Raw genomic sequence first — 144179 nt, forward strand, 5'->3', positions numbered from 1 at the left:
GGGCAGGGATCAGCAGATGAATGAGCAAACGCTGGTTCATCAGCCGATCGTATTGTTTTAAAAGCTCAAAATATTATCGTTGTTGGCAGCACATCTCTCTGTGTAAATAGGGAGATGTGGTGCCGACACAATAGAAATGTATGTTGACGAGAGATCATAGTAACGACCGCTCGTCCCGTACCATCTCCATGTGAAAGGAGCAAACGAGCACCGATCAAGGAGTCGTCGTGTTGATCGGCACTCGTTGCACCGGCCACGTGGCAATCTTATTACACCAATGATTTGCAATAAATGACTTAAGAGATTGTTATGGCCATAAAATATAACAATAGAGAAAAAGATACATGTATATTAAACATTTTTAAATGAATAAGAAGTTAAAAATTATTGCGATAACCTTCAAAAAAAATAATACTTTTATGGAATGGTGATAAATAAGCCTTAGAAGACATGTATTAACTAGGACAGCAAAAGGTTTGGAAAGTTTGGTAATGTAAATCTGAAGCAATTTTCTTTTTTTTAAATTCTGTTAACCTGTTTAGGACCCACCCAATATTAGTCTTGAGGACCTAATATTTTTTTTATTTTGCGTTACTGCATTTTGGCTGTAGGCCTTGTTTTACTTTACATAGTTGCACATTCTTTTTAGGCGTCATATTTTGGTACATATATGTTAGTGTTTATATTTATTTATATCACATTTTATTTATTTAAAAGAAAATGTAATCCCATAAAAGGACTAAATCATCTTTATTTGTTATTTTTTTTACTATAATGTACGGCATATATGAAAGGCTCTGTACACATCACGTTTTTGGCCTAAGTTTAACATGTATGCCAAGAAAAGCTCCTGACATATATGTTAAATGTAGGCTGTGACGGATCCCTTAACAGTGGCATTCGTCATCATAGAGTTTCATGGTAAACAATAATCATATATGTCATAAACTCTCAGGACCCTGTTCATGACGTATACCTTAAATGGATATCATTATAGTCCATGGGTAACGGATGCCACTGTTGTTCATTTAACGCATACGTCATCCAAAGACTATAATGGTATCCATGTAATGAAAGATGTTTAAAAAGCCCATGACATAAATGTAAATATATACCTGTGATGTATGCCTTACAGCAGCATACGTCACCCATAGACTCCTATGTTAAAAAAAAGTCTGAGGTCAGACTTGCACTAATCACAAATTGATTATCTATTTTGAGGATAGGTCATTAAAATGCTGGATACTACCATTAAAATTGTTCATTTTTTGTTGACATCCTTTTGTGATTTCTATTCAAGGTGTCATGTGCACAGCGCCGGGTTCAAAAACTGAGCAGTAGGGACTTTGTGTGTTGTGATATGGTGCATCTGATGGAAAATGGCACCACACAGAGTCGTAACATGATTCTCCTGGGCCTCAATGCAAAATATGTTACAGGGCCCCCACCTATTATGTGCAATTTATAATAATGGTGTCTTCTTATGTAGCAGAGGAGTCATTGGACCCATTCAGGCACCAGGGCCAAGGTGCGACTGCTGCCTCTGCACCTCCTATAACGGCAGGGCTGGCTCTGCATGAATCCATGAATATGGACCCTTAAGGTCCATTTACACGGGCCAATGAACGCTCGTTCCCGATCATTGGCACGTGTAGAGATGGCAGCGATCAGCCAACAAACAAGCAAACGGCTGATCTCATCTTAATGCAGCCTATATCATCACTTTTTGGCAGCACATTTCACCATGTAACAGGAGATATGCTGCCGACTGATGCAAATTGTATGGGGACCGAACAATCGTATTAACCATAGTTAATTTCCAATACAGTTTGCATCGGCCCGTCTTTAAACGATCGCCGATCGACTCGTGAAATCACGGATTGGGGCTTGTAATAGGGGCTTTCTACATCAGGCATAAATCTGCCTGTGTAAATCAGCCTTTAGACTTCTAAGGGTGCCATATTATGGCTGTGTACAACTTGGAACGTCAAGTATGTCATACTGGGCCTTGAGATGCTCAGTGGGTAAAGAGAGCTGTTTACTAGTTGTTATCTTAGTCCCCCTTTAGTTTACTGAATCTGAGATATGTTTATCTATTCTTCGTCACACATCAGCTGATAGTTAAAAGACAGCAAAGCAAATAGTTAGGCAAACCATCTCAATAATATTGTCTACGTCAATGGAAACGAACCCCTGGTGTCATTGTTGGTTTATTTAACAATAGGTGGTTTCAATATTGCTCAATGTCTGATAAGAATACTGTAGTGTAAGCTATCAGCCGATGCAGCGAGCGCCGATCAACGAGACATCGTTGATCGACGCTTGTTTGTTCCTGTCACACAGAGCTATGGACGGGGACGAGCGGTCGTTACGCCAATTGCTCGTCACCTATAGGTTATTATAATCTCGGCAGCACGTCTCCCTGTTTACACAGGGAGATGTGCTGCCGACAACGATAATATGTCACTTTTTTAAAACGATCAGCAAATGATCTATGAACGCTTGTCTGCCCAATAATTGCCCAGTGTAAAAAGGCCTTAAAGAGGCTCTGTCACCACATTATAAGTGCCCTATCTCCTACATAAGGAGATGGGCGCTGTAATGTAGGTGACAGTAATGCTTTTTATTTAAAAAAACGATCTTTTTTCACAACGTTAGGAGCGATTTTGGGTTATGCTAATGAGCTTTCTTAATGCCCAAGTGGGCGTACTTTTACTTTCGACCAAGTGGGCGTTGTACAGAGGAGTGTATGACGCTGACCAATCGGCATCATGCACTCCTCTCCATTCATTTACACTGCACTAGCGATATAGTTATATCACTATGTGCAGCTACATACACAAGCCCTAACATTACTACAGTGTCCTGATAATTAATACACATGACCATCCAGCCTGGACGTCATGTGTACTCAGAATCCTGACACTTCTAAATCTTTTTTGTGAGATTCCGGCAAGTGAAACCAAATCTCGTTTAGCTCCGTAATCTCGCGAGATTTGGTTTCACTTGCCGGAATCTCTTAAAAAAGAGTCAGAAGTGTCAGGATTCTGAGTACACATGATGTCCAGGCTGGATGGTCATGTGTATTCATTATCAGGACACTGTAGCCATGATTAAGGGCGCAAGAAGCGTCTGAAACGCGTAGGCTTGTCATACCTACGATATCTCTCCTTATACTCCAGGACATTATCTTTCTACTAGATCCTGTTTTAACTTCATACGATTAAACTTGGAACTAGTTTCCATTTTATCTACATCCTCGCTGGATCCAACCCTTCCCTTTTTTCTGCTGTTCACTCATCGTGTGCCGACACGAGGATCCGTGTGGGTTCATCTGAGCAAGTCCTCAGTCAAGGTGAGCTGGAGGTTTCCTTCCTACTATTTTTCACTGTAGTAATGTTAGGGCTTGTGTATGTAGCTGCACATAGTGATATTACTATATCGCTAGTGCAGTGTAAATGAATGGAGAGGAGTGCATGATGCTGATTGGTCAGCGTCATGCACTCCTCTGTACAACGCCCACTTGGTCGAAAGTAAAAGTACGCCCACTTGGGCATTAAGAAAACTCATTAGCATAAACCAAAATCGCTCCTAACGTTGTGAAAAAAGATAGTTTTTTTTAAATAAAAAGCATTACTGTCACCTACATTACAGCGCCGATCTCCTTATGTAGGAGATAGGGCCCTTATAATGTGATGACAGAGCCTCTTTAAGAAGGGACCTGATAAAAAAAATAACAAAAAAATATAGGTCAATAGATCAATATTACTTAGCACAATTAGTTATTAATTAAATTTAGTGGTGTAAAATTGCCCATAAGTATAAAATAATGGTCAATCATATAGTTTTAGGTAGGGGATCGGTCAACAATCTAATATGTAGTCGGCCTGCTAGACCCATTGGAAAGTTTGTTCAAGATCTTTGTTGGATTTTATTTTTTTTGTAAAATGTTTTTTTTTTAGTTTCAAATGTAATCAAATTTACAAACCTTTAGGGTCAGTTCACACGTTACGTAAATACTGCGGATTTTCCGCAACGGAATTAGTTGCGGAAAAAAACACAGCAAATATAGTAGCAGCAGAGTGGTTGAGATAAAACAAATCTCATCCACACGCTGCGTAAATACTTTGCGGAAAAAACGCTTGGAAATTGACTTTCGGTGCAGAATTTTATTCTGCAGCATGTCATATGTATTTACGTAAACACTGCTTATTTGTTGCGGGTTTTCCCCATTTTATTCAATGGGGAGGTAAAACCTGCAACAAATAGCAGTTGTTACGCTTTGTGCAGCGGGTTCGCAGCGAATCCGCCTAAAAAAACACAACTTCGAAAAAAAACTAAAAACTTTATACTTACCCAGCAGTCTGTGTTTCTTCCTCCCAGCCGGCCTCCTGGGATGACGTTTCAACCCAATGTGCCCGCTGCAGCCAATCACAGGCTGCAGCGGCGGTCACTTGGGAGGAAACATCATCCTAGGGGACCGGCCTGGATGACGTCAGAGGGCCGGCCTCCTGGGGTGACACTTCATCCCATGTGACGGCCGCTGCAGCCAATCACAGGCTGCAGCGGTCTCCTGAGATGAAACGTCATCCCAGGAGGCCGAACTGCAATTTTTCGCAGCGGACATTCCAGGCGAAAAACTGCACCACATTTTCTTTACCAGAATACCCTGCGGCGCAAAGAGCGGATATGCTCTTATGCAGCGTATCCGCATCGTGTGAACTCAGCAATATAAATTTTAAACATAAGTAGACAGAGGTAGGCTAAACAAAAACAGGGATATAACAATATAGGATGGTATCCAACAAGAAAGGAGAATGTATATAAGTTAAGGGTGTGTTCACATCAGCCATAGGGTTCTGTTGATGGGTTCCACTAGACCTTTCCATCAGAGGAACCCATCAATGGAAAGGCAATCGTAAACAATAGCTTTAATTTGCTTTAATAGCTTTAATTTGCATTGCCATTGATTTCAGTAGTAATGCTTCCGTGGCAAATGGTTTCTGTTTGTTGCCGTTCTGTACGTTTCCCATTTTTATTTACGGAAACAATAGCTATTTTTTACACTAACAAAATGGAAACCAGATTGGTACTTTCAAAGGGGGATAATTGGGTTAATAAGCAATAGAGAAAGGGGGATCTCGGCCGGACAATGGAGCTTAAAAGTTAGTGGAAAAAAAGATCTAGGGTGTTCTGTTCTAGCTAGAATTAGATTTCAGGGGAGTTGCTAGGGTCTTGAAAAGTCAGGGTCAGAAGACATATGTTTGCTTCCCCTAATGTCTTTTATATATATATACATATAGATCATATAGATCCAAACAAGATGTCAACCGCACAGCCTCAATCATAAGTGGGTTCTAGCCCGCCCAGGTCAGGGCTAATGGACTTGATGCAAGTAGATCCAAAAATCAGGCTGCACTCCGAGATATAAGCAAAATAGAATAGAGCGACAGCATTTGGTCCGATAATCTGTATTTTGTGCGGCAGTGTCCTTTGAAGCCAGGAAACTCCAGTACCTATTGTATGTCTGCATGGTGGTTTATCTGGATGACATCTTGATCTACTCACCTGATCTAATGACACACCACAAGTATGTTCGTCAAGTTCTGTCATGGTTAAGGAGAAACAACCTTTTTGCCAAATTGGAAAAATGCACATTTCAAAGGAAATCCTAACCCTTCCTGGGTTATATTGTTTTGCATTATGGACTCAAGATGGATCCAGAAAATGTAAAGTCTGTTCTTGATTGGCCTCATCCTCAATGTCTCCGTGCTATACAGAGGTTTTGATTACCAATGGAACTATTCCATAGGTGATCGCGAGCTCCTAGCCATCAAGCTGGCTCTAGAAGAGTGGAGACATCTTTTGGAGGGTTCTGCACATCCAGTTGTCATTAACGCTTATCACAAGAACCTCACCAACTTATAGTTGGCACACTGTCTTAATTCAAGTCAAGTCAGGAGGTTTCTGTTTTTTTCCAGATTTAAATTTCAACTTCATTTTCGCCAAGCTGACAGAAATGTGAAGGCAGACGCTCCATCCCGTTCATTTGAAACAAGCAATCATGAAGAGGACCCTCAGCATATTATTGACCCCTCACGCATAATAGCAGTTGTTACACTATAGATCAGAGACTTTTCTCCAGAGAAAACTTATGTCCATCCGGCGGCCAGGAAGAAGATTCACATCTGGGGACACAACTCCAAATTGGCAGGTCATTCTGTCATTCGTTAGACTCGGGACTTCATCACTCATCTCTATTGGTGGCCCACACTAGCCAAAGATGTTCAAGACTATAGGGACTTTTACACTGGGTAAGTATCGGGCAGACAAGCGTACATAGAACGCTCGTTGACAATAATTGCCCTTAGAAACTGAAATATTATCGTTGTTGGCAGCATATCTCCCTGTGTAAACAGAGAGATGTGCTGCCAAAATGATAATTATGTATGGGAAAGAGAGATCGGAGTAACGAGCCCTCGTCCCCATACATAGCTCCTTGTGAAAGGAGCAAACGAGTGCCGATCAACAAGCTGTCTTGTTCATCGGCGCTCGTTGCACTGGCCGAAATGGACCAGTGTAATAGGGCCTTATGTCTTTGCATATACCAAGTGTGCCCTAAACAAAACTGCTCATTCCAAACCTATGGGCCTACTCTAGCCACTTCCGATCCCTGAAGGTCCTTGGCAGCATATTGCTATGGATTTTATTACAGAACATCCTTCCTCTGATGACTGCACCACTGTCTGGGTGTCACGAAGGGTCTGTGGAACCACTGGGCCGTACCGCCTTGGTGGTAGGGCAGCTGGCCAACAGGGCGCAAGTCACAGTCTATGGTATATAGGATACGTGTGGCAGCATGGACAGTAGCTTGGCAGGAACTATGCAGCAGGTGGACGACAGGCGTGGGTAGGCAGTCAAGCACGGCATGGAAATAGCAAGCACAGCACTAGATCGGGATACAGGAACGGGAAACACTGGGAGCAGGAAACACTAGGGGACCAATTTGCATAGACAGATTAAGGAAACACAACAACGCTCAGGCATCGAACTAGGGGGCTGGACCCCTCTTATAGTCCAGGGTACTTATGGGCCAAAGGTCGTCCACAGGATCCGGCAGAGGTGAGTGTATGCGAGCGCTGGCGTCTCCTGAGGAGGAGGCTGGGGCCAGCGCTTGCCGACTCGTGGCTGCAGCTGTCAGCGGGAGGTTGGAGCTGACAGCCCGCAGCCACGGACATTACAGTATCCCCCTCTTACGCCCCCTCTTCTTGGGACCAGAGCGAGAGAGAAACTTCTTCAGAAAAGTAGGGTCATTGAGGTTCTCCTCTGGCTCCCAGGACCTCTCTTTGGGACTAAACCCCCTCCAATCCACCAAATAAAAAGTCTTTCCTTTCACTCTCTTGGTGTCCAAGATCTCCTTGACCTCAAAGATGTCCGAGGGGCTGCTGGGGGCAACAGCAGGGCTGGGAGTCTTGGAATAGCGGTTTAGGATCACAGGCTTCAGGAGGGAGATGTGGAAGGAGTTGGGAATCTTGAGGGTAGGAGGCAGCCGAATCTTGTAAGCGACAGGGTTGATCTGTTGCAGAACCTCGAACGGTCCGAGGAACCTGGGGGCAAATTTACATGATGGCACCCTCAGTCGGATATTTCTAGACAACAGCCAGACTTTAGTGCCAGGAAGGAACCGAGGAGGCTCTCTTCTCCTTGTGTCAGCCTTCCGTTTCATGCGGTCCACTGCCATTAGGATGGAGGATCGAGTCTGCTGCCAGATCTGCAAAAAGTCTCTAAACGTGGAGTTAGCTGCAGGTACCTTGGAAGTATTAGGCACCGGAAGAGGATTTCGTGGATGCTGGCCATAGACAATACAGAACGGAGTATTCCTAGTAGACCCACTGGTGTGATTGTTATAGGAGAACTCTGCCCATGGGAGCAGCTGCACCCAGTCATCATGATGCTTGGAGATGAAGTGGCGTAGGTAGTTCTCCAAAATCTGGTTGATTCTCTCGACCTGACCATTAGACTAAGGATGGTAGGCAGAAGAAAAGTCCAACTTCACGCCAAGAAGTCCGCAGAGGGCTCTCCAGAACCTCGAGGTAAACTGAACCCCCCGATCAGACAGAAGATGTATTGAATAAATAACTTGGCCAACTGAGGAGCAGAAGGAAGACCGGTCAGAGGAACAAAGTGGGCCATCTTCGAAAATCGGTCCACCACTACCCAGACAGTACTGCATCCAGCAGAGAGAGGCAGGTCCATGATAAAGTTCATCTCTATATGCTGCCAGGGAGCATTGGGCACAGGCAATGGCTGGAGCAGGCCAGCAGGTCTGGAGTGGGTCGCCTTGTTGGCACATGCAGCACAGGAAGAAACGAAGTCCACAATATCTTTGGGCAGAGTGGGCCACCAGAAATGACGAGCAATCAAATCCCGGGTCTTACCTAACCCCGTGTGACCTGCCAGTCTAGAGGAGTGACCCCAGCGGAGGATTCTTCCACGATCAGCCAGGCACACAAAAGCCCTCCCAGGAGGAATGTCTCCAATCTGCAGGGGATTGACCGAGACAATGCAGGATGGATCGATAATATTCTGTGGATTCTCAATGGTGTCTTCTGTCTCGAAAGACCTGGACAAGGCATCGGCCCTCACATTCTTGTCGGCCGGGTGATAATGAAGCTCAAACAGAAACCTTGCAAAGCAAAGTGACCACCTGGCCTGACGAGGGTTCAGCCGTTGGGCCGTCTGGAGGTAGGTCAGATTCTTGTGGTCCGTAAAAATCAAGATTGGGTGAGCTGCGCCCTCTAGTAGATGTCTCCACTCCTCCAGAGCCAATTTGATGGCCAGTAACTCCCGATCCCCAATCGAGTAGTTGCGTTTTGCGGAAGAGAAGAGCTTAGAGAAGTATCCACATACCCTTGATTTTCCCTTGGGACCTCTCTGGAACAGGAGTGCACCAAAACCGACAGAGGATACGTCTACCCCCAACGAGAACTGTAGGGAAACGTCTGAATGATGGAGGATAGAGGCTGACGAGAAGGCACTCTTCAGGCTGTTGAATGCGGACTCAGCCTCGGGACTCCACACCTTGACATTCATACCCTTCTTAGTAAGTTTAGAGATGGGAGAAGTCAGTGAAGAAAAGTTCGGAATAAACTGCCTGTAAAAGTTAGCAAATCCCAAAAAGCGCTGTATGGCCCTCAAGCCTTGAGAACGTGGCCAATCCAGGACAGATTTTACCTTCTCAGTGATGATCTCGAGGCCTCGATTCGAGACGATGTAGCCTAGGAAGGGTAGAGCATCTTTGTCAAATACGTACTTCTCCAACTTGGCGTACAGACGATTCTCCCTTAACCATAGTAGAACCTGACGGACATGTCTCTGGTGCGTCACAGGATCTGGGGAGAAAATCAAGATGTTATCAAGGTAGACTACAACACAAACATATAGGAGGTCATGGAAAATGTCATTAATGAACTCCTGGAAGACCGCGGGGGCATTACACAGGCCGAAGGGCATTACTAGATACTCATAGTTTCCATCCCGGGTGTTAAATGCAGTCTTCCATTCATCGCCCTGACGAATGCGGATTAGGTTGTGAGCCCCACGCAGGTCTAGTTTAGAAAAAAAATTTGCACCACGTATTCGATCAAACAGTTTGGAGATCAGAGGCAATGGATATTTATTCTTCACCGTGATCTGGTTAAGACCACGGTAGTCGATGCAAGGGCGAAGAGAGACATCTTTCTTTTTGACGAAGAAGAACCCGGCTCCTGTCGGGGAGTGAGACTTTTGTATGAAGCCCCTTTCTAGGTTCTCCTTCACATAGGCGGACATGGACAGAATCTCTGGCAAGGAGAGGGGATATACCCTACCACGGGGAAGTGATGCACCAGGTAACAGTTCAATAGGGCAGTCCTACGCCCGATGTGGAGGCAAAGTCTCCGCCTCCCTCTTGCTGAAGACGTCCGAAAAGGCAGCATAATGACCCGGCAATCCTGCCAGTGACCGAGGCAGGGAAGGCTGAGCCGAACGAATCCTCACCAGGCAACAACCTTGAAACTCAGGGCCCCACTGCAGAACCTCTCCAGAATTCCAGTCCAGAACTGGGGCATGCAGTCGGAGCCAAGGCAGGCCCAGCAACACAGGATTAACGGCTTTGGATAGGACATAGAACTACAGGAGTTCGGTGTGAAAAACTCCCACTTGGAGCCTCAGCGGCTTTGTCACAGCAATAACTGGGTCTGGCAGTACTATACTATACATTGTACTCCTGAATATAATCGTACTATACACTGTACTCCTGAATATAATAGTACTATACACTGTACTCCTGAATATAATAGTACAATACACTGTACTCCTGAATATAATAGTACTATACACTGTGCTCCTGAATATAATAGTGCTATACACTGTGCTCCTGAATATAATAGTACTATACACTGTGCTCCTGAATATAATAGTACTATACACTGCGCTCCTGAATATAATAGTACTATACACTACGCTCCTGAATATAATAGTACTATACACTGTGCTCCTGAATATAATAGCACTATACACTGTGTTCCTGAATATAATAGTACTATACACTGCGCCCCTGAATATAATAGTACTATACACTGCGCTCTTGAATATAATAGTACTATACACTGTACTCCTGAATATAGTAGTACCAAACACTGTACTCCTGAATATAATAGTATTATACACTGCGCTCCTGAATATAATAGTACTATACACTGCGCTCCTGAATATAATAGTACTATACACTGTGCTCCTGAATATAATAGTACAATACACTGTGCTCCTGAATATAATAGTACTATACACTGTGCTCCTGAATATAATAGTACAATACACTGTGCTCCTGAATATAAAAGTACTATACACTGTGCTCCTGAATATAATATTACTATACACTGTACTCCTGAATATAATAGTACAATACACTGTGCTCCTGAATATAATAGTACTATACACTGTGCTCCTGAATATAATAGTATTATACACTGTACTCCTGAATATAATAGTACAATACACTGTGCTCCTGAATATAATATTACTATACACTGTGCTCCTGAATATAATAGTACTATACACTGCGCTCCTGAATATAATAGTACTATACACTGTGCTCCTGAATATAATAGTACAATACACTGTGCTCCTGAATATAATAGTACTATACACTGTACCCCTGAATATAATAGTACTATACACTGTACTCCTGAATATAATAGTACTATACACTGTACTCCTGAATATAATAGTACAATACACTGTGCTCCTGAATATAATAGTACTATACACTGTGCTCCTGAATATAATAGTAGTATACACTGTACTCCTGAATATAATAGTACTATACACTGCGCTCCTGAATATAATAGTACTATACACTGCGCTCCTGAATATAATAGTACAATACACTGTGCTCCTGAATATAATAGTACTATACACTGCACTCCTGAATATAATAGTACTATACACTGTACTCCTGAATATAATAGTACTATACACTGTACTCCTGCATATAATAGTACAATACACTGTGCTCCTGAATATAATAGTACTATACACTGTGCTCCTGAATATAATAGTACTATACACTGTACTCCTGAATATAATAGTACTATACACTGCGCTACTGAATATAATAGTGCTATACACTGCGCTCCTGAATATAATAGTACTATACACTGCACTCCTGAATATAATAGTACTATACACTGCGCTCCTGAATATAATAGTACTATACACTGTGCTCCTGAATATAATATTACTATACACTGTACTCCTGAATATAATAGTACAATACACTGTGCTCCTGAATATAATAGTACTATACACTGTGCTCCTGAATATAATAGTATTATACACTGTACTCCTGAATATAATAGTACTATACACTGTGCTCCTGAATATAATAGCACTATACACTGTGTTCCTGAATATAATAGTACTATACACTGCGCCCCTGAATATAATAGTACTATACACTGCGCTCTTGAATATAATAGTACTATACACTGTACTCCTGAATATAGTAGTACCAAACACTGTACTCCTGAATATAATAGTATTATACACTGCGCTCCTGAATATAATAGTACTATACACTGCGCTCCTGAATATAATAGTACTATACACTGTGCTCCTGAATATAATAGTACAATACACTGTGCTCCTGAATATAATAGTACTATACACTGTGCTCCTGAATATAATAGTACAATACACTGTGCTCCTGAATATAATAGTACTATACACTGTGCTCCTGAATATAATATTACTATACACTGTACTCCTGAATATAATAGTACAATACACTGTGCTCCTGAATATAATAGTACTATACACTGTGCTCCTGAATATAATAGTATTATACACTGTACTCCTGAATATAATAGTACAATACACTGTGCTCCTGAATATAATATTACTATACACTGTGCTCCTGAATATAATAGTACTATACACTGTGCTCCTGAATATAATAGTACTATACACTGTGCCCCTGAATATAATAGTACTATACACTGTACTCCTGAATATAATAGTACTATACACTGTACTCCTGAATATAATAGTACAATACACTGTGCTCCTGAATATAATAGTACTATACACTGTGCTCCTGAATATAATAGTAGTATACACTGTACTCCTGAATATAATAGTACTATACACTGCGCTCCTGAATATAATAGTACTATACACTGCGCTCCTGAATATAATAGTACAATACACTGTGCTCCTGAATATAATAGTACTATACACTGCACTCCTGAATATAATAGTACTATACACTGTACTCCTGAATATAATAGTACTATACACTGTACTCCTGAATATAATAGTACAATACACTGTGCTCCTGAATATAATAGTACTATACACTGTGCTCCTGAATATAATAGTACTATACACTGTACTCCTGAATATAATAGTACTATACACTGCGCTACTGAATATAATAGTGCTATACACTGCGCTCCTGAATATAATAGTACTATACACTGCACTCCTGAATATAATAGTACTATACACTGCGCTCCTGAATATAATAGTACTATACACTGTGCTCCTGAATATAATATTACTATACACTGTACTCCTGAATATAATAGTACAATACACTGTGCTCCTGAATATAATAGTACTATACACTGTGCTCCTGAATATAATAGTATTATACACTGTACTCCTGAATATAATAGTACAATACACTGTGCTCCTGAATATAATATTACTATACACTGTGCTCCTGAATATAATAGTACTATACACTGCGCTCCTGAATATAATAGTATTATACACTGTGCTCCTGAATATAATAGTACTATACACTGTACTCCTGAATATAATAGTACTATACACTGCGCTCCTGAATATAATATTACTATACACTGCGCCCCTGAATATATTAGTACTATACACTGTGCTCCTGAATATAATAGTACAATACACTGCGCTCTTGAATATAATAGTACTGTACACTGCGCCCCTGAATATAATAGTACTATACACTACGCTCCTGAATATAATAGTACTGTACACTGTGCTCCTGAATATAATAGTAGTATACACTGTACTCCTGAATATAATAGTACTATACACTGCGCTCCTGAATATAATAGTACTATACACTGCGCTCCTGAATATAATAGTACAATACACTGTGCTCCTGAATATAATAGTACTATACACTGCACTCCTGAATATAATAGTACTATACACTGTACTCCTGAATATAATAGTACTATACACTGTACTCCTGCATATAATAGTACAATACACTGTGCTCCTGAATATAATAGTACTATACACTGTGCTCCTGAATATAATAGTACTATACACTGTACTCCTGAATATAATAGTACTATACACTGCGCTACTGAATATAATAGTGATATACACTGCGCTCCTGAATATAATAGTACTATACACTGCACTCCTGAATATAATAGTACTATACACTGCGCTCCTGAATATAATAGTACTATACACTGTGCTCCTGAATATAATATTACTATACACTGTACTCCTGAATATAATAGTACAATACACTGTGCTCCTGAATATAATAGTACTATACACTGTGCTCCTGAATATAATAGTATTATACACTGTACTCCTGAATATAATAGTACTATACACTGTGCTCCTGAATATAATAGCACTATACACTGTGTTCCTGAATATAATAGTACTATACACTGCGCCCCTGAATATAATAGTACTATACACTGCGCTCTTGAATATAATAGTACTATACACTGTACTCCTGAATATAGTAGTACCAAACACTGTACTCCTGAATATAATAGTATTATACACTGCGCTCCTGAATATAATAGTACTATACACTGCGCTCCTGAATATAATAGTACTATACACTGTGCTCCTGAATATAATAGTACAATACACTGTGCTCCTGAATATAATAGTACTATACACTGTGCTCCTGAATATAATAGTACAATACACTGTGCTCCTGAATATAATAGTACTATACACTGTGCTCCTGAATATAATATTACTATACACTGTACTCCTGAATATAATAGTACAATACACTGTGCTCCTGAATATAATAGTACTATACACTGTGCTCCTGAATATAATAGTATTATACACTGTACTCCTGAATATAATAGTACAATACACTGTGCTCCTGAATATAATATTACTATACACTGTGCTCCTGAATATAATAGTACTATACACTGCGCTCCTGAATATAATAGTACTATACACTGTGCTCCTGAATATAATAGTACAATACACTGTGCTCCTGAATATAATAGTACTATACACTGTGCCCCTGAATATAATAGTACTATACACTGTACTCCTGAATATAATAGTACTATACACTGTACTCCTGAATATAATAGTACAATACACTGTGCTCCTGAATATAATAGTACTATACACTGTGCTCCTGAATATAATAGTAGTATACACTGTACTCCTGAATATAATAGTACTATACACTGCGCTCCTGAATATAATAGTACTATACACTGCGCTCCTGAATATAATAGTACAATACACTGTGCTCCTGAATATAATAGTACTATACACTGCACTCCTGAATATAATAGTACTATACACTGTACTCCTGAATATAATAGTACTATACACTGTACTCCTGAATATAATAGTACAATACACTGTGCTCCTGAATATAATAGTACTATACACTGTGCTCCTGAATATAATAGTACTATACACTGTACTCCTGAATATAATAGTACTATACACTGCGCTACTGAATATAATAGTGCTATACACTGCGCTCCTGAATATAATAGTACTATACACTGCACTCCTGAATATAATAGTACTATACACTGCGCTCCTGAATATAATAGTACTATACACTGTGCTCCTGAATATAATATTACTATACACTGTACTCCTGAATATAATAGTACAATACACTGTGCTCCTGAATATAATAGTACTATACACTGTGCTCCTGAATATAATAGTATTATACACTGTACTCCTGAATATAATAGTACAATACACTGTGCTCCTGAATATAATATTACTATACACTGTGCTCCTGAATATAATAGTACTATACACTGCGCTCCTGAATATAATAGTATTATACACTGTGCTCCTGAATATAATAGTACTATACACTGTACTCCTGAATATAATAGTACTATACACTGCGCTCCTGAATATAATATTACTATACACTGCGCCCCTGAATATATTAGTACTATACACTGTGCTCCTGAATATAATAGTACAATACACTGCGCTCTTGAATATAATAGTACTGTACACTGCGCCCCTGAATATAATAGTACTATACACTACGCTCCTGAATATAATAGTACTGTACACTGCGCCCCTGAATATAATAGTACTATACACTGTACTCCTGAATATAATGGTACTATACACTGCACTCCTGAATATAATAGTACTATACACCGTGCCCCTGAATATATGTGTGTGTGTGTGTGTGTGTGTGTGTATGTGTGTGTGTGTATGTCTGTGTGTATAGGAAACAGCATATCTATAGCACTACGACCCTACAAACTATGGATAGGATTAGATACAGTGGCTCAGCACAGTATCACACATGATAGGATTAGATACAGTAGCTCAACAGACAGTATCACACATTATAGGATTAGATACAGTAGCTCAACAGACAGTATCACACATGATAGGATTAGATATAGGGACCAGCTCGCTGACATTGCGGTTCCAGCGCTGCAGCCAGAAAAGGTATGTATAAGAATTGTTTTGCTTTTTAATTGTGACACAAATTATTTTTGTGTGTTTGTGTTATTTTACAGGTTCGGTTGTTGGACTACGTCGGATTCGAGGACTACTTCCATGACAGCATTTTTTTTATTCTCAATAAAAGGGTTAATGAGGGTTGTGTTTGTTTTTTTATTTCAATAAAATATTTTTTCTATGTCCTTGTATTTTTTTAAACTTTATTATTACCGCCTTACTAATAGTTGAAATGGGAAGAAGGAAAAAAGGCTGGCACTGCTAAAACCGCACAATCGGAATAGGAATATGGAAAGTGGCTTTCTTTCTATTTGGATAGTTGCAGGTAAGTTGCCACGGAGTTGCTCATCGAAAGTGTAGCACAACCAGCTAAATATAGTATAGAAGAATGATCGAGGCACTCGCCGGAGCTGGCAAAACAGTTTCTTTATTACAAAAAGATCTTGGTCAGGATGTGGAATTGCCTCAATTCCACATCCTGACCGAGATCTTTTGGTAATAAAGAAACTGTTTTGCCAGCTCCGGTGAGTGCCTCGATCATTCTTCTATACTATATTGCCTTATTAATAGTTGCTGGCTGATTGACAACATCCATTACTAAGGCGGGGCTTAATGTTAGCTGGCAGAGAGGCTAACACTAACCCCCATTACCCCGGTACCCACCGCCACCAGTGGTACTGGGAATAACCGGGTACGAACCAGTACCCGACCATCTGTAGTGATGGTTGGGTACCGGGTCAGCCACAGGTTGGTAATATCAGCCTGGGAAAGGCCAAAACAAGTGACCCTTCCCCCCCTGATAATGCTAGGCTGCTGCTGTTGTATCTGGCGAGGTCCCCCCCCCATTTTTCATAACCAGCCAGATACAAGAAAGCAGCAGCAGGTTAACATTACCAGGGGGGAGGGGCCACAGTTTTTGGCCTTTCCCAGCCTAATAATACCAGCTTGCGGCTTCCCCATTGCCCGACCATCACTACAGATGGTCAGGTACTGGATCATACCCGGCTTTTGCCGACACCCCTGGTGGTGGTGGGTACCGGGGTAATAATGGGGGTTAGTGTTAGCCTCTGTACCGACTAACACTAAGCCTCGCCTTAGTAATGGACGTGGTCAATCGGCCGACGGCCATTACTAAGGCGGTAGTAATAACGTTTAAAAAACAAACAAAGACATAGAAAAAATATTTTATTGAAATAAAAAACACCCAGACAACCCTCATTAATCATTTTATTGATAATAAAAACGCTGCAATCGAAGTAGTCCTCGAATCCGACGTAGTCCAACGACCGAACCTGTAAAAAAACACAAACACAACAAAAACTATTAGTAACACATGTGGTAGGCTTAGATACAGGGCCCATGTGTGATACTGTCTGTCAAGATACAGGGTCCAGCAGACAGTAATCTTATACAGTGCATGTGGTAGGCTTATATACAGGGCCCATCAGACAGAATCACACATGGGCTATGAATCTAAGCCTACCATGTGCTTATGTAAGATGCTTAGATACAGGGCCCAACAGACAGGATCACACATGGGCCATGTATCTAAGCCTACTATGTGCTTATGTAAGATGCTTAGATACAGGGCCCAGCAGACAGGATCACACATGGGCCTTGTATCTAAGCCTACCATGTGCTTATGTAAGATGCTTAGATACAGGGCCCAGCAGACAGGATCACACATGGGCCATGTATCTAAGCCTACCATGTGCTTATGTAAGATGCTTAGATACAGGGCCCATCAGACAGGATCACACATGGGCTATGAATCTAAGCCTACTGTAATGGCAGGGGGTAGGGAGACGGACAAGTGAGCCCTAATCTACCAGCCACTCTGTCCCTGCCTACTTGCAACGACCCGCCCTAGGCGACGGGGTACAACTGGGCGGCGGTCCCTGCGCTCAGTAAGTGCACGACAAACACGACAAACATACAAGGAACACAAGCAAGGAAAAGGGGCCATTGCCCACGGCAACACCGTGAGCAACCAGAGTGGTGAACGAGCCGAGTCAAGCCAGGAGTGTGCGAGGTACAAAACGAAAAGCAGAAGAGTAGTCGGTAAGCCAGGGTCTGTATGGAGCAGGATCAAAAATAGCAGGAGCTGTAGCTGGGCCAGGAAACCACAAGGAAAGAAACACAAGCAATAACAAGCACCGAGGGACAGGAAGTGCAGGCTTAAATAGACCGAGGGCGGGAGCTAGCTGAGTCGGGCCAGGTTAAGATAGGCTCTCCCACTCCTAAGCCTGCCAGCCTGAATGGTGGAAGCAGGAGTCAGTCTCAGGGATGTATTCTCAGGTGCTGACTGATTAGTTCTGGGAGTTAACCCCGAAGCTGTGCCTGGCAGATCCTTTACACCTACCATGTGCTTATGTAAGATGCTTAGATACAGGGCCCAGCAGACAGGATCACACATGGGCCATGTATCTAAGCCTACTATGTGCTTATGTAAGATGCTTAGATACAGGGCCCAGCAGACAGGATCACACATGGGCCATGTATCTAAGCCTACCATGTGCTTATGTAAGATGCTTAGATACAGGGCCCAGCAGACAGGATCACACATGGGCCTTGTATCTAAGCCTACCATGTGATTGGCTTAGATACAGGGCCCAGCAGACAGCATCACACAATCTGTGATAATGTCTCATGGGCCCTCTAAGCCTGCAACATTGTAGGCTTAAAGGGATTGTCCAGTCCCTAAACATTGATGGCCTGTCCTCAGGATAGGCCATCAATAGCTGATGGCTTGGGGTCCGTCTCCCGGGACCCGCCACTCACCTGTTTGGTAGGCGCCGCAGCGCTGTTACGACAGCTGCTTCCCCTTCATTTCACTTACTCGCTCACACTGTGAATCGCCGACACGGATTCACAATGTGAGCAAGTGACCGGAATGAAGGGGAAGCACCAGCTCTCGTACGAGCGCTGCATCCCCTTCAAAACAGGTGATTGGCGGGGGTCCTGGGAGTCGGACCCCGCCAATCAGCTTCAAGCAGACAGGGATATTAAACTTACCCTGCTCTTCAGCCGCGGCGGATGTCCTGACTCTGAACTACAGGATTGTGGTGACGTCATGTGCTGCACACCAGAAACAGGAAGGTAAGTACTGTAGCTACTATAGTAACGGTCCCGCGGCTCCCGTTACTATAGTAACATTTTTATTGTGTAGTGCGGCCCCTATAGCTACGCCGCTGGTTGGGTGAGCGGTCCCGCTTCACTCCGGTTCTCTGAACCGCCTGTAATTTTAACAGCCGGTAAGGGAGAACCGGGGCGAACTGGGCCCCCTTCCAGCCTCGGGCCACGGGCACTTGCCCAGATTGCCCTCATTATAATCCGCCGATGATGGAGACTCCAAAACCTGTCGAGGCTTCCTCAACTAATGTAAAATCCACTTTAAATTGCACTCCCTTTTGTTTCCGTCAGACCAGACGAAAATAAACTTCATTGTCTCTCTGTTGTCAGGCAAGGCCTTGGCAAGGGCAAACTCACGCTGGGAATGTGAGGGACTGGAGTGTTTAAACTTGCAGCATTTCATAGACACCTTCTGCACCGTCTTCGATGAACCAGGCCATACATCTTCTGCCACCACTTCCCTTCTGTCTCTTCGTCAAGGAGGTTTGGCGATAGGAGAGTATGCCATACAATTTCAGACTCTTGCAGCGGAACTTGCTTGGAACAGTGAGGCCCTAGTTTCAACCTTCTGGCAAGGATTAGTCAGTAGGATTATAGATGAGCTGGAAGGTTGTGAGCTCCCTTCCACTCTGGATGGCCTGATTCGCTTTGCTACCCGCATAGACCTGAGGTTCTGAGAACGCTCTCAGGGAGTCCTCACATAGAGAAAGCCCTCTAGACCGGCACCTAATTTTCAGAGACCCTTGAATCACATCCATATAATGATGTCTCCATTGACTGGATCTGGAAAATCCAGATCCTGTTCCCAGAACCAAGAAAGAGGTTGGCATATAAGGGTACACTAGTTGCCCCCATAGCCACAACCCTCTTCTGCACTTAATACCAATCTTTGAATGTGAAAAAGTTATGTTATAGAAGAAATTCTAAAAGGAACATAAGTAGTTCCAACAAATCAGGGTTAAAAGAAGTCCTGCCAAGGAAAAGTCTGACCACCGCCAGACTATAACTGTGTTTTATGACAATATATAGTGACTCGATGTCACAAGTAACAAATCTATCATTGGCATCTAGGATTTCATCCTCAAGCCTATTAGGTACCTCTGTTGAATCTCGTATGTATGAATGAAGATTAACAACAAGGGGCTTCAAATAAAAATCAATGAAGCGACAAGCTGGCTCGCATAGATAAATATATAATGTTTCCACTACAGTAATATCAATTGTTAGGCCATCATACGTGGATTTTGGTATAACATTCTTATCCACAGCTTTCCTCAATGTTCTATCATGCTCTATTTTGAACTTGTTAAGTGGATTAGAATTACATTTCTGATATTTTTCTATGGGCCAAACCACCACATTGCCATCCTTGTCGGAGGAAGTTTTGATGCTACAGGCAGTAGCGGATTAAGTAGCCCATAGGCCCTGGGCTGTTACCCAAACTTGGGCCCCCCTACCTTTTTGGGCAAGCATTAACAAATGGGTGTTACCATTCCCCTTGTCATAGGGCTGTGTCCCTACATACTGACAGTATCACACTGTGCAGGGACACATCCTCCTGACAAGGGGAATTGTCTATCAGTCCTGGACTGCAGAAAGACTTTTTGTGAAATACAAGGATTTCCTATAATAAACATGTCAGGAGAGGTGACAGGTTTTCTATAAATCTAGTGACTCACAGGAGACGACATCTCAGATTCTAGTAGTTTTTTTCCTCTTTTCTTCTCCATCCGGTCCAGAGCTCATGACGACTTCTCCCGGCCATGACCCATTTCTGCAGAATTTGCCACTCAGATGTCTTCGGCTCCTCACTTTTCCAACATTTCCACACCTATAAACTAAAATAAAAATATCATGGTGCCACATACTGTGCCCCTAAATATAATAACACCAAACACTGCGCGCCTGAATATAATAATACCATACACTGTAAAACACCATAAACACACAGACCCCTGTACATAGTGCCACACACAGCCCCCTGTATATATCACACATCCCCCTATAGCTAGCACCACACACACTCCCCCCCGTAAAGAGCGTTACACACAGCCCCCTATAGATAGCGCCATACAGCCTTCCTCCTCTTGTAAATAGTCACAGAGTCCCCCCTGTAAAGAGCGCCACACATATACCGCTGTGGACAGCGCCACACAGCCCTCCCCTTGTATATAGTGCTACACAGCCTTTCCCTTTGTACATAGTGTCACACAGCACTCCCCTCTTTGTATATAGGGCCGCTTAGCGCTCCCCCTTGTATATGGTGCACACAGCGCTCCTCCCCTTGTATATGTTGCACAGAGCACTCCCCCCTTTGAAATAAAGTGCCACACAGCGCTCCTCTCCCCCCTTGTATATAGAGCTACACAGAGCTTTCCCCTTGTATATAGGGCCACATAGCGCTCCCCCTTGTATATAGTGTCACAGAGCACTCCCCCCCTTTGTATGCAGGCCCACACAGCTCTACCCTCCCCCTTGTATATAGGGCTACCCAGCACTCCCCCTTGTATATAGTGTAATGGAGCAATCCCCCCCTCCTTGAATATATACACAGCGATAGTCCCCGCCTAAAAAAAAATATACAGTTTACTTACCTTACCCCGTGGCGGCCGCTACAGCTGGGAGCGCGTGTGAATCCTCCAGACTAGACACATGCGCAGACTGGTGTAATGCAGTACCTCATCACGCCGGCCTGCGCAGTGAGTCTTCTCAGCGTCTTCTAGGCTGCAAGCCTAACGTGACCTGCAGCCTATAGTATTCATTTGTATCTGAGTCATGAGGACTCAGATACAAATGAATGTGGCTGCTGCTAGCATCGGGGCCCCCTCCGGTGCTAGCCACGCCACCGGGCATGAGGGGGCCTGTGTGATCATGTGCGGTTCGGCCGGCCATGGGCCCGCCGGGAGCCTTGGGAACCCGGGTCGCCGCCCTAACAGCCCGAATGATGATCAGCCACTGGCTACAGGTGCTTCTTGTTCTCCTAGAAGGTCCTCAACATTTTGAAGTTCCTCCTGTTCATCTCTATTTGGATTTGGAGATGAATATCCTTTCTAGAAACATGTTTTTATAGCAACAAATTGCGTGCAAATAGATGCACATTCTTGATGGCTTCAAAACAATCAAAATTTGACAAAGGACAAAAAGTCAGACCCATGCTCAATATTGACTGTGTTAAAACAACATCAGAAAGATGAATTACCTTTAGCTGGTCTTTGGTTTCTTTTCCCTAAGGTTCATGCCCATATTTTTTGTTTTGTAGGTCCTCGCCTTCCATCCCTGGGACGAGGGTTGTGTTCTAGATACGGGCGTTTGCCTAAGAAACGTCCTGCATATGACCCGTCACTGGAGGAGATAGAAGTTTATCTAGATCTTGATCTGGACTGTGCCAAATATGATTGATTCCATCTAAATACCCTGTTACTTTGATAGTCCAACATGTCACATTGACATTTTTTTGTTTTAAATTGTTGTATATCTTCCCATTCCTGGAAATCCTTCTCCAATTCCTTCTCAAACACATCAAGAGCTTCTTTTGGATCACACAATAGGCATAAATACTGCGGCTCAGCAAACAGTATCACACCTGATTTAGATACAGCAGCTCAACAGACTGTATCACATGAGAGGCTCAGATACTGGGCTCAGCAGACAGTATTACATTTGATAATATTAGATACATCAGCTCAGCCGACAGTATCACATGATAGCCTTAGACACAGTGGTTTACTAGATAAAATCACAATTGATAGGCTTAGATACAGAACCCAAGCAGACAGTATCACACATGATAGACTTAGGTAAGGGGCCTGAGCAGATAGTATCACACATGATAGAATTAGATACAGGGCCCCAGCTGACAGTATCATACATGACACGCGAACATACAGGGCCCCAACAAAAAGAGAGCAGGAATAACCACAGAAAAATATGTATACAGAAATAGAACATTTTATTTTATTTGACAAATATTGCATCAATATATATATATATATATATATATATATATATATATATATATATATATATATATATATATATATATATATATAAAATATGGAGAGAAACTCTAATGGTACCTCAAAGAGGGAAAGAGGGACCAAGGATACAGAGAACAGACGGGGATCCAATCAGAATACTAGTGCTTATGTATATATATATATGAAATACTCCAAAACACGAGACGGTACTCCTTGGTTTGTGAAAAATAGGGGTTTATTCACCACATGCGACGTTTCAGCCCTACTCCATGGGGCCCTTCTCAAGCATAACAATCAGTGAACAGTGCACATATAAATACACAGACCATAATGATCTACAATCAAGTGATTAATTGACAAACATTTTGAAATAACTTTTGATATCAATAGTTAACAGTAAAAATTAGACAAAAGTGCATTACATGACTATACGGACTTTATATTCTTTTGGACAAATATGGTAAGTTGTCAACCATTCGCTGTATATATTTAATCAGGTGCCAAATACATATAAATAAAGTGCAGGTTTTTAAAATCATAATTATATCATATCGGAAATAGATTCACCGATTTCGGATACCCTCATATGTTTTACACGTTTTTCTCATCCTCTGCATCTATTATTCTTTACAGCGCATGCGCGGACCCAAAAGTTTTGCGCATGTCTGTTTGAAACTCCACTATGCAACTGAGTCGTGGAGCGCACGGCATGACCCGCACGTCCATTGTACTACGGTTCACCTGGCGCATGCTCAGTAGGCTATTACTCCAAACCTGATCTATAGGGTTTTTATTATTTATAGTATTTTCGATAACTGTAGAAGAGCAATTGTGACCTGCCCAAATATGGGATATTAAATGTATAAATGAATGAACATTTGCAAGTATGTATGTTGAATAAATGTTTGGGATTGTCCCACCAATCCTGGTAGTCTCCAACAAGGAAACCATATACCTGAATAGGGGACATCGGAATCCCACATTTAATATATTACCGTCCTATAGAACAAAGAAGGTCTCATATAAGGAACATATTCGCTCCAATACTTGCAAATGCATCACTCGTAATATATTGTTATTATTACTTTATATTTATATTTAGAATGATTTCAGTTGTTCTTTCACAAAATGAAATACAAAAATAGCCGACTCAGATACACATTTGGAGAATTAATAAATATTAAAGTGTAGCTAAACGTTCGTCAAACTTCTGACATGTCATAGAGACATGTCAGAAGTTTGGATTGGTGGGGATCCGAGCACTGAGACCCCCACCAATCGCTAGAACGAAGCAGCTGAAGCGTTTGTGTGAGCGCTCAGCTGCTTCGTGTCTGTTCAGCTATTTCCGGAAATAAATGCATCGGTGTACGGACTCAACCCTATGAGTCCGTACTCCGATACATTGACTTTCCGGAAAAAGCAGAACAGAAATGAAGCAGCTGAGCGCTCACACAAACGCTTCAGCTGCTTCGTTCTAGTGATTGGTGGGCGTCTCTCCGTGCTCGGACCCCCACCAATACAAACTTCTGACATATCACTATGGCTTGTCAGAAGTTTGTCGAACATTTAGCTACACTTTAATACAAAATTCTTCAACATTGTGTCTAAAAAGTATTATTCAAGAGATGTGCATATGAAGTCTAGTCAACACTGACTAGGACACGGAAACCCTCGGTGCTTAGGATAACCGTCCCCTATCCAATACCCTTCAACTTAAAGTCAACAATTAGACCATAAGGAAGTAATGTATTTAGTTTAAAAATCCATCCCAACTCACTCCTCTTCAGTAGGGCTACTCTGTCACCCCCACGTCTGGGTTTTACAATATAATCAATAATCCTGCATCGCAGATCATTTTCTGTATGATTAGCCTCAGTAAATTGTTTAGATACTGGCAAATTTCAAGTGTTGTCTCTCCTATGTAAAACAAATCACATGGGCATTGCAATAGATAGATTACATAGTCTGATGTACAAGTTAAATAGTGTTTGATCTTAAACTCTTTTCCAGTAAATGAGTAAATGTCTCCCCTTTCAACATGTACGTACAGTTGACGCAATTTAAACAAGGGAAACAACCCAACTTTTTACTACCAAAGAACGTCTGTCTTGTCTCCCTCGTACCACCAACATCTGCTCGTACCAGCTTGTCCTTTAGATTATGTGACCTTTTATTTGATATTAATGGTGGTAAATCAAATTCTGGGACATATTTTAAATTGCTTTTCAATATTGGCCAGTGTTTACGGATTATCATAGCGATATTGATACTCGATTCTGCATATGTGGATGTGGATGTGAATGGTATCCATCTACTTGTGTGTTTTTTGTTTTTTTTAATGTCATATTCTCCTCTGGAAGAGGTTTCTCTATCTAATTCCATCACTCTATCTCTATGTTGATGAACTAGTTTTTTCGGATAACCCCTAGAAACAAATTTCTCACTCATCCCATCCAATCTGATCTCAGTTAACTCTTCATACTCCACGATACGCCTCACCCTCAATAATTGACTAAAGGGGAGCACCCTTACTAATTGTCTGGGATAGTTACTCTCAAATTTCAACAGGTTGTTTCTGTTCATGGGTTTGATATAAATATATGTTGTTCATTTTGTACCAAATGTAATAAAATGTATTATCTACATCTATATCCAATTCCGCCGGGGTGCCCAACCATATGAAAAATATATTATCTATGTATCTCCACCACCTCAAAACCTGTCTGAAGTGGTGGGATACATAGACCGACTCACGTTCCAATGTTGCCATATAAATATTTGCATATATGGGTGCCACATTGGCACCCATCGCTGTTCCTCTACGCTGTATATAGAGCTGATCTCTAAACAAGAAGTAGTTCTGCCTCAGGACAACCTCTAAAAATGACAAGAGGAATTCACCTATTCACCTGTAGACAAGAATTTATGAATTGCTGCCAATCCTCTACTGTGGTCAATTGATGTGTAAAGACTGACAACGTCCAATGAACACAGCAGTGCTGTAATAGGTATTTGTATACTTTTAATTTTGAGCAAAACATCTGAAGTATCCCATGTCTAGGACTAATACCTGATGAATAATATTCAGTAGATAACCCAAGGTATGAATACAGAAAATTATCCCCAGAAGGCCACTGGGACCAATATCAACATTAATAGCTAGCACCCCCCCGACACCAACTGTCAATAAACAAATGTATTACACAGTATGATAGAAATAAAAAATACTAAATAGAGTAAATATGTAGTCCCCGGGAAAAATATCCAAAAAAAGGGATCAGATGGATATAGGAGTAATAGCTAGTCAAAAGAACATTTCCAGTATATAACGATAGGTATAAGAGTCCGGAAGGCAATAGCCAATGGATAAAGTCAGAACGAAAATTTGGACATAAAGAAAGGCCCTGAAGAATGCCTTGATGCACGTTTCGCTGGCCTGCAGCTTCGTCAAGAGGTCATGTAAGATACAGGGCTCCAGCAGAATTATAAATGATAGGCTTAGATATAGGGCCCCATCAGTAGGCACAAGACACAGTTTAGGTAAGGTTATCTAAAAATTTTGTGTTTTTGTTTCCGCGATTAATCGAGCGAGATCTTTTGGTATATTTTATCTTTATAATTTATGTTTTACATTGCTGTTTTCCCCTGTAACTGGAGCTGGCATATCTCCACTGATCAGGAAGGCTAATAAACCATTTATAAACGACACTGTGGAGTCATATGCTGTCTAAACTAGCGTATATATCAGACTCAGGCGGTCAAGTGTATATGTAAAAAATGCATACATATACAAATTTCTAGGTTGGGTTCATAACAAAAACAAAAACATATGACTGTAAACTCAAAATACAATATTATTTGGCATTATAAATTTTAGGAGTACAAGCCAGTTGAATGGAGCCCTAATACAGAACCCATAGAGCTAAATGATCTTCCATGGATGCCTCTGATTTCTCATGGAGGCACACATAAGAGTTTTTTTCTGCTGGATTCTGAATAAGTTTGTGATAAAAAAAATATAGTGCCGTGCTCCATGAGACCCTGTATTTTGATCTAGGGGAAAATACCTGTGTGATATGGGGCTGCACAGCGGCACCTTAACGCTTGTACATGGGATGTAATTATCTTGCTTTTGGCACAATATAATAAACACATATATACAAGTTCATTTTGCCCTTTATGTACTTATGCCTACAATCCTGGTATGAAACTGCACAAGATCAGTCACCGTGCCCCCATAAATGTATCAGACACACCACCAGTCTGGGGTTTACCTACGTATTTGAGTCACTAAAGCTTCACTAGCACTTAAGGGGGTTTTCCTGCCACCAAAAATGTATGGCATATCCTCAGGACAGGCCATCAATAGCTGATGGGTAGGGGTTCGCCTCCCGGGAATTATGTGCAGAGATTACATGAGCAGCGATATATTGCTTGTTTGTCACCTTGTGTAAAAAGGCATCTGTTAGTCACTAGCAGAGACAAGAGGAGTGGGATTATTAGCCAAAAAGAAAAGCAATCCCAAAAGCGATCAAATTAACAAAAAAAACAAATGATTATAAAATATGGTCCCCACACTATGCGCCCTGATTAAAATATGGCCCACACACTGGAACTAGGATGAGACTGCCCCTGCACTGGTGAACTATGGGGGGGGGGGGATGCCACAGGAATGGGGGTGCTCATGCACTGGTGCTGAGTCTCCCATGGCTTCTCCCTTGGCTCCCCCATGCTGCCATACCAAACATCAGCACCCCCCAACGATCAGCATCGTGGGGGAAGCAATCGGCTGGCAGAGGGGGTCACCCCCTCTTTCTAAAGCCTTAGATGCCACGTTCAATATTGACCGCAGCATCTCAGGGGTTCGGTGAGCTGGATCGAAATTGTTACAGTGAATTGTCGACTGTAACATAGAGCCACCACCCGCGCCATACGTCCTCTACCCGGCTATGACGGAAGTATATGTCAAATGTCGGGAAGGAGTTAAGGAACCGTATAACGGATGTGTGAATAGGCTCGTGGCAATATTCTGCTCAGTATTTTGCAGCAGTATTTGTAACCCAAAACCAGGAATGTGTCCAAAACAAGGAAGACTTGTAAATCTTTCCATTATACTTGGTCTTTGTTCTTTTCCACTTCTGGTCTTATCTTACAAATACTGAGGCAAAATACTGCCAAAAATACTGTTATGTGAATGTGGCCTTACACTGACAGACAGCCTATTATGCTTTGGAACATAGGAGACCTGGGGACCATTGTTATGCCCGAGCTGCCACGGTAACCAATTGGCACCGCGCAATCGGCTATGGGCCGATTGGCTTACAGAGGTAGCCCTTACTTCTGTATAACCACTTAGGTGCCCCGGTCAGTATTGACCATCGCATCTTAAAGGTTAAATGTTAAATAGCCGGAATCAGAGCCAACCCCGATTCCCACCATTGTAGAACAGTGTCAGCTGTATGTTATGTGGATGGTGTTGGCACAATTTTAAGCACATGCCATCCTTTCGCCTAATAGTAAAACTGTGGTGTGGGAACTACCCTTTCCCCACACATTTACTATTATGCCGCCGTTTGGAATTGGTTATGCAAGTCAGAGAAATATTATTGCAGATGAACAGATCTCAATCTGAATAATGCCACTTTCACACGGCAGTGTTCCCCTCTGTATTTTTCATCAGTATTTGTAAGCCCAAACCCGAAGTGGATCCAAAAAACAGAAGGTGTGCATATGTTTCCATTATACTTTCTCACTGTTGGTTCCATTTCTGGTTTTGGCTTACACATACTGATGCAGAATACTGAGCACAATATTGCTGTATTATTGAGATCTCAGGCAGGGCCAATTACACATTGGTGGGCCCAGTGCAAAGATTTTAATAATATCACAATATAAGGTCCAAATAGATAGCACCACATACACAGCCTCTGTAGATAGTGCCACACTCACAGCCCCCCGTAGGTAGTGCCACACACAGACCACTGTAGATAGCGCCACACACAGCCACCGGTAGATAGCGCCACACACAGTAGATAGTGTACGACACACAGCCCCCCGTGTAGGTAGCATCAGACAACCCCCATATATAGTGCCACACAGCCCCGCTAGAAGATAGTGCCACACAGCCCCCCTTGTAGATAGTGCCACACAGACACCCATGTAGGTAGTGCCACACAGCCGTCCCCTGTATAGTGCCACACAGCCTCCCCAATAGATAGTGCTACATAGTCCCACTTAGTAGAGAGTGCCAAACAGCCCTCCCCTGTATAGTCCCACACAGCATTCCCCCTCCTGAGGATGCAGATTCAATTGAATTTGGCAGCCGTAAATGTTATGCGCTTCGGGACCCGTATTAGCCGCTATGGCTGCTATAGTGGACAGGGGTCCCTGGGCAATTGCCCAATTTGCCCCCCCCCCCCCCAATGCCAGCCCTGCATACACTTCTAAGACTGTTCTTGTTGCAAATATCCCTTCTGATATTCTGTGGGCATTAATTCTACAAAGGATATTGTGTACTCAAAACAACATGTCCCTATATTTGGCAAGAAATAAATATACATATAATATGCATCATTCAAAAAGGTGAAATCAGAAATCTGTGTCTCAGATGTAAGAGGTGCCTGTGATGTGACACAGATTGAGATAGATACAAATTCTAGAATTAATTCTTTAAGAAAATGAGCAAAATGAGAAAATGAGCATGGCAACACCATATGTATTTAACACAAAACTTGGTTGAAATGTTTGAAATGTGGTAGTAATGTAGCAGTGATGTGTCTTCCTGCCATTATTTGTGTACATATAATGTAATGTATAGGTGGAATCAGGGCCCCTCAGAGGGTGGTAGGTTAACCAAACAACAGATTTTCTAGTTTATCATTCATGCGTCTCCTAGACCACTGGTTTGCTATGCTTGTGCGCTACTAATAGAGTAAATTATCTATAAATCAATTTGAATAAAAATAAGTCTTTATTATTAAAAGAACAAGAACACTGACTATAACATTTTCATACAGCAGATATTTAATCCTGAACAATAGGTATCAATACTGGCAGACCAGATCCCTCTGTCTCATCCTGTCCGATAGGTAACGGTGCTGGCAGGCCAGATCCCTCTGTCTCATCCTGTCCGATAGGTAACGGTGCTGGCAGGCCAGATCCCTCTGTCTCATCCTGTCCGATAGGTAACGGTGCTGGCAGGCCAGATCCCTCTGTCTCATCCTGTCCAATAGGTAATAGTGCTGGCAGACCAGATCCCTCTGTCTCATCCTGTCCAATAGGTAACAGTGCTGGCAGACCAGATCCCTCTGTCTCATCCTGTCCGATAGGTATCAACACTGGCTGGCCAGATCCCTCTGTCTCATCCTGTCCGATAGGTAACGGTGCTGGCAGACCAGATCCCTCTGTCTCATCCTGTCCGATAGGTATCAATACTGGCAGGCCAGATCCCTCTGTTTCATCCTGTCCGATAGGTAACGGTGCTGGCAGACCAGATCCCTCTGTCTCATCCTGTCCGATAGGTATCAAAACTGGCAGGCTGGCAGATCCCTCTGTTTCATCCTGTCCGATAGGTAATGGTGCTGGCAGGCCAGATCCCTCGGTCTCATCCTGTCCTATAGGTATCAACACTGGCAGGCCAGATCCCTCTGTCTCATCCTGTCCGATAGGTAACGGTGCTGGCAGACCAGATCCCTCTGTCTCATCCTGTCCGATAGGTATCAACACTGGCAGGCTGGCAGATCCCTCTGTTTCATCCTGTCCGATAGGTAATGGTGCTGGCAGGCCAGATCCCTCTGTCTCATCCTGTCCAATAGGTATCAATACTGGCAGGCCAGATCCCTCTGTCTCATCCTGTCCGATAGGTAATGGTGCTGGCAGACCAGATCCCTCTGTCTCATCCTGTCCGATAGGTAAAGGTGCTGGCAGACCAGATCCCTCTGTCTCATCCTGTCCGATAGGTAATGGTGCTGGCAGACCAGATCCCTCTGTCTCATCCTGTCCGATAGGTATCAATACTGGCAGACCAGATCCCTCTGTCTCATCCTGTCCGATAGGTAATGGTGCTGGCAGACCAGATCCCTCTGTCTCATCCTGTCCGATAGGTAAAGGTGCTGGCAGACCAGATCCCTCTGTCTCATCCTGACCAATGGGGATTGATATTGGTATGCCAGAGCCTAGTCCTTGGTTTTTTTCATCAATAATAGAAAAGATATCTAGAATAAATAGATAATATAGTTAGAATTGTTACAATGTGAGTTTCTTAATATAGAAGTACATTTTGTCTAGCTTAGGTAAGCTGTGACTTCACATCTTCATTACAATAATTACATATTGGAGGGGTGTGTTAGGATGTTGATGAAGCTTCTCATGATGGAGAGGTAAAGCGGATTCTAGTAGGAGATTCAGGTAAGACAGGAACAGCAGCCAGGAAAGAAGAGGAGGTGAGATATTGGTAGGGTGGAAAGGAGGAAACTCTCATTGTAGATCAATATACAGATAATTTACATACACTTCACTGAAAAGGTTAATTGATATGTATTATATGAAAATTATTACTGTATTATAGTGAGTTGTGATGAAGTAATAATAAGGGATCTTATATGTGAGTCATTTTACTAAGTGATTTGCTAAATTCAGGATCCGAGTCATAAAAATCCAGAATGCAGCCAATATGCACTTCAATGGGGGCTGTACACTGCCATATGGTGCTTTTTTTAATGCAAAGTTGGTATAGAAAACTTGCAGTATGCTCCATCAGATGTCTTATATCTGAACTTTTTCTCCTGTAGAAACGCTGTTTTCAGTGCTTCTAGGGGAGAATCTAGTGCCATATACAGCCAAGTAAGGAAGAGCACTGACCCACATCCTGCATACCAAACAAACATTTTTTATAATCTTACTTCTAAGCTAAGATATAATAGTCTGAATTTGCACCAGTGATAGATTCTGATGATATGAATTGTATTGATTTTACTTTGGGTCATTGTTTTCATGAAGGGTTTGTGTGGATTCAAATCACCATATACATCAATATCAACATATTTTCTGGTTTGAATATTTGCATACATGTGTGTAGATGGGGATTTTTATGCTACACAAAGTTTCAAAGACAACACTGCAACTAACAGAACTAAAAAAAAAAACACTGATAGTTAAGGACTATGGATTTTATTTAAAGAGGCTCTGTCACCAGATTATAAATTCCCTATCTCCTACATAATCTGATCGGCGCTGTAATGGTTAAAACTGTAATGTAAAACTGTGGTTTTTATTTAAAAAAACGATTATTTTTGAAAAAGTTATGAACAATTTTAGATTTATGCTAATTAGTTTCTTAATAGACAACTGGGCATTGTAAATAGAAGTGTATGACGCTGACCAATCAGTGACCAATCAGCGTCATACACTTCTCATTGTTCCAGCGTGATTGTGCAGTGAAAGAAGCTGGGCTGGAACAATGAGAAGTGTATGACGCTGATTGGTCACTGATTGGTCAGCCTCATACACTTCTCTTCACAACGCCCAGTTGGTAAAAAGTAAAAACACGCCCAGTTGTCTATTAAGAAACTAATTAGCATAAATCTAAAATTGTTTATAACTTGGTCAAAAATGATCGTTTTTCAAAAGAAAAACCACTGTTGTTATCTACATTACAGCGCCGATCAGATTATGTAGGAGATAGGGCACTTATAATCTGGTGACAGAGCCTCTTTAAGTACATTTAATATAAGTATTTAATGAACCCAACTAGGACCAAGCATAGTACATATACGTCATAGGAGGAGGGGGTTGTATAAAGCGAGCTCACTGGCTCCATATGCCCCCTTCGTCAACTCATCGCCCCCCGATATACAATTGTGGGTGACGATAGATGTCATGGCAGACTGTTGACCTAATGAAGGTTCCCAGATCTACCATCTTCGTGGTCTTATTAAGCCCTGGCAGAGGCAGGGCTTAATAGGATCCAGTAAAAAAAAAAAATTTACTGCAATATATAAATTGTGTAGTATATTGTGCAAGTGAACCAACCATCCAACCATTGCTGGATTAAGTCCCCCCTAGGGGGACTTATAAAGTATTTTTATTTTAAAGAAATATGTATTAAAAGTAAGAAAAATAAAAAATAAAAATAACTTTTGGCATCCTCCCCCCCCAAAAAAAAACCATAATTGGTATGGCCTTGTCCATAAAAGTCTGAACAATTACAATATAACATTATTTAACCGGCATGGTGAACGGTGTAAAAAAAACAAACATAAAATTAACATTTCCTTTTTGCAGCAGGGTGAACGTCGTCAAAACGAAACTTAAAAAACAATGGGGAATTTGCTGTTTTCTACCCCCCCTCCCAAATAATTTATCAGTTTCCCAGAACATTAAATGGTGCCATAAAAATTACAACGCGTCTTGCAAAAAAACGAAAAATAAGACGCAAAAAAAAAAAACACAAATAAAAAAACAAAAATTGCCTGGTCATAAAAGGGTTACGTATAGAAAAAATTCTAAGGATTGAGAATTTGGAGAATTTGAGGGGTAAAATGCATCTTGGACAGGTATATAATAGAAGAAAACTTACTTTTTGAGTCACAGTCTGCGGCTGTACATGGGTCGGGGATATTTGGGGTCACTGTAGGGAAAATAATTATTGATAAGTAAGAATTCATTAACCTCATTCGATTTATTCAACAACTAATACATGGATAATTGATGAATTATAATAATAAAAATGAGTCGATAAATAATAATGAGTATATAAATAACTGATAGATTATTAGAAGATTTCTTACCAGGAGCAGAGAGGATCTTGTTGATGCAGCAGTAGGTGAGTACAATGGTGAAATACATTCTTATCTCCATGTCTGTGTCACTACAGCTAAAAGGTGTAGACTGAAGACTGCAGGACGGGTGACCCTTTATATAGGAGGACAGTGCTATTGTATGTTTGGGAATGGGCATAGAAGGGGCGGAGTCACTTTGATAGAAAGTCGTCTCCACATTTGTTGTCACAGTCCAGTGTAATCAACTCTAAATGTAACTCTGAGATTTCAGAATCAGATAGTCTCATTGTCTTTTGTTGTTCAATCAGATATAGATAATATATCGGTGGCATATGGTAATTGGAGTCCTTGCATAGTGTTCATAGAAATTTTTTTTATGGTCTAAGTAAAAATGACTGATCCTAATGGTAAATCATCCTGGAATAATGAATCTGACCTGTATATAGTAGCTGCCTATAGACATAATGTAGCTGTCCTCCTGGACTCCCCATTAAGGCTTCGTTCACATCTGCGTCAGGGCTCCGTTCCGACTTTCCGTCAGAGCGGAGCCCTGACTGACACAAATGGAAACCATAGGTTTCAGTTTCCATCACCATTGATTTAATTGGTGACGGATCCGGTGCCAATGGTTTCTGTTTGTCTCTGTTGTGCAAATGTTCCATCGTTTTGACGGAATCAATAGCGTAGACAAAATCAATGGGGATGGAAACGGAAACCTATGGTTTCCGGTTGTGTCAGTCAGGGTCCCGTTCCGGCTGAAAATGCAGACGGAACGTTAGAATGGGACCCTGGTGCAGATGTGAACGAAGCCTATCAAGTCCAATTGGCACATCTGTGTAGCCATGCTATCTGTATCAGGGAGATAAGCAGCTGCCGGACACCACTTCCAATGGTGGGAGATATTGAGGAGCAGTCAGGCTGTCCCCATAGTCATCATATAACAGAAAGATCATTGGGGTGTACTGACATTACAGTCAGACGCTAATATGTGTTATATGATATAATCTTACATTTGTAACTCTTTGCCCCTTAGAGGATTAATGACTCATTATGATCAGCCGGGCTGTTTATTACACAGTAGCTATTAAATTGTCAGTGGACCCCTATAATTTCATGAACAAATTTACAGTGGGATGTTTTTCACTACAATCACGTTTTTATGCTTTTTTACACAGGCCAATGATCGGGAACGAGCGTTCATATGAAGGCTCGTTCCCGACCATTGCCCTTTGTAAATAGGGCAATGATCAGCTGATGAAAGAGCAAGCGCTCATTCATAGGCTGATTGTATCGTTTATGCAGCACAAAATATTATCGTTGTCGGCAGCACATCTCCCTATGATGGAAATGCATGGGGACGAGCAGGGGCGTAGCTAGGGGGGGGCAGGCGGGGCATGTGCCGCGGGCGCAACCTAGAGGGGGGCGCCAGCGCCACCTCCTCCTGCACTATAATTGTACCTGTGTCTATAGGACAATGAATGGCCGGGTACGTTCCATGCTCGGCTATTCAGCTCTTTTGTACCAGTGAAGCTTCCGTTGATGAAAGGCGCTGACTGACAGGGAAAGTCATCCTGCCTAGCCAATCAGCACCATTCATAGACGCTTCGTTCAACCCCCAGGAGACCTGCGCAGAAGAGAGCAGGTCTCCATTGCTGCCGGCCGGCGTGGGAGCGGGATTAAGGTGAGTTTAAATAGTTTATTTTATTGTAATAAAAAGTGTGTGGTATTATCTACAAGGGGGTCTTTATATACGGGGGTGGGGGGGGGCTTTATCTACAGGGGGGCTTTATCTACGGAGGGCTTTATCTATGGGGGGGCTTTATCTACAGGGGGGATTTATCTACAGGGGGGCTTTATCTATGGGGGCTTTATCTAAAGGGGGGCTTTATCTATGGGGGGCTTTATGTATGGGGGGGCTCTATCTACAGGGGGGGGGCTATATGTGGAGCACTATATACAGGGGTGGACTATATGTGGAGCGCTATATACAGGGGTGGACTATCTATGGAGCACTATATACAGGGGTGGGCTATATCTACAGGGGGGCTATATACAGGGGTGTGCTATCTGTGGAGCACTATAGGGGGAGCTATTTGTGGGACACTATATACTGGGGTGGGCTATATGGGGGAACTATCTATGGGGGGCACTACAGGGGGGCTCTATGGCAGGCACTATCTACAGGGGGCACCGTGTGTGTGTATGGGACACGGTTTAGGGTGCTATTATAATTAGAGGTGCAGTGTATGGTGCTATTATATTTAGGGGCGTAGTGTGTGGTATAATGAGAACTTTATCTTTATTTATAGGTGTAGAAATGTTGGAAAAGTGAGAAGCTGAAAACATCTGAGCGGCAAACTGCAGAAATGGGCTGTGACCGGGAGAAGTCATCATAGAGGTCTGGACCGGATGGAGAAAAATAAATAGAATCTGAGACGTCACCGGTGAGTCACTTAATGTAAATGTTTATTCTGTCTCTAATTATTACTGTAGTCACTGTATGATCTGCAGCGAGATGATTATGATATGATTTATTTTTTGTGAAATATCAACTCCCAGCATATCCTTACCATTGTTCGGGCCATGCTGGGAGCTGTAGTTTTACGCTGTACACACCTATATGGCAGGGGTTGCACTAAATTGAGCTGTATTTGTGCTGGTGTTGTATTTATGTAATGAGCTTGGTTCTGGTGTTGTGTATAGAACTATATTGGTTGTAAAATGTGCAAATGTTTTTATGCTTGAGTTACATAAAAAGAAATGTGGAAAAGAGATGACACGTCATTGATTGGTAGATAAAACAAACACGGCGAGGGGGAAGGAGATGTCGGGAAAGAGGTTAGAGGGGCGCCAAACTGAATCTTTGCCCCGGGTGCTGGAGAACCTAGCTACGCCTCTGTGGACGAGCAATCGTAGTAACTCATCCCCATACATTACTGATCATAGCTCCTTGTGAGCTGTCTCGTTGATCTGCGCTAATTTTTTCAGTGCAAATTGGCCGGTGTAAAAAGACCCTTCGATTTTGTTTGGGGTTTTACCATAATAAATATTTATCACCTATCAACAAGATAGGTCATAAATATCTTATTGGTAGTGTCTGACCAATGGGACCCCCACCGATCCTAAGAACGGACTTCCCTGGCCATCACTGTGCGCCCCATATGAATAGAGTGGTACAGCGCATGCTCGGCCACTGCTCCATTCATTTTCTATAGGGCTTCCAGACGCTATCTTCGTTAAACCCATAGAAAGATAATAGAGCGTGGCCGAGAATGCACATTACCGCTCCATTCATATGGGGTGGACAAAGGTGACCAGGTAAGCCCATTCTCGGACTCGGTGGGGGTCCCATTGGTCAGAGCCCCACCAATTAGATGTCAATCATCTATTCTGTTTATATTTAAAAATTATGGATTATGGGAAAACCCCTTTAAATTTGACTGTAAAAATAATATAATTGTAGCCCAATATGTCTGTTATTGGATGATATAGAGTTATTGGTACATCAGACTAATTGATGGAAACATTTTATACTGTTCATTGATCACACATCCCAGGAACGGTCAAATAAGAATTATATTTTCCAGTTCCCTGAAGTAAGTCAGCATTGTAAACAATGGGCTACACCCATCTATGTGAGAAGCTAAGTAAGTCTCATATTTGACACAGAGATTGTAAGGCTGAACACACACTACGGAGCTTGAGGCACCCCTAGAGCCTCCGTTTGGCACCGTATTACAGAGATATCTTCCCGTCGAGAAAAATGCTTCTATGGAAGAATGCCCCATAATATGGTGTCTGGTGGACCATTGCACAGAGTATTATGGGTGCTATATTATGGCTCAGTACAACTCTTAGGTTGTACAGAGCTGTAATTCTCCAGTGTGCATGAGGACTTACAGAGTTATTTCTTTTTTACGTAAAGCTCTAGATATAAATTTTTATATATATATATTGTAGATTATAAGCTCTTGTGTGCTGTGCCCTCTCTCCTTCTCTGCCCGTCTGTTACTTTGTTTTCACTTGTGCTTTCTTGTATATATTGTGTGTTTACTTGTTATGTACGTAAACTCCTCTATATGTCTTATATATAGTACCCTGGAAGTCAATGTAACCATAAAATAATAATAAATATTTTACCTGCCGATTTGTGCAGGCAAAGTCTGCAGCGGATTACAGTACAAGGCAAGTAGATGAGATTCATCATTTTGGGGGTGTCAAAGGGGTTTTCCAGTCCACAAAAATTGATGGCCTATCCTCAGGAGCCATCAATATCTGATCGGTGGGGGTCCGACTCCCGGCAGCCCCACCGATCAGCTTTTTTGAAGGGGCAGCGGCGATCGTACAAGTGCTGCTTCTCCTTCATTTCCTTTACTGCTCACATTGTGAATAGCGGACACACTTGTAGCGGCGCTTCACAGTATTACAGTATACACTTGAGTGTAAGAAAGCTGTAATACTGTGAACCGTCGCTACAGTGTGAGCAGTAATGAAAATAAAGGCAAAGCAGCATTCGTACGAGTGCTGTGGCCCCTTCAATGCAACTGATTGGCGGGAGTGCCGTGAGTCGGACCCCGACCAATCAGATATTGATGGCCTATCCTGAGGATAGGCCATCACGTTTTGTGGACTGTAAATGTCATATCTGTAATGGTAGTATGGTGTCAGTGAACCAGCTTTGGAAAATTGCTCTCTAGAAGCCAGTTTGCGCACCATTCATTGTAATCTCCGCCTTGTGCCCCGGCTTGTATTAAATGCGCACATATTTGGTATTGTTGAAGTCGGCAGAAGTTGATAAATATGTATTCAGGTGTGTTTACTCAGTGGTATTCACCAGATGTAAAAAAAAAATCACCCAACATCACAAATTAACATATTTTTAAAATTTTCACTCAATTTTTCCTGCCATAATTTGAAAAAAATTAAATATGTCTATAATTTCTTTTTAGAAAAATACATGTCGTTTGGAAAAATAATAGAACAATAATTTGCTTTTAGATTGGCCCATGGCTAAAACTTAAAAATGGGCCTGGTCAGGAAGGGGGCAAAGCTTCTGGTTCTGATTTCACATGGAGGCACACACAGGATTTTTGGTGTTCGGATTTTGAACGAATTTGCCCAAACAAAATTGTACAATGCTTCATGAAATCCTGTATTTCTTCTAGGGGAGAACTCCTGTGATATGTGGCTGTACAGTGTAATATGTTTCTTCTTTTTTGTATTTTTTTAAAATTCTTTAACTTATTAGGTGCCGGGATGGAGCTAAATAAATCTCATTTAATCTTTCCTTTGAAGATTTCTGCACTAAATTAGAACAACAAATGTGTCTCGAGGACATTGTCTCCTCATCATCATGTAAGTTTACCATTGAATACTAGGAGACTGTGAGGGAGAAAACATTTGGAAGACAAAGGATTATAACTTCTCCCGATCTACACCTACAATAGTGTCCTGGGTGGGGGGTGTTTACAATAAGTAAATGTGTGATAGTGGGATTTTCCATCTGAACATGTCGGGTGGCGTCAAATTCACTGCAGTGTGAAAATAAGACAAGACCAGAAGTCCTACTGATGAAAGAAACTGCAATGGCAGCATTGTGCAAGGGAGAAAAGAAGTGCCACACATTTGGCTACATTTAAGGCTCTTTTACACGGGCCAATTATCGGGCAAATGAGTGTTGACAGAACGCTTGTTCCCGATAATTTCCCTTTGTAAACAGGGCAGGGATCAGCAGATGAATGAGCAAACGCTGGTTCATCAGCCGATCGTATTGTTTTAAAAGCTCAAAATATTATCGTTGTTGGCAGCACATCTCTCTGTGTAAATAGGGAGATGTGGTGCCGACACAATAGAAATGTATGTTGACGAGAGATCATAGTAACGACCGCTCGTCCCGTACCATCTCCATGTGAAAGGAGCAAACGAGCACCGATCAAGGAGTCGTCGTGTTGATCGGCACTCGTTGCACCGGCCACGTGGCAATCTTATTACACCAATGATTTGCAATAAATGACTTAAGAGATTGTTATGGCCATAAAATATAACAATAGAGAAAAAGATACATGTATATTAAACATTTTTAAATGAATAAGAAGTTAAAAATTATTGCGATAACCTTCAAAAAAAATAATACTTTTATGGAATGGTGATAAATAAGCCTTAGAAGACATGTATTAACTAGGACAGCAAAAGGTTTGGAAAGTTTGGTAATGTAAATCTGAAGCAATTTTCTTTTTTTTAAATTCTGTTAACCTGTTTAGGACCCACCCAATATTAGTCTTGAGGACCTAATATTTTTTTTATTTTGCGTTACTGCATTTTGGCTGTAGGCCTTGTTTTACTTTACATAGTTGCACATTCTTTTTAGGCGTCATATTTTGGTACATATATGTTAGTGTTTATATTTATTTATATCACATTTTATTTATTTAAAAGAAAATGTAATCCCATAAAAGGACTAAATCATCTTTATTTGTTATTTTTTTTACTATAATGTACGGCATATATGAAAGGCTCTGTACACATCACGTTTTCCATCTGAACATGTCGGGTGTTGTCAAATTCACTGCAGTGTGAAAATAAGACAAGACAAGAAGTCCTACTGACGAAAGAAACCGCAGTGGCAGCATTGTGCAAGGGAGAAAAGAAGTGCCACACATTTGGCTACATTTACACGTGGCAATCTTATTACACCAATGATTTGCAAAAAATGACTTAAGAGATTGTTATGGCCTTAAAATATAACAATAGAGAAAAAGATACATGTATGTTAAACATTTAAAAATATATATTGAAAAAACGTTAATATAAGTAAATTAATTATTGAACACACTCGGCATGAACGCTGCGGATTTTATGCAACACATTTTATTGTGGAAAATCCGCAGCGTATTACAGACGCAGCAGAGTGGATGAGATTTGAACAAATCTCATCCACACGCTGCAAAAAAAAATGGACCTGCCGTGTGGCTTTTGGCTTTTTAAGCAGCAGCGTGTCAATGTATTCTGTGGGATCGCTGCTCCTCTGTTGCTGAAATGCTGCGTGTGGATGAGATTTGTTCTAATCTCATCCACTCTGCTGCGACTGTGATACGCTGCGGATTATCCACAATAAAATGTGCTGCATAAAATCCGCAGCGTTCATGCCGAGTGTGTTCCTACCCTAAGGCCGGATTCACACAAGCGTGTGCTATTTGCGCGCGCAAAAACGTGGCGTTTTGCGCATGCAAAAGGTCCATAACAGCTCCGTGTGTCAGCAGCGTATGATGCGCGGCTGCGTGATTTTCGCGCAGCCGCCATCATTATGACACTCTGTTTGTATGTTTGTAGCACGTGGTGCATTTCTGTTTTCATTCATAGTTTATACGGCTGCGGAAGTGCTGGGCGTGATTTTCACGCACCCATTGACTTCAATGGGTGCGTGATGCTCGAACAATGCACAAATATAGGACATGTCGTGAGTTTTACGCAGCGGACACACGGACACACGCTGCGTGAAAATCACTGACAGTCTGAACGGCCCCATAGAGTAACATAGGTCCGTGGGAGGCGCGTGAAAATCACGCGCGTTGCACGGATGTATTACACGTTCATCTGAATAAGCCCTAACAATAAGGCCCAGTTCACAGAGTTTTTGGCCCTTGATATTGACTCGGACACTGCGTCAGAATCAGCACCAAACAACTTCCAAAACCGCCTCCCATTGATTTAATCTTAAATCAATGGGAGCCAGTCGCGGAAAAAAGAAAAAGCAGCACGTCCTTTCTTGCCGCGGTTCTGCCTCTGACCTGCCATCGAAATCAATGGGAGGCAGAAAATGCATTTTTCCCTGCGTTTTTTGTCTGCTGTCCTCAATCGCCGTGGGCAAGAAACGCGGCAAGATAGTGTGGGCAGGTCAAAATCTGCCTAAAAATTCGGTGCGCGGTTCCAGGCGGTCGCGGGTGCGCATGCACTCTGCGCTGTGAGGAGGGAGCGAGCGACGGAATACATGGCCATCACTCGGGACACATTCCGGTGATGGGCGTGTATTACCCGGCCCCATAGACTTCTATGGGAGCCGGGCGGCCGGGTAAAAGACCGAAAATAGGACATGTCCCATTTTTTGACGACCAGGTTTCCCGGGCCTGTCAAAAAATCGGTCGTGTGAAAAGCCCCATTAGGGGTCTATTGTTCCTACTGCAGCTGGGTGACAGCCGTTTTATGAACGGCCGTCACCCGGCCGGGAAACCCTGTCGTGTGAATAAGGGCTTATTGTTTCTTGAATTGTAACATAAATGGTTGTCCTCAAATTTATCGCATTTCAAGTGTACGGAGGTTTTGAGTTAAGAAGTTTACCTGTCAAAGAATCCAAGTCCTATCAGAAGTAAATCACGCTAAACGTATGGCCAAAACAAAGTGTGCACAGAGCCTAAATTCCAGCACACTAGCTTGTGTATTAATAGTACAAAGACAATTGTTTAAACATACTTAAATATGCCCTAACAACAAGCAGTATGGCATGGCAGCCCTGGAATCATTCAGTGGATCGTGGACTGTCTGCACATATATAGAATGGGGAGGATCGCGTCACAGGTATTCACGTGATCAAAGGATGATCATTTTTCTCCAGCTGCGGCAACAGATTAATATGTAATAATAATAATAATAATAATGCAATAACGTATACCATTGGTTTCTAAATCCTCCAAAATATTTAACTATAGTAACAAAGATGGTAGGATCGATTCAGAGTTAACATTTCTAAAAAATATATTATATGGTCAAATAAATAACTAGAGCCCTGTGCAAGACTAGTAAATAGGCCCATTTGCTCACTAAGGCTTCATTCACATGGGTCAGTATTTTGCATCAGTATTTGTAAGCCAAGACCAGGAGTGGGTCCAAAACAAGGAAGAGGTACTAATCTTTCCATTAAACTGGGTGAGGTCATATATCTCTTTAGATGCGTAACGTTATGCTTTCGGGGCTTCAATGCAAAATCTATAACAGGGCTCCCACCTACCATATATAATTTATAATACTAGTGCTTTCTATGTGGCTGTTGGGCTTTTGGGCCTCCTCAGGCTCCAGGGCTCAGCTGCAACTGCTACCTCTGCACCACCTATAGCTACGCCCCTGTATCTCTTCATAGAGCTCCTTCTTATGTATCTCTAACAATCCACCAGTAATTGGCAGCTGTAGACAGTAGGACAATGCTATCTGCTTATAAAGTGGCAGTGGGCTTCCTTACCTACTGGACCACCGTGTGGCTGCACCAACGGTATGTCCACCTTAGATGTGATGCTAAAGCTGGTCATACACATAATTGTTGACCGGAATGGACGATTTTAGCCTTCTATGCCAACTGCTTCAATCATTTGAAAGTTATCCGCGATGGCCGACTACAGACTATAGTCTGACAAAAATGTGTTCAGTCAGGCTGGATTTTCGGTGGTGGATAGCTGACAATAGAAGTGTATGACACGATCAGCCGAATTTAGCCGATCATTTGACTTTTTGCGCAAGCTCAACTTGAGGCAATTGATCAGCTGCATTCTGGCTGATCAAAACCCTATGTGAATGGCCTGCTTTAGTCTGTGGCTACCAACAGGATGCAATGTGGCTATGTGAAGACAATTTATCCCTTCTTGTGAAATGGTGAAACAAGAACCATTGAAAGTGTAAATTCTTGGGCTATTGAGAGCAATAACGTTAAGAGTTGAAGGGGCTGAGTGGGGATATATGTGGGCGGTGATGAAACGCATGGGGTTTGGGAACAACTTTATTACCTGGGTACGACTGTTATACAAACAGCCAATGGCAAGAATTCGAGCTAATGGAAGGATGTCTGAGATCTTTGCTCTGGAAAGGGGGACGCGTCAGGGATGCCCGTTATCCCCGTTGTTATTTGCTTTAGCAATTGAGCCCTTAGCGAATGTTGTGAGACAGCATCCGGATATTGAAGGATTTAGATATGGGGACTTAGAGGAGCGTATAGCCTTATATGCGGATGATGTTTTGTTATTTTTAAGGGGACTAGATCGGTCGTTGCCGGCAGTTATGAATGTGCTGGAAAGCTTTGGTAAATTCTCGGGGTTGAGAATCAACTGGAGTAAGTCAGTGCTACTGCCGCTTACCCCTTTGAGTCTGCCGGTGGTGGTGAGAGGGGTGAATATACCCTGTGTGAAGGAATTTAAGTACCTGGGGATTACAGTTTCGGCAAAGGTGCAGGACTTTGTTGCCCTAAATGTGAAACCCCTATTGGAAAAAATCCAAGATAGATCAAAAATTTGGTTGAAGTTACCGCTCTCAGCACTGGGACGGGCGAACTTAATTAAAATTATTTTAATGCCCCAAATCCTTTATGTGATACACAACGCTCCAATGTGGTTACCTAAGTATTGGTTCAGGAGGATTCATAACCTGTTCAGGGACTTGGTGTGGAAAAGGGGGATAACTCGAATTAAAATGGAAAAATTGCAGTTACCAAAGGAGCAAGGTGGGTTGGCTATCCCAAATGCGTGGGTATATTACTTGGCGGCGCAGTTGCAGCACTTTGCAGGATGGAAAGATAGAGAGGATTGGGATTCCAGGGGGAAGCTGCTATTCTACCTGGGGCAACGCATGAGTATGCTAGAGGCCTTGGAATCCCATAAATTGAAGAGGGAGGCGAGAGGAAAACCTACCTTGTTATTGCTTCATAAGGTTTGGTGGGAATGTAAGGCCTTACTGGGAGTTACAGGGTGCTCTAATTACATGCCCATCTGGAACAATCCATACCTTGGGGAGGTTAGCACACTGGAGGGATTTCAGGAGTGGGAGCAAAATGGAGTTCGAATGGTGAGTCAGCTATATGATGAGGGAATTTTTAAACCTTTCTCACAGCTTCAGGAAGAGTTTGGCCTCCCCCATAGGTTATTTTATCAATACCTTCAACTGCGGCATGCGGCACAAGCACAGGCAAGGGTGCTGGATATGGGTTGTTCCAGTATGGGAGTGGTGGAACAGATACTGGGGGCAAAAGACACAAAAGGGCTTATATCTCTAGTATATGGCACGCTGCTTCTCAAATTTCTAGGAGATCCGATGGCAGAAGTTAAAACAAAATGGGAAAGAGATGTGGGAACATTGACAGAGGACGAGTGGGGGGAAATATTAGAGTCACCGAAAGTCCTCTCCCTTAGTGTGGCGCATAGGAGGTCGCAGCTTTTTCTCCTACACAGAGTGTATAGAACACCTAAGGTGCTCTGGCAAATGCGGCTTAGATCTACAATGGAATGTCAAAGATGTTTATTGGATGGGGCAGATCTGAAACACATGTTCTGGAGTTGTCCAAGGTTGCACGGATACTGGGGAGAGATTAAAGAAATGGTGTCTCGGATATATGGCAGGGAATTCCCACTGGATCCTAAGATATACCTGTTGGGCTGCATGGGAGGGGTGGAAGAAGATAGGGCTGAATTGCTATCCATTAAAAAAGTACTATATCACGCAAGAAAATTGATTGCTAAATACTGGCTGCAGGGGGATCCCCCGGAGGTTTCTGAACTAGTGAGTTATGTTACTTATACGGTGGCTTTGGAGCGAAGAATATATATGAAACGTGGAGCGATTCATAAATATGATAAGCAATGGGGTAAATGGGCACAATACTATGGATTGGGAGGTCAATAAAAGTGGAGTGAGATATATCAAGGGATAGAGACATGGACGCGCAGGGGGGGAAGGGGTGTGGAAGGGAGTTAAGGTTGGGGGGTGGGGATGTTATTAAAGAACCATATGGGAAATATGTAATGTATACACAGAATTTATACGAAAAGATGATATGTGTAATGTAAATTTTATTTCTCTGCTGAAAGTGGATTTATAGCAGATGACAGATGTATATTGTGTATTTTCAATAAACAGTTGTTTGATTTAAAAAAAAGAGTTGAAGGGGCTGTCTTATCACGTCATACCCTGTCCATATGCTCTTAGGGCATTTGGTTGTCATAGAAGGGACCACCATCAATGTGTGATCTGTGGGGAGTCCAACCCTTCATTGCAGTACCTGACACACCACAGTCTGTTTATCTTCTTTGATACTGTAGCTCAGATTCATTCCAGAGAAGTCACAGCGACAAGCGCTAATAGGCATAGGTCCCTGAGGTCAGACTTGCACCAATCACAAATTGATTACCTATTTTGAAGATAGGTCATTAATGTTAAATGTTGGATACTACCTTTAAAATTGTTCTTTATTTGTTGACATCCTTTTGTGATTTCTATTTAATGTGTCATGTACACAGCACCAAAAACTGAGCAGTAGGGACTTTGTGTGCTGTGATATGGTGAATCTGATGGAAAATGGGGCCACACAGAGTCGTAACATAAAGCTCCTGTGCCCAAATGCAAAATCTGTAACAGGGCCCCCACTTATTACGTGCCATTTATAATACTGGTGTCTTCTTATGTGGCAGAGGAGTCTTTGGACCCATTCAGGCACCAGGTCCAAGGTGCGACTGCTACCTCTGCACCTCCTATATCTACACCGCTGGCGCTGCATGAATCTATAAATATGAACCCTTAAGGTCCATTTACACGGGCCATTGAACACTAGTTCCTGATCATTGGCACATATAGAGATGGCAGCTATCAGCCAACAAACAAGCAAACGGCTGATCTCATCATTGTTGGCAGCACATTTCACCATGTAACAGGAGATATGCTGCCGACTGATGCAAATTGTATGGGAACCGAATAATCGTATTTACCATAGTTAATTTCCTACACAGTTTGCATCGGCCCGTCTTTAAACGAGCGCCGATCGACTTCTGAAATCGCAGATTGGGGCTTGTAATAGGCAGAAATCTGCGTATGTAAATCAGCCTTTAGACCTCTATGGGTGCCATATTATGGCTGTGTACAACTTGGAACCTCAAGCCTCTCATACTGGGCCTTGATGTAATGAGAACTGTTTTCTAGTTGTTATCTTAATCTCTTTTTAGTTTATTGAATCTGAGATATGTTTATCTTCGTCCCACATCAGCTGATAGTTAAAAGACAGCAAAACAAATAGTTAGGCTAACAATGGCAGTAATATTGTCTGCGTCAATGGAAGCGATCCCCTGGTGTTGTTGTTAATTTATTTAAAGAGGCTCTGTCACCAGTTTATAAATGCCCTGTCTCCTACATAATCTGCTTAATGCTGTAATGTAGATAACAACAGTGGTTTTTGTTTTGAAAAACTATAATTTTTGATGGAGTTATGAACAATTTTTGATTTATGCTAATTAATTTCAAAATAGACAACTGGGCGTTTTTTTATTTTTTACCAACTGGGCAATGTGAAGAGAAGTGTATGACGCTGACCAATCAGCGTCATACACTTCTCATCGTTCCAGCCCAGCTTCTGTCACTGCACTGCGTGATCTTGCGAGATCACGCTGTACTGTCGCATACACCCACAGAAACGTTACCGAAGTGCTTTGAGAGTGAATAGACATTGCCTCCACCCAGGAAGCGATGTCTATTCACACTCCCGACACTTCGGTAACGTTTCTGTGGGACTTACTCACATCAAGCGTGATCTCGCAAGATCACGCTGTGCTGAGTACAGCTGAACAGAAATGACAGCACAGCGTGATCTCGCGAGATCACGCTGTTCTGTATGAGTAAGTCCTACAGAAACGTTACCAAAGTGTCAGGAGTGTGAAAAGGCATCGCTTCCTGGCTGGAGGCAATGTCTATTCACTCTCAAGGCACTTCGGTAACGTTTCTGTGGGAGTATGTGACAGCACAGCGTGATCTCGCGAGATCATGCTGTGCAGTGAAAGGAGATGACATCCTTAGAAAGCTCTTTGGTCTTGCCCATGATGTAGAGGTTAGAGTCAGACTGATTAATTGAGTCTGTGGACAGGAGTCTTTTATACAGGTGACCATCTGTCTTCAATGCAGGCACCAAGTTGATTTGGAGCTTGTAACTGGTCTGGAGGAGGCTGAACTCTTAATGGTTGGTAGGGGATCAAATACTTATTTATCTGTGCACAATGCAAATAAATATATATAATTTTGACAATGTGATTTTCTTTTTTTTTTAAATATATAATCTATCTCTCACTGGTAAAATTAACCTAGCCTAAAAATTCTAGACATTTCATGTCTTTGACAGTGGGCAAACTTACAAAATCAGCAAGGGATCAAATACTTATTTCCTTCACTGTATACAAGAACATTAGCCCTTTAAGTACTTATGCCTACAATCCTGGTATGAAAGTGCACATGATCAGTCACCGCGCCCCCATAATTGTATCAGACACACCACCAATCTGGGGTTTACCTATGTATTTGAGTCACTAAGGCTTGACTAGCACTTAAAGGGGTTTTCCAGCCACCAAGAATTTATGGCATATCCTCAGGACAGGCCATCAGTAGCTGATGGGTAGGGGTTCAACTCCCGGGAAATATGTTCAGCGATTACATGATCAGCGAGATATTGCTTGTTTGTCATTAACATCTCCTCGTGTAAAAAGGCATCTGTTAGTCACTAGCAGAGACAAGAGGAGTGGGATTATTAGCCAAAAAGAAAAGCAATCCCAAAAGTGTTCAAATTAACAAAAACAACAAATGATTATAAAATATAGTCCGCACACTGATTAAAATATGGCCCTCACACTGGAACTAGGAGGAGACTGCTCCTGCACTGGTGAACTATGGGGGGGATGCCACAGGAATGGGGGTGCTCATGCACTGGTGCGTTGTCTCCCATGGCTCCTCCCTTGGCTCCCCCAGGCTGCCATGCCAACCATCAGCACCCCCAACCATCAGCATCGCGGGGGAAGCAATGGGCTGGCAGAGGGGGTCACCCACTCTTTCTAAAGCCTTAGATGCCACGTTGAATATTAACCGCAGCATCTAAGGGGTTCGGTGAGCGGGATTGCGCTCGTTACAGTGAATTGTCGACTGTAACATACAGCCTCCACCCGCGCAATACTTCCTCTACCCGGCTATGACGGAAATATACGTTAAAGGCCGGGAAGGAGTTAAGGAACCGTATAATGGATGACTATGAATACGCTCGTGGCAGTATTCTGCTTAGTATTTTGCAGCAGTATTTGTAAACCAAAACCAGGAATGTGTCCAAAACGAGGAAGACTTGTAAATCGTTCCATTATACTTGGTCTTTGTTCTGCTCCACTCCTGGTCTAATCTTACAAATACTCATACAAAATACTGCCAAAAATACTGCTATGTGAATGTAGCCTTACACTGACAGACAGCCTATTAGGCTCTGGAACATAGCAGACTTGAGGACCATTGTTATTCCCAAGCTGCCACATTAACCAATTGGCACCGCGCAATCGGCTATGGGCCGATTGGCTTAAAGAGGTAGCCCTTCCCTCTATAACCACTTAGGTGCCCCGATCAGTATTGACCATGTCATCTTAAAGGTTAAATGACCGGAATCAGAGTCAACTCCTATTGCCACCATTGTAGAACTGTGTCAGCTGTATGTTATGTGGGTGGTATCGGCACAATTGTGAGCACACGCAGTCTTTTCGCCTAATAGTAAAACTGTGGTGTGGGAACTATCCGTTACCCACGATGTACTATTACGCCGCCGTTAAGGGGTTAAGCAAGTCAGAGAGCAAGCGTAATCTCGCGGGATCACGCTGTAAATGACAGGTTCCAGCGAGATTACGCTTTGCTCTTCTGTAAATACCACAGAAACGTTAACAATGTGTCGGGATTGTGAATAGACATCACGTCCTGGCTGGAAGGAATGTCTATTCACTGTCTAAACACTTCAGTAACGTAAATATGTCAGTATAAGACAGCACATAGCGAACAACGCAGTGTCACTATGAGCTGAGTAAATGAATGGAGAGAAGTGCATGACGCTGATTTGTCACTGATTGGTCAGCGTCATACACTTCTCTTTACAACGCCCACTTGGTCTAAAGTAAAAACACGCCCAGTTGGGCATTAAGAAACTGGCTGCTATAGTGGACAGGGGGCCCTGGACAATTGCCCAATTTGCCCCCCCCCCCCCCAATGCCAGCCCTGCATACACTTCTAGGACTGTTCTTGTTGCAACTATCCCTTCTGATATTCTGTGGGCATTAATTTTACAAAGGATATTGTGTACTCAAAACAACATGTGCCTATATCTGGTAGCAAGAAATAAATATAAATATATGCATCATTTAAAAAGGCAAAATCAGAAATCTGTGTCTCAGATGTAAGAGGTGCCTGTGATGTGACACTGGGATTGAGATAGATACAATTTCTAGAATTACTTTAAGAAAATGAGCATGGCAACACCATATGTATTTAACACAAAACCTTTTTGCAATGTCTGCCATGTGGTAGTAATGTAGCAGTAATGTTTTTTCCTGCCATTATTTGTGTACATATGGATCTGGTTGTGTAATGTAATATAATGTATGTATATTATATAGGTGGAATCAGGGCCCCTCAGAGGGTGGTTGGTTAACCAAACAAAAGATTTTCTAGTTTATCATTCATGCGTCTCCTAGACCACTGGTTTGCTGTGCTTGTGTGCTACTAATAGAGTAAATTATCCATAGAACAAGTTGAATAAAAATAAGTCTTTATTACTAAAAGAAAAAGAACACTGACTATCACATTTTCATACAGCAGATATTTAATCCTGAACAATAGGTATCAATACTGGAAGACCAGATCCCTCTGACTCATCCTGTCCGATAGGTAACGGTGCTGGCAGACCAGATCCCTCTGTCTCATCCTGTCCAATAGGTATCAATACTGGCAGGCCAGATCCTTCTGTCTCATCCTGTCCGATAGGTAACGATACTGGCAGACCAGATCCCTCTGTCTCATCCTGTCCAATAGGTATCAATACTGGCAGGCCAGATCCCTCTGTCTCATCCTGTCCGATAGGTAACGGTGCTGGCAGGCCAGATCCCTCTGTCTCATCCTGTCCAATAGGTATCAATACTGGCAGGCCAGATCCCTCTGTCTCATCCTGTCCGATAGGTAACGGTGCTGGCAGGCCAGATCCCTCTGTCTCATCCTGTCCAATAGGTATCAATACTGGCAGGCCAGAGCCCTCTGTCTCATCCTGTCCGATAGGTAACGGTGCTGGCAGGCCAGATCCCTCTGTCTCATCCTGTCCGATAGGTAACAGTGCTGGCAGGCCAGATCCCTCTGTTTCATCCTGTCCGATAGGTAACGGTGCTGGCACGCCAGATCCCTCTGTCTCATCCTGTCCAATAGGTAACGGTGCTGGCAGACCAGATCCCTCTGTCTCATCCTGTCCGATAGGTATCAATACTGGCAGGCCAGATCCCTCTGTCTCATCCTGTCCAATAGGTATCAATACTGGCAGGCCAGATCCCTCTGTCTCATCCTGTCCGATAGGTAATGGTGCTGGCAGGCCAGATCCCTCTGTCTCATCCTGTCCGATAGGTAACAGTGCTGGCAGGCCAGATCCCTCAGTTTCATCCTGTCCGATAGGTAACGGTGCTGGCAGACCAGATCCCTCTGTCTCATCCTGTCCGATAGGTAACGGTGCTGGCAGACCAGATCCCTCTGTCTCATCCTGTCCGATAGGTAATGGTGCTGGCAGACCAGATCCCTCTGTCTCATCCTGTCCGATAGGTAACAGTACTGGCAGACCAGATCCCTCTGTCTCATCCTGTCCGATAGGTAATGGTGCTGGCAGACCAGATCCCTCTGTTTCATCCTGTCCGATAGGTAACGGTGCTGGCAGACCAGATCCCTCTGTCTCATCCTGTCCAATAGGTATCAATACTGGCAGGCCAGATCCCTCTGTCTCATCCTGTCCGATAGGTAACGGTGCTGGCAGACCAGATCCCTCTGTCTCATCCTGTCCGATAGGTAATGGTGCTGGCAGACCAGATCCCTCTGTTTCATCCTGTCCGATAGGTAACAGTGCTGGCAGGCCAGATCCCTCTGTCTCATCCTGTCCGATAGGTATCAATACTGGCAGGCCAGATCCCTCTGTCTCATCCTGTCCGATAGGTATCAATACTGGCAGGCCAGATCCCTCTGTCTCATCCTGTCCGATTGGCAACAGTGGTGGCAGGCCAGATCCCTCTGTTTCATCCTGACCAATGGGGATTGATATTGGTATGCCAGAGCCTAGTCCTTGGTTTTTTTCATCAATAATAGAAAAGATATCTAGAATAAATAGATAATATAGTTAGAATTGTTACAATGTGAGTTTCTTAATATAGCAGTACATTTTATCTAGCTTAGGTAAGCTGTGACTTCACATCTTCATTACACGGCTTACATATTGGAGGGGTATGTTAGGACATTGATGAAGCTTCTCATGATGGAGAGGTAAAGCGGAATCTAGAAGGAGATTCAGGTAAGACAGGAACAGCAGCCAGGAAAGAAGAGGAGGTGAGAAATTTGGAGGGTGGAAAGGAGGAAACTCTTATTGTAGATCAATATACAAATCATTTACACACACTTCACTGAAAAGGTCAATTGATATGTATTATATTAAAATAATTACTGTATTATAGTGAGTTGTGATGAAGTAATAATAAGGGATCTTATATGTGAGTCATTTTACTAAGTTAGCCAGATTTCAAAATCATTTTTCATCAGAGGTTTCAGTAGATGGTTTAGGGCTTGTACACATGGAAGTATTAAGGATCCGAGTCACAAATATCCAGAATGCAGCCACTATGCACTTCAATGGGGGCTGTACACTGCCATATGGTGTTTTATATGCAAAGTCTGTATAGAAAACTTGCAGCATGCTCCATCAGATGTCTTATATCAGGACTTTTTCTCCCCTAGAAATACTGTTTTCAGTGCTTCTAGGGGAGAATCTAGTGCCATACACAGCCCAGTAAAGATGAACACTGACCCACATCCTGCGTTCTAAACAAACATTTTTTATAATCTTACTTCTAAGCTGAGATATAATAGTCTGAACTACTGAGTGATTCTGATTATATGTATTGTACAGATTTATATTTGGGGCATTGTTTTCATGAAGGGTTTGTGTGGATTCAAATCACCATATACATCAATATCGACATATTTTCTGGTTTGAATATTTGCATACATGTGTGTAGATGGGGATTTTATGCTACACAAAGTTTCAAAGACACTGCAACTAACAGAACTAAAAAAACACTGATAGTTAAAGAGGCTCTGTCACTACATTATAAGTGCCCTGTGTCCTATATAAGGAGATCGGCGCTTGTAGGTGACAGTAATGCTTTTTATTTTCAAAACGATCTATTTTAAACCACTTTATGAGCAATGTTTAGCTTTATGCTAATGAGTTTCTTAATGCCCAACTGGGCGTGTTTTACTTTAGACCAATCAGCGTCATGCACTTCTCTCCATTCATAGTTACAAGGTTCGGATAGCACTAGGTAATGGTGTGGGTGCATGAGTAGGGGCCCAACCCGATCCAGTAAAGAAACAAAGTACTATGCACACCAATATGGAATTTTTTATCCAGGTAATTAATTAATTTATTTGTAGCCAGTGACAGTGCCTCACACAGTGGTTATCCGCCAATCTTACAGCGCCAGCCACGCAGGACCAGCATTGACTAAAGTGCCTGAGGAAGGTCAAGGTTTTGACCGAAAGGTCGCACGCACTGTCACTGGCTACAAATAAATAAATAAATTACCTGGATAAAAATTCCATATTGGTGTGCATAGTACTTAGTTTCTTTACTTCTCTCCATTCATTTACACTGCACTAGCGATATAGTTATATTGTTATCTGCAGCTACATACAGAAGCACTAACATTACTGTAGTGTCCTACCAGCCTGGACGTGATGTTTATTCAGAATCCTGACACTTTTGAATCTTTTCTGTGAGATTCCAGTAATCTCGTTTGAAATGACAGGTTACATTGTAATCTTGTGAGATTATGCTTGCCTTGCTGGAATCTCACAGAGACGCTACAGACATGTCAGGATTCTGAATAAACATCACGTCCAGGCTGGTTGTGATGAATATTCATTATCAGGACACTGCAGTAATGTTATAGTGTATTTATGTTGCTGCACATGGCGATATAGCTATATCGCTAGTGCAGTGTAAATGAATAGAGAGAAGTGCATGACGCTGATTGGTCAGCGTCATGCACTCCTCTGTACAACGCCCACTTGCTCTAACGTAAAAACACGCCCACTTGGGCATTAAGAAACTCATTAGCATAAAGCTAAAAATCGCTCATAAAGTGGTTTAAAATAGATTGTTTTTCTAAATAAAAAGCATTACTGTCACCTACATTATAGCGCCGATCTCCTTATGTAGGAGATAGGGCACTTATAATGTGGTGACAGAGCCTCTTTAAAGACCCTGGATCTTATTTAAGTACATTTAATAACCCAACTAGGACCAAGCATAGTACATCATAGGAGGAGGGCTTATATAAAACGGGCTCACAGGCTCCATGCGTCCCCTATGACAGCCCATCACCCCCACAAAGCAATTGTGGGTGACGATAGATGTCATGGCAGAATGGGTGCCTAATGAAGGTTCCCAGGTCTTTCATCTTTGTTCTCCTATTAAGCCCTGGCAGAGGCAGGGCTTTATAGGATCCAGTAAAAAACAAGATATACTGCAATACATAAGTGGTGTAGTATATTGTGCAAGCGAACTTTCCCCTAGGGGGGCTTATAAAAAAAAAAGTACAAAACAGTTAAATAGTATGTTCCCCCAAAAGAAATATAAAAATATATAAAATAAACATAATTGGTATGACCTTGCCCATAAAAGTCTGAATAATTACAATATAACATTATTTAACCCACATTGTGAACAGTGTAAAAATTAACATAACATTAACATTTCCTTTTTACTACAGCGTGAACATCATAAAAACTAAACTTAAAAAAACAATGGGGTAGTTTCTGTTTTCTACCCTCCCCCCACAAAATTATTTATCAAAGTTTCCCAGAACATTGTACTGTACATTAAATGGGGACATTAAAGATTACTTGTCTTGTAAAAAAAAGCCCTCATACGACTATGTCAATGGGAAAAATAAAAGAGTTATGGCTTTTGGAATGCAAGAAGGAAAAATAAGATGCAAAAAAAACCACAAAGAAAAAAAAGAAAAAAATGGCCTGGTCATTAAAGGGTTAAGAATAGAAAAAAAAATTCTAAGCTTTGAGAATTTGAGGGGCAAAATGCATCTTAGACAGGTTTATAATAGTAAAAAAACTTACTTTTTGGGTCACAGTCTGTGGCTGTACATGGGTCGGGGATATTTGGGGTCACTGTAGGGAAAATAATTATTGATAAGTAAGAATTCATTAACCTCATTCCATTTATTCAACAACTAATTCATGAATAATCGATGACTAATAATATTAATAATAATTAGTCGATAAATAATAATGAGTATTTAGATAACTGATAGATTATTAGAAGATTTCTTACCAGGAGCAGAGAGGACCTTGCTGATGCAGCAGTAGGTGAGTACAATGGTGAAATACATTCTTATCTCCATGTCTGTGTCACTACAGCTAAAAGGTGTAGACTGAAGACTGCAGGACGGGTGACCCTTTATATAGGAGGACAGTCCTATTGTATGTTTGAGAAAGGGTATAGAAGGGGCGGAGTCACTTTGATAGAAAGTCCCCTCCCCATTTGTTGTCACAGTCCAGTGTAATCAAATTAAAATGTAACTTCAAGATTTCAGATTCAGATAGTCGCATTGTTTTTTGTTGTTTAATCAGATATAGATAATATATCGGTGGCATATGGTAATTGGAGTCCTTGTATAGTGTTCATAGAGAATTTTTCTATGGTCTAAGTGAAAATGACTGATCCTAATGGTCAATCACCCTGGAATAATGTATCTGACCTGTATATAGTAGCTGGCCATAGACATAATGTAACAGTCTTCCTGGACTTCCACATTAACAAGCCCAATTGGCAGAGCTGAGCAGCCATATTATATGTATCAGGGAGATAAGCGGCTGCCGGACACCACTTCCAATGGTAGGAGACATTGAGGAGCAGTCAGGCTGTCCCCATAGTCATCATATTCTTAGTAAATCCTGATGGATCTGCTGACTACAATGTAATGTCTATGTCAGTTAGAAAAAAATCTACATCTATAGTGCAAAGCTTCCAAAAATTTGATTGACAAATATGTATATAAAAGCTTCTGGAGGTTCTGAGAACCGGAGACATGTGAGATAACAGAAAGATCATTGGGGTGTACGGACATTACAGTCAGACGCTGATATGTGTTATATGATATAATCTTACATTTGTAACTCTTTGCCCCTTAGAGGATTTATTACTCATTATGATCAGCCGGGCTGTTTATTGCACAGTAGCTATTAAATTGTCAGTGGACCCCTATAATTTCATGGACAAATTTACATTGGATTGTTTTGAACTACAATTAAGTTTTTATGCTTTTTTACACAGGCCAATGATCGGGAACGAGCGTTCAAATGAAAGTTCGTCCCCGATCATTGCCCTTTGTAAATAGGGCAATGATTAGCTGATGAAGGAGCAAACGCTCATTCATAGGCTGATCGTATCATTTATGCAGCACAAAATATTATCGTTGTCGGCAGCACATCTCCCTATGATGGAAATACATGGGGACGAGCATTCGTAGTAACTCATCCCCATACATTACTGATCATAGCTCCTTGTGAACTGTCTCGTTGATCAGCGCTCGTTTTTACAGCCCAAATTGGCCGGTGTAGAGGGAACCTTAGATTTTATTTCCCTTTAAAGGTATTTTCCCATAATCAATATTTATCACCTATCTACAGGATAGGTGATTAATATCTGATCGGAGGTGTCTGACCGCTGGGACCCCCACTGATCCTAAGAACGGCCTTACCTGGTCATCACTGTGCGCCCTATATGAATGGAGTGGTACATCGAATGCTCGGCCACTGCTTCATTCATTTTCTATAGGGCTTACAGACTCTACTTTTTTTAAACCCATAGAAAGTTAATAGAATGTGGCCGAGCATGCACATTACCGCTCCATTCATATGGGGCGCACAAGGATGACCAAGTAATCCTTTTCTCGGTATCGGTGGGGGTCGCATTGGTCAGAACCCCACTGATCAGATGTTAATCATCTATCTTGTGGATAGGTAATAATTATTGATTATGGAAAAACCCATTTAAATTTGACTGTAAGACTTCTTGGTACATCAGACTTAGGCCTCATGCCCACTTCAGTTTTTTCCTCCAGGGTGCTATCCATTTATTGGCACTGATAACACCCTGAACCAAATCAATTCAATGGGGCCATTCACACTTCGGTTGTTTTAACGGAACTGTGCGGCCGTTCTGTCAAAAGTAGGGCAGGTCCTACTCCTGCCCGTTTTTGACGGAACAGTCTCAGCCTTCTTATTGAATTTGGTCCGTGAAACAATGGACTGCACATGGAAGCAATCCGTGTGCAGCCCGTGTTTGACGGGACAGTCAATAACGGCCGCTAAACGGCCGACGTAAGTGTGCATTAGGTTTAATTGATGGGAAAAATGTTATACTGTTCATTGATCACACATCCCAGGAACAGTCAAATAACAATGGTATTATCCAGTTCCCTAAAGTCAGTCAGCATTGTAAACAATGGGCTACACCCATCTATGTGAGAAGCTAAGTAAGTCTCATATTTGACACAGAGATTGTAAGGCTGAACACACACTACGGAGCTTGAGGCACCCCTAGAGCCTCCGTTTGGCACCGTATTACAGAGATATCTTCCCGTAGAAAAAAATGCTTCTATGGAAGAATGCCCCATAATATAGTGTCTGGTGGACCATTGCACAGAGTATTATGGGTGCTGTATTGTGGCTCAGTACAACTCTTAGGTTGTACAGAGCTGTAATTCGCCAGTGTGCATGAGGACATACAGAATTATTATTTTTTTACGTAAACTTCTAGTTATACAAAACTTACAACTCCTATAAAAAAAGTTCATTTATATTGTAGATTATAAGCTGTTGTGGGCAGGGCCCTCTCTCCTTCTCTGCCCGTCTGTTACTTTGTCAACTTATGTTTTCACTTGTACTTTCTTGGTTATATTGTGTGTTCACTTGTTATGTATGTAAACCCCTCTATATGTCTTATATATAGCACCCTGGAAGTGAATGTAACTATAAAATAATAATATATAATATAATATCACTGGTGCTATAGTAGATTCCGCAACAAATTTTATTATTCAACATAGAAACAAAATCGAATGTTATCTTATTTTTCCCCAAACTTGTATCTTTCCCTTGAAATCTTTGGTTTATTAGCTCCTAGTCCAGGAGGGGGTGTTAGGTCATAAAAGCAACGCTGTAGTTGTAGTTCTAATTTTGGGTCTATTCAAACACCGCGCCCTGGGGCACTATTAACTGTATGAGCACTACCACACTAGTTATTTTATATGTTAATCATACTGAGTAGGGAAAACTGGGGACACAAAAGACCTGATAGATTCTACATAAATTCTATTAGTAAACATTATCATAAACATTTCCCCCTGCGTTTTTTTTAGCGTTGAAATGCTTTTTGGCAAAGAGGCACAAACCGATATTTCCCACAATATGGATAAAGTAGAAAACTGTAGAATGAGCGTAGTATTTACCGCTATTGACCAAGGAAAAGTTTGAAGCAGGATGAGTGTTCTTTTTAGCACTATCAGGTCCAAAACAAATGCTCTGGTGCCACAATCTGTGCATGTAAACCCAGCATTATATTTTATGTTGCTTAATCAGCCAAAATCTTTCATATAGACATAATATGCCCACTTTTTAGTTTCTATATTCTGGCCTCAACACCAGGACCCCAACAGTTCTATTGAACTGGATTACGATCAGCACAGAACCTGATGGAGATCTAAATTCGGTTCTGTAAAATCTGAGGGTCTAGTTTTTCAGCCATTATATAAATACCAAATAGGAAATGTATTACAGGTACAATTTTACTTAAAGGGGTTGTCCAGACTGGGGGCTGTTTTATATACTGATGACCTATCCACAGGTCATCAGTATAAAAAACAGGCCCCAGCCTGAAAACCCCTTTAAGGTATTATTACTATGTTTGTGACCAGACAAATAATGCTTGTAGGCAGCGCTATATCTGTTGCATTTGGGTATTTAGAGACCAATCACTTCTATCAGAGTTTCCAACAGGCAGTTCGTTAAAACAAGAGACGTTTATTTGCCTGTGATTTTTTTTTAAACTGACATATAAAACGTATCATCTTTATCATTCATTGTGTCATTGTGATTTTCAAAAAAGAACATGCTGGATGACAAACATTATTAGCTTGTCTGATTAATTTCAGTTATGATGGTAACAATTGGTTACAATTTGTGTAAATATTGAAAGATATCAAGCCAGCATAAACCTTAAGGACATATATGGACAGTGACGTCAGAGGCTCCTCCAGTCCCAGAGTCCACGGCCAAAGTGCTTCCGATGCTCTAGTCGAGGACTACATAATTTCTTGCATCTTAAAACTTGTGAAGTCACTGTCCATATATGAACATGGACGTCAGGGGTAAAATACCCACCAGAGCGCTGCTGCCGTTCTGGCCGTGGATTCCAGGTTTTTTAAGCTCCTAACTTCACGGATCATATATGGACTGCTACCTTAAGGGCTTTCCCACGACAGGAGTCCCAGGACAGAGCGCTCCCGATGCTTTGGCTAGGGATTTCATAGTTAAAACTCCTTGTCCTAGCGCTGGGATAAAACTGCACAGGACCATCGCCATGCCCCCATAACAGTGTCAGACACAGCACCAGTCTGGGGTTTACCTATGTATTTGACTCACTAAGGGTTAACTGTCATTTAATATACCCTTTTTATATAGACCATCAAATCTTGTTTTGTGCTTAAACTTAGAATATAAACCAGTCCAGGAGTTCTAGTGAGTACCACTGTGCGTTACTGAAAAGGAAAAATTTGGGAGGAGGGTGCTGATCTGAATCTTTATAAGGCTATGTTGTCCATACTGTCCACAGACTATGGACCATAAAAGACCTTTTACATTGGGCGATTATCGTGTAAAAACATTGGACAGTGATCACATGATCAGCGAGAAATTGCTTGTTTGTTATTGGCATCCCCTCGTGTATAAAGGCATCTCCTAGTCGCTAGCAGACGAGACAGGAGGAGTGGGATTGGCGGGAAAGACAAGCATTCTCAAAAGCGATTGAATTAGCGAAAAAATATTTGATTATTGTTGCTTATAATTGCATTTCTTTCGAACGTTAGTGACTCGCTATATCGTATAATTGGGAATCGTTTTTACAAATTTATCTTCATGTGTAAATGGACACGAAAGTTTTAGTTATAAATATTCTGTAATATGTTACTACTTTTGTATTTATTTATGTTTTTTAAAATCTTTAGTTTAATAGGTGCTGGGGTGGAGCTAAATAAATCAAATTAATTTAAAGAGGACCTGTCACTAGTTTCTTAAGTCCCTGTCTCCTAACTCCTAATCTAATAGGCGCTGTGTGATACTGACTTCTGGAGCCCTTTATCTAAGCCTTTTTATGTATGAATCCAGTGGCATAAATAGTGCGGTAGCAGCCGTAGCGGCTGCTACGGGGCCCGCGGCTTGAGGGGGCCCGTGCCGCCAGCCGACACGCTCCCCCATATGCTCGGTGGCTCCACTAGCAGCCGTTATGGCTGCTACATCGGTAGCGCTGCTACTACGGGGCCCGCGCCGCCGAGCCTCCAACCAGTATGGGCCGGGTGACCCAGGCCCTATCATGCCTGTAGGCGTTTCTACCACCGGAGGGGGCCTCGGTGCTAGCGACAGCCTAATACATGCATTAGCAATGAATGGCCAGGCATGTACCATGCCCGACCATTCAGCGCCTTACAATGACACTGGTTGGCGAGGCAACATGACTTGCCCCGCCAATCAATCACGCCGCTTCCGTGCTTGAAAGGCGCTCATTGACGGGCAAGTCATTCTGCCCCGCCAATCAGCATCATTGAACGCCGCATCGTTCAGCTCCAGCAGACCTGCCCAGAAGAAAGCAGATCTGCATTGCCATCGGACGACGCGTGAACGGGTTCATGTGAGTATGTAAAGATTTTTGTCTTTTTGTAATAAAACTGTGAGTGACATTATCTATAGTGGGGGCTCTATCTACAGGGGGGTCGTCTATATGTGGGCCACTATATAGGGGGTCTATATATGGGGCACTATCTACAGGGGGTCTATACGTGGAGATGTGGGCCACTATATACAGGGGCGTCTATATGTGGGGAGGTGGGGCACTATCTACAGAGGGGTGGGGATGTGGGCCACTATATATGGGGGGGTCTATATGTGGGGATGTGGGCCACTATATGCAGGGTTGTCTATATGTGGCCCACTATATACAGGGATGCTCTATATGTGGGCCACTATATACAGGGGTGGTCTATTTGTGGGCCACTATATAAGGGGGGTCTATATGTGGGGATGTGGGCCACTATATACAGGGGGGTCTATATGTGAAGATGTGGGCCACTATCTACAGGGGGGTCTATATGTGGGGAACTATATACAGGGGGAGCTATATGTGAGACACTATACAGAGGTGGGTGTAGAGCACTATCTATAGGGGAGCTATTTTTAGGGCACTTTCTATAGGGGTGGGCTATATGTGAGACACTATATACAAGGATGGGTTACCTGTGGGGCACTAGCTACAGGGTGGCTATATGTAGGGCACTGTATACAGGGGTGGGTTATATGTGGGACACTAGATACAGGGGGAGCTATATGTGACATGCTATCTACAGAGGTGGGCTATACGTGGAGCACTATCTATAGGGGAAGCTATATGTAGGGCAGCACGGTGGCTCAGTGGTTAGCACTATTGCCTTACAGCTTTAGAGTCCATATGTGGGCACTTTCTCCAAAGGGTTGTATGTGGGACACTATCTACAGGGGCTTATTTGTAGGGCACTATCTACAGAGGCTCTATGGGGGTCACTATCTACAGGGGGCTATGGGGACACTATCTACAGGGGGCACGCGGTGTGTGTGCAGGACACAGTGTATGGTGCTATTATAATCAGGGACACAGTGTATGGCGCTATTATAATTAGAGGTTCAGTGTATGGCGTTTTATTATATTTAGATGTGTTGAGAATTTTAACTTCGTTTATAGGTGCAGAAATGTTTTAAAAGTGAGAAGCTGAAGACATCTGAGTGGAAAACTGCAGAAATGGGTCATGGCCGGTAGAAATCCATCATAGAGTCCTGGACTGGAGGGATTGAAAAGAACTAGAATCTGAGACGTAACCGGTGAGTCACTTAATGTAAATGTTTATTCTGCCTTTAATCAGCACTGTAGTCACTGTATGATCTGCAGCGAGATGATGGGTGGTGTGATTTTTTTTTTAAACAGAATCTCCCAGCATATCCTCACCATTGTTCGGGCCATGCTGGGAGCTGTAGTTTTACGCCGTACAAACCTATATGACAGGGGTTGCATTAAATTGAGCTGTATTTGTTCTGGTGTTGTATATATGTTCAGATCTTGGTTCTGATGCTGCATTTATGTACTGAGCTTGGTTCTATTGCTGTATTTATGTACTGAGGTTTGTTCTGGTGCTGCATTTATGTACTGAGCTTGGTTCTGGTGCTGTATATATGTATGGGCTTGGTTCTAGTGCTGTATTTATGTACTGAGCTTGGTTCTAGTATTGTATATATGTACTGAGCTTGGTTCTGGTGCTGTATATATGTCAGAGCTTTGTTCTAGTGCTGTATTTATGTACTGAGCTTGGTTCTGGAGCCGTATATGTCAGTGCTTGGTTCTGGAGCTGTAATTATATAGGATATATTTATAATAACAAAATTGCAGGGCAGATGGAATTGTTTCAATTCACTGTATATGTAATGGGAATCTGTCAGGTAGTTTTAACCCCTTGAACCGCCACCATGCGGTGATACATGACCTAACAATATTTCCAAACATTTCCCTATATGTTTTTTTCAGATGCAGCAAACCCTCCTTTCCGTGTTTGAGTGACATCTTCCTGACTGATACCGGACGCGCCACTATACACAAGGGGGGGGGGGGGCTGTGTGGCACTATTCACAAAGGGGGGCTGTGTGGCACTATACACAAGGGGGAGCTGTGTGGCATTACAGGGGGCTGTGTGTGGCACAATCAACAGGGGGTCTGTGTGTGGCACTATCTACTAAGGGGGGCTGTGCTGCACTATCTACTAAGGGGGGCTGTTTGGCACTTTATACAAGGGAGGGGGCTATGTGGCACTATATACAGTGGGAGCTGTATAGCGCTATATACAGTGGGGGCTTTATGGTGATATCTACAGGGGGCTGTATGGCACTATCTATAAGGGAGAGGTGGGGGCACTATCTACAAATGGGGTGTGACACTGTCTATAGGCGGGGCTATATAGCACTGTCTACAGGGGGGCTGTATGGCACATTCTACAGGGGGCACAATTTATAAGGGGGGCTGCTTGTGGCAATCCGGAGGGGCCCCCGGTCAAGAGTTTGCTATGGGGCCCAGTCTTTCCTAGTTACGCCCCTGTATGAAACTGTCTACTCAGACCATCTATCTATGACTATCATATGGAATAATGTCTGCTGGGGCCCTGTATCTAAGCCTATCATGTGTGATACTGCCTACTGAGCTGCTTTATCGAATTTTAATATGTGAAATACTCTGTGCTGAGCTGCAATATCTAAGCCTAATGTATCTAATTCTATCCAGTGGTGTAGCTTTAGGGGTCTTGCGGGTGGCAAACATATGTCTTAAAGAGGATCTGTCACTTGTTTAATAGGCGCTATGATGCTCATAACTACAGCGTAAATTTGTATCAAATTTTTTTATTATTTGCAAAGTTATGAGCATTTTTCTAAATATGCTAATTTGGCTATACTTGCCAAATAGGAGGTGACTCTTTCTTTTCACTCTGGGCAGTGTAATGTTTTCTGTATTTTGCTGTCCAATTAGAATGCAGTTTCTAGCAACACAGTGTGATCATATAGTATACAGCTTCCATTCCCGACTATTCAACTGGTGATATCTCCGGCTGTGTCACAGCTAGAACTGCGATTGTGGCACATGAAAGTTTAGAATCTATTTTTTCATATGTCACCAGAACCACCGAAGATATGGCTATTTGACGTGATCCTCCTTCCCTCCAGCCTCAGTCTCTCACACTGTGTGAACAGCATCATGCTGATTGGACAGCGTCAGAGGCCATGATGTAACTCCACCTCAAGAGAATCGCTGCTATTGACACCCACTTGTCTAGTATAACCTTATTTGCATATTTAGAAAAAAGCTCATAACTTTTAAAATAATAAACTTTTGGAGACACAATTTTCACTTGTATTATCAGTGTGACAGCGCCAATTAGATTAGCTAGAAGACAGGGCATTACTAAACTAGTGACAGATCCGCTTTAAAGGACCAGTGTCACGAAAAAAAATTTTTTTAGATCAATTTGATTTTAGTGTTTTATTAAACATTTTTTTATTTATTTGTGTGTTTGTGTTTTACTTTTTTTTATTTTTTCACTTTTTCTTCCCTATGGGGGCTGCCATTTTTTTTTCCATCTCTGTATGTGTCGATTAACAACACATACAGACATGGAATACGTCACATACAGTCCCATAGTGAATGCGAACGGGGCCCGTTCCATCCACTATGCTGTACGCAGTCTGTGTGGGAACGGCGCATGCGCCGCTCCCACACAGTCCAAGTTGAACTGTGCGACGTCCGGCGCCATTTTCCTCTGGACCGGAAGTCGCGGCCGGACAGTAAGATTACTACTTCTAGTCGCGGCTTCTGGACTTGTGCACTTGGAGCGGCGGTAGCAGATGGAGCGGACGGACCGGAGGGAGCGGCGGCGGCAGGAGCAGGTAAGTGATTTCTATGTATGTTCGTGTTTTAGTGTGTGTTTACTACTGTATGTTAACCTACTACACTGTGTGTTAGCTCAAAAAATGGCGACACACAGTGTAGGAGGTTTGACCGTTCAATCCCCACATTTCTCCCGCCACTAGCCAGGATAAAGGAGGGGGGATTCTGAGAGCTCACTAGAGCGAGTGAGCATTCTCAAATTTTGCAGCATAAAGCAATGTGGTTGCTTTACCACATGCAATGCTGCAATTTTGGGAATTGCTCCATCTAGTGACCAGCGCTGGGAAATATTATAAATTAGAATCTAATTTATAATATTTCCTGACTCGTGGAAAAAATTAAAAAAATTAGAACAATGTTTAATCACCTATACACTAATTGTTTAACAAAAAAATAAATAAATTTTTTCTAGCGACACTTTCCCTTTAATCTTTTCTCTGAAGGCTTCAGCACTAAATTAAAACAACAAATGTGTCTCCAGGACATTGTCTCCTCATCATCATGTAAGTTTACCATTGATTACTAGGAGACAGTGAGGGAGAAAACATTTGGAAAACAGGATTATCACTTCTCCCGATCTGTATCTACAATAGTGTCCTGGGTGGGGGGTGTTTACAATAAGTAAATGTGTGATAGTGGGATTTTCCATCTGAACATGGCGTCAAATTCACTGCAGTGTGAAAATAAGACAAGACCAGAAGTCCTACTGATGAAAGAAACTGCAATGGCAGCATTGTGCAAGGGAGAAAAGAAGTGCCACACATTTGGCTACATTTACACGTGGCAATCTTATTACACCAATGATTTGCAAAAAATGACTTAAGAGATTGTTATGGCCTTAAAATATAACAATAGAGAAAAAGATACATGTATGTTAAACATTTAAAAATATATATTGAAAAAACGTTAATATAAGTAAATTAATTATTGTGATAACATTCCAAAAAAATAATTCATTTATGAAATGGTAATAAATAAGCCTTAGACAATATGTATTAACTAGGACAGTAAAAAGTTTGGAAAGTTTGGTAATGTAAATCTGAAGCAGTTTTCTTTTTTTTTTCAAATTCTATTAACCCGTTTAGGACCAACCCAATATTTGTCTTGAGGACCTAAAGTTTTTTTTATTTTGTGTTATTTTATTTCGGCTGTAAGCCTTGTTTTACTTTACATAGTTGCACATTCTTTTTAGGTGTCATATTTTGGTACATATATGTTAGTGTTTATATTTATTTATATCACATTTTATTTCTTTAAAAAAAATGTAATCCCATAAAAGTAATAAATCATCTTTATTTGTTATTTATTTTACTATAATGTACGGTATATATTAAAGGCTCTGTACACATCACGTTTTTGGCCTAAGTTTAACATATATGGCAGGAAAAGCTACTGAGGTATATATTAAAAGTAGGCTGTGACGGATCCCTTAACAGTGGCATCTGAGTTTCATGGTATACAATAAACGTATATATGTGATGAACTTTCAGGACCCTGCTCATGACGTATACATTGAACAGATACCATTATAATGTATGGATAAAAGATGCCACTGTTAGCTATTCATTTAACGCATACGTCAACCGTAGAATATAATGGTATCCGTTTAACGTATACGTAATGAAAGAATATTGAAGAGCCCATGACATAAACGTAAATATATACATGTGACGTATGCCATACAGTCAGATACGTACATCATCCATAGACTTTCATGTTAAAAAAAAGTATACAGCGCAGTATAATGCGGGATCCCTCGAGATAAAAAAGCATAGTCTACTATGCTATTTCATCCTTCAAAAATAAAGTATACTTACATATACCGGCCTTACAGATGCCAAAAGGACTCTCTATTGGCTGTCATTGGGCTGATGAAGCCCTATGAACACGTTAAGCGTTTACATCAGGAGCTTTCCTAACGTACACGATAAATGTAGGCTACAAACAAGATGTGAAGATTACCTTACTTGTTTATGAGTCATCTCTCAAGGACCTTGGCTCTTGGAAATACAATAAACAAACAATTCATTGATCATCCTCATATAAAAATTATCAGTATTGTTTATTGAATTGTAATATAAATGGTTGTCCTCAAATTTGTCCCTATCATGTGTACTGAGGTTTTAAGTTGAGAAGTTTACCTGTCAAAGCAGGTCAATCCGAGACCTATAAGAAGTAAATCACGCTAAACGTATGGCCAAAACGTAGTGTGCACAGAGCCTAAATGCCAGCACACTAGCTTGTGTATTAAAGGGGTTGTCCACTGCAGCTTGGCTACTCCGTGGCCGGAGCCATGCACAGCACACGGACCCATTGAAGTCTATGGGTGCATGAAAACCACGCACTGCACACGGATCCGTGTGCGATGTGTGATTTGCGCATAATTTCAATTGAAAATAAACAAAATATATATATATATGTGCTTTGCGAGTGCATGAATAATGCATGCCACTCGCAAAGCACACTGATGCATAACGCAACACACACGTACCAGATTCACACACGTGAACCTGATATGCTCGTGTGAATGGGGCCTTAGATGGAGAGAGAGAAAAGAGATAATGGCTTGGGTTAATTAAGAGGTGTTGGGGATCAGTCTGTTTAGCAGGGTTTCCCAGGGAACTTTCACCCGATTCACTCCGGTAAGAGTAAGAATGTGTGTACAAGTGCGATTTGGACAGGTCCACTAAGGGTGTAGCATATTGCTTGGAGTTTAACGGTCTCAAAAATAAAAAATGGAATAGCCAGCAACTGTTTGGGCTACCCGTGTAGGAGTGAGGTACCAGCGCATCAGCACTTTGTTTTCTATTAAAAGAGTATTTAAAAAGGGATTTGAAGTCCATATTTGTGACTATTTTCGGCGGTGGAACTGGAGCTCACAACTGCCTTCCAACGTTGCATATATAGAAATATGAATGGTACGGATGGCCAGGCAAGTTTTCAATATAATGTGGAGATAATACCTAGGTGAATGTGGGTTATTACTACATATTAGTTCAAAAGTAGTGTAAGGGAAGTTTATATGTTTCGAAGTGAGAACTTGAAAAAAATGTATACCTGTAGGAAACAGAAAAGCTCACTATTAGGGAGGGTGAATTGTTCACACAGGTCAAGAAAGGCCTTAACTCCCCTAACCGAACGCATCTGGAAGAACTTATGAAGACCAGCCGATCTCCAAGCCCTAAATGATGCTGGAGAGTCATGGTCTGGGGAAGAGTGGGTTTACCTACAGCAGCGCTAGCGGAAGGTAGGGAGAGATGAGACCAGAGGAGTACTACATGCTGTCCCACACAGATAAAAAAAAAAGTTAAATTATTGGGTTTGTGATGAATGTTTTGGAGGAAGGGGAAGAATCTTGTTGAATTTTTTGCCCATTTCTTTTGTTTCCTCCTGAATAACACATGCCCAGAAGAGGCATTATATAATTCAGAACAGGCAGCCCCTATAAAGAGCATCTTTCCCTCTGGAGGACCCGGCCTAGGGGAAAAATATCCCTCTGTTACAGTACAGAGACACTATATGGTGCACATGGAGGTTGGATTGCTCTGTATTGTGGAGTCACATGGCCTCTGTGAATCACCATATAGCTTCATACACATGTGCATGAGGCCTTAAAAAGTAAGCACCGCTGATAACAGGGACTACCTGCGTATAGTTAGTTATGTATTGTATATAAAAGCAGTTGCCCTCTATTGACTTCACCAGTGGTCCACAACCTCTGGCTCTGCAGCTGTTGCAAAATTACTACTTCCAGCATGTTGGGATGCTTGGGGTTGTAGTTTCACAACAGCTGGAGAGTCTCAAGTTTAGGACCACTGCACTACACAATTAAAAAAGGTCTCAAATTATGAAAAATAAAGACATAATTTGTACAATTTACTTACAGTAGATATATTAAAAGGTGTAAACAGTAAATCAAACATCTTCTTCATTGAGTATTGTAAAGGTGCTTTCTAATGTAACATTTTACTTTGACTACCTAACATTCCTGGTCTTTGTGAACCACGGAGACTTCCAGAAAAACTTCTATATGTATAAACCCTGTGTCCTTTTTTTGACCATTGTACTCTTTGTAAATGTCATGTCCTCCAGTGACGAACTTTTATGTTTGTTTATGTTTGTATCTCAGCTAAACTAATACTTGGTAAAGTGACAGAATCAGCAACCATTTCTATTGTCGGGGCTTCACACAATGGAATGTCCTTGTTCTAAGAAGTTACTTACTAAGAAGTTACTTAACTAATGACGCAATGGGAATCAAGATTTGCAAGATAAATACTATGCTGATACAATCTGCATTTAAAATAATGGAGGAAGTGGAACAAATTTTTTAAAAAAAGTGTCTCTCCTGATATCTGTCCTATATCTCCAGCCATTTCTAAAATGGTCAAAAGCTGCTCAAATACATTAGAGTTTTGTCAACAAATCTTGTCACTTTCAGATGGCTCTGCACAATCTACAATGAATCGAGGTCAGAAGAAACCAGCAGCCATCGATTATTTGGACAAAAGTAGATTGTCAATAGTAGTGGAAAAAAAGGGGACCACCGGCGCTGCTATAGACGTTGTCGAGGCAAGAGATGATGATTAATGTTTTAATGAAAGAGGCTACGCGTTTCGACGCCGAACCGGCGTCTTCATCAGGCCAATACACATTGTGCGATGTGCACACGTTTAAATACAGAATGAAATGAGACATAATTGCTAAAAAAAGAAAAAAAGAACCGCCAATGCGGGCGGGTCAAAGGTCACATATATAGATTACATAATACTAATATACAGAACACCGCATTACAAAGTTTGTTCAGAGTAAAAAGTGTTTACATAAATACAATATGGTTAATACAATTAAAAATACAAAAATTAATAGCAGCGTATTATGGATGAACATATTAGATCAAAAACAACACACAATCATTATATTAATTGGATTCAGATTACGTATTAGCCTTAGTGATAGTATAAGAATGCAAACAACATTCTATAAAATGTGTTGAAAAGAAGGATTACCGTAATATAAAAGGGAATTTTCAAAGCGTCCCTGAACTCCTAGGTAACGCTAAGATAAGGTGGCCGAAAGGGGACATATATACTGAATGGACCGCATTTGGAACGCAACAAGATACTCACACGATCACATGGGCAATGAGCCGCAAAATGAAACGCAGGATACTAAATGGACCGCTTATGGAACGCAACAAAGTACTCATACGATCACATGGGCAAAATGAAACGCAGGAACTATAAGAATATCGGCAATTCAATACAAGGGAGAAGATTACAAAAGGTAAGTAAGAGGACTAATTTAAAATTGCGATAATAAATAAAATATGGAAATGCAATAAAACTTGATGCATTGATAATCGGTTGCTTATGTTAAATGAAATATACTGTATAAAAAATAATGTAACTGCAATAAGAAAAACAATAAGAGTGAAACGTATATTCAAATGGCATATATAATATATAAACGTTAGTATAAAAACTAGGACAAATCTAACATTAATCAAAACATAGTAAGCAAGGTAAAATTAGACCTAGTATGCCTAAAATATGTTTACGTATATATCAGATTCAAATTATTCTAGGGACGTTTCAGTGAGATCATTTAGACCACTAGGGTGTAGAGTCTCAAGTTTGAAAATCCAGAAATTTTCTCTCTGCTTTAGCCTATTAAACCTATTTGGCACATCTAATGGGATTTGTTCTATTGGTGTTATGACGATATTTTCAAAATTGCACTTATGTTTTAATGCACAGTGGCGGGACACACTGTGCTTAAGGAAACCTTGTCTGACATTAAAACGATGTTTATTAACCCGATTCCTCAACGTTTGGGTAGTCCGACCTACGTATTGTAAGCCACAGGTACAGTGTAACAAATAGACTACATACGAGCTCCCACAGTCTAAATGATTTTTAATGGGAAAAAAGGCCCTAGTTATGAATGAGGAGAATTCGACTACTTTGTCAGAAATAATAGCGCAACAAAGGCATCTCTTGTGCCCACAGGAATAAGACCCCTTATTAATTGACAAAGGATCTACAATTTCCTTTTTTATATCAGGTAATTTACTAGGTGCTAATATGTTTCTCAGGGTTTTAGATCTTCGGAAAGTAATTAGCGGTTTAGCTGGGAGCAAGGGTTTAAGGAAAGGATCGCTAGTCAAGATGTGCCAATGTTTCAAAAAGATAGATCTAATGTGTTTGCTACCTTTATTGAAGGACGTGATAAAATTCAAATTGTATTCAGTTGGTTTGACTTTCTTACTGTCGGTAACACTTGGTACTATTGTTTGGATACATTCTAGTTGTGTCATGCCTCTAGCTCTTGATTCTGCCCCCTTAATCAAAGTCCTAGGAAAACCTTTATCTATGAACCTTTTATTTAGGATATCACACTCTTTATTAAAACTATGATCGTCAGAGCAATTCTTTCTTATTCTGCGGTATTGGCCGAAAGGGACATTTTTAAGCCAGGGAGTGTAATGTGCACTACTGAAATCCAGATAGCTGTTTACGTCCACACTTTTAAAATGGGTATTGGTAGAAAAATGACTGCCATTATTAGTAATCGTAAGATCTAAAAAGTCAATAGTGGTACCCGAAAAAGTATACGTAAAATTTAGACCGAAATTATTATTATTTAAAAGATCCATAAAAGCAATAGCAGAAACCATGTCACCTTTCCAAATAAAAAATAAATCGTCAATATAACGTTTATAAAAGACGATATTGTTAGAAAAATTATGTGCATTCAAAATATGGGATTCCTCAAAACAGCCCATGTACAAGTTTGCGTAGGAGGGTGCGAAACGCGACCCCATTTCACACCCCTTTACCTGTCTATAAAAATAATTGTCAAATGTAAAAACGTTGTGTGTTAGAATAAAATCTATGCATTCAATAATAAAATTAAGCTGTTTATTGGAAAAACGAAGGTCCGATATAAGAAATGAGGAGATGGCTTCCATACCAAGAGTGTGTGGAATGTTGGTATATAAAGAAGACACATCAGCAGTTAAAAAACTCAGATCAGATATGTCACAGTTAGATTGCAATTCGAACAGCTCCCTAATCAATTGGGTGGAGTCCTTGAGGAAAGAAGGTAATTTTAAAACAAACGGTTGTAGGTGGATATCAATAAAATGGGACAAATTATTAGTAAGGGATCCTATTCCAGAGATAATAGGTCTACCTGGAGGGTTTGACAAGGACTTATGTATCTTAGGGAGATGATACATGAAAGGGGTAGCAGGAAAAGGCACAGTGAGAAAACTCCTCTCTTTTTTGCTTAATAAATCATCATTAAAGGCTGACTCAATGAGTATTTTATATTCATGTTCATACTTCGGAATGGGATTAAAAGTGAGTTTTTCATAATTACTTTCCGAAGATCTAAAACCCTGAGAAACTTATTAGCACCTAGTAAATTACCTGATATAAAAAAGGAAATTGTAGATCCTTTGTCAATTAATAAGGGGTCTTATTCCTGTGGGCACAAGAGATGCCTTTGTTGCGCTAATATTTCTGACAAAGTAGTCGAATTCTCCTCATTCATAACTAGGGCCTTTTTTCCCATTAAAAATCATTTAGACTGTGGGAGCTCGTATGTAGTCTATTTGTTACACTGTACCTGTGGCTTACAATACGTAGGTCGGACTACCCAAACGTTGAGGAATCGGGTTAATAAACATCGTTTTAATGTCAGACAAGGTTTCCTTAAGCACAGTGTGTCCCGCCACTGTGCATTAAAACATAAGTGCAATTTTGAAAATATCGTCATAACACCAATAGAACAAATCCCATTAGATGTGCCAAATAGGTTTAATAGGCTAAAGCAGAGAGAAAATTTCTGGATTTTCAAACTTGAGACTCTACACCCTAGTGGTCTAAATGATCTCACTGAAACGTCCCTAGAATAATTTGAATCTGATATATACGTAAACATATTTTAGGCATACTAGGTCTAATTTTACCTTGCTTACTATGTTTTGATTAATGTTAGATTTGTCCTAGTTTTTATACTAACGTTTATATATTATATATGCCATTTGAATATACGTTTCACTCTTATTGTTTTTCTTATTGCAGTTACATTATTTTTTATACAGTATATTTCATTTAACATAAGCAACCGATTATCAATGCATCAAGTTTTATTGCATTTCCATATTTTATTTATTATCGCAATTTTAAATTAGTCCTTTTACTTACCTTTTGTAATCTTCTCCCTTGTATTGAATTGCCGATATTCTTATAGTTCCTGCGTTTCATTTTGCCCATGTGATCGTATGAGTACTTTGTTGCGTTCCATAAGCGGTCCATTTAGTATCCTGCGTTTCATTTTGCGGCTCATTGCCCATGTGATCGTGTGAGTATCTTGTTGCGTTCCAAATGCGGTCCATTCAGTATATATGTCCCCTTTCGGCCACCTTATCTTACCGTTACCTAGGAGTTCAGGGACGCTTTGAAAATTCCCTTTTATATTACGGTAATCCTTCTTTTCAACACATTTTATAGAATGTTGTTTGCATTCTTATACTATCACTAAGGCTAATACGTAATCTGAATCCAATTAATATAATGATTGTGTGTTGTTTTTGATCTAATATGTTCATCCATAATACGCTGCTATTAATTTTTGTATTTTTAATTGTATTAACCATATTGTATTTATGTAAACACTTTTTACTCTGAACAAACTTTGTAATGCGGTGTTCTGTATATTAGTATTATGTAATCTATATATGTGACCTTTGACCCGCCCGTATTGGCGGTTCTTTTTTTCTTTTTTTAGCAATTATGTCTCATTTCATTCTGTATTTAAACGTGTGCACATCGCACAATGTGTATTGGCCTGATGAAGACGCCGGTTCGGCGTCGAAACGCGTAGCCTCTTTCATTAAAACATTAATCATCATCTCTTGCCTCGACAACGTCTATAGCAGCGCCGGTGGTCCCCTTTTTTTCCACTACTATTGATCCACTTTGACAGCAAAACTCGTTTTGCTTGTGCACGGACCTGGCAGCAGCTTTCTGGCTTTTGAGATACTTAACGGTATCCACTAACAAAGGTGAGCAATTTTCTTACATTAGATTGCTCCTTGTACTCCCTTGCTTTATTGCACTATGTGGCGCCGTGTATCTCTTTTTCTTCTCCCTTAGTAAAAGTAGATTGTAGGCTACATTCACACGATAGTGAAAAAAAATGGCCATTAAAAACTGATCAACTGTCAGTTTTTCATGGCCATTTTGCATCAGTGTGTCTCCAAAATTTCATCCATATCCAGTCCGTCTGTCCGTTTTTAATGGCCATTTGACATCCATTTTGCATCCGTTTTTCATAGCCGTTAAAAAAACTAATTAATTTAATTTGTCAGGCTTTTTTTGTCCCAACCCTCTGAAAACACCCAAAGGAAGGTCATTGTCATGATTGTTTCACAGCCCCCCTGTATATGATGGCACACAGACCCTCTGTATATGATGCCATACGTACCCCCTGTATATGATGCCACACAGACCCCCTGTAGATGATGGCACACAGACTCCCTGTAGATGATGGCACACAGACTCCCTGTAGATGATGGCACACAGACCCCCTGTAGATGATGGCACACAGACCTCTCGGGAGAAAGCACCACAACCCCCCCCCCCTCCCTGTAGTAATTTTCCGGGACTGACTCTGTATATTCAGGACAGTCCCGAAAAATTCGCTACAGTTGACAACAATGCCCCCTGTACTAGCGCCACACTACCATTGAAGTGAGCTCAACAATACCCGACATATAATTCTGCCTGAATGCCCTACACACTCACCGTTGCAGGCCTCTCGTCTTCACAGGTTGACGTCATCTCGTCGCCTTCACAGAACGTGAGGCTAGAGACCACACCTGAAGAGGAGAGTGCTGCATCAGCGAGTATGTGTCATCGTGCTGCCGATAGCCAGCAAGGGAACCAATAGTTCCCTTGCCTCTTGACCACCGTCACTCTTGTCCATGTGCTGTGACTTGTATTGCAACTCAGCCCCATTCACCTGCAGACCTTTTGCTCAATCCTTTAAAACTCTTTAACCTCTATCGACATCCGCCGTATATTTATATATGGCACTGTAGGAAAGTGCTTCTGGCAAAGCACCGTACAGTTACTGCACTGCTGAAAGCGGTCAACGTGTCTAATGACACAGTGACAAAGATTAGATTACTCCTGTCCCTGACAGCAGACCATCATTACGCCCACGGGGCCATTGCAGCCCTTCGCATTGGCTATCGCTTCTATTGGCCAATCAACTCTGACTGGCCAATCTCAGCCAGTTTTGTTTAACAAAAAACAGGGCACAGTTACATAGTAATAATTGGTGCTGTCTAATACACCACTATGAGTGATCTGCTTGATCGGTCAGTACAGACCGACCATAGGGGAACAACATGGGTGTTTCAAAATAACCACACAGATCTGCACACCTCATTCTGGTTTAGGCATGCGTGCAGAGCAGTCCTTTGTCGTTCTCTGCTGTACTGCTGGGATTTGTAGTGTGATCTGCAAAGATTTATGAAAAAAGAACTTGCTATTGCTGTGTGATCACTGGCAGCATTTATATCATCTTAGCTAAATTACCCTGGCCCTGTGCCCTGGCCCTTTCTCTCTTTCACCCCGCCACCTCTCTGTGAGTCCAGCACCCGTTGAATGCTGATCAGTGACTGCCATCACTGATTGTCATCTGTGCTCAATTTTTGGAGCGTGTCATTTTTCTATTTTTAAATTTGCACCATCCTGTGTGCGTCCTGCGGCCACTGAGTGCTGATTAGTGACCGCCATCATTGATCAGTAGTATCTGTGGTAATTTGTTGACTTTTTCTTTCTTTCACCCGGATATTTTGTGTGCATCTTTGCCATTTTTTGGCGCAGGATTTTAAAACCACAATAAAATGAAGAGAAAAAAATACAACAGTAGAAAGGTGTAGATACCTACATAGTTAGTTAGCGGAAGTTTAGGTTAGCTGATTAGGTGTGGCAAGTATCTATATAGGTAGGGAGTTAGGATAGAGTACATTTAGGTTAGAGTTAGGCTGAGTAAACTCTGCGGAATTTCCGCAATGGAATTCTGTGCGGAAAATCTGCAGCATTTATAGAAGCAGGAAAGTGGATGAGATTTAGAAAATCTCAGGCCCACACTGCAGAAAAAAAACGCAGTGTAAACGTTAATAAATTGACCTGCGGTGCGGAATTTAAATCAGGAAGACAACTTTTTTTATTTTAAGCCACGCCTCTAATCTCACCCTATCCCCGCCCATACACACCCGGTTCAGCCCACACAGTATCATGCTCCCATATTGCCTCCCACACAGTATAATGCCCCCATAGCTGCCACCATACAGTATACTGCCCCATAGATGCACCCATACAGTATAAAGCCAACACAGATTCCCCTATGCAGTATAACGCCCATACAGATACTCCCATGCAGTATAATGCCCATACAGATGCCCCCATGCAGTATAATGCCCCCATAGCTGCCAGCGCCCTTGTAGATAGTGACACAGTGCACATAAATATAGCACCACAGTGTCCCCTGTAGATAGTGCCCCTATATAGTGCCACAGTGTCCATGTAGATAGTGCCACACCCCCCTTGAAGATAGCGCCCTCTGTAGATAGTGCCACACAGCTCCCCTCCCAGGTAGTGCCACACAGCCCCCCTCCCTGGTAGTGCCACAGAGCCCTTCCCCCCTGTAGATAGCGCCATTGGACTTCATCTAGGATTGCAATCCCCAGCAAGAGCATAGGCCTGGGATTCCGCTCCTAGAGGGAAGCCCTGGAGTCACTGTCGATATATGGAATTCGGGACTATCCCGCTGAATCAGGGACGGTTGGGAGGTATGGATTAAGTGCTAAGGACATACTTACCAACACCTAAATCCCAAATCATGGGACATTTGAGAATGGCCTGAAATGTTTTTGTTTTTTTTTTACAAATCTTACATAAGCTCTATAAATTCTAGGTTATGTAGAATATGCAAGAAATAAATATAGGACTCTCTAAACTCTCCCATGCTGGGGTTTACACTGCTACTATGGGCCTTATACACCGTTGCCGACATCTAAACCCGCTACCTCAGGGAACCCACCAACGTGGTCATAAAGATAATGTTTTCCTTAATAATCTGACAAAACTGACAATTTCATGGGACAGAAAAGAATGTGTTCTGGGGATATGGATTTAGGCCTCATGCACACGAATGTAAAAATGCCCGTAATTATGGGCTGTAATTACGGCATGTTTTTACGGGCCCATGGACTTCTATTGGCCATGGGTACCTCCCCGTATGCTTACGGGAAGGTGCCCGTGCCGTTGAAAAATATAGAACATGTCCTATTTCAGGCAGTAATTACGTCACGGGCAGGCCCATTGAAGTCTTTGGGGCTCCCGTAATTACGCCTGACTACGTGTGTGCACCTGTAATTACGGGAGCGTTGCTAGGCGACGTCAGTAAATAGTCACTGTCCAGGGTGCTGAAAGAGTTAAACTATCGGGAGTAACTCTTTCAGCACCCGGGACAGTGACTATCGATCACACTATAGATCAACTTGTAAAAAAAAAAAGACGTTCATACTTACCCAGAACTCCCTGCTTCTTCCTCCAGTTCGGCCTCCTGGGATGACGTTTCAGCCCATGTGACCGCTGCAGCCAATCACAGGTCAATCACAGGCTGCAGCGGTCTCATGGACTGCTGCGTCATCCAGGGAGGTCGGACTGGATGTCAAGAGAGGGACGCGTCACCAAGACAACGGCCGGGTAAGTATGAATTTCTTTTACTTTTTCTGCGGAAAGGACTGCCCCTTCTCTCTATCCTGCACTGATAGAGAGAGGGGGCTGCCGATTAGTGCAGTGCAATTTTGCAGCGAAAACGTGCCCGTAAATACTGGTGCAATACGGGTCGAATACGTGTGACCAAGGACCCGTATTTACGCCAGTATTTACGGGAGGACAAAAATACGTTCGTGTGCACGAGGCCTAAGGCCTTAGTTTAAGGGTTTGGAAAATCTTTTTGTGAGGGAAAACATTCTGTGTATAAAACTATCACATCTTTTGGTCTATAGTGCCGTCTTGTGGTCTTACATTCTTTGACATTCTAGGAGGACATTCTGAACATATCAGTGAATTTTATCTAACAATGCAAAAATCCAAAAAGCTTTTGAGCCATCCAGGAATAGAAAAAAGGATTTGCTTTTTCTCAAAAAACAGCACCACTGGTATTGCGGCTCAGCCCCATTCACTTGAATAGGAATGAGCTGCAATACCAGACACAGCCCATGTACAAGAGTGGCGCTATTTCTGGAGAAAAATCAGACACTTTTTTTAATCCTAAACAACCTCTCAACTTAATTGATCAATAAAATAACAATTGAACAATGCTGCCAAATAGTGACTGAATAAGGCTGGTTTTCACTCCACGTGTCAAAAAGATCTTCTGTACTTTTTTGTAATCAAAAGTAGGAATGGACTCCAGCATAAGGGCTTATTCAGACAAACGTATAATACGTCCGTGCAACGCGCGTGATTTTCACGCGCCTCGCACGGACCTATGTTAGTCAATGGGGCCGTTCAGACAGTCCGTGATTTTCACGCAGCGTGTGTCCGCTGCGTAAAACTCACGACATGTCCTATATTTGTGCGTTTTTCGCGCATCACGCACCCATTGAAGTCAATGGGTGTGTGAAAATCACGTGCAGCTCACGGAAGCGCTTCCGTGTGACGCGCATGATTCGCGCAACAGCAGTAAAAACTCTGAATGTAAACAGAAAAGCACCACGTGCTTTTCTGTTTACAAACATACAAACAGAGTGTCATAATGAAGGCGGCTGCGTGAAAATCACGCAGCCACGTATCATACGCAGCTGACACACGGAGCTGTTATGGACCTTTTGCGCGCGCAAAACGCTGCGATTTTTGCGCGCATCAAAACGCACACGCTCGTGTGAATCCGGCCTAAGGGAAACATTCAGGAATGCTTCTCTTCTCCCTTGTGCCAGATCCGTTCCTACCGTTCCTACTTCTCATTAAAAAGTATGAATGGGAGAGCAGAACTTATGTGGACTTATATATATACTCACCAGGGGCGTAACTAGGAAAGACTGGGCCCCATAGCAAACTTTTGACTGGGGCCCCCCCTCCCCCGGGTGTCACACAACCCCCCCCTTGTAAATAGTGCCTTTTTTACAAACCCCCTTTTGATAACGCCATACAGCCCCCCTGTAGATAGTGCCATACAGCCCCCTTTGTAGATATCTACAGAGGGGGCTGTATGGCGCTATCTACAGAGGGGGCTGTATGGCGTTATCTACAGAGGGGGCTGTATGGCGTTATCTACGGGGGGCTGTATGGCGTTATCTACAGGGGGGCTGTATGGCGTTATCTACGGGGGGACTGTATGGCGTTCCCTACTGGGGGGACTGTATGGCGTTCCCTACAGGGGGGGACTGTATGGCGTTCCCTACAGGGGGGACTGTATGGCGTTCCCTACAGGGGGGGACTGTATGGCGTTCCCTACAGGGGGGGACTGTATGGCGTTCCCTACAGGGGGGGGCTGTATGGCGCTATCTACAGGGGGGCTGTATGGCGCTATCTACAGAGGGGGCTGTATGGCGTTATCTAGAGGGGGGACTGTGTGGCGTTATCTACGGGGGGGGGGCTGTATGGCGTTCCCTACAGGGAGTCTGTATGGCGTTCCCTACAAGAGGGGTCTGTAGGTAACGCCATACAGCCCCCACTGTAGGGAACGCCATACAGCCCCCCCTGTAGGGAACGCCATACAGCCCCCCTGTAGGGAACGCCATACAGCCCTCCCCTGTAGGGAACGCCACACAGCCCCCCCCTGTAGGGAACGCCATACAGCGTCCCCCCCTGTAGGGAACGCCATACAGCATCCCCCCCTGTAGGGAACGCCATACAGCGTCGTCCCCCCTGTAGGGAACGCCATACAGCATCCCCCCCCCCTGTAGGGAACGCCATACAGCATCCCCCCTGTAGGGAACGCCATACAGCGCCCCCCCTGTAGGGAACGCCATAAAGCGTCGTCCCCCTGTAGGGAACGCCATACAGCGTCGTCGTCCCTGTAGGGAACGCCATACAGCGTCGTCCCCCCTGTAGGGAACGCCATACAGCGCCCCCCCTCCCAAAAAAATGCGACCTACAGTGTGTCCTAATAAAAGACATGTATCCCCTATCCACAGGATAGGGGATACATGTGTGGTCGCTGGCAGCGATAGGGAGAACGGGGGACTGAAAGTCCCCCAATGTTCTCCATGACTAACCTCGGACTTCCGGCGTCTGCGCAGCTCACTAAAAATGAAAGGAGCGCTGGTCACGCATGCGCACAAGCGGGACCGGCGCTCCATTCATTTCTACGGAGCTGCCGACACAGACCCCGGAAGTCCGAGGTTTGTGATGGAGAACTTCAGGGGACTTTCAGTCCCCCGTTCTCCCTATCAATGCCAGCAATCACACATGTATCCATGTATCCCCTATCCTGTGGAGATCCTGTGGAGAGGGGATACATGTCTTATGTTTAATGGCAGAGCGGGGAGATACCTCCCTGCTCTGCCGTACTGTTCAGTGGCGTCGCGCTGTAGCAGCCATAGCGGCTGCTAGCGGAGCCTCCGGCCATGGTGGGGGCCCGTGCCGGCGGGCGACACGGGCCCCCTCATGCCGCGGGCCCCGTAGCAGCCGCTACTGCTGCTACGGCGGTAGTTACGCCACTGATACTCACCATATAGTGCATAAATAAAACTGCCACACAGTTCGCTGTACTCGTTCTTAACGGCAATTAACTCAACAGCACAATATTTTTTGTGACAATTATAATAATATGATGTTTTTATGGAGTTTTTTGGAGTTTGTTGTTTGTCCAGCAGGACGTAAGAAAGGAAATCATTATACTCCATAAAAAAATGTCCTTGTCTGTATGACAGTTTTGTTTTTGTGATTTTTTTATTTTTCTTGTTTTAAAACTTTTGACATCAGAGAAGATTTTAGGTCTCATTTTGTGAGCTTGAAAGTGTTAGGCTACATGCAAACAAAACATGAAAATTTGCAGCAAAACCGCAAGAAATTTGCAGGAAAAAAAAGGAACCTGAATATGAGTTTTTTACGCATTTTGTCGGTGCATTTTTTAAGTTTTGCTTCATAAATCGCAGCGTTTTCATGCTGCGGGTTTTGCTGCGTATTTCTGTAGAACTACAGGGATAGAATTCGCAAGCAGAATCGCAAGATAAATTGAAATGCTGCGACTTTCGAAAATACGCACCGCGGGTCAATTTACGTCCTGAAAAATACCGCAGCGTGGACATGAGATTACCTGGAATCTCATTGACTATGCTGGTTCTGTATTATGCTGCGGTCTTGCCGCACGCAAATACGCGCGGCAAAACCGCACGTAATACGCATTGTGTGCATTGACCCTTAAGGCCAGGATTACACACACATTTTTTTTATGCAGATTTTGGATCAGTATTTTGAGCCAAACACAAGAGTGCACAGAAAAGATGTGTCTGACTTCTCTTTATACCCTTCCTTCCTTCCTTTTGGATCCACTTTGGCTAAAAAAAATAAAAAAAAAAAATAAAAAAAAATGCACCAAAACCTGCATCAAAACTGTGTGTTTTATCCTGGGCTAAAGTTGATGACACAAAGGGGCAGATTTACTATTGTTATTGCTCCACAATTCTGGCCTCTGTCACTTTTTTTTTTGGCGAAAATCAATTTAGACAAACTTATTATGGATTTGTGCTAAAAGGAACAGATGTTTGTGCCTCACTGGACAAGTGCCTAGAAAACTAGGAAATTTAGCAAAAATGTGGCATGGCTTAAAATGCATTAAAAAAATAAAAAATATGGCGGAAACGAAGCCAAACAAGAGGTGGCATAGAACATGAAGGCCACGTGCAGACGTGGCGGAATTGCTGCAGAATTCTGCTGCCGGCAGTCCACAGTGGAATTCTGCAGCAACCGTTTTTTACATTTGTTTCTATACATTTTTAGAAAACTTAGTTCAGATGTTGCAGAAAATTGTGCGGATTTTAGGCTCGGTGCAGAATCCCCTCCCCCCCCCCGCAGCATGCACATTATGTTGCGGAGAAACAGCAGAATTTCACTGCGGATTTCAACCTTTGCAATGCAAAAACTGAAATCTGTGGCAAATCCGCTGTGATATCCGCAACGTCTGAATTACCTGTCAAATATGCAAATGTTGCTGCAAATTTGCAATGAATCTGCAGCAACATTTGCAGCGGAAAAATTCTGCTACGTCTGACCGTGCCTTAAGTGACAAACATGTCTAGCAAGATGTGCCAAAATTCTCATACAGCGTGCGCCACTTTCAGCAATTTGGCGCATCTTCTGACTGCCTGGCCTAAGTTTACGCTGTGTAAATGTTAGAAAGTATTAGTAAATCTGTCCCAATGTCAATAAAGCTGCAGTCTCTGTGTAATACAATAAGGGTATATCCACGTGAACACAAAAAATGTATTGTCCCATCCCAATGCATCAATTTTGCGCGTAGTTTTCATTAAAATCCTCCTATCGTTTTTTTCCCCAGCTCCTCTACGGATCTACGTGTCTTCATGGTTACAGACTAAAAACAAACCTTGTGCAGTCCTACGCCATTCCATCTGTCCCCTATGACTACCACAAGACGTCGTCTTCTCTATGACTACATTTTTACTATATTTATTCTGTGACTTTTATATGGTTATATTTATGAATAGTATAGGACAATATCGATAATACAACTATCTTTATTCTATAACTATATTATGTCTATACCTATGAGTCTTGAAAAAAGTTAAAACATGACTGTGATCACAATAAATAAGAGTTTTATCTTGTTTTATCATTTTATTACATGGTAGACACGACTAATAGGTGACATTTAACGAAGATTACATATATACTGTATTCAACAAGGTATAAACCACTGCTTGCCTGTGTATAGGACATAGAATATACCCTAGTCCATCGCTTTATATCCAGTTGACTAGCCACCCTCCATATTTATGGAGACAGATATTACAGTTCTTCTATCGTCATTACGGGTATGGACACATTTGCGCACATTTTCTACCTTCTGACCTACTTTCTTATTGTGAGGAAATAGAATAAAAGTATCTTAAAGGACGAGTATTGCGAAAAAAAAAATTTTATACCAATTTGCTTTTAGTGTTTTATTAAAACATTTTTTATTTATTTGTGTGTTTGTGTTTTACTTTTTTTTATTTTTCACTTTTTCTTGTCTATGGGGGCTGCCATTTTTTTTTCCATCCCTGTATGTGTCGATTAACGACACATACAGACATGGAATACGGCACATACAGCCCCATAGTGAATGTGAACGGGGCCCGTTCCATCCACTATGCTGTACTCCGTCTGTGTGGGAACGGCGCATGCGCCGCTCCCACACAGTCCAAATTGAAGGTCTTCGGCCGAGCGACGTCCGGCGCCATTTTCTTGTGGACCGGAAGCCGCGGCCGGACAGTAAGATTACTACTTCCGGTCGCGGCTTCCGGACTTGTGCACTTGGAGCGGAGGGAGCAGACGGAGCGGACGGACCGGAGGGAGCGGCGGCGACAGGAGCAGGTAAGTTAGGTCTGTGTATGTACGTGTTTTACTGTGTGTTTACTACTGTATGTTAACCTACTACACTGTGTGTTAGCTCAAAAAATGGTGACACACAGTGTAGGAATGTTGACCGTTCAATCCCCTCCTTTCTCCTGGCACTAGCCAGGATAAAGGAGGGGTGATTCTGTGAGCTCACTAGAGCGAGTGTGTCTTCTCAAATTTTGCAGCATAAAGCAATGTGGTTGCTTTACCACATGCCAATGCTGCAATTTTGGGAATTGCTCCATCTAGTGACCAGCACTGGGAAATGTTATAAATTAGAATCTAATTTATAATATTTCCTGACTCGTGAAAAAATTTAAAAAATTAGAACAATGTTTAATCACTTATACACTAACTGTTTAACTAAAAAAAAAAATATTTTTTCTAGCGACACATTCCCATTAAAGGTGTTTTTCTATACAGAAAGGACAGTTCTCTTTCATCTGTGATAACATTATGTAAATCATTCTGATTGAGCTACGTCTTTGTACAGACATGCATTGTCATTTATGAGTCCCCGGGAGATCATAAAGACAGCAAATGGTTCCCCCAGGCAACGTCCTGTTATCATGGTGATGTAAATTTACATTGATGACTAGGAGACTCCTCGATGTCCACCTCCAGCGGAGTCTTAAGTAGGCTCATGTTTACAGCAATTGTCTGATCGGACAATAAAATCCTAAAATGGTAAAATAAAGAATGAAAACCAAAATTCTGCTCAAATGCTCTACTCATATGCACACGACCATATTATAAATCTTTAACAGTTCCATGTGGTACGGTAATACAGCGCTAATGTTATCCTATTTAGGTTTGATTCCTTTCGGTAATGACATATGTTTAAATGTTTTTTTTTTTATACGGAATCCATTGCTGATATATGAAAAATTGTGGCATGTTCCATCAGATGCAGCACAACCTACCATACGGCTCTTCCCTCGTAAAAGTCATTGGGGACTGAAAAATCTGATCTGTGAGAAACTTCCATAGGGATTTGTGTCTTTACTAACTGTTAGGGTATGTGCACACACACTAATTACGTCCGTAATTGACGGACGTATTTCGGCCGCAAGTACCGGACCGACCACAGTGCAGGGAGCCGGGCTCCTAGCATCATACTTATGTACGATGCTAGGAGTCCCTGCTACTCCGTGGAACTGCTGTCCCGTACTGAAAACATGATTACAGTACGGGACAGTTGTCCTGCAGTGAGGCAGGGACTCCTAGCATCGTACATAAGTATGATGCTAGGAGCCCGGCTCCCTGCACTGAGTTCGGTCCGGGACTTGCGGCCGAAATACGTCCGTCAATTACGGACGTAATTAGTGTGTGTGCACATACCCTAACTATGTAACGATTATTGACAAGTCTAAACGCCCAAAAAAAACACATCAGCGATAAAACTATGATTTATAATTGATCAAAAGTGATGGTGCATACAAAAAGATCAATGCTATGTTTAAAGGTGTTGGTAAATATTAATGCCACTGGTACAATATTTATATCTACAATACATATGCTGCTCTTAATGGAATGTACTGATGATTGTTTGCCCAGAGGTGTAGCTGAGGGCATGCAAGGATAGCTGTCACACCTGGGCCCTGGTGCCTAAGGGTGCCAAAGATGACACCAGTATTATAAATGGCACATGGTAAGGGTTTGTCCACACGTAACAGAATTGCTGCAGAAAATTTCTGGAGCATTTCCGTTGAAACCTGCAGTCAATTTGCTGCGGAAAAACCGCACAATTTTTTTGAGTGCAGAAAATGGTGCGGATTTTGCGGCATTTTTCCTCAAAGTTGGTAGATGGTGACATCTCCTGTGAAAAACGCAGCAATTCAGTCCACTTTCCGCAGTAGGAATTGACATGCTGCAGTCCGAAAAATATGCACCGCAGGTCAATTTCTGGTCGGAAATTTTACGCAGCGTTTGGATGAGATTTGTTAAATCTCACCCACTTTGCCGCTACTGTATTCTGCTGCGTGTTTTCTGTCCGCAATTCCGGACGGAAAATATGCAGCATTTCCGTTACGTGTGGACAAGCCCTAAGTTAGGGGCCCTGTTATAGATTTTGCACTGTGGCCCAGGAGCTTCTTTACACCTTCACATCTGCCAGAGTTTAAAAAATTGTGATTTGTAAATAGACGTATATTTTATTTATTTTCTTCATATAGATATGTGAGTACATAACAAGTCGTCATTTGCCTGTAAATGACTTTAATACAATTAGGTATAAATCGTATCCTTAGCTCCCACATAGGCATTATACAGCCGCATTCTAGGGTCCTTATTACGGCCGATAAATCTTAGATCCAGTTACAATTTTTAAGTTATTACAAATTTCAATGTAACCCTAGCCTGAAACAAGTATCGAAAATCACAGATGTTTGTTAATCAAAAATTTTTATGTGATTACTATTTTTTAATCTTAGTTATAAATATGTGTCCTATTCCTATATACATAGTTATTATTTTTTATTTTAAAAGGCAATTCCGAACTGAAATATTTATGGCATATCCAATTGGAAATACCCCTTTAAATATAAATAACATTGTATTTCTTTATTTTTCATTTTATATTCTGATGACCACTAGATGGCAATATAGATATTTAAATGTGAACTTCTGTAATACCAGAGTATTTCTAGATACAATGCAGAGATTCTTTTGGGTTAAAAAAAGGTTTTCACCTAGACAGTTAACCATGTAATTCCTGCATACTTTTTGTGACAGACCTGGTTTTAGTCATAAACGCAATTGGCTGCTTACATCTTGCTGCTGCGATAAAAAACAATAGCAACAAAAATATGGCACGTTAATAAGGCTTCAAACTCACGAACATGAATGTATTGTGGCTCCGTACAACCTCTGAGAACCATACGACGACTCCCATGGAGGTGTAGGAGACCTCAGGGCCGCCATCAGGGCAGTACAGCTGGTACTGCAGTCAGGGGCCTGGACACAATGCCGGAACAAGGGGCCCACCTGCTTCTTTGTAACTGTAAACTTTTCTATCAGGGACCCTGAGAGGACAGTAGGGGAAGCTGCTGCATCGATAGCATGAGAGAAGCTCCGTGTGGAGAGATCTCGCCTGCCGACACAGCCAACAGGACCCTGCAAGACTGGTGAGTGCCCCATCCTCCTTCACATCCCCCCTGACCCCACTCGTAGAAAATAAAGTGTTTTTTGTGTTTTTTTCGTTTACCTTGCGTTTTTTGGCGCGATTTTTGTAATCGCCGCAAAAATAGCACAGTTTTGCAGAGATTTTAAAAAGCGCAGTAAAACCGCCTTATTTGTGCCGCGATTACAAAAATTACATAAAAAACGAATGCCACAAAACATGAAAAAAACTGTGCTTATTATTAGGCGATATTCTGACAGTGCAGTCAAATCACGTTTTTGCTGCGATTCTGCAAAAATCATGGCAAAAATGTGATTTGACTGCTCTGTGTGAATAGACCCTAAAGGCCCTTTTACACCGGCCGATAATCAGCCGGTGCAGCGAGCGCCGTTCAACAGAGACATCACACGGAGCTATGGATGGGGACGAGCGGTTGTTACTCCGATCGCTCATCACCATACGTTATTATCATGTCGGCAGCGCGTCTCCCTGTTTACACAGTGGGATGTGCTGCCGACAACGATAATATTTAACTTTTTTAAACTATACGACCAGCTGATGATTGAGCGTTTGCTAGTTCATCTGCTGATCGTTCCCCTGTTTAAATAGGGCAATTATCGGCAACGAGCGTTATATGAACGATCGTCTGGCCAATAATCATCCTGTGCAAAACCCCCTTAAGGCCACTTCAGACAAGGTGGATTTGTCCCCTATTTTCGGTGCTGATTGTGCACTGAAAATCCACTACAAATTACAATACAATTTATGTGAATGGGGTTTTCAAAACCCCATTCACATGCAGCAGAAAAAAATCTGCATGGGCTTTAGGGCATTCTGCCGATTGTTAAATCAGCAGCATGCCTATTATGTTGCAAAATTGCCACGCATTTCACCCTTTACAATGCAAAGGGTTAATTTGCTGCAAAGCCTTAGCAAAATCTGTAACGGTAAATTCACACGTAGCATAAACACTTTTTCATTGCGGAAAATCCGCAGCGTAATACAGTAGCAGCAGAGTGGATGAGATTTGAACAAATCCCATCCACACGCTGCATAAGAAATGCACTAGAAAACTGTTGATAAATTGACGTTCAGTGCGGTTTTTTAATCCGCAGCATGTCCATTTATGTTGCAAAATTGCTGGTTTCTGTTGTGGGTTTTCTCCATTGATTTCAATGGGGAGGTAAAACCCGCAACAAATAGCAGATCTTGGTGTTTTTGCGGCGTCAAAGCTGCGATTCCGTCACAATAAGGCTGGGTTCACACGACCTATTTTCAGGCGTAAACGAGGCGTATTATGCCTCGATTTACGCCTGAAAATAGGGCTACAATACGTCGGCAAACATCTGCCCATTCATTTGAATGGGTTTGCCGACGTACTGTGCAGACGACCTGTTATTTATGCATCGTCGTTTGACAGCTGTCAAACGACGACGCGTAAAATGACTGCCTCGTCAAAGAAGTGCAGGACACTTCTTTGAAACGTAATTTGAGCTGTTTTTCATTGAAGTCAATGAAGAGCAGCTCAAGATTACGGGCGTCAAAGACGTCTCGCATAATGCGAGGAGGAGCTTTTACATCTGAAACGACGCAGCTATTTTCTCCTGAAAACAGTCTGTCTTTTCAGACGCAAAAGCCACTTATCGTGTGCACATACCCTAAAATTGCAGCTCAGAAAAAAAACGCTAATACTTACCCAGAACTCTGTTCTTCTGCGTCCAGCCCGGCCTCCAGGGATGACGTTTCATCCCATGTGACTGTTGCAGGACGTCAGAGAGATGCGTGGTATGGAAAGTATAGGCTTTTTTTTTTACCTGCCTTAGGGCTTATTCAGACGAACGTGATATACGTCCGTGCAACGCGCATGATTTTCACGTGCATCGCACGGACCTATATTAGTCTATGGGGCTGTGCAGACAGTTGCGTGATTTTTACGCTTTGTGAGTCCGCTGCGTAAAAGTCACGACATGTCCATTCTTTCTGCGTTTTTCGCGCATCACGCATCCATTGAAGTCAATGGGTGCGTGAAAACCACATATGCCACACGGAAGCACTTCCGTGGGACAAGCGTGATTCGCGCAACAGCAGTGAAAAGGATGAATGAAAACAGAAAAGCACCATGTGCTTTTCTGTTTACAAACATCCAAATGGAGTATCATAATGATGGCGGCTGCGCGAAAAGCATGCATGCGCGCATCATACGGGGCTGACACACGGAGCTGTTAAGTGCCTTTTCGCAGGCAAAATGCCACGTATTTTGCGTGCGCAAAAAGCACACGCTCATGTGAATCCAGCCTTAGGGTAAGGCCACACGGTGCGGTCACGGTGCGTTTATGTTGCGTTTTTAAACTGCAGCAAGTCATTTTTCAATAGAAGTCAATGGTGAATTTTTTTTTTTTTTTTTTGAAGGGTGGAATAGCATAGTAGACTCTGCTATTCCATCCTGAGAGATCCCGCAAAAAACGTATACCGCTCCTGACAACACTATATGAACAGTAATGTCAGGAGCCTCCCAATGCCGGAGTCCCCAGGCAGAGCATCACAAGCACTCTGCCCGTGGACTTTGGCCCAGGTAAAGCTCCTGACGTCTGTTCATTTATGGACATTGACTTCAGGAGTTTCCCCAGGGCCATTCCCCAGGTGACGTATCCCATTGTATGCCATATGTTTTGGTTGAATTCAATAAAATCCAGGGTATGAACTGGTCACTGACTGCTCCGTGATTTAGTTCACTGTAACTTGACATCAATAACAAAGTCTGTTGCTGCAAATAGCGTAGAAACGTGAGCGCCACACTTTACATTGCCCACCCCCGCCAATCTCGTTGGCTGTATGGGGCCCAGAAATTCCTGATGGCGGCCCTGGGGGCCCTATTGTACCTAAGAAAAGGAGAAATATGGAGTCAGGGTTGTAGTTATAGGGTATACAGAAGATAGCAGTTGTATCTGGTCCCTGAGGCCCCTCTGCCATATAAGAAGATACCAGTATTATAAATAATATATGGTACCCATTACATATTTTGTATTGGTGCCCAGGATACATCTCTTCTATTGCATTCACCATAGAGGCAATACGCAGTGGCACACGGATCGCCTGCAGGTCTGCAGTTTGGGGCTTCCAAGATCTTCATGTACATGGAGTTTTATGTCAGACGTATAAAATGTCTAAAAAGATGTATAGAAAGTTTTTCCTTGTGTCCATCTTTTCAGTCAATGGTAGACAGATCCAAACTAATGGATATATTTGCATAGTTTAGGTGTTGATCAATCTAAAGAATAAAGGCCAAAAAGGTAATTTTCCATAAAAAAAAAATGCATTTGTCAACTTTTTGGGTTTGCCATCTATCTATGTATATGGAAGTTCTCATTTTCGGGCTCATGCACACGGCTGTATTACATTTTATTTTCATGGGTTCATCCATGTAAAATTTGATGCACACAGAAATATGTATGTGGCCTAATAAAATTCTATGGGTGCCACATTATGGATCCATACAACACATATATGTAATATAACCATGTGAATGGTCCCTTATACTATTTACAAAAGTGCCCCACCAATGTTACTCTACCCCCGATCGGACATTGTGCGTGCAGAAGCGGCTCTCCATGTCTGATGTCGGTTTGGGCGGGCGAGTACAACTAGAGTTACACCTGGGTGCCAACTAGTCTTTTTTCTGTCATAAAAAGTTGTCACAGCTCCACCCTTCTTACTTCAACTGCAACTTTTTAACTCTAGCAAAGTTACAAGACAAATAGTAGGTAATAAAAGGAAAATTAAAGTCTGCTAAGAAAAAGTAATTTGTATTATCACTGCAATTTGCCAATCTCTCATATTTATACTACATATTTAGTATTGTCATTAAATGTTATTATACTTGTCGAAATTTGTGCAACAATTAGTAGAGCGTGGAATACAGATATTGAGAACGCATACGTAATGCAACCTTAGGGAACAATCACATTGTTAATAGCCAGGAAACTCATTAGAGCTGATTGTCATTCTGGGGAGTGTAGTGAGAGCATGAGGAATTGACACCTGGGAATCATGTATTGTGCATTGCCTTTCACATGGTGCTTTCTAAGTATACCACAACAACCACAAATATGTAGCAAGTATTATCTGAGACTATACTGTCTGACATAGTGGAAAAGCACAGACATCTACTTCTAAAGTCCAGGTGTTCGTGGGGCCTAGTTTAAGGAAACTATGGGCCCCGGGCAACAAGTAAAATAGCCCCTCACTTTCCTGTTTGCCAGTTTCTAGTAATTGAATATATATACAGTATTGTGCAAAAGTTTTAGGCAGGAAAAATGTGTCAAAGTAAGAATTCTTTGAAAAATAGAAGTGTTAATAGTTACTTCACACGCAGCACACGGACTCATTGATTTCGTATGTACCAAAAAATGGTGCCAATAAAAAACTACAGCTCGTCCCGCAAAAAATAAGCTCTCACAGCGCTCAATCGATGAAAAAAATAATTTTTTTTTATGGCTCTCAAAATGTGGTGAAACAGAATAAATAATTTTTTAATAAATAATTTTTTTCCTATTTTCTGTTGTCTAAAATCTGGGTGCGTCTTATGGTCAGGTGCGTCTTATAGTCTGAAAAATACGGTAAATTATAGATAGACCTACATGCTGTTTTTGTACAGGAGTCCTCAGATGTCTGTGACCGTCCCTGGTTAAGAGCCACATTTATGGTAATGCTGTATATTTTATATGATACATGATTAATAGGAACTGTTTTAGTACAAAAATAACACATCAAATAATAAAAGTTTCTAAAACAGACCTAAAACTTAGTATTCCAGTTCTAAGAAACACTATTCCTGTGGTTACCAGGAGTTCATGTCGAGTTAATAATAATAAAACAAATTCTACCGCTTGATTATTTATTCTTTTCTTACAATACTTGCACAGCAAATTACAGAGTTGCTGCATACAGTCTACTACTTGTCCTGGCATGCTACCACCTAGCTATGTAATTGCGGTGCCCGGGCACAATGGTAAAGGATGTAAATACAAAAGGATAATCAGATGCAGAGTGAAGAATCATAGACACTGCATTAACCTAATCCTTATGATCCAGCAGGGATCATGCTGTCTGAGACGTAATTTGGCATGTACACCATACAAAGCATTTAGAAATCATATAAAACACCTAACAATAGCTCATTTACTTCCAGCGGGCATCTCACATTAAACTTGTACATTTTGTTCAGAAATAAAAGTAGGTAATCTAAAAGGAAAGTTCTATACAATTATAAAAAATCCATACTGGCCCTGCATTAAAAAATTATTGACATTAGTGATGGTTTTTCCTCCAGGACCCTCACGAATCTCCTAATGGAAGTGTAGTTACGTTATCTCCCCTTCAACTCTCGTCAGGGAATTCTACAACTCCATTGGTTTTGTTATGTCACTATTAGATTTTAACGTAGGGCTAAACTAGGGAGCAGAGTCTAAGGCCCCATGCACACGGCCATGCCCGTAATCACAGTGGTTGCGACCACGGCCGGCCGCCGATGGCCGCCCCCATTTTTGGGCCGTGCTACCATACAAAGTATAGGAGCACGGCCAGTAAAAGACGAAAAAACAGACATGCTCTATTATTCCCGGCACAGTTCTATGGCACGGACACCCATCCGTAGTGATGCGGAAAGGTGTCCGCGGTCAATAGAACTGAATGGGCCCGTAATTACAGCCCGAAATTACAGTCGTGTGCATGGGAACTAAGGGATTGTTTGATCTACACCTTAAAATGTTTCTCACAAGTGATGGAATTTCCATAGGTTGCACCTTTGTAGTAGTCCATACTTAACAAACATTTAAATCCCCAAAATCGGGACATTTAAGCCCCGTACGTTTCACACTGGAACACCCCAAAATAGTTGAAAACCCCCACTATTGGTTTCAAATTTGCATAAACCTGGGCCCTTTTGTGGTTCGGCTTGTGAAATTGTTCTGCCAAAATTGGGAACTATTGGCGAATATGGTATTCCCCAATAGCAACAGCTAAGGTTTAATAGATGGTTTTCTGAAGCAGAGCACCAGGATCAAGGTCTGGGCTGGCAGAGTTCAAGCAAATACACGACAACAGATCCAGGGCTGGGCGGGCAGCGATCAATAAGCGTAGTCAAGAAAAAGACTAAAGGGAGTTTTACACTGGCCGATTATCGGGCAGACAAGCATTTATAGAACATTCGTTTCCGATAATTGCCCTGTGTAAACAGGGCAGCAATCAGCAGATGAACGAACAAACGCTCGATCATCTGCTGGTCGTATCGTTTTAACAAAGTAAAATATTATCGTTGTTGGCAGCACATTTCTCTGTGTCAACACGGAGACGCGCTGCCGACATGATAATAATGTATGGGGACACGCGATCAGGGTAACGACTGCTCGTTCCCATCCATAGCTCCTTGTAACAGGAGCAACGAGCGCCGATCAACGATGTCTCGTTGATCGGTGCTCGCTGCACCGGACAAAATAGGCTGCTGTAATAGGGCCTTTAGTCAATCTAAAATAGAAGAAATGACAAACACTTTCACAATCTTACAGGAACCAAAAACCCTGTTGCTCGGGCAAGGCGTGAAACTCCTAAGCAGTTTTAAATATTCAGAGGCTTAAGGCCCTTTTACACGGGCCAATGATCGGGCAAACGAGCATTCATACAAACGTTTATTCCCGATCATTGCCCTGTGTAAACATGGCAGCGATCAGCCGATGAACAAGCAAACGCTTGTTCATTGGCTGATCAGCTTGGTTATGCGGTAAATAAAATGGTTGCTAGTCGGCAGCACATCTGCCTGTGTAAGCAGGGAGATGTGTGGCCGACATAATGGAAATGTACGAGGATGAACGATCGTAGTAATGATTGCTTGTCCCTATACATAACCGATCAAGGAGTAAAACAGCGCAGATCTACAAGCTGTCTTATCGATCGGCACTCGTTTTCATGGCCCTTACCGAGCGGTGTAGAAGGACTTTTAGGCTGAGCACCAAATAGCATTAGGGAGTTCTTTTAATTCAAATATTTCTACATAAACCCAGCGTTACATTTAGATGTGGGAAAACGATTACAAATACAATTGCCCCAAGCAGACACAGACCGAGGCAACCATCGAGACCAATAAGTTTCTTTCCAAAGATATCAGGGATCTACTGTGTAAATGTGGGAAAAGGAACCGTCTGCGCTGTGAAATTATGTCTTCCGGGAAAAAAACGGTAACGTCAAACGTAACCAGAGAAGAATTCACTATCTGAACCTTCCTAAACTGCAGCCCAGACTATGTTATATACCTGATTGAACGTGAGCGTAGCATCCAGTATATCGGAAGGACCACACAAATAACGCCAAGCAAATTAAAAAGCCATAGATTGAACAGGGGACTTAAAACATAGTTTATCTAGCCATATATTGCAATACTACAACTTCTCCTTTAAAAACATCAAGGTGGTCCCAATAGAGCAGATTGCAACTCACCAGCATAATCATATTGCCATATTAAACAAATGAGAGTCATACTGGATTTTCAAGTTTCAAAGGCTTACTGCTGATATGCTGAATGAGAACATAGAAACTGTTTAGGTTATCCACAGTATATCATTGGATCAGGGGTTTTGGAAAAATGTATTTAACAAATAATAGGAACAGAAAAAAACCTGATACCTGTAGTCCACCTTGAGTTGACCGCATCCAGTAGTGAGCGAAAATAAATAGGAAACTCCTTTTGACGCTCTTCGGCTACCCTAGTAAACTCCATTTTGACACCACTCAGTCATCGTAGAAAAACAAGCAAATTGGTAACCCAGCAATGTCACAACGACAAGTATTCTCCGCAGCGCCGGTAACCTAGTAACAAGAGACGCTAATTGAGAGACTAGGATTCTAAGGAGGGTTCCTGATGTGGAGCACTTAGAATAGGAGAGCAGTGGGGCCGCAGCTGGCTATACAATTTTCAGATAACCTGTACACCATCATTACACTTTGTGTATGTTTATGCACATTGTTTGTTATCAATGTTATATGCCCGATGAAGACCTAGGTGCAAGGTCGAAATGCGTTGCGGTTCTAAAACAATAAAAAAATATACCATATAACCCTGGAAAGGTGTTACTTATGGGGGAAAATACTACATGATAGTCCAACACTGTAGCGCCACTAAATGAGTTTTTCCTTGACTCAACTCTGATACCTTGGACAACGGAAAAAAACGTCAGGTCATTCATTACCTGTTGCCTACTCCATGCGCTTGCAAACTGTGAGACGCTGTGAGTCTAAAACTTGATATACCAAAAAATTTAGTTATGCCGATGATCCAGCACAACCTAAAAAGTGAGCACAACCTTATTCTGAGCTTGGTACACAAGAGCGTCTTTGTGCCCTAATTATATTATCTTAGAGGAGCGTTGGACCCTTTCTCTCCTTTTTTTTTCTTTTTTATTTATGTTACACTGATGTAAGACCTGGGAGCCTTTGTTAAGCCCCCAACTACCTTGGAAACCATCTGCACGCCGTGGTTGCGAACCACTCTGATGCCGCGGTTGCTACTGTTTGCGGCATCTAAGGGGTTAAACAGGCGGGATCAGATGTAACTCCGATCCCAACCATCAAAGCAGGAGCCCGTCTGTCTTAAAAAACAAAAAACACCCGCTCTAGCCTACACGGGACACTCGTGCAGGGCTTATGACACAGCTCCGTGTCATAAGTACTTTTAATGACCGCTGTGAAATAGGCATATGGGTGGTCATTAAGAGGTTACATTTGTTAGCTGCATTCACTTCAGTAAAGAACAAGTTAATCACATGAACTGCCTGGTCATTTGTCACCTGTCAACCTGCACCTTAGAGCCCTATTACACAGGCCAATGATTGGACAAACGAGCATTCATATGAACGCTCGTCTCTGATCATTGCCCTGTGTAATAAGGGCAACGATCAGCCGATGAATGAGCAAACACTCGTCCATCGACTGATCTGTCCTTTTATGCAGAATTAAAAATTATCGTTGTCTGCAGCACATCTCATTGCGTAATCAGGGAGATGCGCTGCCGACATGATGGAAATGTAGAGGGACGAGCGCTCGTAGTAACGAGCACTCAGCCCTATGCATATTCAATTATTGATCCGTGTGATAGAAGCAAACGAGCACCGATCAACTAACTGTCTCGTTGATCGCAATCGTTTATACGGCCCGATGTATTTACTGAAGCTTCTGCGGCAGAAATATGAGGCTTATCTCAGTTTTTTGCAGCAGGATGTGAAGTTTAATGTGCGGCGGATCCGCACGCGGATTAGCCCAATGCAATTCATGTAACTTTTTTATTGAAATGCAATGGGATTCAATAAATTCAATGGGAGACAGATTTAATGCCGATTTCGGCACAGAATTTAGGCAGAAGATCAAATGAAATCCAACACATGTGATCAGGGACTAAGTGAAAATTCAGGATTCTGTACATTTAGAAATTTGGAGAAGTGACTCTTATGGAAAGTGGGGCATTTTGCCATCTACGTCATGTGCACCAATTTAATTTGGAAATAACCCCTCAAAAATCCTGCATTTTTATTGTATCGTTTGGTCCTTTCCTGTCCTAAATCTCCACCATTAAAGGGCTTATCCAGTCGTTAAATATTGATGGCCTATCCCATCAATAGCTGATGAGTCGGGGTCTGACTCCCGGGACCCCCGCCAATCATCTGTTTTGAAGGGGGTGCTCGTACGAACGCTGCTTTCATTTCATTTCTACTTGCTCACTGTGAATCTCCGTCATGCATTGATCGCGATTCACAGGAATTGCAGAATTGTCTCCCATTGACGTGAATGGGAGGAAAAGGCTGCAATACCTGTGAATCGGCGCAAAATGCGTGTTGGAGATTCCCAGTGAGCAAGTAGAAATTAAGTGGATGAGGTGCCCGTACGAGCACTGCATCCCCTTCAAAAGATCAGCAGATCGGCGGGGGTCCAGGGAATTGGACCCCGACTCATCAGCTATTAACGGCCTACCCTGAGGATAGGCCATCAATTTTTAGCAACCGGTTAACCCCTTTAAGGGATTTTGGAAACCGACCTTTAAAACGACACATTTATTATGCAGTTCACCCCAGGTTTTTGTCGTAAACTGCCTCCCAAAAAGTTACAAATGGTGACATATTTGTGGTAAAATGTGTTTGCCCCTGCTTTTCTTACTGTTAATTTCATGATATCATTGAGGTAACACCATGGAGGAATTTGAGTAGCGCTGTAAGATTTATTTGATTGAAAGAAGCAATTCTAGACTGGTGGGAGCTGGGCCCGGGTCTTATTTATGTATGCTCTGTACGTCCATCGTTCCACTCCAGTGCACAGCTAGAAGCAGTTGTTATTTGCAGGGACCTTTACAAAGTACGAGTACAGCCTGTACATACTAGTCACCATTATAAACGATAAAACTGAACAAACCCAAAATAGATCTATATATTTCAAAGCCATGCCCCGATCCATCATCGTGTGCAAACATTTCTACAGGATCATTACTGAACGGCCTTGGTCGTTGTCGGGTCCCTAAATCATAAAAGACTTTCGGAAGAAGCTAGGACAGCTGAAGTCTGAGACTATGTGTACTTCTGCAATGTGAAGGTCATGGGGTTGGATACTAGTCCACCATTTGTAGGTGGACAGTTTTCTTAAATAAGATCCTCGGACTATAACTTTTGGGAGCAGCCAGATAAACTGTTTTGGGGGTGCCGGTCTTGGTTGGGACAATCATAGAAAGGCAAGAAATAAGGAAGAATGAGATGGGTCTACTCTACTGAATAAATGGGGCTTTTAGTTTTTGTGTTGGTGTCATCTTTAGGGGACAAAGCAGTGACTTTGCTATCCATTGGAAACTTACTATATTTATGGAATAACGTGACCTTCCAGATATTGTAATCCCCAAATTATGTCTCCATGAAGACGATGAATAAGGACACCTAGACTCTCAGGGGAACAGCATTGGCCTAGAAGAAGATTTAGCCCACATCCACTACATAACAACACTTGACTTGATTCTACGCCAGTACATGACACCTTATAGTTTGGCCAAACATTTAGGCCTTGTTCACACAGTGCAGATTTGATGCAGATTTTGCTTGCTTTTTATTAAGTCCAAACCAGAACTGGATCCAGTATAGGAGACACTTTAAGGCCTTACTTTCCATATTTCTTTTGTTTATGTTCTGTTCCTGGTTTTGGCTTAAAAAATACATGCAAAATCTGCATCAAATCTGCACTGAGTGAACAAGGCCTTAGAGGCATCTACTTCCCAAGTGTCCTAGCTCAGTGCAGTTTGCATTTGTTAACTACCATGTATCCTGCTGCCATTCTTCCACATTTTTACTCTACCCTGAGAGGAGTTAAATCTTTCTACTATTTCAAGCCTGGCATGTTGTTGGAAGAAATAATTTGTTAGAACCATCTAAAGTACGACGGATCAATCTTTATGAAGGTTGAATGATCTCTTCTGCTTCTTCCTCTTCCTTATCCCCAAAATCTTCCTTAACCCATTAATAACCAGACTTACTATAGTGTTTTGGCATGCCGCATGCTTCTACAATTGATACGTTTGAATTATTTTATATCTTGTGAATATGGAATAATAAAATAGCGTGGAGTGAAACCTATCCCAGAAATGTTGCGCTATATATTTTTCTTACACGCTGAAGATATAGGTTCCTGTTCTGTCCGGAGAATTAGTGATGGGAGACGATATTCCTTCTGTGGAACTACAGGACTCAGGAGAGCCGAGTGTACATGTGTGGGATTGCGGATTATCTACTGCATACGGGCTGGGGAAGTGTTTTATCCTCAGAAAATACTTTGGACTGATGTTCAGAACCGTCTGAATGGTAAAATTAAAACTTTCTTATCATTATACCCCTGTTGTTTCTCTACTTAGACCCAGACCCACTCATATATTTTAGGTACACCAATTTAGATATCGGTCTTGTTAGGTACAGTGTATTATTTACTGCATTTGTATCCCACCCCCTATTTTCATATTGTAGATATAATTTGCACTGATGTTTTATTCACTTACTGCCCGTGGTTTATTATATTCTATGTTAAAGTTGTGAACTTTAAGATACAGGTTGGAAAATTAATAAAAACTGAATAAATAAATATGTAAGATGCGCCTGATATTTTACAACATGCTGTGAATGGAGTGACTGATCCTTTTATGAGAGTTCATTGAATTTGGAGATGTGATATCATCAGTTGGTGAGTTATCTAACCATCTATCTTCAGTTTTAGCTTGCATGCAGTCCTATGTAAATAACACATAGCACATAGTGATGAGTTTCATTCATGAGTCATGGCCGATGCAGAAAATATCTCATATCTGTCAGCTTGAAACTTTGCGTGCACTATGGTGGTGGGGGATCAATTGTGCCTAAAGCCGCCCTCCACCCTCACCTTAGAGATCCGGCAGTGCGCACATGTAACTAACCATTCTGCCTGATCTCAGGATAAACTATGAGGATGATCCTCGCTATCAATGCAGGACAAGAGGATACAGCTGAATGCAATGGGATCTGTTTTGTTATATGGAGCTATAAGGGTATGTTCACACGGCTTATTTTCGGCCGTTTTTTGGGCCGTAAACAGTTGAAAAACGGCCGAAAAATCAGAAGCAGAACGCCTACAAATATCTGCCCATTGAAATCGATTTTAATGGAAAAAAAACGGCGTTCTGTTCTAACGGGGTATTTTTTTACATGGCTGTTTAAAAAAAAAGGCGCGTAAAAAAACACCCGTGAAAAATAAGTGCATGTCACTTCATGAGACGTTTTTGGAGCCGTTTTTCATTGACTCTATAGAAAAACAGCTCCAAAAACAGCCGTAAAAAATGCTGCGAAAAACGCTACTTGCTTAGAAAACGTCTGAAAATCAGGAGCTGTTTTCCCTTCAGATGTTTTTGCTAAGCGTGTGAACATACCCTTACCGCTGTGAGGAGAGAGCAGGGGATTTGGAGCTCCGTATGGGAGTAATATAGGTATTAACCTCTAAATGACCCTAGACCACCAGGGTTAATATCTATTAACCCAGGGGCATAATTAGAGAGTTTAGAGCCTCATGTCAAATTTTTGATTGGGGTCCCAGTTAGTATGGACCCCTTAGATTATACATTAAAAAAAAAGCCATTTAGTCACTGCCCCGGCTTCTCTTCAGGGCTTTTCCGCCACTGTCTTCTCCACAAGGTCTGTGCCTCAGGGCATAGAAGGTCCTGACGCTGGATGTTGCGTGCTGCATTGCATACGATGTCCTGACGTTGCCTGGTGTCAGGACCTTCTGTGCGCAACTGCACAGACCTTGTGTGCCGGGGCCTGATATGGCAGCCTATGGCCTAGACAACCAGGGATACTATGTATTAACCCATGAGAGCCAACTTAGACTTCAAGGGATATTATATTAACTCCTAAACCACCCGCAACCTCCAGGGATAATATTAACTTAGACCCCTAGGAATACTATCAATAACCCCTAAACCACCACATGCAGCACTTTCAGCACCAAGGCATTTATAAATCCTACATTTGCTTTTGGAATTTTTTGTCTACTTCTAGAGAGATGATGATAGATAGAGAGAGAGAGAGAGAGAGAGATAGAGAGAGATAGATAGATAGAGAGAGAGAGACAGAGAGAGAGAGAGAGAGAGAGAGAGAGATTGATAGAGAGAGAGATAGATAGAGAGAGAGAGAGAGAGAGAGATTGATAGAGAGATAGATAGATAGATAGATAGATAGATAGATAGATAGATAGATAGATAGATAGATAGATAGATAGATAGATGCAAATTCTGGCCCTCATAATAATCTTCTTAGTATCCAGGGAACGTTCCAGTAGTGCGGAACAATATTTTGAGGCATGTTATGAGCCACATAATGAAGGTTGTTGAAATTCACTGCAGTGTAAAATATAAAAATAGATTTGGAAAATATGTCTTAAATTAGTATTAGGGTAATACATGCTTTGATTTTCTTGGAAATATTCTGTGTAATTACAGTTTTCGGTAATTAGTTTTCGGAGGACGGCCTTTTTGTCTTGCGGCTTGTCACCTCTATATTGGAAGAGAACCAGTTTTATTTTCTACAAACATAGAAAAGAAGGGGGTTATCCCTGCTGGAACAGCCCTTCTTAGCAGAGGCGGTGGAAAGGAGGGGTACCCTGAGAATAATTACATCCTCACAATGAATGTGGGAGGGGGATCCCTGTCATTTCTCCGCAAGGTGGCATTTTAATTTCAGCCTGTCATTGTCAAAACTTCACGTGGTATTTGGGTGGGTGTAAAATCTTCATGCACACTATTCTTGTATGTACTGGATACATAGATGCTAATATACAGGTATGACTAGTTGCGAGTATTACCGTACTTTAGAGAACTAGTTTTCGCCTTTCTCATGTCTATCTTTATAGGATAATGTTCATTCTTCCTTCCTGAGTGCAACCTGTGCGATCGCTGCAATCCCTGCTGCAGGGGGCGCCGCAGATAGCCTGCTACATGAAGCTTGGGACCACCATGGATCTTAATATTAATTGTATAGCAGTATTATTTGGAAATTAAATAGCAGTTATTAAAATATTTTATGTTTCAATCTATTATTTGGTCACTATATGTTGGTATTATTGAAGTGCTGTATAGTATTTAAGTAGATGAACGCTATTTATTTTCACTGGACACTATCCAACATAAGGCCTAGTTCACACAGTTTTTTGGCGCGTTTTTTTACAGGGAAACCGCGCCCAAAATCTTCCGAAATCGCCTCTTATTGATTTCAATGGGAGGCAGAGGTGTTTTTTCCTGTGAGCAGAAGAAAACGCTCTTGGGAAAAAAAAGCAACATGCTCTTTCTTCGGGCGTTTCTGTCTCTGACCTCCCATGGACATCAATGGGACGTAGAGAAAGCAGTTTTCACTACATTTTTTGCCTGCGGTGCTTAATGGCCGCGGCCGAAAAACGAAATACATTGGCAGTTGGCATCTTGGTTTCATCGTCTGAGGGCTGTCCTCCACTAGTAAAGCGAGTAACATTGCTGCATGTGGGGGGGGGGGGGGGACCTGGCAATTGTGGCGACCAGTAAGGTTATCATGTGTGTCACAGAAGGGATTTAGCATCATGCTTCTGTTGGCTAGAAGAGTGCAAATGTCATTGGATATTTGCATATTCTTGAATACAGTTTACGGACCATAATTTAGAGCTGCTCCCATATATCGCATTTGTCAAAAATTATTCATTGAGGAGTAAAGAGCAGCAGTGATATCAAAGTAATGCAAAGTTAGCAAGTATGACCGATATGGGTGAACATTTCACGTAGACAGCTGTCAGGGTAAAATCTACCTACTTATTTGCTGCATAATAAATTAAATGTTGCAAAAGAAAAGACATGTCACATCCTTAGGCCTCATGCACACGACCGTATTTTTTCCCACCCGTAAATACTGGCGTAAATACGGGTCCGGTGTCACACGTATTCCACCCGTTTTGCACCAGTATTTACGAACCCGTGCTCGTAAATATGGGTCCGGTGTCACACGTATTCCACCCGTATTTACGAGCACGTTTTTGGCGGCAAAATAGCACTGCACTAATCGGCAGCCCCTTCTCTCTATCAGTGCAGGATAGAGAGAAGGGACAGCCTTTTCTGTAATAAAAGTTAAAGAAATTCATACTTACCCGGCCGTTGTCTTGGTGACGCGTCCCTCTCTTCACATCCAGCCCGACATCCCTGGATGACGCGGCAGTCCATGTGACCGCTGCAGCCTGTGATTGACCTGTGATTGGCTACAGCGGTCACATGGCCTGAAGCGTCATCCAGGACGTCGGGCCGGATGTCGAGAGGGACGCGTCACCAAGGCAACGGGCGGGAGACCGGAGTGGAGGAAGCAGGAAGTTGCCGGTAAGTATGAACGTCTTTTATTTTTATTTTTTACAGGTTTACTGATCGGTAGTCACTGTCCAGGGTGCTGAAAGAGTTACTGCCGATCAGTTAACTCTTTCAGCTCCCTGGACAGTGACTATTTACTGACGTCGCTTAGCAACGCTGCCGTAATGACGGGTGCACACATGTAGCCACCCGTCATTACGAGAGCTCCATAGACTTCTATGGACTGTCCGTGCCGTTATTACGGCCAGAAATAGGACATGTTCTATCTTTTTTAACGGAACGGGCACCTTCCCGTGAGAAAACGGGAAGGCACCCGTTGCCAATAGAAGTCTATGAGCCCGTTATTACGGGTCGTGATTACGACCCGTAATAACGGGAGTTTTTACGGTCGTGTGCATGAGCTGGAGCTAACTGGCCAACAATTTTTTGATGTTGAAAACATTTTACATGTCAATTGTCTTATATTCAGGCCTGGGAAAATGAATTAGGCGCTACATTTAGCCCTACTGAAGTATCTCATTTATATAAGAATTGCTTTGGCCCCTCTGGGTGTATCACTATACAAGAGACGCGTTACAAATTGGTGAGTAGGTGGTATAAAACCCCGGTTCTTCTTCACAAATATGATAGCAACATCTCCCAGACCTGCTGGAGAAGTTTGTCACACACAGGTACCTACACTCATCTTTGGTGGGACTGTCACCTTATTAAAACTTTCTGGTCCAAAGTCGAGGACATGTTGTCACCCATTTGTCCACAAGCTCCTCTACTGTCTCCGAAACTCGTGTTTTCGAATTTATACCCGACTCTTCCACATTCTTTTAATAGAGTGTTGTGGTTACATTTGCTCTCCACGACTAAAGCTATGATCCCACTTTACTGGAAAATAGCCCAGATTTCTAGATTGGACGAGTTATGTCATGTAGCTCAGAGGAAAATGGGAAAATATAAACGCATTTGGTCTGTATGGCTTTCGTTTCTTCAAGATCCGCAACAGTATGGTAGACTCTCCGCTTCATAGGTGCATAACTGACATATAACTTGAGTACCAATACTATGGATTAACATATATTTAATTTAACTTAGATCATCTAGTGGTACATAAAGGGAAGTTCATCCCATCATTAAAAATCTTTGCCTTGAGATTTGTCACTTAAAGAGGCTCTGTCACCAGATTATAAGTGCCCTATCTCCTATAATCTGATCGGCGCTGTAATGTAGATAACAGGAGTGGTTTTTATTTTGAAAAACGATCATTTTTGAGCAAGTTATGAGCAATTTTAGATTTATGCTAATGACTTTCTTAATGACCAACTGGGCGTTGTACAGAGGAGTGTATGACGCTGACCAATCAGTGACCAATTAGTGACCAATCAGCGTCATACACTTCTCATTGTTACAGTGTGATTGTACAGTGAAAGAAGCTGGGCTGGAACAATCAGAAGTGTATGACGCTGATTGGTCACTGATTGGTCACTGATTGGTCAGCGTCATTCACACCTCTGTACAACGCCCAGTTGGTCATTAAGAAAGTCATTTGCATATATCTAAAATTGCTCATAACTTGCTCAAAAATGATCGTTTTTCAAAATAAAAAGCACTGCTGTCACCTACATTACAGCGCCGATCAGATTATGTAGGAGACAGAGCACTTATAATCTGGTGACAGAGCCTCTTTAACTATTCCTAAATTCCGTTGAGGTATACATGTACTATAAGTCTGGTATTTCTCTGAAAGTTTATGCTGTAACTGTATAAAATGTTTATTCCATTGTAAATGTATGTTTATTGACATGTGCAATTGTTTTGAAGATTTCACAATGAATTAATGTACCTTTATTGTGTATGTTATTGGGGGAAAGAAAAACCTAATAAAAGTATATTTGAAAAAAAATATTTCACATCAGGGGCCGCAGCTTTCAGTTGCATCGCTGGGTCTCCTAAGTGACCCAACGAGGCATTACTAGCAGCCAGGGGCGTCACTAAGGTCTTGAAACGTCAGGGGCCATAGCCCCAATACATAAGGGCAATGCTGATGTGAACACAGCCTAACACATGATATGGTAAGCTTAGATACAGGGTCCAAGTGCATGTGTGATACTGATTTTGGGACCCTGTATATAAGCCTAACACATGGTAGGCTTAAAAGGAGTTGTCCAGCCCCTAAGCATTGATGGCCTATCCTCAGGGTAGGCCATCAATAGCTGATGGGTTGGGGTCCAACTCCCAGGACCCCCGCCAATCAGCTGTTTTGAAGGGGGTGCAGCGCTCGTACGAGCGCTGGTTCCCCTTCATTTCTCTTACTTGCTCACACTGTGAATCGCTGGCTTCGGGGCCCGGTCGAAATTGCGACCGCTGCGACCCCTATAGTTACGCCACGGTTTCACATGTTTTATAAATATCCCCCAATGTGCCAGTTTTTCATTCATGTCCACATACGGGTTACACAGTAGAGGGCGCTATCTGACCATTTTGGGTATTTTGATTTAATGCAGCAGGTTTTGTTTTTGCAAATCAAATAATATTCACTAATTAGAATGATAGATAGATAGATAGATAGATAGATAGATAGATAGATAGATAGATAGATAGATAGATAGATAGATAGATAGATAGATATCAAATAGTCGACTGCGCTATTGATTCCATCAAAAAAACGTAACCATTTCACAACGGTGAAATAATCAAAATGTGCACTAAGAGCCTCCCTATTGTAAGTAGATTTAGCATGTAATGCATATTTATTTATATTTAGTGGTTTAGGTTATATTAGTGTATGCAGTGTGCTTGTAAGGGTGGTCAACACCCTTGTTGACTTACCTGTTCTTGGAGTCGCGCAGGAACACGGGCAGTCACTCGTAACTCGGGAGTTCGGCTCCCGAGCGCAGGAGCAGGGTGTTGCCATGGTATCGGCGGGCAGACACCGGGTGTTAGGGTGCGCTCGCGCATGCGCCGGGGGAGAAGAGAAGCCTCCGGCAGCGAGTGAGGAGGACGGAAGTGACGCGCGGACCAGAAGTAAGAGAAGCGCGCAAAGAGACGAGACTGTGCGCATGACAACCTCTTATCTCCCGCTAGGTTGTGGATGACCCTTACTTACAAATAACTTGACCAACTGCCAATGAACTTTTGAACGTGGGTTGACTCGAGGGGTCGGCCATAGCTTTATTTATTATTAGAATATGTATCAACATAAATTTAAACCAATACACATGTTATGTACCCGTATGCCAGCCCGCCTAAGGAAGGGCATGTAGGTCGTACCTCTCCACAAATACCGCCTGCTGTGACATAAAATTAACGAATATCCAGATTAATATCAAAATATGATAACCAAATGGCTAACAACCACAGAGTTAGCATCCAACATTGAAGTGCATAGAATAAGCATAAAATGTGAAAATTGTTAGCGGTTTTCTTTACTTCTTTTTATTTATTTTTTTATTTTATTTTTTCCTTATTTATTTATTTTTTTCTACAAAAAAAACTTTCTTTTCTGATGAGTAGCAATTTCTCTTCATCATTTTTTTTTAAATATAAACAAGCAACACAATAGGGAGGGAGGGTTGGACAATCAGGTAAATGTACACACAATTTTTGGCAATACAAATCCCTGAGTGATAACGGCCAAAAGAGGAAGTTGGCTACTTTCCTTGCCCTTATAAACCCTAGGATAGGGGTGTGCGTAAGACTGCCCTCTATACCCCCAAAAACGCCCTCTAGGCGGATACCCCATCCCTATAGACCCCATTATTTACAACATTACTTGGAACAACCCCCCTAGCGTGAACGTGGCTATTTTAACCTTCTTATTGCCACCCAGTCATGGGCACAACGGCCAATAAGCCTGAGTGCCTTCAAGACTGTGTGCATGACAACCTTTTATCTCCCGCTAGGTTGTGGATGACCCTTACTTACAAATAACTTGACCAACCGCCAATGAACTTTTGAACGTGGGTTGACTCGAGAGGTCGGCCATAGCTTTATTTATTTATTTATTTATGATTAGAATAAGTATCAAAATAAACCAATACACATGTTATGTACCCGTATGCCAGCCCGCCTAAGGAACGTGTGTAGGTCGTACCTTTCCACAAATACCGCCACGAGGAGGGTGAGCATCCTCAACTGCGCACACCACCTACCCCACGACCTCCGGTCAACCGAAACAGAGCCTCCTCCATACCATCTTGGAGTCCAGATAAAAAGATATCCAAACCGATATCCGTGAGGTGTACACCGTCCTGCAGCAGCAGGCACCGATTGTCGCCTTCCAATTACCACACCTCCACCAGCCCTGACATACCTGGATACCCTGGTGTTAAGCAGCCGCCTACCCCTTTCAATCGCAGCTTCGTCAATGGCCCCTTGCGACACTGCCCTGGGAATGACCTCCGACCAAACTAAAACCAACTCGTTGAAAAACGACGTAAACCTTTCCAGGTCGAAATGGATCAGTGTTATGAGCCCACCCAGGCGGACCGAACATAGGTCATTCCCACCGACATGGATCACCAGTACCGTAGGACCGATTTATTGCCTGCTGATGGCCACCAACTCGGGCAAAACATCGAGCCATCTTAGGCCTTGTAACCCCCGCCAATGGACATCAGCTCCCAGCAAACCCAACGAGAGACCTCTCGGACGAATTGCCTCTCTCCTTTCCGTCCAGAAAACGTAAGAATGTCCAAGGATCCATATAAAGGGGCGTGAACCTGAAATGAAACAAAGAAAATCAATGCAAAATCAAGTCCGGGCGGATATAACCGGCGAAACAATCCCACCGCCCAATACCCTGAACATTCTCATCAGATAGACCCAAGCCGCTGGCCGTGGTAGCGGCCCCAATGCGGAACGAATGTGTTCCGAATTCCTTGTGAGGGAAGCCAGCATGGGTTAAGGCTGACCGAAATATTGCTGTGAATTGAAACCTTGTGAGGGGTTTACCATCGGCGTGTGAGAAAAATTGTGTAACTGACACGCGGACACCAGAATAAAGTGTAACGGCCCAGACAGGGCAGGCGGGACCAGGAACCGGTCTCAAAGATACCCAACAACCCCTGCCAAAAGTGTCTGTCTTGGACTTTCGTATGCGGAAACGAACCGCGGAGTCGGATAATGCCACATCGTCAGCTAACAAACCACCAGGGCGGTTCGCGGACATGGCTATTAATTCTGAGATACGCAAAGCTCCAAAAAAGGCCAACGCAAAAGCCGCTGTGAACAGGGATATATCAAGGACCTGTAATAATTTTATGAGGATAGGGAAGGACACAGGGCGTCTGGCCCCTCTTCTAACCGCGGCTTTTTTCCAACCTTTCAATGCTTGTGAAATGAAAAAGGACTTGGTGGCGTCCGGCCTGGTGCGCAATTTAAGGAAAAAAAACAGGCCAGACAGGCACCGCTGCGCAACTGCCCCAGAGACCCCGCAGTTATATAACCTGGCCAGTTATAGGACCGTAGGGTAGGTTCGTCAGGACCCAGGGGACGAACACCAACAACATCTAGCCACTCATTCAACACCTTACCGTATGAAGCCCAGGTAGCTGGTGCGAGGGATGACCTCACGAGGGGGACCAGCTGAGATCCAGCATCCTCCACAGTGTATCCGTGCAGCTGGCCCCTTCCAAGTCCGCCCATGGGCAGAGCGAACGGAAAACCTGCCAATTAAAACATGAAAGGGCGTCAGCGACATTATTTTGAACACCTGGAATATGACGAGCCCTAAATTGAACGTTGTACTGCAAACATCTTAAAACCAAGCGTCTAATTAGAACGACCACCGGCATGGAAGAGGAAGTCAAATGGTTAGCGGCATGGACCACCCTTGCATTATCAGACCAAAACACCATGGATGAATTAGCTAACTTATCTCCCCATAATTCTATCGCAACTATGGTGGGGAACATTTCTAGCAGCGTTAAATTTTTGCACCAGCCCCGCAGGCGCCACGCTTCAGGCCACGGAGCCACGCACCAGGAATAGTCCAGTATAGCCCCAAAACCGATGCTGCCCGCCGCCTCCGTAAACAACTGGATCTCCTGGTTGGACACGGTGGGCGACCTCCAACATGTGCGTCCGTTGTAATCGGCGATAAAATTTAACCATACTTGAAAATCATCCCTAAGGGCGGCCGTTATGCGGACATAATGGGTGGGTAGCCGGGCGCGGGCCGTGGACAAGTACAAGCGTCGCCAGAAAATGCGACCCATGGGCATGATTCTGCTAGCAAATAACAACAAACCCAACAGGGTTTGGACATGCCGGAGCGGTAATTTTTTTTCGGATATGGCCGCTGCCAGGTGTCAGCGCAACTTGATAACTTTATCAGCCGGTAATCGAAACACCATCTCAGAAGAGTCAATCTCTAGGAAAGACAACACTGTGGTGGGGCCCTCCATGTTTTCTTCCGAAAGGGGAACGCCGAACCGGGCCGACAAACTGCGAAAGGAATTTAACAGTATTTGGCATTGCGGCGACAAAAAGGTGGCATTAATGTTTGCAGTGTGCTGTCGCTATTTTCTGGTGAGATAGATAGATAGATAGATAGATAGATAGATAGATAGATAGATAGATAGATAGATAGATAGATAGATAGATAGATATTAAATAGTCGACTGCACTATTGATTCCATCAAAAAAACGTAACCATTTCACAACGGTGACAAACGGAAACCATTAGCAAAGTATCCGTCACCATTTAGATCAATGCAGATGCAAACGGAAGCAAAGGATTCTGTTGAGGGGTTCCCCCGATGGAAAGCTCTGGCGGAACCCCTCAATGGAAAGCAACGCTGTTGTGAACCCAGCCTTACTAAACGGTGTTGCTATGGGCTTTCTTGTGTAGATAGATATAGATAAGATAGCTGGCTAGCTGGCTAGCTAGATAGCTAGCTAGCTAGATAGATAGATAGATAGATAGATAGATAGATAGATAGATAGATAGATAGATAGATAGATAGATAGATAGATAGATAGATAGATAGATAGATAGATAGATAGATAGATAGATAGATAGATAGACTGATTCCATAAAAACGATTAGCTTATCCAACCATCTCTAGTAGGAATACATTGATGTCATTTTCATATGCAGGACTTTACCAGTTTCTTCATGCAAATATATTTTTGTATTTGCTGATCCAGGTCTCTGTCACAAAACCCAACGGTAATTGCATCATATTTCATTATATTTGCGGAGGCAGACAAATAAATTCTCCATGAAGTATTATAGAGCAATAAAAAAATATTGCAGCTGAAATAATACAATTATAAATTAAAATCTCATGCAGCACACAGGAAACAACTAAATGAAAGGGAAGATTTAAGCAAAGACAAACAAAGTACAATATATTAAAAGCATGTGATCCACAATATGTTCAAGGTAAACTATGACCCGTACAGGGATCGAATCCTGCGACCTTGTTGTTATTAGTGCCATGCAATGACTAACTGACCATGCCGGCCATAGAGCAGCACAGTTGATTGCCTTTTGGTCAAGGTAGTGGGATTAAACCCCATATGTAAAGAGTTCTTAAAATTGGCTTGCACAAGGGACGCACAGCATCGGAAGTTGGCCAAGTTGCATCCAAATACATTGCGCCAACTCAATGTGCAGGATTAAAGACGCATTGGATAACCCACTTGAACCAGACATGGCACAGTAGAAATGTGCCTAGGAGTTGACCCTAAACAAAAATACCTTCAAACAGAGGACAAACTGAGTCATGTTCAATTTCACATACAGTTCCTGAAATGAATTGGCTCCATGTTTGCACATTAATGCCTATTAAATGGGTTCAGTTTATTTAATATAAAAGAAACTGTATGGGTTCTATGCAGGTGTGGTAGTTGACACAGTGCTTGATATTTGAAGGGGTGTGTTGGGAGAGGGAGAGATAGTGCAGAGTTTGATACATATGCCCCTTGGAGCTCACATATAAATACTGTCTCAGAGAAAAGGTGATTTTGTTGTCTGTAGAAATCAATCAAAAATTCAGCGTTTGTTTTCTAAACTTCACTGGAAAAATTATACATGGAAACGGAATAGTTTATATGGGCAGCAAGGACGCATTTCCTACGAGACAATATTGATGCATGATGTCCTATGCCTTTGATCGATCTCCCGTAATCTCAACTAAGTGGAGCAATTGAGAGGAAATCTATCACCACTAGAGGGAGCTCACTGACTAAAACATGACGCGGCCCATTTAAAACAGCCGGATGGCAGGGGTGCCGGGAGTCAGCCCCCGACCAATTATATGTTGATGACCTATCCTGAGGATAGGCCATCAATTTCTTATGACTGGACAACCCCTTTAACTACAACAACTTCCGCTGGCAGAGAGTTCCATAGTGTCACTGCTCTTACAGTAAATAATCCCTTTGATGGTGCAGAAGCCTTCTTTCCTCTATATGTAGTGGATGCCCACTTGATATAGTTACAGTCCTGGGTATAAATAGATCACTGGAGTGTCAGGTCAATGAAGCCAAGTCTTTTATTTTGTGTAAAACGGTTAATTAATTAATTTACTTGTCGACCTTATAACACATAAAAGAATGATTTTTGTCTAGATCACTAGAAATGCTGGCCACATGGTGCGTCCACAAATCTTTACTTCACACAATACCTTTTTATCTAACGTAAATTTATCACAAGGACAGACTCCAGTGGATTAGCTATAAGAGTCACAGTGGTTTCAATTGCTACCGGGCCCTGAAACCAAGGGGACCCACGGTCCCCGCACCACACCCATTTACAGTTGCTATAGTAACGGACCTATATAATAAACAGTAAAAACTACACTGGCCCCTATTACTATAGTGACAGTATACTTACCCTCCTCGCTCCTGGCGCAGTGCTGGTCCGGATGTCTTTAGCATCATGACGTCATAATGCTACGTGTGCTATGCACAATGTCATGACGCTGAATGGCATCAGGACCTGCACTACGCCCGGAGCCGAAGAGCAGGGTGAGTATAAGATTTCCAGCTGCTGGGGCCCTGTATCTAAGCCTACCATGTGGTAGGCTTAGATGCAGGGCCCAGCAGACAGTATCACACATGGGCCCTGTATCTACGCCTACTTTGTGGTGTGATACTTCATGGTGTGATACTGTCCTTGTGGAAGGCTTAGATACAGGGCCCAGCAGACAGTATCACACATGGGTCCTGTATCTAAGTCTACCATGTGGCATGCTTAGATACAGAGCCCAGCAAACAGTATAACGCATGGCGTGATACTGTCTGCTGTGTCCTGTATCTAAGCCTTCCTTGTGGTAGGCTTAGATACAGGGCCGAGCAGACAGTATCACACATGACCCTTTATCTAAGCATACCATGTGTGATACTGTCTGGTGGGCATCCAGGCCCTAATTCGCCACTAGCGCTCTACGCGGGACTCCAGAACTGCTCCTGATGACACTGTTCATATATGGACAGTATTGTCGGGAGCTTCCGGAGGTATACGTTTAATGTATACCTGTGACGGATGCCATACAGTGGCATCTGTCACCCATAGGCTACCAGAGCTAATTCACATCTATGTTGGAGGCTCCATTAGGAGTCTCCGTTGCAGATTCTGCAAAAAATACCGGAAACAATAGCGCAGCATTCTGCGCAATTGATTCTGGTAAAACCAGGAACATCCCCACGGAAAACCCGACAGAACCTATTAAAGTCAATGGCTTCTGTTGGGCGCCAGTTGTCTCCGTTGTTGAATGGAGCCTGCACTTCCGGCATCTTCGTTGTTCTGCTCCTCTGATGGAGCAGAACAACAGAATGCCGAACGCTGATGTGAACAGGGCCTTGTTCCTACTTTTGAAAGTGGGTGAATAACCACTAATAACTCCTAGCACAGAGACTCCTTTGTATGTGAAGGAGTCCTCACACTGTTTTTTTTTTAATAGAGTACGCACCCGAGATGCGCTAAAATTCTCGCAAATCTCGGGTGATCCTGCGCCAAACTAAGCAGTGACAGCTCTAAGCTATCATTCATTAGTTTATATCATGTGGTGCCTTGTTACCTCAGTTCATTGGCCTACTTTTAAAAGTAGGCCAATAAACTTTACAAAGCATTAGTGAGGCCTCATCTAGAATATGCAGTTCAGTTCTGGGCTCCAGTTCATAGAAAGGATGCCCTGGAGTTGGAAAAAATACAAAGAAGAGCAACAAAGCTAATAAGGGGCATGGAGAATCTAAGTTATGAGGAAAGATTAAAATAATTAAACCTATTTAGCCTAGAAAAAAGACGACTAAGGGGGACATGATTAACTTATATAAATATATTAATGGCACATACAAAAAATATGGTGAAATCCTGTTCCATGTAAAACCCCCTCAAAAAACAAGGGGGCACTCCCTCCGTCTGGAGAAAAAAAGGTTCAACCTGCAGAGGCTACAAGTCTTCTTGTGAATCTGTGGAATAGTCACCGCAGGAGCCGTCACAGCAGGGACAGGAGATGGCTTTAAAAAAGGCTTAGATAATTTCCTAGAACAAAAAAATATTAGCTCCGATGTGTAGAAATTTTTCCCTTCCCTTTTCCCGTCCCTTGGTTGAACTTGATGGACATGTGTCTTTTTTCAGCCGTACTAACTATGTAACTATGTAACCTGGGACCACTTGATGTAAACTAACCAATGACAGCTTAGGGCCTGTTCACATCACTGTTCATATCCGTTCTGGGTTCCGTCTGAGGTTTCCGTCGGGTGAACTCCGCAACGGAAAGTGAAACTGACAGCACAGCTTCCGTTTCAGTCACCATTGATCTCAATGGTGACGGAAACATCGCTAATGCTTTCCGTTCGTCACCATTCCGGCTGGTTTCCGGTTTTCCGACGGAATCAATAGCGTAGTCGACACAGCCTTCTCCATACTTTCTTCCTCCCATCATTCTGGTACAGGTTGATCTTAGTTTCACGCTGTTCCAGAAGTGGGCTGGCTTCTTTAGATGTTGTTTGGCAAAGTCTAATCTGGCCTCTCTATTTTTGAGGTTGATTAATGGTTTGCACCTTGTGGTGAACCCTCTGTATTTGCTCTCATGAAGTCTTCTCTTTATGGTAGACTTAGATACTGATCACCTACTTCCAGGAAAGTGTTCTTCACTTGGGTAGATGTTGTGAAGGGGTTTTTCTTCACCATGGAAAGGATTCTGCGATCATCCACCAATGTTGTCTTCCGTGGACGTCCAGGCCTTTTGGAGCTCACGAGATCACCAGTGTGCTTTTTTTTTTTTTTCAAGAATGTAGCAAACTGTTGATTTGGCCATTCCTAACATTTTTGCTATCTCTCTGATGGATTTCTTCATTTTTTTCAGCCTAACGATGGTCTGTTTCACTTGCATAGAGAGTTCCTTTGACCTCATGTTGTGAGTTCACAGCAACAGCTTCCAAATGCAAATGCCACACCTGCAATCAACTCCAGACCTTTTATCTGCTTAATTGATGATGGATTAACGAGGGAATAGCCCATGCAGCCTATTAAATAACTTTTGAGATAATTGTCCCATTACCTTTAGTCCCTTGAAAAAGAGGCAGCTACATATTAAAAAACTGTAATTCCTAAACCCTTCCTCAAATTAGGATGTGAATACTCTCAAATTAAAGCTGAGTCTGCACTTTAAGTCCATATTGATTATATAACTGCATATTCAATATGTTTTGGTAAACAGCTAAAATGTCAAAACTTGTGTCACTGTCCAAATAATTCTGGGCCTAACCGTGTGTATATATATATATATATATATATATATACATATATATATATATATATATATATATATATATATTTATATATATTTATTTATATATATATATATATGTATATATTTATATATGGTATATACACGCATGCATAGATTTATATATTGGTATATATATTGGGGCTATTGCTCCTTGACATTTTAAGACCTTAGCAAAGCCCCTGGCTTTTAGTGCTGCACTGCTGGGTCACTTAGGAGACCCATCGATGCAGCTGAAAGCTGCGGGCTTCAGCCATAAAGAAAATGTGGGGGGGCCCAAGAAGAACTTTTGCATTGGGCCCATGAGGTTTCAGCTACGCTCCTGACAGACTCCTTTAACATATAAGACCAATAGAAGAAACAATGAATGCTGAGAGACAATAGAATGATGAAAAAATACAAAAATACTTTATTGACATGAAATACACTGTATGATGATGATAAAAGAATCCATAAACCAACAGTAAAAACATGGATACTCGGCTGAATATATATTGAACTGCATAGAAAACGGTGCATGCAAAATATGAACTCCCTAGATGGAAAAAATTCCACTGGATGCTTACAAATATATGTATATAGTAATGAGGTACTGTAAACTGCTTAAACAGGTGAGCAAAATATATAAAAGTTTATATGCAAAGTAATGTAAACTGCATAAACCTATAAGCAGAGATCACAACATAAGCCAAATTACAATGCTGATAAAATAGTCATGGTCCACTGACCTCAGCATTCCATATATCACTATACATTCAAGTGAAACAAGCAAGTACAAGATGGAAGTGAAACAAAGTGGATTTGCATCAAAGGGATGGAAAGTCACACATACCCATTATGAATAAGCACGGTAAGTACAGCCGGGATCCTCCCCAACGCGCGTTTCGGCGCTAATGCCTTCGTCTGGGGGTGGTGTGAGGTTGAGGTCAAAGGGTCTTTATGTAGAGGTAAGCCAATGAACATGAAATAGTGCAGCTGTTATGTGTGCCGGAAAATGACAACATTCCTCCTGTGTAGTTATTGGTCGCTGTCTCAGGAGGCCGAAAAGGCCGCGCCCCCATCGACGTCAGCAGAGGCGAGCCCGAGCCGGAAGCCCGAGACCGAGTCACAATGACTCGGCCACGTGGATCAAGCCGTAGGCACGCCGCAGATGACGCAGACAGGGGCCGGACGCCGGCCGCCAATGAGAGAGCGACACAGGAGGATCGGATAGTAGCAGCACTCCTCCTGTGTAGTTATTGGTCGCTGTCTCCAGGAGGCCAGAGAAGCCGCGCCCCCATCGACGCCAGCAGAGGCGAGCCCGAGCCAGAAACCCGAGACCGAGTCAGGGTGACTCGGTCACGTGGATCAAGCCGCAGACACGCCGCAGATGACGTATACAGAGGCCGGACACTGGCCGCCAATGAGAGATCGACACAGGAGGAAGAATAAACAGCAGATGATAGGAGGAACAATGAAAAAGGTAAATATTGATATGTAAGACCCCATATAGAGACACAAAAAGTGCTTAAAAGGTGTGGAAAACATAACATATAATACCAAGCAATGATTGCAGATGGCTATATATGTATATGTAATATTATTCAAATGTGCTATATTCACCCATACATTCTCGGCATATGTTAACCATAGAAGGATCCCACAGTAGTGATATAAGTACACAAAAACTACCATAATTGAACATATATACAATAATAAAAAGAAATGTGTGTGTAAAATGAAATGAAATATAATATACTTGGATATCCGTGACAAATCATACCTAAATTAAAATAAATGTGCTGAAAGTGTATATAAAGAGTATTTGTGCAAACCAGGTACAGAAATATATGTACATACATTAATGACATTATAATACTAGAAGTATATTTAGGCATATATGTCAATTTAATATGTAAAACATAATACCACAATAGTGACATAAGAAGTGAACCTGCGTGAAAAAATATATATACTAATATATGTGTGAAAAATAAAAATACTCCTACATCATTTAATGTGTGTGTGTGTGTGTGTGTGTGTGTGTGTGTGTGTAAAATGTGTTGCGTTAAATTATAAATAAGTTATGAGGTGAATATGTGCAAAGGTATAAGTGAGAAAAGACATAGTGTAAGTAATAAACTGCGGAATGGGAATATATTGTATATTACTAATATAACCCAATAAATGTAAGCAATCAGTGAGTAAATAGTATATGATAAAAATTTAATCAAGTAACACTATAACAGTGAAGTAGGCATACACCATCGGGATACTACAATACTTGGCATATATGAATGTAATAATAATGTGTTCATATAAGTCAACCTATATGGGTCAAATGTAGATGTAATACCATTGCATTGATGCATCCGAAAAGACTGAAATCAGTCGTCAGATGCATCAATGCGACAAAATGGGGTAATAACATTTTTAAATAAGATGTCATCAGGCACAATCGATGTCCAAATTTTCTTTGATGATCCGAAAGACGAACCAAAAAGACCTCAACAATTAGAGCAATATTGATATACGTCTCATCTGTATAATGATAAAAAATAAGAGTTAAAAATCATAAAATATTAGAACACAATTGATTGTATAAATTAAACCCAACACCACTAAAATTTGAACAGACAATCAGAGGAAGGCAGAGAAACCAGCGGTTTCATTAAGGCCCTTAGGGAACATTGTTTGGAGTTTCCAAATCCATTTGCATTCTTTTTGTAGGAGACGTTTTTTGATATCGCCTCCTCGTATGCCAGTATCAATATGATCAATGCCACGGACTTTGAAAAGTTTGGAATCACATGTATGATGGAGTAGAAAATGTCTCGGGATTGTTTTTAATGCCTCAATATTTGACTCTGTTTTGGCGTTTTCTATGTCTCTGACATGTTCTCTGACTCTAACTCGAAGTTCTCGAGTAGTCATGCCGATATATATTTTTGGACATGGGCAACTGGCATAATAGATTACTCCCTTTGTCCTACATGTAATCGGCCAGCAAATTTTAAATTGGTTCATACCACTAGAATCGGTGAAAGATTGAGAACGTTCAATGTTGGGACAACTTAAGCAGTCTCCACATGGTTTACAGCCCCATTTTGGGCCCTTTGTACCAAAAAGTTTGCCTGGTTTAACAGGTGTTAAATAACTGTGTACAATAGAGTCACGTAAATTGCGTGCTCTGCGGGGTGCCATGGCCGGATAATCAGGCAATATTTTTTGCAAAATAGGATCAGTTAGAAGAACTGGCCAAAATTTATTTAAAATATTACGCATGTCCACCCAACGAGAGTTATAGGTTGTTACAAATCTCACCTTGTGTTCATGTTGATTTTTAATAGATGTTTTTAAAAGTTGGTCACGTGGAGTTTGTTGGGCACGATGGTACGCTTTATGGATATTGCGATGGCTATATCCCCTCTGGGCAAATCTATCTTTCAATTCGTTTGATCGAATTTTGAAGTCTTCAGGGGTTGAACAGATCTTTTTTGCGCGAAGAAATTGACCGGTTGGAATTGCATCAATTACATGTCGTGGATGTGACGAAGTTGCATGTAGCAAGGAATTGGTCGATGTTGTTTTACGATAGAGATCAGTCTGTAAAAAACCATTAGTGTCTTGTTTAATAATAATATCCAGGAAATCTATGCTCTGATAGCTACATTTGTACGTAAGGTTAATGTTGAGGGTGTTACAGTTGAGTGTTTTAATAAAAGAAGATAGTTCTTCTTGTGTACCCTGCCAGATAAAAAATATGTCATCTATGAATCGGGCCCAAAATAGGACCCGACTCACCGATGCCACACAATCTGACATGAAAAGGTCTCTCTCCCACAGCCCCAGGAAAAGGTTGGCATAGGAGGGAGCGCAAGCTGCCCCCATTGCCGTTCCCTGGAGCTGTAGGTAGAACGAATCGTTAAAGGTGAAAAAATTATGTTTAAGGACAAAGTCCAATAATGTTAAAATTAATTGGGAGACTTCACTCTCAACATTACCCATATGCAAAAAGCTCTCTACTGCATGCAATCCATCGTGATGATGAATGCTTGTGTAGAGAGACTCGACGTCGCATGTGACCAGAATGTGGTCAGGGTCTAAATGTATCCCATCAATTTTTAGCAAGAGGTCCGCTGAATCTCTCAAATATGAGGGGAGACCTTCAACCAATGGTTTAAGGTAATAGTCAATCCATTTGCAGATTCTCTCTGTTAGCCCCCCGGAACCCGAAATAATAGGCCTACCTGGAGGGTTTTTTATGTCCTTGTGGATTTTCGGTAATAAATATAGGGTAGGTATAGTTGGTTCCGTTACATATAGAGAATCTTTCAAATTTTTTGATATGGTCCCGCTATCCATAGCATTTTGTAGGATCTGCATAAGTTCCGAACTAAAGGAAAGTAGAGGGTTAAATGTGAGTTTTCTGTAACAAGCTGACTGTCTCAGTTGGCGATTTGCCTCATTCACATACATTTGTCGCGGCCATAATACCACATTACCCCCTTTGTCTGCTGGTTTAATCACTGTATCGTGCCAAGATTTAAACCGCTCTAGACTTTCCCTTTCAACTTTTGTCAAATTGTCCTTTTTGATTCTACTAGAGATATTTGCCCATTCATTTGAAACTAATTTGACAAAAAGGTCCACAGCAGGACAGATTGTGAGTGGAGGAAATTTTGTGGATTTTCTCCTAACACAATCAGGTATCTTACCTCCAGATGTAGGCTCATCCTGATTATAAAGTTCTTCTAAAATTTTCAAAGTTTCCCTTTCTTGCGTTGTAGTAAATATGACATCGTCTTCCTTAAAAAACCACTTTTTAAAGATCAAAGATCTTCCAAATAAATGTAGGTCTTTTACTGCCAGAAAGGGATCAAATGGAGAAGAGGGAGAAAATGTGAGACCTTTTTCTAATAGAGAATAATCAGTTTCAGTTAAGGTATGTTGAGATAAGTTAATTACCTTCATGCCACGTTGACCCAGGTTAGATTCGTTGTCATAATATCTAGGTCTGGGTTCAGTACTCTTGTTGGTTTTTCTTTTAGGATAGATGGAATTATTGTAGTTAGCTTTGCGTTTCTGTCTATTAATGGTCTGTCTGCCACCCATACTTCTCAAGGTCATTTCGTGATGGTCACTAAGTGACGATGTTGAGGATATAGACGAGGACCGAGCAATTGGCATATGAGGTGTCCTTTGACTCCACCGGTACATTTTCTTTTGAATATAGTCGTCATTATCACGACTGAATTTCTTAATTTTGACTGATTCAATTTCCTTTTCCCACATTATACATTGTTGATCTAGCTGTCGATTAAAAATTTCAAGATTCTCCGCAGACATTTCTGTTCTTAAACGTAATTGTATTTTTTCTAGTTCACCATCCATATGATCTAAAGATTTACGATTTAAATCTATCAATAATTCCATCATACGGCGTGAACAAGAACTGCAATTATCTTCCCATAGAGATGTAAAGTTTTCGTCGTCAATGGGAAATGACGGAAAAACTTGTATTCGTAAGCCTCGCGGAATCAAATTGCGTGAAAGATAATTTTCTAAAAAGGCCCGATTCCACCATACCTTCATCCTCTTATGAATGAGGTTTTTGAATATATTTTGTGATTCTCTAAGGTTACTCTGATTGTCTGCCCCTGTGGTTATGGATTCATTTTTAAAAACATTGGAAATTAGTGATAGCCAGGATTGTTCTCTGGCCCGAAAATCCATAGTGGAGTTGCTGGTACTATCTGTGGAAGAACAGAAACCAAACATATAACCGATCCGAAAAAGCAACATGAATCTACATACCCCAATAAAGAGCATATCGCAAGTGAGATATATATATGACTCTAAGGGTTGATTCCAGGGTGTTAAACCCAAACAGCATACTAATTGAATAAATAAGACCAATAGAAGAAACAATGAATGCTGAGAGACAATAGAATGATGAAAAAATACAAAAATACTTTATTGACATGAAATACACTGTATGATGATGATAAAAGAATCCATAAACCAACAGTAAAAACATGGATACTCGGCTGAATATATATTGAACTGCATAGAAAACGGTGCATGCAAAATATGAACTCCCTAGATGGAAAAAATTCCACTGGATGCTTACAAATATATGTATATAGTAATGAGGTACTGTAAACTGCTTAAACAGGTGAGCAAAATATATAAAAGTTTATATGCAAAGTAATGTAAACTGCATAAACCTATAAGCAGAGATCACAACATAAGCCAAATTACAATGCTGATAAAATAGTCATGGTCCACTGACCTCAGCATTCCATATATCACTATACATTCAAGTGAAACAAGCAAGTACAAGATGGAAGTGAAACAAAGTGGATTTGCATCAAAGGGATGGAAAGTCACACATACCCATTATGAATAAGCACGGTAAGTACAGCCGGGATCCTCCCCAACGCGCGTTTCGGCGCTAATGCCTTCGTCTGGGGGTGGTGTGAGGTTGAGGTCAAAGGGTCTTTATGTAGAGGTAAGCCAATGAACATGAAATAGTTCATATTTTGCATGCACCGTTTTCTATGCAGTTCAATATATATTCAGCCGAGTATCCATGTTTTTACTGTTGGTTTATGGATTCTTTTATCATCATCATACAGTGTATTTCATGTCAATAAAGTATTTTTGTATTTTTTCATCATTCTATTGTCTCTCAGCATTCATTGTTTCTTCTATTGGTCTTATTTATTCAATTAGTATGCTGTTTGGGTTTAACACCCTGGAATCAACCCTTAGAGTCATATATATATCTCACTTGCGATATGCTCTTTATTGGGGTATGTAGATTCATGTTGCTTTTTCGGATCGGTCCTTTAACATATAACAGAAACCCTAAAAAAAAAAACAGGGTGCTCCTGTACTCACTCAATGCCCCCCTTGAGCTCCAGTTTGGGGGTGTATTTTTAAAATGCTACCCTTATTTCTTTATATTTATTGAGCTTCCTAGTCGGATGATTATGTGAATGGAAATAATTTTTTTTCCACTCATTGACAACTTTCTGTTGTATTCAGTCTGTTTCTAGTTAGCTCTTTAAAAAAGAAGTATATAAATAATACAACAAAAACAACATGCAGATTTCACACAATTTAAACAGTTTTTTTCTTTCTTTTTAGTGCTATATTATATAAGGACACTGATGGCATCTCTTTAGCCTTTAGCCCCAAAATTCCTTAAATTAGAAGAGCAGGTCATCTTCATATTTAGGTTATATGGGGGCCTTCATTACTAAGTGACTACTTATATTGCCTCAGCGATAACCAACTGGAAATACATCCCTGGGGTCCAAAACACATTTATTTTGGGATCGTAACATACGCGTTGGTCACTTGAGCATTGTGTGCCCTGAAATGACATGAGTTTAGAATTGCCAATTGCTGAATACGCCATTCCTTAAACCGTGCGCTCAGCCATGACCATTGCCTATAATTGATCTTGTCTGATGTTTGCAGGCCTATGATTTTTGTAGCTCATGACCTTGTCTGAACTCTGCCTCTAGCTAGTTGCATGTTGTTATACACTGATTTGTGTGATATCTGCCTTATGGTGTAGGAACAGATTACTGACTATACTTTCCTTCATAATCTCCCAGAGCTTTCCACCTGCATTTCCAACAATTTGCTCGAAATCGTTGAAAAAGAGCTGCTGCTGGCGATACCAAATATTTTCCATTTCCCAATATAGTAAACCTTCCTAGAAGCGTTTGGGGACTTCCTGTTGCTTTGACTTTCTTATGCTGCATTTTTACCATATTTGGGGCATACAGTTAATGTATACGTCCTAAAAAAAACACGACGACTGTATGTAAAAAAAACAAAAGGTATACAGCTGTATGAAATACAATAACATATGTCTGCAATTTACTTTTTATTATGGTACTGAATATCATGGCAGCCTATGCTTTCCAATGCTGTAAAAAAAAAAAAAAGTTAACATAAGGGCACTCCCTACGTTCGGCCCATAGAAACTTTTGGGTACATCAAAGTATACATTTTGCTTTCAAGCCAACGAACGTTTGTTATGGTCTAAATTGGCCACTTTTCTCAACTTAATGTATATTTACTAATATTTTGAGTTTGTAAAAACCTTTTGGCAGGGAACCTGGCAGTTACAACTTTGCCGTCTCCATACTAAAAAAAAGAAAACAAAAAGAAAATGTACTTACATCAGAATGTAGCTACAGGGAGTGCAGCGTAAAAAGACACCAGTATTATAAATGGCACATGATAAGTGGGGGTTACAAATTTAGTATTGGGGTCCAGGAGACTTACGTTACGACTCTGCCTTACATAATACTTTATACTCCAGTGCTAACATTCATCTTAAGGTCTGTGCACACAGCATTGCCGTGTGCATCGTCTCTCTACGGCAGTCCCAATACAATTGGTCTGTGCTCTGGACCCATACAAAGCTTATGGGGAGAAAATCTCTAGTAAACCGCATGTGATTGAGCATGTCACAATTTTTTTTTTAATTGAGTCAATGAGAAAAAAACCTCTGTGTGCCTCTGTAAGTACAGTATGGGCCCATAGCATGCAATGGGTGTTGTATTATGTATCCATACAACACTACCTGAACTCACTCAGAACCTGATTACCAAAGAGTCTGAAGAACTCATAATAATAACTTTTAAGAATTATGTATTTTTCCCCCTATAATTAACTTTTCTATCTCATAAATAGCAACAAATGTGAGAGAGAATTACCATAATAATGCATAGATGTGACTTTTTCTCATAATCATAACTTTAGATCTTAAAATTATTAAACATAATTTGGCGTCATAATTTTGAAAAAACAAATATTGTTTTGGAGTGTCACGGCGCGGGGTGTGGACCCACTGGGCCATACCGCGTATCGGGATAGCAGCTGGCCATCTAGGTACAAAACAATGTCTATAGTCCAGAACAGGTACCTGAGGCAATGTAGACAGTAGCGGTGACACAACTTGACTTTCACTGTAGATGGCACAGAGGCACGGTAGCACGGGATACAGGGTACAGGCAGCAGGAACGGGTAACACTGGGAACTGGAAAACACTGGGAGACCATTTGCAAGACAAACTTTAGGTAGACAACAACGCTCAGGCAAGGATCAAGTGGGCAGAGCCCTTTTTATACTCCAGCAGCATTCTGGGCTAATTACTGATAAATGACAACTGGACGCATACTGGCCCTTTAAGGTTGTGCACGCGCGGGCGTGCTCGCGCGGGCGTGCGCGCCCTGCGGTAAACAGTCCCAGAACCCGGAAGTGAGTGCCGGAGTCTCCCTGGAGGGAGATGCCGCCGAAAACACAAACGTCCATGGCCGGGGCCGTCAGAAGATAAATCTGAACGACGGCCCTCGGCCATAGACGTTACACGGCGTACTTCTATAGGTCTACACAGGAGTTTCCCTTCGATGTGTTCTGGTTTTAGACATTTCTGTTTTAGCCTCTGTTTACACTACGTTATTTTCCTCCATTTAACGTATCCAATGGGAAAAACTCCCGGTGTATATGCTAGGCGTAGGCTGTGACAGATGCCTGATAGTGGCATCCGTCACCCATAGTCTATAATGGTATCAGTTTAACGGACACGTTATGACCTCTCTTGACCCTTTTCATTATGTATTCATTAAACAGATACCATTATAGCCTAAGGGTGACGGATGCGACTGTTGTTCATCCGTCACAGGCTGTTTATTGCGTACATCAGGAAACTCCAGTGACGTAACTGTCCACATATGGACAGTTATCACTGGAGCTTCCCAATGCAGCAGAAAGAGAGTGGATGGCATTACCAGTACCCCACCAGTCAGATATACCCACCTGCACAGGGGCCCGACGGCAAGAACTTTAGAGCAGCCGGCGTCCCCTGCTGCTTACAATATATGAACAGTTGTCACTGGGGCTAGCTTATCCTGTCCTCAGTGTATCCCCCTCAAAGGGTCGCCGTGCACAAGCAGATTGTCCCCCCTTTCAAGATCCAACGGCCAACTGACTATTCCTATTCAAGATCTTCAAAGCAGCCAAAGTCAAACGCATATGTCAAACACACAAAAGAAATGCAGTGTGAACAGGCCCTAACTTGTATTTCTCATGAAATAACAATTCCAGAGGATATTTTCTTAGAATTCTGCATGGGGCCCTTCGTCTGTTATTACTCCTGGAAATGAATGAATGAATTGACAACTGGGCGTTATCATTCCCCTTGTCAAAAGGGCATGATCCTACACAGTCTGACACTGTCAGCACGTCAAAGTGTGTAGGGGCATGCCCTTTGATACTGGAATGGTTAAACTCAGTGGTCAATTTATTCATGCATTTCCAGTAGGAATAACAGAAGTACGGCACAATGCAAAGATTAAGAAAAGATGCTCCGGAATTTTTATTTTACGGAGCATGCATGTATTTACTAAAACATACTTGTCAGGATAGCCGACAGGTCCTTTTTAATGATAAAACAGTACAATTTTCCACTAATAATCAAGTGACGGATTGCGTCTTTTCTGACCTTCAGTAGTTGCTCATGGGAAGAGATTTTGCAGGTCAACTTGAAATGACCTTGACATTGAAATCAGAGTTGCATCTCTTAACTTGGCCCTATACTCACACGATAAAAGTCTTTAGGACTGAATATAAAAGCAGTAAAATTATGCTTTCTGATTTAAATAAAACAAGTTTAGAAAGTAGTCCTTGATAATTTGCAGCAGAACATTCACCGCATCAGCCTTTGTAGAAATGATTTTTCAAATATTCTCTGCACACAAGACAAATCGGATTCAGTATGCAGAACGCAGACCAATGGTTTAATCAGCCCAGAGGGATCGAAATTCTATATATAAGTACATTCACATATACAGTACATGTATACATATTTGAGAGGAAATGGATTTCTGATTGCCTCTCAGTTTATCTGTACTGTCAGGATTGCTGAAATTCCACTCACCAAGACTGTGGGAAACCCAATGGGATTTTATGGGATTGATTTAATCCCGTCAATGAGTTATGACGTTCATAGAGACACAACATATATACACGTGTTCATTCTTAACACTTTGTACTCTGGTTAACACAGACAATTCGCTAGTAGTTTACTGTAATTCAGAGCTTTGTTACATTTCACAGCAATTATATACTAAACAGTGCTCATTACTGATCGATAATATCGGTTGAGTTGTACGGATCCATAATAGGGCACCCAAGGACTTCTATGGGGCCCCACTTTGTATACCTCCAATTTTCTACAGAAGCTTTTGGAAAAGAATTGTGCCATGTTCCATCGAATGCCATATTATGGAGTCATTCTATTCTAGAAGCATTGATTCTAGGGAAGAATATCTCAGAAATACGGTGCTCAATAGAGTACCATAAGGTTGCACAGAGCCCCATTAGACTACATCCTTCTGCACACAACTCTGCCGTGTGCATGAGGCCTAAATATGACCATAAGTCAGTTCAACATTGCTGCCCCTCTTTATGACTTACTAGCATTTTAAAGTGACCATATCTACACCCCTCAAACAGATGCCAAAGAGCATATTGAGTATGTGATAACAAGACCATGGTGTAAGGGCTCATGCATGTAGTTAAAACATGTGCACAGGTTCTCTAGGACAGCCAAATGGTGCCTCTATATCTTATATATATTTTCGAAAGTCTGTTTGTTTAAAGCCCGATTTTTAATTGGTTTAAAATGGGTCACGTCATCGAGGCCACGCCCGATTTTTCATTGCTTTAAAATGGATCACGTCATCGAGACCACCATACTAACAGGATGTGCCAAGGGGGAAGTTGTCTTTGTTCCTTTCATTCCCCTCGCTCCAATTGATGTTCCTTTCGATTTCAAGCGGCAACAGTTCCCTAGAGGTAGCAATTAAATTCATACTGAGAGGTATTTAAATAGTGAGCTTTTACTCTATCTATACCGTAAGTCAACCTCCCGAGCAACGCCGGGTATAACAGCTAGTAGTCCCATATTTCAGAGATATTTTCCCCTGGAAGCAATGTTTCCAGGATAGAATATCTTTGTAATACGGCATCCGATGGAACGTGCCAAAATTATTTTTCTGCTAGATTCTGTATGAATCTGTGAATAAAATCTCTCTGGTCTGTCACCCAGTTGCCCAGACTCTTGATGTGTTGCAAGCTTCTAGAAAGATGAATAAAAAAACATGAGAATGTTAAGAGTTGTAGTTATCCTTCAGGGTCAGTTCACACTGAGCTTTTGTACATGTTTTTTGATGCGGAAACCGCGTCGGAAAACGCGCAAAAAAACGGCTGAAAATGCCTCCCATTGATATCAATCAAAGGCGGAGGCATTTTTTTTCTCGCAAGCCAAAAAAACGTTTTGTGGGAAGAAGCGACATGGCGACGGGCGTTTACGTCTCTGCCTCCCTTTGACATCAATGGGAGGCAGAGAAAGCGTATTTCGCTGCATTTTTTGCCCGCGGCGCACAATGGCCGTGGGAGAAAAACGGCGTGAAAAACGGCGCGCAGACAGAGCAAAATCTGCCTCAAAATTCCAAAAGGAATTTTGAGGCAGATTTTCTGTCTGCAAAAAACTCAGTGTGAACCCAGCCTTAGGTAGCGAGGCATCTCACAAGCATCACAAGCCTTTTTTTGTTGTGCCAGTAGAAATCACACTTCCTGGACGTTTTAAAACATTTGATTTTTACTGGCACAACAAAAAGGCTTGTGATGCTTGTGAGATGCCTATCTACCTGAAGGTAAACTACGACTCTCAACATTCTCTGTCATTCAGCTCTTGGAACCATTCAATTTTTTTTCATTAGAAGAAGCTTGCAACCCTTCTTCTTTCCTCCCCGCTATCCTGATGCTCTGTCTCTGTATAAGCCCTAAGGCTGTGTTTGTTTTCGGTTCGCCTGGCCCACACCATCATGTTTCCAACTATGATAAGATACTGTATGATCTAGGAGAAAAAGATGAAAATAATCATTGAAGCGAGACAGAAATCCACAGCGACTTGGAAATGTAAATTCCTCCCACACAGGAGCAAATCTAATCTGTGTCTCTCCTAGAAAGAGACGTGGTGGAGGGACACAGCAATCTACAGGAGTAGAGAAAATGAGAAGAGGGTTGGTCAAATAGAAGGGTAAATAAAATGAGACTTTAGTCAAGAAGTGGGCAAAAGAAGAGGATACCCTTCAGAAAGATTGCTGTTAAAGTGTACCTAACTTTTCAGAAAAAGCTGTCATATGTGTATACATGAGGAATAACACTATTTCTGAACCTATTCTGTATTGGTTCAGAGCGCACAAGATAGAAGGAGGTGCACGGATAGGGTCCCAACCCAACTGTATATGTAGAAAAATCCGGCACACAAATGTGGTTCAATTTTTCGATTTTATTAAATTTGATGCCATGGGCAATGTGCGTGCAACGTTTCGGTTCAACAACCTTCGTCAGGCACTGGATACCACTTGACGTATGATTCTTTGGTTATATCGTGCTGCAGTCAATATGGCGGCTTGCCGCTTCGTTTTGGCCAAAACGAAGCGCCAAGCCGCCATATTGACTGCAGCGCGATATAACCAAAGAATCATACGCCAAGTGGGATCCAGTGCCTGACGAAGGTTGTTGAACCGAAACGTTGCACGCACATTGCCCATGGCATCAAATTTACTATTTCTGAACCATTATATGACTTATATGTGGTATTATTTAACAGTTTTCCCCTCTGCAGGCTGTATCTCTTATTCTCAGTTTTCTCTGAGTTAGTAGGCAGAGTGTTACTTCTATCATGTCTTCTATACACTGCACACATAGAGAAGAATCCCGCTCTCCTATCACATATGTATAGAAGCAGCAGCAGCATGGAGTAAATTATACAACAGTAATGAGCAGTGTATCTGAGAATCCAGCACTGGTGTGAACTATAACACTTACCAGGAAGCTGCACACCTGTCTGTGTCTTTCTTGCTCTGCTTCTGATCCCCCTCCCCTCTCAATAGAGTTGTATGGTTAGCATGTGTGTCTTTCTCTCTCTGCTCCCTCCTTCTGCTCACCCCTCCCTTCTTCATAGACTTGTATGCAGCGTGTCTGTTGCTGAATCACTCTCTCTCTCTCTCTGCTCCCTCCTCCTGCTCCCTTCTCCCCATCTCCATAGACTTGTATAGGCAGGCACTTTAGTGACACCCCTCACCTTCTGCAGTCTGTGAATTCTGCTCTGTAACTAAGGATGGATTTTGCTTGAAACAGGGGGTGGACAGCCAATTATAGGAAGGGAGACACCTAGTGGCAGTAACTTCACACAGAATTTGCATGGATAAAACAACTGAATTCTTACAGTAAGTATATTACAAAGTTAATCTATATCATATATACTATTAGATTACCATAAGTTGTTTGAAAAGTTAGGGCCCATTTAAATATTTACTAGTTCCTATTAAATATATTGATACCCACTTGGCTGCATGCTACACCAATTTTGACTGTATCTTTCAATCACATATTTACAATATAATTTATGTATATAAAGGAAAGTCTACTATAGAAGCTATCTATATAGTTATCAGGAGACAATAGTACTGTAAATGGCAAGTATTAGGTAGGGGGTCCTGTTACAGATTTTGCATTGGAGCCCAGGAACTTAAAGTCACACCACTGATGACAATTCTCATAAACAGAGCCTCACTGAAGTTATTTCTATATACAAATCACTTATTGTGAAGTATACTCTACTTTTAGAAACTTGCGTTCAACATCTCCCCATCCCCTACAGACATAACCTGTTCATGTTACTATATAATGTTCAATGCCAGAGACAGTTTTGAGGCTCCTATGGGCATAACTATAGGAGGTATAGCGGTTGCACTCGCACCGAGGTCCCTGTGATGGCCCTATGGCCCTTCTGCCATTCATGAGTACAACAGTACTATAAAAGGCTCTGCTACAGATTTTAGGGCCCAGGAGCTTCATTTAATGCCTTTGATTAATTCTGAAGACCATGATGTACAACAATTGTGCCAGGGGCGTAGCTATAGGGGGGCAAAGGTAGCAGCTGTACCAAGGTCTTGATGCCTGAGGGGCCTAGAGATTCAAGTTACTCCTCTGATTTGTGCTGATGAGATAGGAATAGCCCGAAAATTTACATCAATAGATTTGTGCATTGATTGAAATATAACTTTGTATAGTTTTTTGTCCATCTGTTTGAAAGCATGTGTCCTGCCTGTACATTTTTGGAATAAAAAAGGAAATTTTTTATTACATGGAGTTGCTGGCCAACCCTCTCTTTAACCTGGATATCTTACTTGGAACCCAACCCTCTTTCTACCGTGCACCTGTGTGATCTCACTACCTGTGGAGCTGAGTGGCAAGTGCCTTTTCTTTGTTGGTTTAGTCTTTGGCACAAACCATGAAACCTGCTTTAGGCTAGATCCGAGTACTAAATTGACTTACAAACTGCACATTACGTGCCAGCCAGTGAGCATGTTGTTAGACTGTCCTTTACTGGAACAGTTGAGACTCGAGAAAACCATAATCTATTAATATATGACCGCTACATGTTTTCTGTATCAAAATTTCCTGGCAAAGGTAAAATGAGAGGCAATTAAAAAAGATACCACAGAAAGAAAATGCTGTGTACAAGTTTTTATTCCTGGAATTTTTGACGCAGCTGATGTTCTTAGTTTGTCCATCATGCAAAGACCATTTGTGGTGGAAATCAATTATGCTATCAGTCAACCAGTAATAGGTTCCATAAGTCCCAATAGACATTTCAGGACACTCTGACAATAGGGTAAAAAGTGCAGAACAAAAAAAAGTAGAAAAAGGTAGAAGTGGTAGAGAAGTAGATAATGATGTGTGGAAGATGCTCATAGGGGAACCATAAAAACTATAATTAAGGTGAAAACAGGAAAAAATACAGCATAATAGTGGAGAGGAGAGAAGAGAAGTTCAGAGGAGATAGACCTATATATATTAGGGTGTCAATTAAATGTTGTGGTACAATTGGTCCCACTGAACAGAACTCTGACCTCCAATTCTGGGCTATAAGGTGCAAACATCGTTTTTCAATTGCATGATCCACTCCATGACTTCTTAGTACACTAGGTTAAATCTTTATACGGCACTCACTAGATATCACCTGTTACGATCTAGTGGTAAGTGGACCACTAGGCCGCTCCGCCGTAGCGGAGTGGCAGCTGGCCAAATCACAGTCTATACAAAGTTTATGTAAAGTCCTTAGCTCAAGGGTAACTGTAAGAGTCCAGACAATAGCAGAGGCTTTGGCACAGATGGAGCTTGACGTGGCAGGTGGCGCCAGATGTGGAGGATGATACCAGGAGTGGCAGCTGACACCAGCCATGATGTATGACAGCAGGCGTGCCAGATGGCACAACACGACTCCAACACTAGATAAGGCTCTGGAACAAACACAGCACAGGATACAGGATACGGGAACACTGCAGGATACAACTAAGGAACCGTTTGCAATACGAACATGGGTAGACAACAAGAACACTCAGGCAAGGAGGGGAAGGGTGGACCATATTTTATAGTCCAGGGCGATCTGGGGATAGGTTGGGGGAACTTAAGTAAGTGTGCGTGCTGGCCCACATAGGTTCAGAACGCGATCTGGCGTCTCCGATGAGGGAGACGCTGGCAGGCGGACAGGAGACTCGCAGTTGTTACATCACCAGAACGGAAACTCTTAAGAGAACATTTGAATAGACCCAGTGATGAAAGAATTAGTTACAGGTTCTCTAGCAAAATTTATAATAGAACCCAATTAGGTCACTGCTGTCAGCAGTATGCGAGTTCAGAACAGAGATAAGCTGTTATTATTAGGATGATGGATTGTTGAACATGCATATAAAGTTTCGATTTTTGTTACACCCTCTACATTCACTTCGTCTCTTCTATTTTTGTTTCCTTCTACTGGTCCCTTAAGGCCAGGACCAGACATATTATATGTGCAACCCAAGCTGCTGCACATGGGACCAGTAGATAAGCGGACAATCGTCACCTTTAAAATAGCTAGGAGCTTCCTACTGTCTATTCCAGGGACTGGACTAAGAAATTTCATAACTTACAATTATTGGCGCATTGTTACATTACCTAAGGTGGTGCTCTATAAGGAATTATTGGAAAGCAAGGGGCCCATATATTGTTCTCGCACAGGAGCCCGCTGCTCTCTGTATCTGCCTCTGCTCAAGGCTGTGCATTGCTTTTTACTCTTCTTCTCCTTCTCCTCCATCTTCTTCCACTTCTTCTTCTCGTTCTTCTTCATCTTCTTCTATTCATGCACATTCAAACTTGATCTTCCCACTGACGGTTACTCTCCTACTTCTGCTGCAGTACCAACATTATGTTTTAATTCTCTTTCCACTAAGGCTCCTTTAACAGAAAGGTTGATGCCCTTGGTTGATGGGTCCCATAGCAGCAGCTATGACTGCTTCCCTGATAATGTTGGCCATGAGTAGACCGATACAACAGTCAAGGTGGATGTAATTTTCCTATTTGTTATAGCTGAGTGTTACTAAAGATCTTCCACTTCATTGTAGTGAATTGAAAGACCTCTGTTTAAAAATGTCTGTGAAACAATAGCATAAAAATGTAAGAGATGGGGGCCGGAGTCTAGCTGCTGAAACTAATGGTCGTTTGATCCCTGCACTCCTGCTGAATAGCAGCTCATATCGGCTCAGAGCATCGCTATCTCCTCCACTGACCCGCTAAGCTTGCTATTGTGGATTGGGTTGGGTTCCGGCATCTTCATCGGACCGTTGCAGCGTCTACGGTTTGGAGTACCCTAATTCCCTCATACATACCTGCCATGGCAAAGAAAAGGGGGGAAACTGCTGCTCCCAGAAAGATGACCGAGTTCTTCAAAACTACAGCCTCAGATTTGGGGGAATCTCCTTCATCAGCTTTACATGCAGAGGGGATGCCTTCTCTACAGGGCTCACAATCTCCAACCTCAGATTCTCAGGGCTCCCAGTTGGTGACAGATCTAAGTCCTGAAGGACACAAACGGAGATGTGATACTTCTCCCGCTGCTTCTCCTAACAACAAGGAGCCTGCACATAAAAGAAGCAGCATCAAGGGTGATTTCGCATTGACCTCATCCATTTTAAATCCGCAGTATGATATATCTCCATTTCCATCGTCTGGAGACCCCATTACTGTGGATACTCTCAAAGATATGCTCGTTATCCTGCAAAATGGGATCAACACTAGTATGTCCTCCATGATCTGCAAGTTGTAAACTAACGTAAATGCCTTAAGTCGACCGAATAGATCATTTGGAACCAAAGATGAAAGAATACGTGGACCTCAACGAATTGGTGGATGCACATAATGCTTAAGCAGATGATGTAAAGTGGCTCAAGAAGAAAGCAACAGACGCGGAGGACAGATCAAGGAGGAACAATTTTAAAATACGGGGCATCTCGGAGAAGGTTCCCCCATCAGAACTCCTGAAGTATATCAAATTATTGTTCCTCTCCATAGTGACAACGCTCTCAGAACAGGATTTGACAATTGATCGTGTACACAGACATCCTAAATCCAAAGAGGCTCCGGTCTCGGTTCCCAGAGACTCTCTGGTTAGGGTGCATTTTTATCATGTCAAGGAACTCATTATGTTCACATCAAGGAGGCATGGCCATCTGTCTTCTCCTTACACCTCAATATCCATTTTTCCAGATTTGCTTGCCACTACGCTGCAAGCTCGCAAAAACCTTCTTCCAGTTACCAAGCCTCTGCGCGACACCAATATCAAGTACCGCTGGGGATTCCCCACCAAGTCCTTGGTGGAGGGGGCATATCTCTTTTGCGGAAATGGCACATCAGCTCTCCTGGATCTGCTTCTCCATCGGATGATTGTTCTTCTCCTCCTAGAGTGGCTCCCTGCTAATTCTCTGAGGTCTCCCACCTGAGATGCGGTAAGATGGCTGTATTGCAATGATGAACCTTCACCCGGCCTCGTTATACCCCAACATGAGCTAGTATATTTCATTTTTTATCACTTCTATCACAGATGTCACAAAGTATTATGTTGCTACAATTCTCTCCCCCCTTCGACAATGGTGGAACAACAACTCGGACCTAAGGTGGGTTGCCACTGAAAGAGACTTAGCCAGAGTACCTTTAATCTCGATGCTACGCTCCAATGACTTAAATCCAATGTTTCCTGAATTGCTCATCTACAATCTCTGCGTCTGTGGCGGCTTGGAAATACCTTACCAAGAATACGCCAATTGGAGACTACAAACCGTTGAAGTATTTACCAATCTGTTATTTATCCACTAAACTCCCAGATGTCTCCTTCCAGAGTTGGGAAGAAGCGGGCATTTCACAGAAAATCTTCTCCTGGAAACTACTGGTCTATTCTCATTCCAACATATCAGAGATACGTACAGTATCACAAAACGGGACTTTTATAAATATCTCAGACTCAGACGCCTGTTAACGTCTTGGCCACCAGATTCTCCGGATATCCCTAAGCTAGCATTCGAGTACTTTACCAGATCCTCTCAACAGGTCAAAGTCATCTCCTTATTTTATTCGGCTCTCCAACAACCTCAATTATCCCAGAAACCAGGTCACTTCTTGGTATGGGAAAAAGAGCTACAAATCACTCTCACGTTGACTGATTGGAAACAGGGTCAAAGCAAACTTCCCATAGTTCCACACATTGGGAAACTGCTCTTAAAATTTTGATGAGATGGTATAAAACTCTTACACAAATTTTGAGGTTTAACCTGTCCTATTCTCCCCTGTGTTGGCATAGTTGTGGAGAAAGGAGCGACTTTCTTCATGAATGGTGGTCCTGGCCACTCGTGTATAATTTTTGGGGGGTGACATTCACCTTAATAGCTAAAGTTACCTGATGCCAAATCTTCTTGTCCCCGGTACTGGCTCTATGTTTCTCTTACAATTCAGGAACTTACTAATCAAGTTCCCCTGGACTGGCTTATGGAAAAAAAATTAGTGTCCCGAAATAACAGGTATTCTGACTTTGTTTCTCGTTGGGCTCTCTGGTCAGACTTTATGGATAACTCCCTACCCCTCGCCCACAACTTCATGGTGTATCAGATTGATGTGAAATATCCTGTATTTTTTGTACTATTGTGTAGCCTCTTCTATATTGTTAAATGTATCAGGAATACGTAATGTGGATATGCCTTCATGTCAGCAATAATATTTATTTTGGTATATGCTTAACATTTCTGAATTTCTGCTACTCCTTTTTCCTCCAGCAGGACAGTTTCTTTTATTTTCTGATCTCTGTTTTATGCTCTTTTCGTACTAATGTTCTACTTTATATTCATCTGGATTATTGAAATGAACATTGTTGTATTTTTTCAAAATCTTAATAAAAATTTTCAATTTGGAAAAAAAAAAAAGTGAAGAGTTGACATGAAGAAAATGTGTATATACAAATATTCACAATGTTTTTTTATTAGCTTTTCATTGTCTGATGCCAAGATTAGATCAATGAGTGTAGAGGTGAAGCTATATACCAGGCATTTAAATATGTGAGTGGTCACTTGCAAGTATCATCTTCTCTATCGGAATATAGGTGTATGCAATGAATCTATGCCTAAGATTAATTTAAACATATAGGGTCTATTCACACGTTGTGGTCATATTGATGCAAAAACTGTAATATGACCTTAACATGTGAATAAACCAATAGTGGATGATGGGCAATTTGTGTCTATTTGCCAGCTCAACTACAACAAGTATACCCATAAACTAAAGGTATTTTTACACCGGCGAACTTGGCCGGTGCACCAAGCGCCGATCAACGAGACAGCTCGTTGATCGGCACTCGTTTACTCCTTTCACAAGGAGCTAGTATTGGGACAAGTGTTCGTTACTCTGATCGCTCGTCTCCATACATTTGTATCATGTCGGCAGCACGTTTATACAGGTAGATGTGCTGCCGACAACGATAATATTTTGCACATTTAAAATTATATGATCAGCCAATGAACGAACATTTGTTCGTTCATCTGCTGATCGCTGTCCTGTTTACACAGGGCAATTATTGGCAATTATCTTTGAACGCTCGTTTGCCCGATAATTGGCCAGTGTAAAAGGGCCATAACTGCCTTAAGTATTACGGTAGGCAAAAACGTAAAATTCTTCTGATTTTCAATCCTACAAAATCTTTATTCTGGCGCCTTGCAATCTTTGTCTGCTTCTCCCGAAGATTAAGACCTTGATAGAATTATGATGTGACTGGTCCTCGATATTACAAAAATACTTCCTCTCCTTTCTTTGGAGTATTACATCTCAACAGCATTGTCATAATCTACCCATTCATTTCAATAAAGAAATACTTACACTGTCATATAGTACAGGCTCTAGTAGAGGGTGTACGTCTTTATACAGATGGCTAGGACATAACATTGCCATCCAGGTGTCATACTTCATGAAGTTGGAATATCATTCAGCCAAAAAAATTAGTTTTATTGTTTGCCTAGAATTGTACTTCTTTCTAATCAAAAGTAGGGGGAAGGAAGAGTCAGCATCTTAGGCGGAAACAAGGTAAATGTTTTTTTTCTTGCAACAGGGCTGCAGAAAAAAAACAGATCATTACACAACGCTTTGGAAAACAAAGACATACATTGATTTCAATGGACAGCAGCATACCTTTAAAGTAGAAAGACACACTTTCTGAGGTTCAAAATTCTAAATAAACTTTCCAAAAACTTCTGGCATGTCAAAGGTGGGGGTCCGAGCAATGAGACCCCCACCAATCACTAAAACGAAGAGGCAGAAGCGATCTGGTGAGCGCAGATCATCTTTCTTTCTGATCAGCTTTTCTCGGAAAGCCGAGCAGTTGGTGTACGAGCTCATAGACGTTTTATTGAGCCCATCAGATTAGAAAACAAGCGGCTCAGCCCTCACTTGCTTCTGCCGCTTAGTTTTAGAGATCGGTGGGGGTCTCAGTGCACGGACCCCCACTGATCAAAACTTTTGACATGTCACTATGACAGGTCAGAAGTTTTCTGAAAGTTTAGTTACCTTTAAAGGATGTCTATAAGAGGGGAGTGCTGATCAAACATGAGTTTAATCGGAACTGTAAGAATCTGTCTTCATTAAGCTCCCTCTAGTGGTGGCTGCATGCGGGCAGAATTTTATTATTTAAAAAAAAAAAATTCAGCACAGAAAATGTGCTCAGAGTGAGTGCTGTGTTTAGCTGTGGGAACAGATTGCTGGGAGCTTACTTCCTTTATTCAGACCAATTGTAATGATGGGGGTAAGGAAACAGACAAGTGAGCCCTAATCTACCCGCCACTCAGTCCCTGCCTACTTGCAACGACCCGCCCTAGGCGACGGGGTACAGCTGGGCGACGGTCCCTACGCTCAATAAGTGCACGACAGACAAACAGACAAGGGTACACAGAAGCAAGGGAAAAGGGGCAGTTGCCCACGGCAACACCGTGAGCAACAAGAGTGGTGAACGAGCCGAGTCAAACCAGGAGTGTACGAAGTACCAAACGCAGAGCAGGAGAGTAGTGAACAAGCCGAGTCAAACCAGGAGTGTACGAGGTACCAAACGCAGAGCAGGAGAGTAGTCAGTAAGCCAGGGTCAATATGAAGCAGGGTCAAATAGATCAAGAAGCTGCAGCAGGGCCAGGAAACCACACGAGAAGAATCACAAGCAAGGAGGAACAGGAAAGGCAGGTATAAATAGACAGAGGGCGGGAGCTAGCTCCGTCTGGCCAGGCTGTGATAGGCTCTCCCACTCCTAAGCCTGCCATCCTGAGTGGTGGAAGATGGAGTCAGTCTCACCGACATAGAAGCAGGTGCAGACTGATTACCTATGGGCGTAGATACAGAAGCTGTGCCTGGCAGATCCTTAACACCAATGCCATGGAAACCTATGATGGTGTCATGAGCCTCTAACTCTCACATGTGGGTGTAACTCACAGGAATGGCAATGCCTTCTCTGAGGTCACGGTATCCGGGTCAATCATCAGAGGGTGGTTGCACGCTGTTTAAGAGTACTAGAGAAGCATAGGAGTCCTGAGAAGGAAGTGGTGCACACCTTTAGTTAGGGTGAAAAGTTGGGAGCTCAGTTCAGGTGCAGTGAAAGAAAGTCTGGCAGCAAGAAGAGTGGGGTCCTACTAACGGGATTGGAAAACTAAACATGCGGCTGTGTTCTTAAAGAGGCTCTGTCACCAGATTATAAATGCCCTATCTCCTACATAATCTGATCGGCGCTGTAATGTAGATAACAGCAGTGGTTTTTATTTTGAAAAACTATAATTTTTGAGCAAGTTATGAGCAATTTTCGATTTAGTTTCTTAATGCCCAACTGGGCGTGTTTTTACTTTTGACCAAGTGGGTGTTGTAAAGAGGTGTATGAGGCTGACCAATCAGTAACCAATCAGTGACATACACTTCTCATTGTTCCAGCCCAGCTTCTTTCACTGCATAACCACACTGTGCTGTGGATCATGCTGGGCTGGAACAATGAGAAGTGTATGTGGCTGATTGGTCACTGATTGGTCAGCCTCATACACTTCTTTACAACACCCACTTGGTCAAAAGTAAAAACACGCCCAGTTGGGCATTAAGAAACTAAATCTAAAATTGCTCATAACTTGCTAAAAAATGATCATTTTTCAAAATAAAAACCACTGCTGTTATCTACATTCCAGCGCCGATCAGATTATGTAGGAGATAGGGCACTTATAATCTGGTGATAGAGCCTCTTTAAGGAGTCTATCTTTTGGAGGGATGGAAGGAAGCTACTGGCATGGGGCAGATGCAGCAACACAGGAAAGAAAGCCGGTCTGCTTGAATATAATTGGAGTGAGAACTGGTATACTGCTAGGAAAGAGAATCAAAGAAAAAGTCCAAGGAGAACAGGAAAGGGCTCCCGAAGTGTGGAACATTTGAGGAGTCATAAGGGGTTGAGTATCACCATCAAAAGGGTGAAGTTCAGTGCTGTGTTATAACAGGACTGATAGTCGTAGCAATCACCACAGTTTCTGGATAGTCACAATAAAGCTATAGACTGCTGTTTGATATTTACTCAAAACTGCATGTTCATCATTATAATCATTATAATAAGGCTGTTCCATGTTGTTTCCAATTTCTGCTTAGGTAGAAGGAAGAAGAATAGTTATATAAATCTCTGCCTCCAATATCACTCATATATTCATATTACAGGGGAAAGGAGCATGCTGGGAGGACATGATCTGTGTCCTCCCTGCATTCATCTGTATGGGGATCACTGCTAATAGTAATCTAATGGCCAGCAGTGTGGTATCGTTCAGAGCAGGGATTATTTTGTGAAATAAATTAGTCTGGTTCAACTAATAACCTTAAAGGGAATGTGTTGACAGCAAAACATGTTTTTTTTTTTTTAGTTAAACATTTAGTGTGTAGGTGATTAAAGATTGTTCAAATTTTTTTAATTTTTTTCACGAGTCAGGAAATATTATAAATTAGATTCTAATTTATAATATTTCCCAGTGCTGGTCACTAGATGGAGCTATTCCCAAAATTGCAGCATTGCATGTGGTAAAGTAACCACATTGCTTTTTGCTGCAAAATTGGGAAAAAAGCACTCGCTCTAGTGAGCTCTGAGAATCCCCCCCTCTTTTATCCTGGCTAGTGCCGGGAGAAACGAGGGGATTGAACGGTCTAACCTCCTACACTGTGTGTCGCCATTTTTTGAGCTAACACACAGTGTAGTAGGTTTACATACAGTAGTAAACACACACAAACACGAACATACATAGAAATCTCTTACCTGCTCCTGCCGCCGCGGCTCCCTCCGGCCCGTCCGCTCCGTCTGCTGCCGCTGGTCCAAGTGCACAAGTCCGGAAGCCGCGACCGGAAGTAGTAATCTTACTGTCCGGCCGCGACTTCTGGTCCACAGGAAAATGGCGCCGGACGGCGCGCATTTCAAATTGGACTGTGTGGGAGCGGCGCATGCGCCGTTCCCACACAGACGGCGTACACAGAAGTGGATGGGACGGGCCCCGTTCGCAGTCCCTATGGGACTGTGGCTGCCATATTCCATGTCTGTATGTGTTGTTAATCGACACATACAGAAATGGAAAAAAAAATGGCAGCCCCCATAGGGAAGAAAAAGTGAAAAAATAGAAAAAAGTAACACACAAACACACAAATAAATAAAAACGTTTTTAATAAAACACTAACATAAAACTGACATGAAAAAAAAAATTTTGGTGACACTGTTCCTTTAAATTACAATAGGAAAAAAAAGAAGGAAATTTGCATTCTCCCCTATTTTTCCTATATCCCATATATAAAACTGAAAGGTGCAAAGATATTATTCTTGTTTTAATATCACTTTAAAGCCCACAAAAAAAATAAATTAAAAAATGTAGCCAAATCATTGTATAAAAGAAAAAATATATATATTCACCTTTAGAATGTGGCATTTCAAAAGGTTAACATTTTGCTGTGAACATTCAGGCATCTGAAGGCCTTAGTCTTAAAAGGGTTAAAGAAGAAAAAGAGGAATACAAGATTATAGGTAAGAGAAAAAAGTAATAAAAAAAAGAGTAGTGATTCATTAGCAGAAAAGATAGACAGGAGAATAATTTAATCTTTTAGAAAATAAAGACATTAACTATATTCTCAAGGTAGCGGAGCAGTAAAGTTTATTGGCAGGAAAATCCAAATTGCAAATGAAAAATAACCTAGTGATTTGATTTAACTTCAGCAAGAACATAATAAAAGAGAATTCTATTTTTGATAAATTTCTCATGTTTTTTCACCACCAGAAAGGCATCGAGATGCACATGTCGGTGAGTCCTGGGACAACCGCAGGAAAGAAACTCTTCAACAAACAGAATAGACAATTCTGTAGTCATGTTCAAAGCGAGATAGCAAACATGTTCTGAGGGGGAGGTGAGATGTAGGGGGCAGGAAAAGAGAGGAGCGGAATGAAGAGGGAGGGGTCGAAAGAAAGAAACTGCTTGCAGGAAAGTTCGGAAAGAAGGAGCAGAGCTTCAATACAAAGACTTACGCTGTTAGCTGCAAAAATGCTAAGAAATATTGCAAAGAACGAGAAGTTTCCAGGAGAATATTCCCTGGTCTGCAAAATATTTAATAAGCTGAGTTACTAATGATTGGCATATGCAGCAGGATCACAGCTCCTGTAAATAAGCTCAGTACTGTACACACCTGCTAGACAAATAAATCAGTCTTCTTGCCTGAGGTGTAAAGTCAGAAGTTCATAGCAGAAAACAAACAGCATGAAAAATAATGTATTGACTCTTCTACACTACTGTACGAATTGGGTTCATTTTGCCAAGGAAAATGATGAGTTCATCATCCATCTACTTGTTGTACTTGTTGCTAAATTAAATACCATTGTTGTTCTAGAACATACAAATCAATAGCTTCAAGTAAGTTTTGCAGAAGTGCTTAGTGTATACTTTTTTATTTGCAGATCAGCACAAATTTAGCCATTTGGCTTTAACAGCTTGCAGAAACAGTGCCACCCTTGTCGACGGGCTGTATCTGGTATTGCAGCGCAGCTCCATTTACTTGTATGCTCATGAGCTGTAATACCGGACAACTCCATAAATAAAATGCAGGTAGAAGACTATCTGTTTAGCTGAAATTTACCTCTTGCTTTTATTTCCACAGCATACCAAGTAGCACCTATGCTCGAGTAACCTTTAATGCACCATATACTGTAATGCACCATTCTACTGTAAAGTAATATGTCTGCTTCCAGATCTATTGTGGGTAATTCGCCCAAAAACTAGAAAGATACAAACCAAAAATATTGTCATATAAAAGAGGGTGGCAGTGGAAACATTGATTTTCGCAAAACTATGGACGGGAAGGAAAAAATGGCAAAACCCTATTGCCCTTTTTAGAATACCAAATCACTACCAAACTTACCCAACTCTTTTAGCCGAAATTCTTGCAACAATAAACTTGAAGTTCCAGGGCCCCAATGCAATATCTATAACAGTCCCCCCCCCCCCCCACACCTAAAATATGCCATATACTGTATAATACTGGTGTATTCTTTGGACCCCCTCAGGCACCTGTGCCCATGTGTGACTGTTATTTTTGAAAACCTGTGTTTTGTACTGCTTCAAAAGCCCTAGATCGTCTTGAGCGTCTTTGTTACACATTGGTGCCCGGGGTCGGGCTGGGCACTAAAGTAACAGGGGTTCCCATGGTGGGCCGTGGTTCTGACACAATAATGGGTCCCGTAGGTCAAGCAGAAGACAACCCTATATGGAGCAATCACTTACCACTGGTGTCTATTTCTTATGGGGTGATTCACAAATAACCTATTAGATCTTATAGATGATATGTCCTGTGTGTACATTAATAACAACAAAGATTATAATGTGATTAATAGGGGCTGGCTACATGTTTTGAATAGATATGGAGCCTCAAAATCATCTCTGGTGGGACCAAGGGACCCCAGTCCGACACTGCTGGTGCCAACAGTAAGAATCCACACATCATTGAACTCAACATGTCCCCCTTTGGCAAGGATAATCCACTACTATTTGTGGCATAGCAATATCGCATATGAACAAAAAGAAGGGAGGTGGTCCAGGAACTAGAATTCAAAAAATTCCAAAAAGGCTATACTAACCTCAACAACATCCCAGCCCGAGAACTGACCCTTTACTTTTCTCTTGCCCCAGCTAATTCTCTGACAATAAAGGTCCCCTAACCATCTCTGCAGTCCTAGGTGCAAGTGGTGCTGAGCAATTTAAAAAAAGGATTAGTGAAACAAATTGCGCAATTGTACATACGACTGTAGCCAGGCCTTTAGTACAGGGGCGTCGCTAGCACCGTGTCTTCGGGGCCCAAGCTCCGGATCTTTGGTCCAGGGCACCGAATCCCCGGTGTTGCAGCGGTCGCAATTGCAACTGGGACGCAGCGGTCGCACTTGCGACTGGGACACAGCAGTCGCACTATCAACCGGGCCGCACCGCATCTGTAAATGTTACTATAGTAACTAGGGCCTATGTTTTCAAAACACGGGCCCCTGTTACTATATTAATGACACATACTTACCCATCTTCTCGCGTTATGATGTCAGGATCGCTGTGCGCCGCGGATGACATCACGACGCTAGATGGTGTTGGGACATCTGCTGCACCCGGAGCTGAAGAGGAGGTAAATGTATTGTTACGGTCTGCTGGGGTGCTGTATCTAAACCTGCCTTGTGGTAGGCTTAGATACAGGGTCTAACAGACAGTATCACACATGGACCCTGTAACTAAGCCTCCACATTGGGCTTAGATGCAGGGCCCCAGCAGACAGTAATCTTCTACAGTATAAGATTACTGTCTGCTGGGGTCCTGTATCTAAGCCTACCTTGTGGTAAGCTTAGATACAGGGTCTAACAGACCGTGTCACACATGGACCCTGTATCTAAGCCTACAACGTGGTATTCTTAGATACATGGCCCATGTCTGATCCTGTCTGATAGGTCCTGTATCTAAGCTAACCACATGTGTTACTAATGGGGTTTTTTTTTTTTTTTTTTACAGGTTCGATCATTGGATTACGTCGGATTCCAGGACTACTTTGATGACGGCTTTTTTTATTTTCAATAAAATGGTTAATGAGGGTTGTGTGTGGGGGGGGGGGTTATTTCAATAAAATATATTATCTATGTCTTTGTATTTTCTTTTAAACTTTATTACTGCCGCTTTAGTAATAGGTGCTGGCTGCTTGCAAGCACTTTTATTTTCAATGTAATTCATGAGTGAAACATGGATGTCGTCCGTGTGCTGTCCGTGATTTTTACGCACCCATTGACTTCAATGGGTGACTAGGTGGGTGAAAACGCACCAATATAGGACATGCAACGAGTTTCACGCAATGAACACACGCTGTGTGAAAACTCATTAATGTGTGAATAGCTCCATTGAAATCAACGGGTTCGTGTGATGTGCGTTATTTCAACGCAGAGCACACGGACGAGAATCACGCTCGTCTGAATGATCCCTAATTCTATCCTGTGTGATACTGTCTGCTGGGGCCATATATCTAAGCCTATCATGTGTGATACTGTCTGCTGGGGCCATGTATCTAAGTCTATCATGTATGATAAGGTCTGCTGTGGCCATGTATCTAAGCCTATCATGTATGATACGGTCTGCTGGGGCCATGTATCTAAGCCTATCGTGTGTGATACCGTCTGCTGAGACAATACATCCAATTCTATCCAGCGGTGTATCTATAGGGGCTTTAGTCTTATAGATATGCTATCTCCGACATGTATATATAAAAAATATATATTTTTTTTGGGGTGGGGGAGGGGGGGTAAATATATGTCTCGGGCTTGTGCCACTGATCTTTTAAGACCCTGGCAATGCCCCTGCCTTAGTGTATATATATATGTGGGGTGCTGGAAGGGATAAGGGTATGAGGGTATGTGCTGCCAAATTAACCAATAAACTGGACAGATACAAACCAAAAATGTTGTAATTTAAAAGGAGGTGGCAGTGAAAATAGTGATTTTCGCAAAACCATGGATGGGAAGGAGGGTAATGAGGGTAAGGTGGGATGGAGACGGAGTTCACCGTGTAGCAAGTCCGATTGATTCATTAAATCTGTATTTAATTATGTGTTGTAATATTATCTATGAAGAGACTGATCGTAAGTTACTGAAAAATCAAAGCAATAGCCCAACAACTGGATGTCCCTATCTCTCAGAGAGGCGTGTATGCTGGTGGGTATTCTGAACTTGCAAGTCTTCGAGGCAGAGTTATCAATAAAGACTAGCATCGAGTA

The sequence above is a fragment of the Rhinoderma darwinii genome, chromosome 9 (genome assembly GCF_050947455.1).
Source record: "Rhinoderma darwinii isolate aRhiDar2 chromosome 9, aRhiDar2.hap1, whole genome shotgun sequence".
NCBI lineage: Eukaryota > Metazoa > Chordata > Amphibia > Anura > Rhinodermatidae > Rhinoderma > Rhinoderma darwinii.